The sequence below is a fragment of the Scardinius erythrophthalmus genome (assembly GCF_964197995.2).
Source record: "Scardinius erythrophthalmus genome assembly, chromosome: 5".
Taxonomy (NCBI): Eukaryota; Metazoa; Chordata; class Actinopteri; order Cypriniformes; family Leuciscidae; genus Scardinius; species Scardinius erythrophthalmus.
Window position 1 is genome coordinate 45,486,818 of NC_138225.1, and position 144,179 is coordinate 45,630,996.

Sequence of the window (144,179 nt, forward strand, 5' to 3'; positions counted from 1 at the left end):
ATTAACAAAGATTAATAAATACAGTAACAAATGTATTGCTCGTGGTTCATGTTAGTTAGCCTAATTACATTCACTAATGTAAACAAACCAAACCACATTTAACACCTCTTAAAATGAGAATTTTGTTTGTTACCTCAATAAATTTAGGGTCATTCCTATTTTATTTGTGTACATTTTAACCATTAACATCAAAAACACTCTTTTTACGACTAAAATAACAGTAAAGGGTAAAAAAAAACTGAATTCCCAAAAATTAAAACGGAAAAAACGGAATTTGCAAAAATTAAAACGGAAAAAAACGGAATTTGGGAAAAAATAAAACGGAATTTGGGAAAAAAATAAAACGGATTTTATAGGGCCCTATATATGACTGACAGACAAGAACGGTTTGACCTAAAAATATCAAAATTGAAACTACTGCGGAAACAAAGACACCTACATGCCCTTGAGGTAAGCTAAAACATACCAAAATTTTATTTCAAAGTGAACTATCCCTTTAAAGCATAAGCTTGTTCTTTTAATGGACAATAGTAAAAATATTTTAATATAATATCAATAAATAAATAAATAAACTCAAATCGCAATCAGAGTGACAACATTTAAAATAATATTTACACAAAATAGCACCAAAAACAAACATACTTGAAAGCACCATAAAAAGAAACAAAAAATCAGTGATGGACAGCAGCATATAAATACATATGATAATAACTAACTAACTAACTAATTAACTAAATATAATAAAATATTTTTTCTTTATATTGTAATATTATGCATATGTAATATTATAATTTTTCACATAATGAATCTGCTGTTGATTTTTTTTAACTCCGGGATCTCCAACACGTCGCTCGCGAGCTATCAGTAGCTCGTGGCCTGATTGGAGGTAGCTCGCCAAGGGCCGTTCACATATCGCGTCTTTTGCGCGCTCAAGTTCGTGATTTCAAATAATTGAAGCGACACGCTCATTTTTTCCAGGCGCAGCGAGTCAGCATGAAGGATGGGAGTGCACCCAAACTACAGGTGTTTTTTTCTTCTCCATAAATAAATCTAGTAGCAGAGCTACAACAAGCGTTTTTTGGTGGTGGAAATCCATTAGCTATTAAAACTTTGTCGTTGAGGAGAGCGCAGTGCTTGGTTGTATAGCAAAGACAGATGCCACGGGAAAATCGGACCGAATTTTACTATTAATAATAAAAGATAAGCTAATGTGCATTGTAAATGTCAGTAATTTATCTTTTTTGACTCATTCTTTTTTTTTTTGTCAAAACTTTATTTGAACTTGTACATGTTAGTACATGTTGCAAGACACTCCTTTCAAATTTGGCCATCATTTTTAATGTTATTATTTTAATGTTTATGTAAACAAAAAGTGCATATTTCTGCTAAGTTTATTTGTTATTTGCTGGTTTTCGACATAAAACTTAATGTGAATTGAGGTGAATTGATTTTATTGTGTAGTATTAGTACTTTTTGAACAGGATTCTGTGATAACCATGAACATTTTGGTCACTATAATCATGAAATTACATTTTCATACCATTTCATCTCTAGTTATGATTCACTATAAAATCAATAATAATTAATAATTTTTTTATCTCTGACAATTAAGGGTGACACATATAGGCCTACAATAACTATTTTAGGTCAAAAACAGTTTGCATAGTTGTTAATATTAGAGTTATGAGACATTATTTAAGAGATTTAAGTATTGCATTACATGAGTAGCTCTCGGCCACTTTCATTTTTAAAAAGTAGCTCTCAAATGAAAAAAGGTTGGAGACCCCTGTTTTAACTGGTTATTTTAAATCCAAATGAGCAGAGAGATTAACTAAAATTAATTGAACTTTAAATCTTAATTTCCTGACATTAGAAATGGGGTACTGTTTTGACATGCTACACTTCTTGTTGAAAGAAGAATGTCTCGGTTATATATAGCTGCGTTTCCATTAAAAATTTGCGCAAAACTTTTGTGATTTTTCTTTTTTCTTTTTTTTTTCTTCTAAATATCGATAAACTATTGCGAAATGACGACGTTTCCATTAACCGATGTTATGTGACTAAAACGTCATTTTTTCCTCTCGCGATAAGTCATTCCAAAAATCATGGCAACGGACGTTGGTAGGTTTATATATATCACAGCCACGTACTGTACCGCACTAGACATTATTATTATTAATGGAAGGAAACGTAGGTGTGTTATCCAAGCATTAATGGCAAGGAAAGACCCTTATACTGTGTCTGTGAGTGGCACATATGAGGTGTTTCTGGGTGTTTCTCACTCATTTCTGCTCTGAAGTCTTGATTGTGGCATTTCTTTGAAGTTTAGAATCCAGTATTCCTGTCATTCTTTTGTCTTTTATGAATTTAATAAAGAGTTTTTGCGAAATTGACGTGTTTCCATTGAGCGTATTTTCAATTCGCAATTTCAATTTGCGCAATTTGAAGGGTAATGGAAACGCGGCTAATGTAACCCTCGTTCCCTGAGTAGGGAACGGAGACGTTACGTCGTGACGACGAATGGGGTTTCGCTTAGAAAGCCTCTCACCTTCGAGAATACAAAACCAAGCCAATAGCAAGAAAATGCCATGGGTCTGCGGAATTTGCATAGCGTAACTCCGGCCCACCTCGTGGGTATATAAGGAAGTACGCTGGCAACATGCAGTTATGTTTTCTCACTGAGGACTCGAGACTGAACTCCGGCGTTCCAGCTGTATAGCGGAAGTGGCATGGAGACGTAACATCTCCGTTCCCTACTCAAGGAATGAGGATTACATACGTGACCGAGACATTCCCTATCGTGGTCACTACGAGTTACGTTGTGACGACGAATGGGGTCCCCAGTCTAATCACACCACCTCGGATGTCTTCCAGTGCCCTGCGATAGTCTGAGCTCCCTGTTGTGATACTGGCACGGACGAAGGACTCCTACTTAACACAGGAATACCAAGGTACACTGGGTCATGTTGTTACCCATGTTGTTACCCATTGTTACTGGAAGTGCATGTGCCTGTGGGATGCATCTTAAAACCTTTCTGGACATCACTGAAGGATAAAAAAGGTATACATATTCAGATAATTAACATTGATGTTGATGTTAATATGCTCCGGTGGGGTTACAGTACACGACCAAACCCCTTTATGTCTTTGACAATGAATACTTAATAATAAAGAACCAAAAACAGAGGATAATTCAAGTAATTGTTTACAGTGGTCTGTAAATAATTAAACACAAGTAATAAATGATTAATGTTCTTCATTAAACAGTGCATGGCATGTCTTGCTAGTCTCTGTAACAAGCACAGTATGCTCCACATTACTTTAAGGCAGATAATTATGACAGGACTGAAAGAATGGCTTCTCAGCCAAGCAGGAGAATGCACACTGGTATTTTTAGCCAGGAGAGCAGTTTAATCATTTCTTAAGAAAGTGCTGTAAGGATGCTTTGTTTTACTGTGTGAGTGTCCTGGCATCCCCACAATGAAGCATGTAAGGAACAAACGAGATCCTGCTGATGTATGAGGCATGCAGAAAGGAGTATCAGCTTGTTCTACAAAATGCCATGAAGACAACAGGAAAAAGATGTTGTTACATCATGCAAGCCTCATTCCATGCACCTCAGAATCAACAATAAAAGAGGTAGCCTAATTGTGAGATCGAGTTTACAATAAGAAATAAAGTCACATGGTAAGATTTAAAGTTAAAATTGTGGAAGATAAAAAATAAAAAGTTATTGTGAGATTTAGAAATGAAGTCACAATACTGAGATACAATATAAAGTAGCAGTTGCTAAAAGTAAAGTCTCAGTTGCAAGATACAAAAAAAATAGAAAATTCCAAGATATAAATCACAACTTTTAATTTAAATTGCAATTGTGGGATAAAGATTTTACAAAATAAACCTGCAATTACAACTATTTCTTGTACTTTCTAGCCATTTTGATTTTATATCAGAATTCATGTAGCTCAAACTGTAGAGCATTTACCAGTGGCAAGTTTATGGTTTTGAGTACCAGGGAATGCATGAACTGTAAAAAATGTATACCTTTAATGCAATGCAAGTCAATATGGAGAAAAGCAGCTGTAAAATGCAACAGAATATCGTAGCAATTCTTAACAAATAATATTAAATTCTAAAGCCACTGTTTATAATGCATATCCATGTACTTTACGCTTCTGCTATAACAATGTAATGTCTTTTAAATTATCTTTTCTTCATGTTCCCAGAAAATAAATGTGATTAATTAGATTACGTAATTAACGCATCATATATAGATCAAGTGTTGCCGAAAAAGATGCGTCTTCAGCTGTTTCTTGAAAAAAAAAAAAAAAAAAAACAGGTTCTGCCTTTGATTAAACTGGGAAGGGTAGCACTTGCATATTGTTGTCCTATTGTTAGTTTAACTGCTTCTATTGTTCTCATTTAGATAAAAGTGAATAAATATGAATAAATAACACTCTAAAAATGGCTGGGTTAAAAACAACCCAATTGGTAACCCAGCGCTCGGTAAAAATTGGACAGAACACATGCTGGGTTAAATTAACCTAGTGACATTTTAACCCAGCAGGCTGGGTTGAGAAAACCCAAGATCAGATGTAGTCTTTTTTTTTTTTTTTTTTTGGATTTGCTATACTGGGTTATTTGGGTTATTCTTATAATTTCACCTGTGCTTTACTGTAAAACTACGAATTAAGAAATAATGAAGAACATGTTTAGACTGTTAAAATAATTATTTTTAATGCTTGTCAACTGACATTCACACATGTGTTAAAATTGGCAGCAATGACAACAAACTGCACATTAAATTTAAATGCAAAAATCATTAGTGCTGACATCAAGTAGTAAAATATTGCTTAAATAAATAAAGATAGTTCTAAAACTATTACATGTTTAACAGTTTAAATACAGTGACATTGACAATTATATTTTAAATTCAGCGAATGCAAAATCATTTAAAAATACATCAAGTATTAAATAATCATACAATTAAAGAAAGAAAGAAGATTAGTTCTGAACAATGACATTTATACGTTTAACTATTAAATGTTTAACTGTTTAAATAAGCAGTGAAATCGACAGACAATTAATTTTAAAGTCAGCGAATGCAAAATCATTTTTAAAATATGCTAAAATTTACATAAGTATAGTTAAATAAAGTCAAATACAGTTAAAGAAAGAACATTAGTTCTAAACAGTGTAATTTATACCATTTAATTCTTAGGAAATTAAAGTGAAATTCACAGATGTGCAAAATTGTATTTTACAGTATGTACCAGAGGCGTGGACTCGAGTCATGTGACTTGGACTCGAGTCAGACTCGAGTCGTGAATTTGATGACTTCAGACTCGACTCGACAAAATGTACAAAGACTTGCAACTCGACTTGGACTTTAACATCAATGACTCGTGACTTCACTTGGACTTGCGCCTTTTGACTCGAGAAGACTTGCTACTTCCCATGAAAACTGGGGAAAAAATGTCCACACGGCCGCGCCGCTCTGTTTATCTGCATCTGTGAAAAAATGTGCACCACCTGTATGCATACAGAGAGCGCGCGCGCTGCCTGCACGACATCCAATCACTGTAGTCCCACGTTGTTTTGATTCGACAGCATCTAACGCCCGTTTCACACATACTCCGTTTGCAGTGCGTATGCGCCAGCGGTGCGTATTTTTTTCCGTACCCATGTTAACAGGTTAGAGCTTTCACACTGCACGCGGTTGCAGTCCGTCGATCCGTTCCAGGTACGGTGCGTATCCAGCAGTGCCGCGATCGTTTCCGCACCGAGTCTATTTCTGCTGTGCTGCACGCGCTGAATTAAAGTGACAGCGCATGTTTCGTGGTCAAAATGAACACAGATTGACCTAAATATGTAGTAATTTCACCATAAATGCGATTAATTAAATAAAATGTAGTAATCTCACCATAAATGTATTTAATTAAATACTATTTTCACTTTAAGACCAGGGCAAAGCAAGGAAAACTACAATTTACCTCAACTAGGCGACATAATGAACGACACTCGTCTCATTCGTGGAGGTGGAAAAACATGTTCCTTGTGACATGCGAGATTTATTGTATTAATTTAAATAGGCTATAAAAGAAAAGGCATGAGAGTCGGCTGTTTTTTTATATAAGTAGCCTACATGGTTAAATATTTGACCACTTGCTTTAGGAACTTAAGTAGAAGTAATGTATTGAATAATAGGCCTACGTTGTTTAAATTGTGTTTAAACGTGCATACGTCTATTAAAGAGTGTATATGTGTACAAAGAGAATCGCAATGCTGAGACGTTAAGACCGGGGTAAATCAAGGGAAAATACATATTTCAACAAGGCAACATAATGAACACTCATCTCATTCGTGGAGGTGGAAAAACAAGTTCTTTGTGACATGCGAGATTTATTGTATAAAGATTTAAATTATGCAAAAGAAAGAGTATGAGTCTGCTGTTTTTGTCAATTTTAAGTTTTAATTTAAAATGTTGGCTATGCGATTTTAATATAAGTACATGGTTAAATATTTTACCACTTGCTTGAGCAACCTAATATATAATTATATAAGAGTAATGCATTAAATAATACGTTGTTTAAATTGTATTTAACGTGAACACGTCTATTAAAGAGTGTACGTGTGTACAAAGAGAATCGCAATGCTGACAAAAATTTTTTTTTTAAATAAAAGTTGCTAATAACTTCTGGATTTGAAATACAAATAGTGAGTATGTATTTGTGGTACAGCCGCAGATCACGCACTGCAAACGCAGCATATGTGAAAGCACTATTGCGCGTGCTGGTCTTGCACCGCATACGCACTGCACACGGAGTATGTGTGAAACGGCGTAAGACAACCAATGAAGCGCAACAAGCAACAACGCGCCAGTTGTCAAAATGATACCGAAGGTAGTTTCGTTTGTCTATAAAAATTACGAGGTAGTCGACAAAAAACGAGTTGCAATTTGAAGTTGCCTGAAGTTGCACAAAGAAAGGTAAGTTTTGAACGAATGCTATAAGCACCTTATCGGATGTACCGTAAAACTTCAAATAATAGCCGAGTCCCCAATAGACGCCTGTCTCTTTTAAACTGTCTTTTTAATCTCTCTCTCTCTCTCTCTCGGAGGCATTCCAATTATATTATCAGGTTGGTCCAGTTTTTCAGAAGTGATCATTTTGAGGAGTGAGGATTTTATTGATGACATGTTTTAAAAGGTCTATTTGAAAGTTAAACTATTTTGCAATATGAGGTCAATACAATACAGGACTGAAGCTGCATGCTTGTGCATTGTTCTTGTGCAATATGCTGTTGAAATACAAGCATTTTTTGTGAAAATTAAATTTTCTGTTTTTTACTGTATTTGATTAATGTCATTGTATAAAAAGAGGTTTAAATAAATACAAATCTTACAGACATACATGATTGTATAAATTTTATTTCTGTGGTAAGAGGACTTGAAATGACTCGAAACTAAAATGGTAGGACTTTGGACTCGACTTGAGACTTGTTGGCTTTGACTTTTGACTCGACTCGGGACTTGCCTCATCTTTGACTCGACTTGACTCGGGACTCGAGGACAAAGACTTGAGACTTACTTGTGACTTGCATAACAATGACTTTGTCCCACCTCTGGTATGTACACAGTGAAATTTACAATTTTTAGACTGAAGAAGGAGGGCGGGTTTTGTAGACTCTGCCCGGTTTAGAAATTCCACCATGTTTGTTCCAACCTATAAAAGAAAATAAATACAATAGATTGTTTCAATGGCTGCAGTTTCATTATTCAGTTGAAGTCAGTTCAGTATTTATTCAATTCAGTTCAATAACTGTGTAAAGTTCATCATGAAATGGAGTTCATCATGATTTCAACAATCAATATTTTTATTTGACGAAAAGCCGTATAATGTCATGACGTGCTGGGAAAAAGGAAGCAAATGCAGGCGATCTCAAGAAAGTACGTTTATTAACACTCAGAACAGAAGTAGACTCAGGCAGATCGTGAGGGTCAGACGGCTGTAGCAGGGTGACGCAGGGACTTAGATGGTCGTGATGAATCCGGCGGTGAAACAGCGTGAAGGTGAAGACAGGAACCAGACACGAAGAACAAACAGCACAGGACTCCAGGAAGACACCAACTCAAACGGGAAACACGGCACAAACATCGACCAACGATCTGACAATGAGAGAAGGATTCAGTGAGTCTTTTAAAGGAACAGGAGATGAGTGACAGCTGGCGCTGAGCTGATTGCGGATGATGTGATTAACCGATAATTAATACGGTGACACCCACACACACACGCACATGGCACACAGACAACAATAACAAATGCACGAGACAAGCAGGAAGCAGCGCACTCATGAACCGTGACAGTACCCCCCCTCCTAAGGACGCCTCCTGGCGTCCCCAGACTCCCTTACCTGTCGATGGAAATCATCAATAAGGGAGTGATCTAGTATGTCTCTCGCAGGAACCCAACTCCTCGCCTCCGGACCGTAACCTTCCCAGTCCACCAAGTACTGGAATCCTCGTCCCCTCCGCCTGGTGTCCAGAATACGGTTAACCGAATACGTCGGTTCCCCATCTACAAGACGCGGCGGTGGGGGAACCGGTACAGGCGGATTAATTGCTGATCGAAACACAGGCTTAATTTTGGAGACATGGAACACGGGGTGTATCCTCCTGTACGCTGGAGGAAGGTTGAGGCGGACTGCCACCGGACTAATAATCTTGGTGACAGTGAACGGGCCAATAAATTTGGGTGCTAACTTATTCGAGACGGAACGGAGAGGAATGTTCTTAGTAGAAAGCCACACTTTTTGACCGACGATGTAAACGGGAGGCTTAGACCGGTGGCGATCGGCGTTAGCCTTAGTGCGCGCCCCCACCTGGAGTAGAGTCTCACGGGCTCTAGTCCAGGTGCGGTGGCACCTCTGGACAAAGGCGTGTGCGGAGGGAACCGCGACTTCAGATTCCAGACTGGGAAAAACAGGTGGCTGGTATCCTACACTACCTTCAAACGGAGAAAGGCCCGTGGATGACACTGGTAACGTATTGTGGGCGTACTCCACCATAGACAGTTGTTGACACCAGGAAGTCGGATTCTTGGAAACCAAACACCGTAACATTCTCTCTAAATCCTGGTTGGCTCTCTCGGTCTGGCCATTGCTCTGAGGGTGAAACCCAGAGGACAGGCTAACAGTCGCGCCCAGTAATTTACAGAACTCTTGCCAGAATTTGGACACAAACTGGGGACCCCTGTCAGAGACCACGTCAATCGGAAGGCCATGTAAACGAAAGACGTGGTCAATGACGGCAACCGCTGTCTCCTTGGCTGACGGCAATTTGGGCAAGGGAATGAAATGAGCCGCCTTCGAGAACCGGTCCACCACGGTCAAAACAACCGTGTTGCCCTGGGAGGGCGGGAGGGCGGTAATAAAATCTAGAGCGATGTGGGACCAGGGTCTCGAAGGGACTGGCAGCGGTTGGAGTAACCCATCTGGCGCGCGATTGGAAGTCTTACCAGTGGCACATACCGAGCAAGCCAAAACAAAATCGTGAATGTCGCGGGCCATCCGTGGCCACCAGAATCGCTGCTTAACCAAAAACCTCGTGCGATTGATTCCTGGGTGACAGGCTATGTTGGAACAATGACCCCACTGAATAACTTCAGACCGTAGTTCCTCCGGCACAAATAAACGGTTCGGTGGACACCCGACCGGGGGCGTTACCCCTTCTAAGGTCTTCTTGACCTTCGATTCGACCTCCCATACGAGTGTGGAGACAAATAGACTCTCCGGTAAAATGCACTCGGGAGTAACCAGGCGTTCGGAACGATCAAAAAGTCGCGATAAAGAATCGGGTTTAATATTCTTGGAACCCGGGCGGTACGAGAGAGAAAAATCAAAACGACCGAAAAAAAGTGCCCACCGAGCCTGCCTGGAGTTTAACCTTTTAGCAGTACGAATGTATTCCAGATTCTTATGATCGGTCCAAACAATAAAAGGTACCCCCGACCCTTCCAACCAGTGGCGCCACTCCTCCAACGCTAGCTTGATGGCCAACAACTCTCTGTTACCAATGTCATAATTACGTTCGGCAGGAGACAGACGGTGTGAAAAATACGCGCAAGGATGCATCCTCTCGTCCGTGGGGGAACGCTGGGACAACACTGCTCCTACCCCCACCTCTGACGCGTCGACCTCCACCACGAACTGACGTGAGGAATCAGGGGCGATGAGAATAGGGGCCGAAACAAAGCGGTCCTTGAGTTTGGCAAACGCGGAGCCAGCCGCGTCTGTCCACCTGAACGTAGTTCGGGGGGAGGTCAAGGCAGTCAGAGGTGCGGCTAGTTGGCTGAAATTACGGACGAAACGTCTGTAGAAGTTGGCGAATCCCAGAAACCTCTGCAGGGCCTTGCGGGAATCTGGAATTGGCCACTCTACCACAGCCTTAACCTTGTCAGGGTCCATGCGAATCCCCTCGGACGAGATAACGTACCCCAAAAATTGAACCGACTGTGCGTGGAATTCGCATTTCTCCGCCTTGACAAAAAGCCCATTCTCTAGCAACCGCTGAAGCACTCGTCGGACGTGCTGCACGTGTTCCTGGAGAGATGAAGAAAAAATCAATATGTCATCCAGGTAAACATATATGAACTGATCTACCATATCTCGCAGCACGTCGTTGACGAGTGCCTGGAAGACCGCTGGACTGTTGGAAAGCCCGAAGGGCATAACCAAATATTCAAAGTGTCCCCTGGGGGTATTAAAGGCGGTCTTCCATTCATCACCCTCCCTGATGCGGACCAAATGATAAGCATTGCGTAAATCCAGTTTCGTGAAGAGAGTCGCTCCCTGCAACCTCTCGAAGGCTGAAGACATCAACGGCAAAGGATAAGTATTCTTTACCGTGATGTTGTTCAGTCCCCGGTAATCAATGCAAGGTCGCAGGGATCCGTCCTTCTTCCCCACGAAAAAGAACCCCGCCCCTGCAGGAGAAGAGGAAGGGCGAATGAATTTGGTTGCCAGAGAATCAGAAATATATTTCTCCATGGCCTCCCTTTCTGGAGCAGAAAGTGAATACAACTTGCCCTTAGGCGGAGATTTACCTGGCAGTAGATCTATAGCACAGTCGTAGGGACGGTGAGGAGGAAGAGAAGCAGCTCGAGACTTACTAAACACCTCCTTCAGGTCGTGGTACTCCTCGGGCACGGTTGACAAGTCCGCTGCTTTCTCCTGTAAGACAGACATGGGAACAGACGAACAGGCAGACAAAAGACAAGACTTATGACATTCAGTGCTCCATTCATTGATAGTTCTGTGTTGCCAGTCTATTTTGGGATTGTGTTGAGTGAGCCAGGGGTGTCCAAGTACTATGGGAGCCAGGGGGGAGTCCATGATGTAGAAGGTGATGGTTTCAGTGTGGTTTCCGGAGGTGGTGAGTGTGAGAGGAGCAGTGGACAGGGTAATGACAGGGAGGTCTTGGCCGTTGAGTGCGTGGACAGAGATGCGTTGGGTGAGTGGTAGTAGAGGAATGTGATGTTTGATGGCGAAGTGATGATCCAGAAAATTACCTTCCGCCCCAGAGTCCAAGAGTGCGTGGCAGTGGTGTTGGTGATGCGACCATCTAAGTCTAACCGGGAGGAGAGTAGATGTCGCTGATGGTGTTCCTGAGGTCTTAGCAGCGGAGATCCCACCCGACAGTAGCCTCATAGTTACTGCCGGGCTGGGCCTTTTAACGGACATGAGTTCAGAAAATGTCCAGATCCTCCACAGTACAAACAAAGGCCCAGGGATCTCCGCCTTTCCTTCTCCTCCCGGGAAAGCCGAGCTCTCCCCACCTGCATGGGTTCGGTGTCGTTGATGGGGCTGACCGCGTCGGTGCCACTGGACCTCGGGAGGTTGAAGAAGTGGACTGGAGCTTCGGTTGGCGCGCGTCGACTCATCCGGCCAAGCCTGGAGTCCACCCGCAGCGCCAGCTCTATTAACCCGTGGAGGGTCGTCGGGAGGTCCAGGGCGTAGATCTCCTGATGAACGCGGTCAGCCAGCCCATGCAGGAACATGTCCCACTGCGCCGTGTCGTTCCATTGGCACTCGGCGGCCAGGGTGCGGAACTCAATGGCGTAGTCCGATACAGAGCGATTACCCTGTCTGAGTTCCGCCAGCCTCCTGGCAGCCTCCCTCCCGGCCGCCGCGCGGTCGAAGACTTCCCTCATGGCTTCCGCGAGTGCCTGGAACGACACGCAACAGGGATCTCTATTCGCCCACACCGCCGTACCCCAAAGGGCCGCCCTCCCAGTCAGGAGAGTGAGAACGAATGCCACCTTAGAAGTTTCCGTGGCAAACGTGCGTGGCTGTAGGGCGAAATGCATCTCACAACGGGTAATGAAAGCACGACAATAATCAGGTTCTCCAGCATACCTCTCCGGAACTGGCATCCGAGGTTCAGACTGGGAGAGCGGATCAGCTGGAACGGGGGGCACGAACGGCGTGGGTGGGCAGTGGGCATGCGCAGATGTTGAATTTGCTGGGTTAGCTCGGACACCTGCGCCACCAGTGCCTGTATGGCACGTCCGTTGTTGTTAAGCCCCTCCTCTTGAGCGTCCATTCGTTGCATGCTAGTGCCGATGAAAGCCTCCATAGACATCTGGGTCTCGCCTGCTGCTCCCATCGATAGGTCAGATCGTTCTGTCATGACGTGCTGGGAAAAAGGAAGCAAATGCAGGCGATCTCAAGAAAGTACGTTTATTAACACTCAGAACAGAAGTAGACTCAGGCAGATCGTGAGGGTCAGACGGCTGTAGCAGGGTGACGCAGGGACTTAGATGGTCGTGATGAATCCGGCGGTGAAACAGCGTGAAGGTGAAGACAGGAACCAGACACGAAGAACAAACAGCACAGGACTCCAGGAAGACACCAACTCAAACGGGAAACACGGCACAAACATCGACCAACGATCTGACAATGAGAGAAGGATTCAGTGAGTCTTTTAAAGGAACAGGAGATGAGTGACAGCTGGCGCTGAGCTGATTGCGGATGATGTGATTAACCGATAATTAATACGGTGACACCCACACACACACGCACATGGCACACAGACAACAATAACAAATGCACGAGACAAGCAGGAAGCAGCGCACTCATGAACCGTGACAGTATAATAAGTGGAATGCTTTACATTATGTCTTGTTTGATCTTGTTTTTTTTTTTTGTCTAGGATCAAAGTTGCTTGATAGGAATTGTTTTGAGGTAATAAAGTTAAGTCAGATAATGTACATCCAGTCAGTTTTCATCACAAAATAAACTCCTCCAGGGTGATAAGAGATCACTCCACTTTGTGTTGATTACCCTGTTGAAGTTTATTCTGCAATATCAACTGGCTGGATGTACAGTATCCCTTGCTTAATGCACAGGCAGTTCCAGACAGGTTACAATGCAATTTTCATAGCAGTTATGCGGTTTTATACTTACTAGTTGAAGATCAATGAAAGCCTTTCTAGCTTCGTCAATAGATGGACGAAAAACCTTCTGACCAATTATGTACACCGTGGCAGGAAGAAGAAAGGGAAACATAACCTCTATTCTCTGCAGAAAAGGAGACATGACATCTCAGAAACAGGACCAGCTACAACAAATATATACTAAAGTTAGTGCAATAAGCTACATACATAAAAAATAAATATGCAATAATACTTATACCTAAGGTTGCCTTTTATGTTGTGTCAAAGATTTAAAACAACAAACATCACCTTGTGGAATGTTTTCCAAAGACTGATTCAACTTTTCTTCCTTAATTGCAATCCTTAAAATTCTGTTACATAAAATAGGCCTTTGGAGTGACTGAGCTTTGTAACCTTACAGATCTTTTTTTATGCTCAAACAGCAACATAACAAAAAATTAAAAAGCATAATAGGGCCCCTTTAAGTGATTTTTTTTCCTTTAAAAAAATGTACATGTAGCTACTGCGTCTGATATTTGTCCAAATGAATCGACATTGAATCAAGATCGGAATCGAACCACAAGCTTATGCTAAACAAGTTGGCAGCCTAGTGAGCTACCTATATTTAAATATAGCACGGATCAAATTTATATGCGTTAAGTTACGCGAGGTTGATTATCACAGGCAGTCAATATGTAAAATCTGCAAAAGTGAATAATAAACATGAACTTACCGTTAAACTTGTCGATAAGACTGGGTTCTGCCACTCAAAGAGTTTTTCCCAAATGTATCCATATGGTTTTCTAGCTAGAAAAAAAAAAGCTAAATTTTAAATTACATCACTTACCAAAAACGAATTTATGTATGTAAAAAATACTTTTTGTACCACACATGCATCAAATCACCTCACTGGTCCAACCCACGGCACTGATGCACGCACTTTGAAAGTTTTCGCGGTGCTGATAAGTCGATTAATTTCCGGGAATCATTTTGTTTCAAAATTGGTGAACAGTTTTTTTTGTTTTTTACCGGATGGTAGTTTCTTTTTTTTAGACCTAACATTTTACGTAGGCTACTTTTTAATGCCTTTTTACATGTATGTATGGACAATTGCAGGTGTTTTACATAAGAGCAGTGAGTCATTACTCAATTGTTTTGTTTTGAGTGACTCGACTCACTTTGTTCAATTCGCTTGTCAGTGACAGAAACCACTCTTTCCTCTGTTTTCACAGATATTAACATATTTCATGGTTCTGTGTGATACAGAATCATTAACTGTATTAATCTGTCGTCTCACATACCTTAAAATGACTATAGCCTACGAGTCAAATCTGATTCTGAGGTAGGCCTAAAAATTGTTTGTCGTACAAGTTGCATCCCCAATTTTAGTCTGTATAAGTTTAAGAATTATTGCTGTGAAAAAAAGTTATAATTATGCTAATTAAAACTAATTAATAAAAATAAAAAAACATTACATAAACTTACCTTAAAACAGTTGCACCCAGCTGCTTTGCCCCTTTGTACTCTCAAAATGACAGTTTGGGAGCGAATTTAAACATCTCCAAGGCGCGAAGCTCGTGAAACAACCCAGCGTTGCGACCCAGCAGGTTTAACCCAACAACTGGAAAATTAAAACTACCCAAAGGTGTTTAAAATGTTATAAAATAACCCAACAAAATTACCCAACAGACTCGACCCATCAGAGTTAGAGTGAAGTGTGAACTCGTGAAACAACTTCCACAGGTAATAGGGGATTATTTATTTATTTATTAAGATTTATTTTTGTAATTTTTGCCTTTTTTATTATGATAGAACAGTGAGTAGACAGGAAGCAAAGTGGGAGAGAGAAAGGGGGGACAGGAGGTCCACAAGCCGGAACTCAAACCTCAAACTCGGGTCACCCGAGCTGCCCACAAGGCTATCAGTGCTGATGATAGGACATTATTTTCAACTTGACTGCGATTATGTTTTATTCTCCATCATTCAATGCATATTGCCTGTTCATAAATGTACCTTTATGTTATATCATCGCAGATTAAAATCTATAAATCAAAATATTTATTGCATTTATAAGGGGAAAAGCTCAGGACCCAAGGCTCTATCGCCTATTGCCTCAATGGTGTACAGTGTCTTTGGGTGGATTGCCAGCAGCAGCCATTTTAGGATTGTTTGTGATTTTGTTTTGGTGACTTAAGAGTCCTCTTGACTACCCTAACTTTTCACAAAGCTGGTTTTAGAGCCAAATGCTTTGTGAAATAATATTAGAACTGACATGCTCATTATTTTTTTAAGTGCTTCTCCTAAACCGGCAAGTTAGGAGCTACTTTTAGCCTTAAGATATTTTGTGAATACAGCCCCTGATTTCTTAAGATACTTTTTTTTTTTTTTCTGAATATTGGTTGCATCTCATTACTTTGATTTGGTAGACAAATGTTTATCAAATATCATTGAGGAGTGTGGCAGCTTTTTTTTTTTTTTCTCTAGGAAATAATAATAATAAAAGTATGCCAAACTACTTAAATTGTTTTCATCCTCAAAAATTTCAGTCATTTAATGAAGTTTTATCTTCATGATATCAGGGCAGTTGAAATTGTTCCCATTTTGACTTTGTGTCCCCTAATTTTGTTTTTAAAAAAGTTGTTTCCCCCTTAGAAATCATGCTTATAGAATGTCTATTCAAGTCATTTTATATAAAAGCACATGTTAATCCTACTAAATAAATGTAAAAAATGGGTGCCATGCCATTTGCCCATTTGATCTCAATGCTGACTTGGAGACACAACCAAGGAAAAAAAATAAATAATTGTATTTGTGATTTTTCTTTCCTAAGTTGACAATCCAAGTGGTAGCACTGGAAGGATATGTCTGACTTTCATCAGACCATCATGTGGAAAGTGTCCATAGACACGCATATGGGGGAGTTTAATTGTCAAGAGGTGCATGGGTGGTGGTGGTGGGGGGCAGTGAAATCTTCTGTGCAGTGACTGTGAACTTGATATGTGGACTTGCACACTATAATCACTTTTATGTCTCGCTGTATTTACAGCTTCATTCTGTGTGGGTAGGCTCCATTTCGGACAGTCAACGATAATTTGGTTTTGCCATAATATTGGACTTCGGACATACTTAACAGTGTTATTTTATTATCATTGATATACTGTTATAGTTTTCATTAATATTTTGTTATATTTTCTATATATGTAAATATAGTTTTATTTAGTTTTAGTTTATTAGTTATTTCAGTACTTAAACTTCAACTTAAAGGGATACTTCACCTCTGGAAAGATGAATGTGTATTTAAAATAGGTCATTTATGTAGAAGAAATGTGAAGAAATTTTTTCATTTGCAGCTTTCTAGACTGAGAAAAGCCAGAAAATTTATTTTTGGCTTATGTGGATGAAAGACAACAACTCCCAGAATGCACTTGCTTCGCTGCCCTAGGAGGCCACGCCTACCGGTTAGAGAGCGCAGTTGAAAACAACAAGGTTAGGCTGCCAGTGAGTCTCCGTGACGAGTCTGCCTGGGATTTCAAGATCGCCCAAAATGTCCGGGATTCAGCTTTTGCGTTCTACAGTCGCCATTCATCATGTTTACTGTGGCGAGCAGGACGAGGCTGAGGGCCGCGGGAGAACGGTGCGAGGCCGGTGGCGTGATTACTGAGACGTGCCCGTCTCGTATCTCTCACGGAGTTGCGGGAATTTTCTTAGCAATGTTAAAACACACATAAACCGATCACTTGTTTAGCATTCATGTAAACACTACATTCAGATTCACCTATCGGAATGAATTCAGTTAGATTGAAACAAGAGGTGTGCATGTAAACAATGAATGGCGACCGCAGAAAGCAAAAGCTGAATCCCGGACATTTTGAACGATCTCGCCCGCCGGACAAGTCCGGGAAAAAGAAGATGGTAACCCCTACTACTCAGCTTTCTCCTACTACTCAGCTTTCTCCACAGAGCAAGAGCCTGTTAGCTTAGCATCCAGAGAAGAAGGCTGACACTGTAGCTGTGTCCCAAAGTGAAGGCTGCATCCTTCGAAGGCCGTATTTGAAGGCCGGATGGCCGTATTTGAAGGCCGATTGCGTCACCGCGGCGCGACGAAGGACGTCCCAATTCAAAGGCTGCATCCTTGGAAGGTCGCATTTGAAGGCCGATTGCGTCACGCGGCTCGATGAAGGCTGTCCCAATTCAGTTCTGCATCCTCCGAAGGCCGTATTCGAAGGCCGGTTGCGTCATCGCGCCGCGACGAAGTCTTCCCTGATTCAAAAGCGACGCCAAATGCACCCTTCTTTCCCCGTGAAAAGAAGGATACATAAATGGACACTTAGCGGCCTATTCTACCCCATAAGCCATTGCGCGCCGTTGACGACAGCATTTATTTATTTATTTTTAAAGGCGGCCGAGACTAGAGATCGGTGGTGGACAGCAAATTCACATTTAAATGTAAGTATTATGTTTTCATTTACTCAAAAAGCTAGCAAAACCAGAGTTAAAGTTTCTTATAAACTTCTTCTTAACTTCTTCGTCACCATTGCGTGGCTTCATTTATCAGGTAGTTTTAGGCAAAACTTGTGGTAATAACATTATTAGTTTAACGACCTATTTGTAATATTTGCACTTGTGTATTATAAGAAATATCACTCACCCAATAAAGCCCAAAACAATAAGAAAAGCAGTAGATAAGGCAATGGGATTTCACTTTTATGTGTTTTTGTAGTGCTGTCATGCAAGCTATGTGGTTTTAACCAAATTTTAGTATACAGAAATATGATTTCTTAAGTATTTTGTATGCGTGTCTTGATGTGTCATATTTTTCAGTGTTAACAATGCACTTAAGATTGCTCCTCTGTGTTAAGTACCCTTTTCTGCTTTTTTTAGAACAATTCAGGAAAAAATGGGTTTTTATATATATATATATATATATATATATATATATATATACAGGGCTTGACATTAACTTTTTTGCTCACTAGCCAATGTGGCTAGTGGTTTTCCAAAGTTACTAGCCACACAGCATTTTTACTAGCCACATTTTTGTTGTTGTGAAATTACCTGATAAAAGTTGACTATGGCGTGCTAAAATTTACTTGAACTAGATTTGCAACCCTTTTAAATGTAAAACCACTGTACACACCCAAATCAAGACTACATAAATATATAACAATACAGGTCATTATCATTAGCTCTGATAAGGTTGTGTGTAAAGCTCCTTTTTTTAAATAAAACCATGTATTATGTAGGCCTATTATATGTCGCCACATAGCTCCACACCAGCATACGACTAACTCCAGCAGGGCAGCTAGCTGTCTCTTCGTTTCTGTGTTGTCGGTCACTAGCGCGCAAGGCAACACTGTGTGCATGTAATACTCATTAGGGCTGTCAAAATTGCTCAAAAATGACGTTCGAATATTCCCTCTAAAAAAAAAAACACATTAGTGGGCAATAGGCTAAACACATAGCCTAGCCTATTGCCTATTCGAACTATTCGAACATCTGGTTGCGCATTTTGTCAATGACGCGCGCTTACGTCAATAACAGGACAAATTAATAGAAAGAGACATAACTACTTGTATAGGTAGTTTATTTAAGTTTAAACATATTTGACAACGTATTACCTACACACAAAAAAGTAAATCAACTTTCTCTCGCTCGCCCTCATCCTGCTGCGTTCACGTCGGACACGAATAGCGCGTCAGGCGCGAGTGATTTCAATGTAAAGACGCGTTTATGCGCGTCTGGAGGTCTTGCGGCGCGAATGAGGCGTCACGCTCTCTGCACATAACGGTTTAAAGGATAAACAACAATAAGCAAATGTTGAGTGCTGATCAAGAGTTTTGTGCAAGAAATTTAAGGTCGCGACTTATATAGCAGGCTTCATTCAGTGATTGAAACAAATATTATTAACATTAATTGAAGTTTCACAGTATATAGAACCTACATTGAACGCTCCGAGCGAGCTGTGCTGTGGTAAACATGGAACTTTTCCTTGACATGAAACGGTAAATAATCAAACCAGTGGAAGCCTGCAGTGCATGAAACTGCTGTATCTAACCTACCTTATTCATGCAATATCTATTCAGTCAGTACAGTAGCCTACACTTTAGTAATGTTTCTGTTTAATGTGTCAACGCTTCTTCCTGTTACCTGTCCCTGATCCCTCAGGCAGCGCGCCCACTCGCAAAGCAGACAGCCGCGCCTCTGCTACCGCGGGCGTTTTCCACATTCGAATATTCATTTTCACCTTCGAAATTCTGTTTTTTAAAAGTATTCGAATTTAGAATATTCGTTGACAGCCCTAATACTCACGGGAGTTGTAGTGTTGTAGTGTCGTAGTGTCACACTTATTTCAGATGCCTTTTGAAAAGACTACAATTATTCAACCCGCCAAAGTGGCTAGTTACTAGGCTAGTTGGAGTGACTGTGTTACCCGCCACGAGCAAAATCCACCCGCATTTGGCGGGTTGGCGGGTGTTAATGTAATGTGCTAATGATAATGACCTGTATTGTTATATATTTATGTAGTCTTGATTTGGGTGTGTACAGTGGTTTTACATTTAAAAGGGTTGCAAATCTAGTTCAAGTAAATTTTAGCACGCCATAGTCAACTTTTATCAGGTAATTTCACAACAACAAAAATGTGGCTAGTAAAAATGCTGTGTGGCTAGTAACTTTGGAAAACCACTAGCCACATTGGCTAGTGAGCAAAAAAGTTAATGTCAAGCCCTGTATATATATATATATATATATATATATATATATATATATATATATATATATATATATATAAAAGTAATACACACATCTTTGCTAAAAATGTATTGTCCTGTTGTTGTTAACAAGCATTGGTTCATTTGCTCTGCCCTTAGGATTGCAAGTGTCCTGGGACAGGTGAGGGTGTGAGTGGGAAACCCACTGCTGAAACTTGGCCCTGGTTTGTCCTCATGGATGAGGTGTTGGGACAGAGGCATTGCACCAACCCCCCTGTCCTCATCGCCTCAATCCCTGAGGACACACCAGGGCCGAGTTCAGTAGTGGGTGCCCACGGTGAGAAGGAGCCAGGGGCAGCAGCACCAGCCCCACCAGTAGCACCAGCAGGAGCACCAGCACGAAGGCGGTGAGACAGGACGGGTTTTTGGACTTGATCGGAGAAGAAATGCAACTAGAGAGGGAGGCAGAGGCGAGGAGAGCACAGGAAAGAAGGGAGAGGATGGACAGGCTGTTTTCTCTTCTTGAGAGAATGATTGAAAAATATATACATTTTCTACATATTCTTGTTTAATTTTTTTCACTTTTATTTTTTAAAATAAAAATTATGTACATTTATTTTTATGCAACTTTAATTGTGTAAATAAAAGAGAATGAATTGTTCTGGACATTGTTTATTTTTGTAATGACAGTAATACTTTCTGCATGAAACAAATTCTATACCTTTTTATTTTTTCAAATAAAATTGGTAAATGAAAATCATTTGTTCTATATTAAAGTACTTTTTCCAACTATTTACAAAATACGTTAAACATATCAAAATCAACATAAACATTTAATTTTACAATACATAAAATAAGAAAAAAATGATAGACTCTATTGAGCTGAACTGCTGGACCGGGATGGGCTGCCCCTGGTAAGGCCTCCTGCTGGTGGACATCATCTGGGATGGTCTCCAGAGCGTTTGAGTGCATATTTCCACTATCCACTAAGTTGGCTACCAACAGGTTTGCAGGGCTGATTCAATCGACGGCTTTCTAAAAAAAAGTACTTTTAATAACTACTGCATTTATATTAGGCTACTACTGCATATACTGCGTAGGCTATTTTGCATTTTACTTCTGTATATTTTCAATATACAGTAATATCTGGTTGTTACATTATATACTTTTGTGTAGTTTAATGTAATCATATTGTGATGTGAGGGGAAAAAAATACTTCAGTAGGTTACTTAACATTTGTAAGTGAATACTTAACGAAATATGCAGTTCCGAAAATTAAAGTTACAAAATGTAGGCTTATTGTCACAATATTAACTAATTGTTGCTAACTACAGCAGCGTCCCATATCAAAGGGCGCATCTGAAGCGCTCGGACCGGTCTAGCCAACGGAGGATTGTTCTTGTCGCCTGGCAACCGTGACAGCTGCAGATGACGAGCGCGAGAAATACTGGACTTTTTATATTCAATTGGGTTTTGTATTCAAACAGGGCTAAACTGAAAATACATGATCCGGCAGCGCCGGGGCTAAAAAATCCGCACCATGTCCTCCAGTAAAATATAAACCATAAAAATGACAATAGCCAATTCTGGCTCCATTGCTGTTTACTCAGTTATCAAAATGAATTATGATCAGGATGGCAGCTGTCCTCTCGCACCGTTGCTTGGCGCCAGGAGCGGTGATCGGGAACACCTGGTTGCACAATTAGGAAATCCTAGGAAGGCTGCATGGTGCGTCCTTCAGAGGACGCATAGGCTGCATCCTTGAAGTCTGCGTCCTTCAAAGGATGCAGCCTTCAACATTGGGACACAGCTTGTGTGTACATTCTGTGAGTGAGATCCCATTCCCACCCTCTATGGGCAGGTTGAACACATGCGGGACAGCTCCTCCTACTGGCTGTAGTCTTTAGCCTCTGGCCAGAAAATCCTCCGTTGACGCAAAATGACGATTTTTGCGTCATCGGAGGATTTTTTCCAGACAAAAAATACATAAATCTCTCGTCTCAGGGGGATATGAGGGTGGAAAGCACGGTAATTCGAAAATACTACAGGTTTTCTACTAATACAAAGCTTAATGCTAAATCCTGAAGTATCCCTTTAATATGAAAAATGTTACCTTTGCAAATGTTTATTGTGATGGATTTTTTAAAATATGCATCATATTTTCTGTTAAAAAAACAAATCATGAATTTCGTTTAAACCAATATTAAATGGACTTTAAGTCGTTTCACTTTTTCAGTGTGTAAATGTAGGTCTGTTCATATGGCTTCAAGAGAATTGGACCCCATTTGACCCCAAAAAACATTCTTTGGACCCCATTGACTTTTTCTAATGTATGGACAAAAAACACTGAAATACTCTTCCAAAAAATATTTTTTCTAACAATTCCTTTAATATGTAGGATTAGTGGGTTTAGTTCCCAATAATAATGATAATAATAATATTAATGATGTGATACTTACCTTAGCAAACACTACTAATAAACAACAAAATATAATAAAAAGAGACCCTTCCTCATAAAGAACTTCAAAAAATAATTGATTAGAAAATTGATACCCTTCTGTCATAGCTTTGACTTTCAATTACTGCATTTATCAAAGATTTTCAAATACACATTGTTGATCCCAATGTCCTAAAGCTGTCAATAATCAGTGAGAATAATCAGTGACTGAAAGCAATTTTAGTTTCAAGGCCTCCACTATAATTAGCTTCAATCCATCACTGAAGTGGGTGTGTACTTTTAGATGGTGGGCCGTAATTACAAGCTGTCTCTGTGATTTGCTGAATCTCACAATCTAATCATAGCTAAGCCTCCAAAAACCCCACCTGCCCTCATACTAGACTCTCTGACCACTCACATTTATACAACACATTAATTTATACTTATAACCCCTAATCCTTAAAAACTCTTTTAATCAATAAGGTTCTGATTGTAATTATTGTTGAAAATTGCGAAACTGTCATTAAAAACAACCTGGTTACTGAGAATAAGATGCTTCAAGTAGCCTACATGATCAAATCTGTATTTCCCAAATATGCCCCGAATGTGCTGGGTTAATAAAATGCTTTCTGCCACTGTGTGTTCAGATTACCCATAATGCCAGTTGCTTTTCATCTCCACTCTCTGTCAAACATTGACCTTTTCTTGCATTAGCCTTATTTTAAAGCAATGTCACACCATTTACATGCCAGCAGATATGATCAATATATGGCAGATTGCCCCTTTAAGCATTATTAGAAGCCTATTAAAACCTACCCAACACTTATTTTCTTTGACTTAAATATCAAAGTAGCAAATGTGTAGCAGGCCTTTTTATACATATAAAAGATCACTACTGGCAATACCTGACATGTATTTTTATTCATTCAATATTTACATACCTATTACAAAATATCTGACAAACCATAAATGTACCCCCCCCCCACACACACACACACACAACCCCCCGCTAAGACTTGTACAAGTCTGAGTACAAGGAAAAACACATACAACAGAAGATATTGGGATAAAAAACTGTACAGCATTTACATTACATTATATTTGCATGAGCACACACTGATAAAAGTATTGATTAATTCCTGAACGAAAACAGGGGGTCATTCTTTTTTCTAGCCTTAAAATAGCATTCTTGGGTAGGAATTGCTACCGAGAAGGGTCACAACACAAACAAACGCCACAACAACTACATATTCAGAAAACACATGCAAACGCCGCCACAACAACTACATATTCAGAAAACACCTCCAAATTCAGAAAACACATAAAAATGCCACAACAACTACATATTCAGAAAACACATACAAACGCCACAACAACTACAATATTCAGAAAACACATACAAACGCCACAACAACTACATATTCAGAAAACAACTTCGTCGATTTCACATCACGTACGCTGCAAATATTCACAGCACGAGCAAATAGGGAAACGAACTGCAAACTGCAAAGACACAACGGAAATGTTTCCAGGGGGCCATAATCAGTGACGCTACAAGAGGTAAGTGTTTCCAGAGCCCGTCTACGGCCTTATTAGACATTCTCTGGTGTTTCTCTTTTATTATGACAGACTTGTCGATGTGCTCTGATACCGAAGTGGTTTGCAGCACAAAACGGACAGAACATTTCAATCTGAAAAATAAATAAATAGTTCAGATATCAGGACAACAATGTACAAACGCCGGTAATGCATCTATTTAGTGACCAGAAGTGAGCTAGCCAGCTAGTTTCCAGCTAACAACGTAGGCAGAACGTTTAACAATTATCTGCATGGACTAATACGTTATGGGGACAATAACTTAGTATGTTGAAAACACACAAAAACCACTTCGGCATCAGAGCACATCGACAAGTCTGTCATAACATAGCCCGTAGACTTTCTCTGGCCATAATAAAAGAGAAACACTTACCTCTTGTAGCCGTCACTGATTATTTCCGTTGTGTCTTTGCAGTTTGTAGTTCGTTTCCCTATTTGCTCGTGCTGTGAATATTTGCAGCGTAGGCCTATGTGATGTGAAATCAGTTGTTTTCTGAATATGTAGTTGTTGTGGCGTTTGTATGTGTTTTCTGAATATGTAGTTGTTGTGGCGTATGTATGTGTTTTCTGAATTTGGAGGTGTTTTCTGAATATGTAGTTGTTGTGGTGGCGTTTGCATGTGTTTTCTGCATATGTAGTTGTTGTGGCGTTTGTTTGTGTTGTGACCCTTCTCGGCCACCGTAAATTGCACATCATGAAAGAAATGGGGATTGTTGGTCACTTTATCAACAGCAAATTATTTAATCAGGAGTCAGCAACCTATGGTGTAAATCAGGGGTCAGCAACCAAGTTAGGAGCTATAAATGCTATTAAAGTGTAAGATTTTAACCTGTGCTATTCAACAAAAGTGCACAGCTCTGACAACACCATTCGCAGACCTCTGCACACAAACAAGATGTATTATTTTCTTTCAAAATTCAAATAATCACCACATTCTCCCAGCTGTATGATGTCAATGCCAAGATGAAAAAAAGATATATGTTCTGCACTCTCAAGTTACTTTATTCAATTTAAAAACAGTGTTAATAAAAGGTCACAGACATTTTGTCTAAAAGCTTCTTCCGTGCTTTTTGTCACCTATTGTAGATTGAATAAAGTACTTAAACTCAGTGTAGAATATGTGGGTGTCGCACCTATTCATAGATGTACGGGAGATATTGTACGGGAGGATATTAAGATGACAGGGTCAGGGGGCGGAGTTTATTTAGTTGTTGAGAGTCTTCATGGAGGATGACATTAAACATTGACAAGAGTTGCCAACCCATGCATGAAGTAAATAAATTGAATAGCTTTAGCACTCAAAGAACAGTGCCAAATTGCATCTACAGTATTTCAGAGTCAGACATTAGTTCCATAAAACACCTAACTACAGGCACTAATTGAAATGTCTCAGTCATCTACAGGATCTGCATGTTTACAGATATTCACATTGCAGAAATAAGCAAATGAGGGCATAGAGCTGAAGTGTGTAATTTTTGTGCCATGTGAGTCACAAAACGGAATTGCAAGAAAACAATTGTTTCCTCAGATACTTCCCCCATCTTCCTGTGGTCAAACAAGCATATTACACTAAACTCATGCTATTGGTATAGCCAGTGTTGCTGTGCCAAGCTGGTTGTTGATTTTTTGATAGCACCACAGCATTTATAAATATAGCTTGCTTATTGTTGTCTCTGCATAATAAGCTGTGATAGGATATTGTAAAAATATTGTAATTTTGCCATCGAAAAAAAATTACACACTTCATCATTAAAATGATTTACATCTATGGGTATTTTTTTAAACTATAGAATCCTTTTCTTTCTGCTGACTACTTCTCAAACGGGGTTACACTGGATAAAATATTATAAATGACACCAGTAATGGCTTATCTTTCTCAGCAGAAAGAAAAAAAAGGAAACTTAACTATAGTGCAATAATAACCCTTTTACTTGCAAGATAGGTTATGTTTATTATCCTTAATATTACAACACTTATGTACTAACACTTGTGAAATATGAATGCAAAAAAAAAACAAAAAAAAACTTTTGAATGGGAACTTGCACTGTGTCCTCTAGAGGACTCTATGGGAAATACTTCCAGCACGTATCTAAACATGACAATTGCATTGGCCAGTGACAGCCTATGACGTCATTACCGGTGCAACAGTGAATATAAAAGGGCACCTGAGGAACACGTCATCCTCTTCTTTGTTTTCATGGACCGTTTGTTGCGACGCAGTAAGCGACGAAAGAACTAGATAATAACATAAAAGAAAATGTCTAGTGAGAAGCGCTTTACAACTATGCTAACATCGAAGGGATGCGTGAGCATGGATACGTGTCGATGCCCCCTCTTGAAGAGACGTTTGCGAGCTATCTCTCGGCAGGGGAGCCATCGACACTGAAGGCTCCAGCCCTGCAATCCAAGCCCATTAATACAGTATCACGCATGATTGGTAGGGCATATGCGGCAGCAGATAAGGCTGGAGCTACTTTGTACACAATGGAGGTGCTTCAAGAGTACCATGCTGACTTGTTGAAGGAATTGGACCAGGGTCAAGGTCTGTCTCCTGAGGTGGTAGCTGAGTTGTGCCGCACCACAGATCTCGCTCTCCGGGTCACAAAACAAACTGCTGCCACAGTCGGTAGATCGATGGTGGCCACGGAGAGAGACATCTGTGGGTGAACCTGGCTGACATCAGGGAGAAAGAGAAGGGCTTTTTCCTCGATGCATAGGTTTCGCCTCTGGAGTTGTTCGGCAAATTCAAGGAGGTGAAGATGTGCTCAGCGGCTTATAAGACTTTCATTCCGAGCCGGTCCGAGTCCACACCCAAACCAGTGGGGGGACCTGGCCAGTCTCAGTTTTCTGACAGGGCCAAGGCCAGAAAGCAAATGTGACTACCCATGCCCCTCCTCCTCCGAGTGAGCTGAGGAAGAAAAAGTAAGACCTCAGGGAAGTGATCCAGTGGAGATGCAGTCAGTGCTCCGGAGCTTGTATAGGTAAATAACATCTACCCTCCTTCCCTGTTTGATGGTTATAACATTTTGCCCTCCCTCTTGCCGAGGCCTCCTCTTGCCAGAGCCCCACACAAACAGTATTATCAGTAAATATGGCTCTGGGTGCCTTCTTTGTGAAATTGTCTTGATGGTGAGAGTTAGGCTGCTGGTCTTAGAGTTCTGTGAGTGTAGTGTTTTAAAATAGGCTCTTAGAGCCTTTCAGGTCAGAATACTGTTTTTTAGGTTGAGAGTTGTTAGGTCTACTCTCATTATAGAGAGTTGTTCTTTGAAGGCCTCCGCTCGCCTGAGCACAGCAGACAGTGTTATTTATGTAATGCCCTTTTTGGATCTATTCATGTACTGTTCTGGTTATGGGTGTGGTTAGGCTTTCTCTTGTTTAGAGAGTAGTTTTGTTGAAGCCTCCACTCTTAAAACTCTGTATAAACAGTAGTACTGAAGCTGTAACTGTCTATTAGGGCCAAGTGTCGTTTTGCCTTCTCTCATTTAGAGAATCGTTCTGCTGAGACAATAGTATCCATTTGCTCTTTGGGGCCTTTTTGATGAAATTATTGTTGGCATGGGGTGGAGTTATTTTTTTTTTGGGAGAGTCGTCTTGTTTAGGCCTCCACTCTCAGAGCTCCGTATAGACAGTAAGCTGAGAGTTATTAGGCCCTCTCTCGTTCAGAAAGCCATTCTGCTGAGGCCTCCGCTCGATAGAGCTCCGCACAGGCAGTATTATCAATTGAGTGGTTCTTTGGGCCCCTTTGATGGGACTGTTTCTGGCTCAGAGTGTAGTCAGGCCTCCTCTCATTTAGATGTTTTTGTGCTGAGGCCTCCGCTCTAAGAGCTTTGTATAAGCAGTGGTATTGGAGTGTTAGGCTCTTTGGGACCCTCTTCAGTTACTGTCTTTAGGGTTGAGTGTAGTAAGGCCTCCTTTCACTCAGAGAGTCGTTCTGTTGAGGCCTCTGCTCTCCAGAGCTCTGTACAGACAGTCTTTTCAATAAATATGGCTCTTTGGGAGCCTCTCTGATGAGACTGTCCCCGGCATAGAGGTAGTTAGGCCTCCTCTCATTTTAGAGAGTCATCTTATTGAGGCCTCCGCTCCTCAGAACTCCACATGGGCAGCAGTAGCAAGTTGTTAGACAATATGTGTGCCTCCTTGATAGTTATTCTTAGCACAGGGCATAGTTAGGCCTCCTCTCGCTTTAGAGAGTAGTTACGTTGAGGCTTCTGTCCTTAGGGCTCTACTAAGCAGTAGTGCTAAGTTGTTAGGCTCTCTGTGAACATTCAATGATGCTACTGTTTTGATTTAAAGCATTGCTAGGCCTCCTCTCGCTATAGAGAGCGATCCTTTTGAGGCCTCCGCTCCCCAGTGCTCCGCCTAAAAACTATTCCAAGTTGTTAGGCTTGTACCTCCTTGGAAGCTGTCTGGTAGAATGTAGTTAGGCCTCCACTCGCTGTAGAGAGTCATTATACTGAGGCCTGCGGTCTCAGAGCCATATTCAGTAAACCATACAGGCTGTTGTACTAGAAATTGTAGGCCCCTTTGTAGCCTCCTAGGATACTGTCTTTAAGGTTGAGTATCGTTAGGCCTCCTCTTATTACAGAAAGTCGTTCTGCTGAGGCCTTCGCTCTGCAGAGAAAACAGTGTCATTAGTATGTTGACTTTTTTTGAGACTATCTCAAGTGCAAAGTGTTGTGAGGCCTCCTTTTGTCATTTTGCTGAGGCCTCCGCTCCTAGAGCTTTGCGCAGACAGTAACAATAGAGATGTAGAATTTGTGAAGCCTCCTCAGTTACTGCCTTAGGGTGTGGGTTATTAGGCCTCCTTTAATTTTTGAGTCATCCTGCTGAGGCCTCCACCCCAGGGCTTTTTCTGCTAAGACAGTGGAACCAGCCTCCCTGGTGGTTTTAGGGGTGACATTGTTGTCCCCTTGAGGTGACAGGCTGGGGTTAATGTACTTTCGCCCTGGCCAGATTACCTTTAAGGAATCTCATTTTAAGTATGATTCCAAACCTTTTCAACTTTACCCTTGGGCCAAACTTACTTGACCCTTCAAGGAATAGAGCAAGGTACTTTATCTCCTTCAGACAAAGAAGTGGGTGACGTGTTCCTCAGGTACCCTTTTTATACTCATGGTTACACCAATAATGACTTTATAGGCTGTCTCTGGCCAGACACCAGTCATGCTGGAAGCATTTCCCATAGTGTCATCTAGAGGACGCAATGTCTCGTTCCCCTTCTCAGGAAATCATGGTTACATGCGTAACCTGAGACGTGTTTTCATGAAGGCTCCCTCAAGACATTAACATTTTAGATAATGTGTAGATCCAGCAGTGGATATTTTCTGGCCATGTTTAAAATGGAACAAAGCTTTTATCATTGGAGATGTCCTTTTTTCGTAAATGATTTGTGCTTATTTTTTTCCAACCACAAAAAAAAAAAAAAAAAAAAAAAGGTCACATCAAATCAAACACCTATTTCAGTGAACATACTAGTATCAGACAGAAAAACAGACACAACTTCATATAGCTCAGATACATTTTTGTGTACTTGTGATGTACACAAAAAATACAAGGGACATACATTGGCTGCAATTTAATGTGAATTACCAATGTAACATGCATGGTTTTTGTCATGGGCTTCAATAAAACAATTTAATTCTTATTTACATTGTCCTTCATAGTCGGTCAAAGGCATTCATTTCTGTTTGCTTAAAGGTACACTCAGTAATAATAATAAAAAAAAGGTTATATAATTTCTTAAAGTTTTACACATGAAGTAATTATTGAAAAAGTATTGATGCTCTGCTAAAAGCTGTTTTATTTTACATAGTGTGGGTTGCCTCATGGACATGTTGGGCAGACATGTTGAGATCATATGGCAAGACAGATACTACTTTATCTTGGCTGTTATCAGACACTTTCGTTCAAGAAATAAATTAATTACATCTGACTGCGAACAGCACATTTCTACAACTGAAGCCTTTAGCTTAAATGTATAATTCTTGTATAATTCTATTCTCCTGGCCCCTAGGTGTCAGTATACGTCCAAGATGACCAGTGCAACATAAACAAAACATTACAGAGAGCACCTTTAATATCTTTGTGTTCTGGCTTTATAAAACCGCTGGTGGTATTTCCACCTTATTTATACTTTACAATAGCTATCCCTTTATTAACAATTTCTCAAAACAAATAAATATTATTGACTAAATAAATACTTGAATATACAGAGCTGTAAGCATTTTGTAACCAGTTGCTCACCTTTAAATTGATATAATATGGTGATTTTGACATTCAGGTCCCTGCTTGCATAAAAGTCTCTGTGGCAAGATCCAATTTCCGATTTCAAATTCACTTAAAGTTTTTTACTCGATATTTAATCACATTCACACTCCAACTCCAAAGAGAATAAACGTGTTTGCACATTCAGTCTACTGCCATAAATAATGGAGACACAAATAAAACTCTACTTTTACATTCATTTGAACCTCCATTTTCTGTAATGAGTTTTTCCATTCTTCCTTAAAAGCGTGGCTTTGTAAATCCGTCATTTCACATGGCAGTGAAAGATGGCACTAACCTCTTGTGAAATCTTACATCTCTCCTCCTCTTCGTGTGCAATGAATAATGTCCTCAGCAGTGCAATATCTTTATGAAAGCCTTTCTGAACTCCACATTGAAAGTGGTATATATGATGGGGTTGACGGCGCTGTTCACATATCCCAGCCAAGTGAAGGCATTGTACATTTCCAGTGGCACCACGCAGCTCGTGCAGTGAGTTTTCAAAATGTGAGTAATAAAAAAGGGCAGCCAGCAAATAATGAAAACACCTGCAACAGAGAAAATAAGCTGTGGTATTCTGAGGACAAGACCTCAATCTAGGACTTACGGCTAAGCAATACTTCTATAAAATGACAGCATTGTGATCTCACCTAGAACAATGGCCAGCATCTGAGTAGCCTTCTTCTCTTTATGCTGAGAAATCTTCCTCTTGCTCATGGTTTTGGTCACTGTAGTTCGCGTTTTGCCATTGGGCAGTGCCTGAGTTTCAACAGGTTTGGCTTCTTTAGGGCTCTGTATTTCCTTGGCGTGGCCATTTTCCTCATCTCCATTTGACTGACATTCATCGTGGGAGGGAGAGGCATGGATGGGGCTTGGGTTGGCCAATAGGTCAACGACCAGAGTGGATGCCTGTTTCTTTTTCTCTAGAGGGCTGGTGCCGGCCACAATATCCACCCTCACATCACAACCCTGGTGCAGGACCTCCTTTATCAGTTTCTGTTGAAGATAGGTTTATCATTAATTGTATAATGACACTTTGAATCTGTACAATATGTCATGTACTAGTAGACCAATGTAGGAAAAAAGTAAACAAGATAAATAACTGAAATTGATGTTACGTGTGAAAATAAAAGGACATTCAAGCTTATTTGCCCTAACCTGACAGTTGCTGGCAGTGGTAATTGGTGACCTTATGGCCTCTCATTAACTATTCACATTTAAATCAATGCTTATTTAACACAGGCAGGTTGTCAACATGGATGTATGACTCACAGTAATCCAAGTATAATCCATCTGATGTGATGTATGACTCACAGTAACCCAAATGTAACAAACATGCAGTTCATGAAAGAGAACAATTTACAGATGGAGTTTACCTCCCTAGTGAAGAAATAGTATACTTCAGCACAATTTATTCATGTACTTTAGTATATCTAAATGTATTTGTGGCACACAATACATTGGTATACTTAGTCTGTTAAATTGGAATAACTAATTTTGTATTAAATGCATTTTAGTTGTCCAAAAGCAGTGCTGAAGTGCAACTAAAGTTGTATTAAATATACTTGTTTGTGCTAAAGTGAAACTATTCCAAGTATACTATTAAGTACACTTTAAATATACTCTTGCATTTAAGTTTTGAAATGCAGAATTGACTCAGCATAAACTTCAAATGTATTTTGGTGACATTACAATTGCAATTCAATTACACTGTTAGAGCCAGATACTAACAGCTTGCGCCAGCACAAACCCTCTTTTGGCGTTAAAAAACTACTGTCGGGATTAACTAAAGACACAGTGCAAAATTAGGCTGAAAAGGTGCAGACTGAGTTGTTTTTGCGGCTGACCTTATTGCATATGGATTTATAGGAGTTTCCCTTTCAGACGCAAAATTTATGGGAGGAGAGTATTTAAATGAATAACACAACACGATTTACTAATGTTTGCACTGGTCAATTTACTGGTATTTGCACCATTATTTAACGCCCCCCAAAAAGCATGTCTTAACACATTTTCTGACATGGCTGCAATTGTTGCTGCTAGGAGGAGACACCGCAGAGAACAGACAGCGCGTGGTAGAAGGGAGAAAATATTTTCCACTTGTATTAATTTCTTTGGAATGCCAGAGGAAGACGTTAGATTACATGTAACGTTGCACCACCTGATGAGCATCAGCTCTGCTAATTTGCAGAGGTGTGGACTCGAGTCATGTGACTTGGACTCGAGTCAGACTCGAGTCATGAATTTGATGACTTCAGACTCGACTCGACAAAATGTACAAAGACTTGCAACTCGACTTGGACTTTAACATCAATGACTCGTGACTTCACTTGGACTTGCGCCTTTTGACTCGAGAAGACTTGCTACTTCCCATGAAAACTGGGGAAAAAACGTTCACACGCCGCTCTGTTTATCTGCATCTGTGAAAAAATGTGCACCACCTGTATGCATGCAGAGAGCGCGCGCGCTGCCTGCACGACATCCAATCACTGTAGTCCCGCGTTGTTTTGATTCGACAGCATCTAAGCAGGCACATTGCAAGACAACCAATGAAGCGCAACAAGCACAACGCATGCTACGAATTTGAACGAATGAAGAGGACACGGAGACCGACAGACTTGACAGAGCAGGTTAGTTATGATATAAAAAATCTCTGCTCTCAGATTCTGTCACTTTTATTACGAAATTCAGACAATAAATACCGTTTTGGCGCTTGTAAATGTGACACGACAGATCCCTAGCGGCACGTGAACCGATCATCTCTAGCTGATAGTAAATAACGTTAAACACGAATGAACACTGTTGAAAGATACAGTACAGCTTACCGAAATGTATTTTCCTCATACATAATATCGAGCCATCAATCAAAGGGGTCAATAAAACAGTTGGAGAACAATTATGTCACATAACATTTACCTCAGGAAAGCATTTAATGACCATAATATAGGCACGTTAGTTGGCTAGAAAAAAGAGCTATAGAGAGTATTTTGCTAAATATGTGTACTATTGCATGTTTATTATATTTTTACTTATATCATTAAATAAAGTTGTTATTATAATAAAAAAAATGCATTATATTTAATTTGTGTTATTTTTAACCTTAAATAATACTGCCAGCTGATAGGGCTCTCTGTATGTTTAGGCTACAGCATTAGGTGAGTTGTTTTTTTCTTGAGAAAAATGAATGCCTATCTTGTGTAGCCTACCTAATATTTATCCAAATGAGTCAATATTAAATCAAATCATAATAAGTGAATTGAACTGAAATAATAAAAAAGCGTAGCTTACCATAAATTGAACCATGTAAACATTGTAACATGTTGTCACTAAACCTAATAAAATTCAGTTTAGTTACTAAAATGTTTTGACAATACACTTATTGTGATGCAAAAATTACAATTATTAATAATTGCATCACAGTTGCACCTAGGAGTGTGACGGTTAGTATATAACCGTGAGACCGACGGTTATAGTTGAACACCATCATTAGATCTATATAACCGCCAAAACCGTGTTATTAAAATATTTTTTACAAAAAAATTTTTTATCATAGAGAATGTTTAAATACTAATTAAAAACAATTGTTAACAGTCTGTGTTATTAATGGTCTACGTCGTTTCCAACTGTATTTGATTCTTTGCCAAGTACCCCCTGACCGACCCAATTATTTTAGATAGAAATAAAAGCTATGATATAATGATATGCCATCATTATGCGATTTATTAAACAAATGAAAAACATTTGCAATTATAAACATTAGCAATGAACATTTGCAATCGGGAGACATGGTTTTTACCACTTAATGAAGTTTTGTTTTGTAAATCGTCAGACATGATTTTTACCACTTCATTAAGTTTTGCTTTGTAGAAATCCTTTCTTTAAAGCGAAGTTCGTTTTGTACAAATTGTATCTTAATTTTAATAAATGTTTCATCAACCAATAGGCTCTATGTACGATCGCTTCCGCGTTTTGTCTCAGCCCGCCCAGTTACATCCGGTGCTGCGTCAGAAGCCGTTTTTGCATTAGGTGGAGATAATGGCAAATTACACTCGCTGTTTACAAACACTTCCTGCGGTTAACGTGAATGATGTTAACAATATTGTGAGGCAGTTAACTGTCACACATATGAGTAAGATAGAGAAGTTCTTTAAATTATAAATTTCAAGCTACATCAACAACTTTGAGGGTGAGTATTCTCTCATATTGCAAAAAAATCCGACTAGCGAATCAGTTTCTAAAATCGTTGTCTCCGTTTCTGAGAAAATGAATTTTATTAAAGTGAATTGTCCTATAGAACGCGCTATGCGGAAGTAAAGACGCCGGCTGAGATCCTACCGGAAATACGTTAGCAGCGTTCGTGCATAGAGCCTATTGCATGTATTTAATAATTAAAACCTATTGATGCTAGGCCTGTCGCGATAGTCGATAAGTCGATTAATCGCACGATAAAAAAAATTAGCTCGATAATTTTTCCGGCCGCGATAATTCCATTTGCATGCTTTGCATACTGGATGACCACTCTCGGTTCTTTAGCGTATAGGAGGAGTGAACCCTCTTGTTGTCAGTTGCATGGTCTTTGTATGGGGAGGCGGCGGCGCGGCGCTTGTCAGTCACATGGTCTTTGTGTGGGAAAGCGCCGGCGGGACTGTTTGCGGCTACTGCCGGGAGAGAGTAAGACGCTAGTTGTGAGTTGCGACAGCGAGCCCGATCACATGAAAATGCATATCTATACCACGAATGTTATTTCTCGTGCCATTTATACGCCAAAAATAGTTTTTGCGTGCATATGATACGCTCTTTATGGCGTGTAATACGCACGCACTCCTCACCCCTAATCCTAACCAAGTATTTTCAGTGCGTAGCATACACACGCAATAAAGTGCGTCTCCGTCTTCCCGACAGTACACAATCACTTGACAAAGTAACAGGAGGACAAAGTAACAGTGCAAAATTGTGCGATATGGCTTGTTGAGGCTTTTTTTTATTTGTTTACAAAGGTCCTAACTGTCAGTTTTGCCTGTTATGGAATGTATCACCATTTAATAATGTCTAAAGCCTAATGTTTAATATTTTTTGAAGTGCAATTTTGTTTCATTTTATATATTAACAGACATTTATTTTGTTAACAGACACTAAGAGTCCATTGCTTTCATTGTTTTTGGTTGTTTTGTTCATTTTTTTGGATATTTAAAATGTTTTCCGTTTTCAATGTTTAATATTCTTTAGAAATAAAAGTTTATAGATCGTTGAAAAGGTGTACCTGCATTATTATGCCATTATAATTATATTAAATGAAAATGGTCTCAGAACGACAATATTATCGTTTATCGCGATAATTTCTTGGACAATTTATCGTCCAGCAAAATTTGTTATCGTGACAGGCCTAATTGATACTTTGCAGTCACGTGACTACCACGGATACCTGGCGGCCAACAAATGGGTATTTTCAACGTTGAGTCCTGTCTTTCTAGTAGCTATCAAGTCTGTTAGCGAGCTAGCTGCATAACTACGGACTAGGATTAACTCCAAGGTAACTAAATTGTGTAAAGCAGACAAGTTTTTTTAAGATAATCGAGCAGTAATAATTCCTCCGTAAATAATCTAGCTCTACTGTTGGGTCATCTCTGGTTCTCATTGAAAATCATAGGTTGTTTTGAGGTTTGCGATATCTATCACACACTTCTGTTATTGTTAGCAAAAGACGACAGCTGTTACTGTGCGTTCACACCGCCACCGGCGAGAGCGTCAAAGTGCCTGGAAATCATTCATTTTCAATTAATTTTGCCGCTCTCGCTGGCGGCGGTGTGAACGTACAGTTAGCCTAGCTTAGACTCATAACACAAACACCTGACTCGCCGAACCAGCTGGTGAATACTGGTGGTGTTGATTGACAAAACTACAGTAACTTAAAGACACGATTAATTACATGATCATACACCCATTGTATTCAATCAAATGTTGAAATTACCTTTGATGGTAATATGCACAGACGTGTGTATACTGTGAAGGTTGCTTATCTCATCTGCGGTTAGTGCATCTAATTGCACAACAACTATCTGGCATGTCGTTTACACCTCAAAACACCAACTTTTGTATAGCAAAACTGGCGACCCTTGATTAGTTTACTGGGTTTCATTGCTGGAGAACGACGTTCTTGCCCGCCAGCCAGTACTTGTGACGTCACGTGCAAAGTATCAATAGGAGACAATAAATAACCGTGACATTGAGGCTCCGATGCGCCGCGTTCACTTGCATTGCATTGTGAAGCTGAACTAGAGCGCATCTCATCGTAAATGAATGAAACTCAGCGTAGGCCTCATACATTAGCATTAAATATATTTGCTGCATCCTTTCTAGAACAGACAAGGGCATTCTTGCGGCTTTGAAATCTGGTCAAAAAAAGTTGGTGCGGATGATGAGTTTTGTGATGCGGTTGCGGATGAAATAATACACCATTCGCGTATCTCTATTGATAACAACATTGAACACTACACAAATATTACTTTTATTCAAAGCCCCCCCCCCCCCCTCCGACAGTTATGTTACGAACGAACCGTCACATTTGACTCACGTCATAACCGTCATCACCAAATCTGAAACCGGCACACCCCTAGTTGCACCCATCTCCCGCCCCCCCTTCCTTCCTGTTCAGCAGAAGAAATAAATTCATGTGAATTTTTTAGTGAAAATTAAATTTTCTGTTTTTTTACTGTATTTGATTAATGTCATTGTATAAAAAGAGGTTTAAATAAATACAAATCTTACAGACATACATGATTTGTATGCATTTTATTTCTGTGGTAAGACGACTTGAAATGACTCGAAACTAAAATGGTAGGACTTTGGACTCGACTTGAGACTTGTTGGCTTTGACTTTTGACTCGACTCGGGACTTGCCTCATCTTTGACTCGACTTGACTTGGGACTCGAGGGCAAAGACTTGAGACTTACTTGTGACTTGCATAACAATGACTTTGTCCCACCTCTGCTAATTTGCGACCCAATGCAGATTTGCGCTGATTTTGGTAGATTGCGTTGGTCATTATGTAAATTATTTGACTGCGTCTGTGTTCTTTAATTTGCACGTCAGCAGTAGATCACACGCAAAACTTACCAAACTAACTAAACTAAACTAAACTTTTAGTGATTTTAAAACACATTGCAATGACATTTCAAGTAAACTTGAAGTGTGCTAATGGCATCATTATCATGTGCTTCACATAGGCTACAATAAAATAATATTTATAAATAATGGCACAGCTTAATAATTTACCTTTTACTGACATTATACTGGGGGTGCCCAGTATATCAGTAACTCGCTTATCTGGAGAACATCAGTGAGACATTGAGAGCAGTATGTACATTGAATGTAGGAACCACTACAGACTGGATTTGAACCTGGGTCTCTGGGTCTCTTTTCTCCCCTGTGGCTTAGTGGCAGAATCTTAGGCTTTTGCGCCAGAGACCCGTGTTCGATCCCGGCTCTCGCGGCAGATAAACATTTATGCTTTTCGCTTCTCCAAGCTCGCGGCCAGCTTTTCTTACTTAAAGAAAGCGAACCCGCTCTCCCCCTTGTTGGGCCGCGCACATTGCGCCGTTCACAAGGGATGACAGAGCGGACGGTCACGAGCAACGTTCAGCGCGCGCGCCTCACTCACCGGCGAAAAGAGGAGAGAGAGTGTTTTAGTCCCGCTGTGGCCGGACAAACCGCCAATTCTCACACATTTCTCAGTCCCCTCTCAAGTTCAGGCGGCTGGAAATATTACCATTGCAGTAAACAAGCCTGTTTTAATACACGCACGACTGCAAACAAACATGAGGTCATCCTCTTATATGCTCGCGCTAACCGAAAGCTAATGTGTGTTCCAGTGGCAGAATCATAAGCTTTCGCACCAGAGACCCAGGTTCGATCCCAGCTCTCGGGGCAGATAAAAATTTATGCTGCTCGCTTCTCCGAGCTCGCGGCCAGCTTTTCTTACATACAGAAAGCGAACCCGCCTCTCGCACCACTCCTTCTCCTGGTGCTCGATTATTTATGAGCGTCTATACACGAGGGAAGAAAAGACGGTTAAGTCCCGCTGCGGCTGGACCACCGTCAAAGCTTCACGCTCTGTCAGTCCCCGTTGCCAGGGCTACTGCAGATGTTTACCTCGCAGCCAACGAGCCGGTATATCTACCTGCTCGCCTGCGCGCAACCACCGTTCTCACGGCGACCCAGAGAAATCTCAAATGAGCATAATGTCTGGTTGCACGGCTCACGGCGTATGTGTTTCAAATGCAGTGAATGTGCCCACGTTTCCGTGTTCACCCCTGCACACAAGCACTATAAATCCCGTGTCTCTAACAGAGCCCACTCTCATGAAGCAGGCAGAAGCCGCTCGAGTGTTAAAAGAAGGTCACGTGTCCACCTCACCGTGCCCACACCTACTCACTGCCCGCTCTGTCACACGGCCTCTCACGACCGGTCATGTTTTAAGTGTAAATCCTGTGCCCGCCCTCGAGCGCTCACACATACTAACGAACATTTCGCCCCCGACGCCGCCCTCGCGCGTCGCGCCTCACACTATATGTTCCCCGTCCAAGCCACCGGGACACTGTGTGTAGAACGGCCAGCTATTGCTGCGTGCGATCCGCCGTATCTAAGCACCAAGAGCGCGCGCGCTGCGCCCGCCCCTCCGTTTCGAGCTCTCGAGCCCGTGATGCGCGGCGATCAGCGCCCGGAGGCCATTCTGCCCCTGGCTGCACACGCAAAAGCGTGGGAAGCTATTCCAGGCACATCAGAATGGGTGCTAAGCACAGTAAAACAGGGCTATACTCTGCAGTTCGCTCGCCGCCCCCCGCGCTTTCAGGCGCATACCGAGACGAGAGTAAATGGAGAAGTAGCACATCTACTTCCGGCAGAAATAGCAACACTTCTGTGCAAAGGGGCTATAGAACTGGTTCCCCCTTCTATGAGCGAGTCGGGCTTTTACAGCCGTTATTTCCTCACTCCCAAGAAGGACGGAGCTCTCAGACCGATTTTGGATCTGAGATATTTGAACAAAGCTCTTATGAGAAGACCGTTCAAAATGCTCACAACCAGGCAGATCCTCACGCAAATTCGCCCGAGGGACTGGTTTATCTCTCTCGATCTAAAACACGCGTACTTTCAGATCCAGATAATACCCCGTCACAGGCCATTCTTGAGATTCGTCTTCGACGGTCAGGTATATCAATACACCGCCCTGCCATTCGGCCTGTCTTTAGCACCCCGTACATTCACGAAGTGCATGGACACGGCTCTCTCTCCCCTGAGAGGTCGGGGAATGCAAATTTTTAACTATTTGGACAATTGGCTGATTCTAGCACAGTCAGAGGCCGAGCTCATCACCCACAGAACAGTGCTTCTCAGCCACCTGGAAAGACTGGAGCTCACGGTCAACTGGACCAAGAGCTCGTTAGTGCCCAGTCAATCAACCTCTTTTCTGGGTTGGATCTGGACACTGTGGCAATGACGGCCCGCCTGTCGACACGGCGCGCGCGCTGCATTCGACGCCTGGCCGCGTCCTTCCAGCCGGGCAGCACCGCACCTCTCAAAACATTTCAGAGGATGCTGGGTTGTATGGCTTCAGCTGCAGCAGTGCTTCAGCTGGGTCTATTGCGTATGCGCCCGCTACAACGCTGGTTGAACGCCCGAGTGCCTCACAGAGCCTGGGCTTCCGGCGGCAATCGAATCAGAGTGACTCAGAGCTGCGTTTCAGCACTGAAGCCCTGGTTAGCGGCCGACTGGTACCAGCGGGGAGTGACAATGGGAGCCATCTCATTCCACCTCAGGTTGGGGCGCTCTTTTCGAGGGCAAACCGGTCTTTGGCCTGTGGTCAGACCAGGAGAAATGCCTCCACATAAACTGTTTGGAGATGATAGCGGTCGAGAACGCGCTCAAGCGCTTTCTCCCTTTCATATGGGATCACCATGTGCTAGTCCGCTCGGTCAACATGCCCGTGGTGTCCTATGTGAACCGACAGGGCGGTGTCAGGTCCAGGAACCTGTGCAAACTGACAGAACGCCTTCTCGTGTGGGCTCACCGCTCGTTGCACTCGCTGAGAGCCACACACGTGCCGGGCCACCTGAATGTCGGCCCAGACAGACTGTCCAGAGACTTCATTCCCCCGGGAGAATGGTCCCTGCACCCTCAGACAGTCCAGTTCCTCTGGCGCCTATTCGGCAGAGCGGAGGTCGACCTCTTTGCGTCGAAAGACAACGCTCACTGCCCGATATTTTTCTCGAAAAGCGAGGACGCGCTGTCCCAAACCTGGCCCAGCCTCCCACTGTACGCTTTCCCTCTGATCTCCCTGTTACCACAGGTCATAACGAGGATCAGGGAAACGCACCACCCAGTGCTTCTTATAGCCCCGCGTTGGGAGAACCAAATATGGTACCCAGAGCTGGTGAGGCTGTCGCACTCACCCCCATGGCCGATCCCAGGTGAGAAAAGATCTCCTCTCTCAAGCCGGTGGATCGATCTGGCATCCCCATCCGGAGCGATGGTCTCTGCATGCTTGGGTAATCAACGGATACCCGTTGACCTGCCAGAAGGGGCCGTGAACACGATCACGCAGTCTAGAGCCCCCTCCACGAGACGGCTCTATGCGTCTAAATGGTCTGTGTTTTCTAAATGGTGCGCTACTAAGAGCCTGGATCCACGTACATATGGGGTTCCGCGAATGCTCTACTTCCTACAGGAGCTGTTGGATAAGGGCAGGTCCCCTTCCACGCTCAAAGTATATGTGGCGGCTATTGCAGCGTTCGCTGAGTCGACGCGCGGCCGAGCAATAGGAAGAAACGAGCTTATTATCTGTTTCCTCAGAGGAGCCAGACGGATGAATCCCCCGCGGCCCCCCTCGGTTCCTATTTGGGATCTGTCCTTGGTCCTGGAGGCCCTGAAGGCTTTTCCCTTTGAACCGCTTGAATCTGTGGATCCAAAATACCTTTCGCTCAAAACCGTTTTTCTGATAGCCCTGTCTTCAGTAAAACGCGAGGGGGATCTGCATGCGCTATCTGTTAGCCCTGCATGTCTTGAGTTCGGACCAAATGACTCAAAAGTCATTCTCAGACCGAGACACGGTTACATCCCCAAAGCGATTGGAACCCCCTTTAGGGCACAAACACTGCATGAAAAGTGGGATTTTTGTCCCCGTAAACGGCCGGAAATCTCCATAATTTTCGGCAGTTAACGACAATTTACAGCCTGTGAACGTCGCGTTCGTCTGTGCCACATATTGACGGAAACGAACCATGACGTATGTGGAGAGCTCGCGGAGGTGCTAATGGCTCTAATTTGCATATGAATAGCAGCGCCCGCGCCTTGCCAGAGAATGGCTTGAATTTCCTCACTCAGTATTGGTTGAAACCAGTACATTTAAACAAGAAAATCACTCATGATTGGTTGGCAGATCTGTTACTATTGGTGACCCTGGGTCATTATAAATTTAAACCCCACCCCAAAATTATAATAATTATATATAAATATAAAATTATATATATATATATATGACGTTATGTTGTATATTCATGTCATTGTTATCCTATGGACTACACTATTACCATCATCAAGGACATGAATTTATTGAGGAAAGGAAAATTTGCCAGGGACTGTTTATTCAAAGAAAGAGCTTTATTAGCACAAACACACAACTAATATCATATATCATATATGTACAAAGCATAGGAGATTTGCCCACACAACAAATGGGAAGCTCATGAGAAGCACAAAATCCTACAGCACCGTGAAGTGTCTGATTTCTGCTTCAGAGCTGCAGGTAACTAGCGGCATTCTGTCTGAATTCGGTCCATTTTGCAGACGTCTGTGGTGCGTTGCCCTGTACTTTGGAGTCGCCTCTAATCTCGACTGCAGCGTGGCACAGAGCTCGGTGAGCTCCTGGCTGCGAAAGGACGGAGGTCGCACAATCCATCCAGACACCCCGCCGACGATGCCATCTTCCTCATCAGACATCAGGTCTATGGTAGCGCACTTCCAAAGGCCCACCTCATCCTCAGCTAGCACACTGTCTCGCTTCTAGCAGCTGTAAAAAACAAAGACAATCAGTACTGCACAATGCACTGCGTATGGACACAACACATCTATTAATGCGCCTGAAAAATAGTCACATTGACCAAAAACGAATCTAATCTAATAAATCTTACCGTCTTTCTTCTCGCTCGACTCCGAGCTGAATTCTCCACAGCTTCCGCCTGCAATGCAAGATCTGGTTGTTTGTACCTGAAGCTCCTGCGCACTGTCGCGTAATATGTCTTAAAGGCAGCTGGAAAACAATTAAATGAGAGTGATATTAATAAGAACAAAATAAGTGACAGTAAAATTAAACAATAAAGGAGAAAAAATGCAACCGGGTGAAATTGAAGAAATACACACCGGAAGCAAACTATGCTTTTTGAAATTGGGGTTTTATTCTGACTGCTGTTTAAAATAAGTGACAGCGGTCAATGGAAGCACAATTAAACAGATAAAAGTCTGATTAAGAAAAAAAGTTTGCCTTGTTCGAAGAGATTTCACAAGAAAAAATTAGATTTCACTAGTAAAAAAAAAAGAAAAAAAAAAGAAAAAGAAATTGTAGAAACAGTTTACAGTAAATTTGAAGATGCCAATCAAATGTCACAAAAACTTTAACCAGTGGATCAATGCCCAAATCCACAGAATACTTAATTCAAACTGAAATACAGTGTAATACACTGCAACAGGTCAGATTTAAATTGATTTCTCCAAACCAAAATATGTTACAATTAAATACGATAACACAAACTGGAATACGGCAGTGGCTGAGGTAGGCCTAAGTTACAAGAGAAATAAAAGCACTTTAACAAAGCCACAACCCACGTTTAATCATGCAGAACCAGAAATATGCATTAAGCCATAGTTATATTGTATAATCACAGAATATAGATTCAACTCATTAACAGATTTATCAAATAAACATGCCATCAGTAATTTCCCCCATAAACCATGGAACGTACATACCCAATCCTTTACCGTCCGATTACCACGAGGAACATGCCATCAGTAATTTCCCCCATAAACCATGGAATGTACATACCCAATCCTTTACCGTCCGATCACCACGAGGTTCACTCGTCACACATGCGCTCCAAATAAATCTATAAACAAAAATGTACACATCAAATGTTCTTTTAACTTCGCTTCACAACTTATTTGTGCATATTAAAGATATTGGAGTAATATTTACCAAGAAAGAAGATCGTATAACATAGAATCCGATCAATGCACGCACCACATGGAGCTCTCCTGAGCAGTGAAAAATGGCTTCTCTGGTCGCGCGCACGCGTCCAGCACAAGTGAATAGTATCGCGAGAAGAGAGGGATTTCTTAAAGGGGCCACATTTTTAATGCAAAATAGAAACGAGGTATATTTACACTACTACTAGGCCAGAATAGTAAAAACATTACTTACAATGTCGTCATTATCAGCATCATGTCAATTGATCTAAGTAAAAATATATGCACAGAATTGAGAAAAGTATTTGTAGAGATAAATTGTAGCCTATCACAGGGCAAACGTGAATGTTCACGGTACATTTTATGCAAACAACTCTAATCGTAGTTGTAACTCTATATGTACAGTAGGCATAATTCTTGTCATTGCGTATGTGTATGCAGCATGAGTCAAATACAATCTTCTGTTCGTGAACAGTTGTATTATGCACAGTGGTTGAGCTCTAGGAGATTGTGATGCTGTTTTCATGAAATGCACATTTTACCTTTGTGGCAAAGCCTGATTGAAATTAATTGTTGAAATAAATGGTTTTGTGTCTTTTTTACATAACATTGGCTATTGCTAATGACACATAGTAACTAATCTAGCTACTTTCATTAAATATATCAATTTAAGCTAAAATTTAAGAGCCTATAATTAGGCTATACTGAGCCTGATCTATTTATACCAGAGATTTTCTTAGAATGAAGTAAATACCTTTTAGAAAAATGTTACCTGGGGTAAAACTCCCCCTGCCCTGATTTGCATTTGTATAGCTCACAGCATTTTCATTTACATGTTAAAGCCTCCCCTAGAATAAGGGGGAGGGGGGTCATGGGGGGACAACTGCCAAGCAAGTTCCACGTCAATTTCCGACAATTCCATCAGTTTTCGGTGTTGCCTGCAAATTGCCGTGTGCAGTCGTAAACCTGAACTTCCACAACAATCTACAGTGCCGCTTACTGACGAAAATCCCACTTTTCATGCAGTGAAATCATCTCCCTTTCGGCTCTGCCAGCATCCGATAATGGGGACAGTGATTACCTCCTATGCCCTGTTAGGGCGCTGAGAGTTTACATCACGCGCTCTGCCGCTTTCAGGCGTTCCGAGCAGCTCTTCGTTTCTTTCGGCAGACGCACTACAGGTCTTGCCGCCTCGAAACAGAGCCTGTCCAGGTGGATAGTGGACGCGATTGCAGCAGCTTACGCCTCCAAACACCTGCAGTGCCCTTTGGGTATTAGAGCCCACTCCACTAGAGGCATGGCCTCTTCGTGGGCCTGGTCCAGCGGAATTTCTATTCACGATATTTGTATGGCGGCGGGCTGGGCCTCCCCATCGACATTCGTGAGGTTTTATAACCTGGAAGTTCCTGCCTTGCAGGCTAAACTGTTATCAGTATAAGTGGCATGTACGCTCTGCCCAATCGCTCATGCGCAGACTACGTTCATATACTGGTGATATTTCTGGTATGGCACCAAGGGAAGAAGTATTTTGCACTCAGACCGGCTGTGCCGCTCTGTTCCTTATTCCCCGTTTCGCGCTTGGGTACCGGTGCTGGCCCGCGCTGCTGGCCGCCCGTCTTACACTCTGTCGCGCCGGGGTTTATTCTCCCCACAAATAGACTGGTAAATCCGCTCTATTTCTTTCTCTAATATGTGCTTATGTACTGTGTGGGCCCGCGCTGCCGGCCGCACGGTTTACACAGATATGTATAGACCGGCTGTGCCGCTCTATCTATCTACGAAGTGAAGTGCTTTGTACATGTGTTGGCCCGTTTCTCCGACATGCCAACTGTTTTCAGCGTTATGTTTTCCCCGGTCTCCCTGGGATTCATGTGCTGGATGCTCGGCGCGCACGGCGTTGACAAGGGGTTCCCGTAGCGTAAGCTATACTTACGCAATACGAGAGAACCTCTCGTAAGAGAACGTACTCGGTTACCTAATGTAACCTCGGTTCTCCCTAGAAGAGGGAACGAGTATTGCGTAACCTGCCGTGACACGCCACGAGCTTTTGCGCTTCAGACTATGAAAACCAGATTTTTCAGCCTACGAGCCCTCCTTATATACACACTGGCCACACCCATCTTGACGGTTAGAAGGGTGTGGAGGGCGCAAAGCCTCATTGGGTGTGACATCACGCAGGGCTCACTGGTAGGCTTAAGCAGTTGCCGCCGGGCAGCCAATGAGCACGCTTATACAGCTTGCCATGGTCTGCCGGCTGCCGCACTGCGTAATTTTTGGCTTCAAATCTCGAAGAAAGAAGACTTTCCCGTAGCGTAAGCTATACTTACGCAATACTCGTTCCCTCTTCTAGAGAGAACCGAGGTTACATTAGGTAACCGAGTACGTTCTTTCTATACTGTTACAAGTACTACTATAAGCAAACAGATTTTTCCATCAATGACAGCACAAATTATATGGATTTAAAGACTGCAAATCGCAGAGAAAAACCTTAAAATAGGCGCAGTAAGCTAGGGCTGCCCTCGACCAAAAATCGTTCTAGTCAACCATTAGTCGTTCATTTAAGTGATTAGTCGACTAATCGCACATGTATATTATTGAGCCAAATCATAATAATGAGCTTTAATTGCCTATACATAGGCTAATCAGAAGCACACGCATAAAGCTTGCCACAGCGCATCGGCAAATGTAATGATTATGAATGTGTCGTGAAAAAACAGCAAGGAGACTGCCTGAACATTTTAATAATTTATAGATAAACTAGTGTTTTCTGTGTTTTCGGCTGCAGTGATGAAGTTGATGATACTGACTCATCATCTCTGCTGTAGTGCATGCACCTATTTGCACGTTTCATAACATAATCTGAGAATATTTGTTCTCCATTTGAATCAGTTCATTTAAAAATTTCAAGCTTTCAATAGATGAATTTCTCATGTATGTGAGGAAAGTTCACACTGTGTTTGTTTTATTTTTTGACGTGCTCAAGTTCACAGAGACCGAAGCGGTAGAAAGCGCTTCCTGATTGTTTTCTTTATTTTACAAACACACAACTTTTAGTTATTTGTGAGTGCACACAACTAAAATTTGTCAGTTTTGAATGACGTATTATGCTACTTTTGATTTAAGACCAAAAATGACGGAGTATTTTAAGTTAAATGCAAGTGATTGCACCTGTGCCTACATGTCATGCTATGCAGTAAGCGTGCTATCCACACTCCACACAAACACTTGAATATACGCCTAATAATAGCGCACATTTATATAGGTTAACATTAAAGCCAGAAGCCATGTAAGTTGCTACTACTTACATGTTTCAGATGATAAGCCTTATTTGAGGTAGATGTTTTCCTGCACGTACCATAATTACCAGAAGGATCCGCCATTAGCGATCTGTCCCTCACAGACTGCGTGACTTCGGCACAAGTTTTTTTTACCTGACATGATCTGTCAATAACGCTGCAGGAAGCAATTGCATAAACCGGCATAACATTAGTTTTATTCTTTTGCATGCACTAAAACACGGACAGTTCTCTTAATTGGTGGAATACGTGAACGTGAAGAACTGCTTGTGTTTCAGTGCATGCAAATGGAATAAAACCGTCCGTAACATTTCTCTGCCGATTGTCTAGGCGTGCTTCAAATCTCAATGTACTGCACAACTGCTCCTGATGTAAAACGCAATGAAATGATTTGGCGGTTTGACGGTCTTGCATTACGCAATATACATTTATTAATGTACAATTTAAGAAATACTTCCGAAAACTCGTTTCTGAAAAAATTAGGAAGAAATAAAGTGCATTGTAATGTAATGAAATACAGAGGAGACTAACAAAAGCAAAATAATTTGCACCTTTTGTAAGACTGAAACTAATAAATCATTAGCAAGTGTAAAATAAGTACATTGTTTATATTGTGGTGTGTGTTTCACTCATTTACTAATTTGTATGCATGTGTTTGCTGTCTGTCACAATATTTCCAATTTTTAAAAATCGCATGTAACAGTTTGGCAACAGTTCTTCTAACCCTAATTGATGGGGTGAGCTTTTCATTTCTTAAACAATCATGTAGAAAGACACATCATGTCCATATTCCAGGATGACAATGTCAAGATTCATCAGGCTCAAATTATGAAAGAATGGTTGGGAGGGAGCATGAATAATAATTTTCACACATGAATTGGCACCTCCAGTCCAGACCTTAAATTCATTGAAAGTCTTTGGGATGTGCTGGGAAAGACTTTACAGAGTGCTTGACTCTTGCATTGTCAATGCAATATCATGACCAAAAATGTATGCACCTCTTGATGAAATAACATCACAACATTTATTTACATCAAGAGGTGCATCAATTTTCCAATAATACCACTTACAGTTGACCGTGGAATACCTACCATGGATGAAATTTCATGAACTGACAAAGGTGGCATCCTATCACAGTACCACTCTTAAATCACAGAGCTTTTCAGAACGACCCATTTTTTCACACATTTGTAAATGCAAGCTGCTGGCTAGGTGCTTGATCCCAGCAAGCAATTTTGCATTTAAAAGACGTCTAATAACCATCTAATAGCCATCCAAAAACAGCCCTGACGTCTAGACTAAAACAAGGCAAAATTTGGGCTGTCAGTGAAAATTTAATAGACGTCTAAACATAGCTCAAGAATAAACGCACAGGCTATGCATAGAACATGTCAAAGAAATGAAACCAAACACCTTTGTAATCATTGTTGACTTTGCTTACATGATGGAATAGCATACATCTCATAAGTTATTTGGGCAAAAATTACTTGTAACCAAATTCAAGATTATATAGCTGGACTATATCGGGTCTATAGTTACGCTTGAATTCAATAATTAAGAGGTGTGTCCAGACACAAATATTATAAGAGTATGTTTTATAATAAAATACCTTTTCAGTCTTTCTACTTAAAAATTTCATGTGTAATTCAGTGTGTTACCATTTACTTGTAATTATTAGTCAAATTTACTAGCAATTAAATTAAATTATTAAATTTACCAAGTAAATCCTACACCAGTTTGTTTTCAGTGTAATTAGAAGTGTTTACGAGAAAAAGAATGACAATACTAATTTAAATATTGAAGACACTGAAAATGCACTGCACGAGTTGCATTGCGGGTGGTTAGTAGACCCAGGTATTTGACATTTCACACTGGAAAAAAATGGTAACCTAAAAATGGTAACATCTCAATTAACTGATTTTATTCAAGTAAAAAATATTATGTTATATAGCTGAATCAACCTAAATATTTTAATTAATACCACCAAAACTACAAAATTATGTGGTACTTAGACTTCCAATACCAGCTAATTTTTCAGTACAGATTTTTTTAAATAACTGCACTCTTTCCCACAATGGGGCAAATAGTACTTGGATGTAATTGTGTTGATGTATAGGCAGCTGCATACATTAATCTACAAATATTTTACATAACATTTTGAGTTGATTTATAAGTAAAATACACTTACTTTTTTCTTGTTTTTGGCAGGTAAACCCCCGTTGGTCTTAATGATAACTGTGCACAGTTTCACATCTTCAGGATGAGTGCACTTTTCCTGTGGCAGAGGTAATAAGAATTTAAGTCAGCATGTGGTCGACATTAAATTTCAAAGACAGCATGGAGCCTTGAAAATCATTCACAGGTATATTTGGTGCCTCTTGATGACACACAATGCAAATATATCCACTGAACACAAAAGAGCCTTTCTTGCGCTAAAAGTGGAATGAAAAAGTGATTGCTTCAGTAATTTGTAAGTACCAAAGAAAGTCATTGGGACTCTTTTAAACTAGATGGCTTGAACCCATTGATCCAAAGTGGCCAAAAAAAAAAAAAAAGAAGGTGCAGGAAATCGATGATGAAAGAGCGCAAAGGTCAGAAGAAAGAAATAGTTGAAATAATTCAGTATTGTGATAAAAATAAAATATGAATGAAGCCAGTATAGCCTATAATATACGTAATCTGCTCTGACACAGATTGCATGGGGAATTGTTTAAAAACCTTACAGCTCAGGAACAAATGTCTTCTAATTGTTGGCATGGTGATGGTTTCATTTGCTTTTATGGCTTTACTCTCACAGCGTCCAGTGGGTAATGCATATTCATCAGGCTAAGGCAATGCACATCAGGCTAAGGCAATGCCCCCATAACTAAATACACAGTGGAGATACTGAAATGAGTCTATCTGGACTGGATCTTATCTGTACTTATATGGACACATTTGATAAAGCAGTCTTTTCTCTACGTTTTGGCCTTCCGTTTTTGTCCTGTGAAAACTGAGCTTTTTGAAGACATACATTTGTAAACACATTTTCACTTTGTAGTCTGGAAATGGAGGAATTCGAAAATGATGACACGTTTAGTCATGTGGCCCATATTATACCAATTGATATCCGTTTAAGGTAACACTTTATAATAACGTTCAGTTGTAAGTCATTTATAAGTGGTTAGTTAATGATGAACTAATCATTTACAAAACATTCATAAATGATTAGCAAGTGATATGCAAACACTTTATGTATGTTTTGTAAATTCCATTACAAGTCATTTACAAGTTTTGATTAGTAAATGATTAACTAATCATTTATGAAACATGACTATGAATTCATAAATGATTAATAAGTAATATGTTAATTATTTTATATATGTTGTAATGAATGGCCTTAATCAAAATGACCTAAACATCATAAAACCTTCCCCCTCTCCCCTGTTGTCATCGGCCCTAAAACCAGTTCTCTTCAAAGGCTGTTATCACTTCGGCTCCACTGAACGATCTCAGCAAGAGACTGTGTCTACAAGCCTCAAAGACAGCACAGGAGACACTAGCCATTTGGCTAAAGACTATAGAGACAAATTCCAATACACAAAGGACATTTACTCCATTCATATCCACAAACTTTCCCAAATGTTTATAGTACTTCTCCTGTGTGTTATGCATGTCCCTATGTTTTATTAGCCTAGTTATGATTCTTTAGTTATGTTAGAGTAACTTCCAATGTTGATATCCAAAGATGATGTATCACTGCTTTAATGTCTTCAAATCCCCTCTTTCTTAGTATCAAAATAATCCCCTTTTGATTGTATAATCAAAGGTGTACAACATGTTTTGATAAATTGCATCATAAATATTTGTACCATACTTTTGTGTAAAGACTGCACAAATTCTCCATGCCAGCATGAACATGCAAATGGAGATAAGATGGAACAAAGACTTTCTCCAGGTCATCTTAGATTGGGTCAGATCTTTGCTCAATCTCTTTGAGACAACATCCTCCTGTCTTCTTCCATCAATTTCATCAAGTTAACTTCTTTGGATTCAACGTGGACCACCCTAAGAACCCAAACGAACGCTTCAGCGCACTCCTGGCAAAATCATCAAGAATCTCCTGCATCTAGACTTGTTCAGCAACCGAAGTCCTCCTTGAAAATGAGATGTTACCTCCTTGAAAATGAGATGTTACATCTCAAGGGGCTATCCTTTCAATAAAATTCCTATTAAAGTCAATGCAAGTACCTGTTCGCAGCATTTAGATGCGTTTCTAAGTCATTGTGCCCCTTTAAGGTGACCCTGATTCTCTGATGTTTCTCGTAGGTTGTGGTTAACTGATTGTAATCTTGCCATTCTCTTTCCTTCTCTCTCTCTTTCTTCATTTTTCTTTACTTTCTTGATTTTGTATACAATCTTTGCTAGTTTAGTTGTGTGTGTAGCCTACCCTAGTTTCATTGATTAAACCCTTATATCGATGCTTTATTGTCTCTGTGTTTGCCACAAATCGAAGTCACTTAAACATCTTGATCTAGCGATACCTATGCTATTACCCTGCTAGAACTTTATTTACTTTAGTTGGAAATGGTTATTCTTTCTTGGCCAGGAAGATAATATATTTCCTAGAATTAATAATTGATTATGCTTTCTGTTCATTGGATGAGCTGATTAAATAATTGTACTATTAATTCTGCTACAGTCAATTTTAAAATAACTAAAATATTTATAATTAATTATAATCCGTTTAAAATTAATTATAAATATATATTTTAAACTGTAACTCGTTACAATGTTTTGTAGATTCAGTTATAAGTCATTTACAATTGATTTGTTAATGATTAACTAATCATTTACAAAACATGACTATGCGTTTCATAAATGTTTAATAAATGATATAAACTTTTTTTGTATGTTTTGCTCACATCAGGTGCACAGTGGTTAAAGACTCCATGTGTTTCAGAGAAGACAGCTGTCTATACCCTCACCAGTCAGCACTTACAGTACTTGCAGTACACACTACAGTGTTCAACGCCTGTTATAGATGTGTAAACGCATGAATAAATCATTTACAACACTTTCTGCATCCCCTGATCTAAAGTGTAAACTATTCATCACTTGTAAATGTGTTACACATCATTCGTAGATTACCACTTCAAGAATCAGTAAGGCATAAGATCTACGAATGTTATCTACGAATGATGTGTAACACATTTACAAGTGATGAATAGTTTACATTTTAGATTAGGGGATGCAGAAAGTGTTCTAAATGATTTATTCATGCGTTTACACATCATTGTGTTGAACACTGTTACTTACCTGTTACAAATGATCTGTATGTGTATACAAGGCATTTACAACACTTTCTGTGCCCTCTAATTGCTACATACATACAAAAAATAACATAATTTATTAAACATTTATGAAACGCATATTCATGTTTTGTAAATGATTAGTTAATCATTAACTAATCAATTGTAAATTACTTGTAACTGAATCTACAAAACATACATAAAATAATTAACATATCACTTATTAATCATTTATGAACGCATACTGATGATTCGTAAATAATCAGTTAACCATTTACTAATCAATTGTAAATGACTTATAACTGAATCTACAAAACATACATAAAATAATTAACATATCACTTATTAACCATTTATGAACGCATAGTGATGTTTCGTAAATAATTAGTTAATCATTTACTAATCACTTGTAGATGACTTGTAACGGAATTTACAAAACATACATAAAATGTTAGTATATCACTTGCTAATAATTTATGATTGTTTTGTAAATGATTAGCTCATCATTAACTAACCACTTATAAATGACTTACAACTGAACGTTATTATAAAGTGTTACCCAATTTTCACATTACATTCCTGGAAAGATTACAGACAATTGCTGTCCTACAACAAATATGATGGTAATTGTGTTTTAGACCACACATGGAATGGCAATTGAGTGTGCCCTGGACGTACCAGTAAGTGGTGGGATATTTAGCTAATGAAATGATTGTTCCAGAAAGAATCATCTCAGTCAGTTTTTATAGTTTTACGCATACACAATGATTTAAAGTTTCTGACATTTCAGTGTGGAGGAGAAACGTATGGCAAATGCTTGAAAATGCAAGTGTGGACAGAGATTTTGAATTGAAATTTTCATTTTGAAAAAAAAAAAAAAACATTTCCGAATGAATCCGGATTTATGTAGATGTAGCCTAAAGATAAAACTGTTAATTTTCATTTGCATGATATATATCTGCCATTAGCCAAAATCAAGCATTAAATTAAACCCAAAACTGAACAGAATACTGTAACATAACACTGATTCCAGGAGCGAGTAAAGGTTTTGGGGTTACTGTATCTCCAGTAGTGTCCTGCAGGTCCTGTTATTACCCCAGAGATTCTAATTAACACTGACAGATGCTCCCCATATTTTCTAGAAAAAGGCCAAGTCCTTTTGTAAAATGACACTGACACCATGTCTTGTCCTGTGGGGAGTGCTGGGTATTTTCCCTGAGGCTACTGTCTCACATAGTGCACATCACCTTGAGAGAGGGCTGAGCATCAGCATCTGTCTTCTGGCAGCTCCGTTTAGTGTTGACCCGTTTCCGGCGCTTGCGAAGAACCACGTAGATTTGCACGTAGACGAGGAGGGTGATGATGAAGGGCACGTAGAATGACATGATGGAGGAGTAGACAACAAAAGAGGGGTTGGCGATTTCACAAACGGCACCATCCCGTGTAGCTAAGAGAGGGAGTGAGTAAAATATGGTTACACAATTAATTATGGTTGCAAAACTAATTAGTTCAGTGAGGCACTGGCAAATGCCTGTATGGGAAAATGTCCCATAACAAGTGCAAATTAGCTCCAGATTATAATTAGATTAGAAACATACTGGGAAATGTATAACAATATGACAACAGTGTTGAGTGAGCTCAAAACTGAATACAAAATGTTGTTCTAGTATGTGCATACATACATAGGATGTATACAAGTATGCATTAAAAAGTGACAGTAAATAACTTTCTAACTTTCAATGCTTTCTTTTAATCAAAGAATCCTGAAAAAAATGTTTCACAGTTTCTTCAAAAATATTAAGCAACATGTTAACAGTTTTTAATGTTTGCCGCGTTTCCACCGCAGGAACTTTCCCTAGGAACTAGGAACTTTGTTTATGAACTTTTGAGGGTGGGACTTGGGCTCTGAGCATGCTGGGGTGCGTTTCCCAAAAGCATTGTTAGCCAACTATGTCCGCAAGTTCCGTCATTATCAGCATAGTTCAACGAGTCAATGTTTCCCGAAACATTGTTCTAACGAACATTCGCAAACAGCATCGCAAAGTTGTGTATTTGGAACGATAGTTCTCGACCTTTGGTTAGTAGCATAGTTTCTAGTTTGCATGACATGTGGACTTAATAAATCCTTATCTTGAGCAAAATAAGCAAGCTGACATTCAGTTCAACCTGTGTATTTTATTTAGAATACATACAAATGTCATTTACGTCTTTTAGTTTGCCAAGAGATTTAAAGCACTGTTTTTAAAGAGTGTGCATGTGCGAACGTGCTCTACTATGTAAGAGCAAGCCTATGATTGAATCTGGACATAAAGCAAAATAACTGAGAAAAATTAGAAATAGTCCTCAGATGCCATGTCTGTAATTTATAGCAAAACATCTAGCATTAATTCGATCTCAAACAGATTCATTAAAAGAAGTTATTACTCCACCACATGCATGACGTCATAAACCAACGTGGTTGAACCACTTTGCGACAATACGATGCATCGTATGGTAGTTAAGCAGCGAGTTACATTGTTGTTTGGCAAACGCACCCCAGATCGGTTGAGTTAATGCTGCATGTGCATGTGAGAGACAAAGCGAGCGCATGTTTATGCAGATGTATTTGGAGGTTATGTTTTGCTATTGGCCCTCAGCATATATATTTTTGAGCACAGTAAAGCAGAAATGCAGAAACCTATGAAGTGTCCCCGTTTAGTGACGTCATTGTATGTTCCACATTGTAAGTTCACAGCGCCATTTCATTGCTGTTTTTGGCACTGGTCATTATATACAAACCTGTCGTTTACCTGTGTTATTTAATCCAAACAGCAGGGGGCAAGAAATAGCGAAAGAAAGCACCCAAACCACCGAGATCATTACAGTGACACGTCTCTTGGAGCTGTAGCGTGTGTTGTACAACATCGGCATGGCAACAGCCGTGTACCTGCACGAGAAGCCCAGAGAGAAGGAGATGAAAAGGGGGTGGGTGGGATAGGGTGATTTCGAATTTAAGCAGACAAACAGAGTAAATTACAATGTTGGTCACACCTGACAAGCTGCCTCTGCTACCAGCTGCCATTATTGTGCCTTCATCTCTCTTCCTTTTGTGACTGTAATAAACCTAAACCTCATCATCATTTCCAAAGCTTCAGGGGTCTTCCTACTCTAACAAAATGTTACCAAGCATGCATTATGCTCACTGAAAATGTTGTTTAATAGCTCTGTCTGCATTGTGTTAGCTCCGAATTTAGCACTCAATATAATTTGCATGGCAGAATTCCCTGATCTTTGCAGCAAACTACTGTAATCTGACATACTTTATTTTGCATAATTGCTCGAACATTGAAAAAGTGCCTGTTTATAATGTTATTTTTAGCAAATTGTCATCATTTGATGAATTACTCAATTCATGTCAATTCCATACAACAACCCCAACAACCCCCCATCCCACTGCCCACTGGAAGATATGTGATTGATCTATGGTATTCTTGTCATTTAAAAGAATCATTATACTTTTCCTGAACTGATAGAAGAACCTACCTGTCAATACTAATAGCACAAAGATTAAGAATGCTCGCTGTGCACATCATGACGTCCAATGTGACGAAAATGTCACAATGGATCTTACTGAAACGCCACTCCCCCACCACCTGCAACACAGACACATGCGCATACAGACAACATGTTTTGAAAAGACAAGTTCAATATTTACTGAGGACAACAACAACAATAATCAGATGTCAGATAAATAAATGAATAATGAAGAATATAGAATTCACTGGGAGAACCTGAATACAAAAAATTATAGGCCTAGCGGTACACTGATGAAAAGTTAAAAAAGGCTGCATTTATTTGTTAAAAAATATAGTCAACAATACTACTGTGAAATATTATTAGGCATGTGCCCATATCCGAATACCTTATTCGTAAGAGAATAATGGCTTCTACTGAATAACAGGTGAGCTAGGGGATAGCATGACATAATATTATACATAAACATATGAAAGAATGTAAACTTTATGAATGAAATGAGCAATGCGTGATTGCAAATAAAATAGTTGATTTGCTGTCTCACTGTTGTCGTCTCAGTGCATATCTCAGAAATCAGAGCTTGGACAAGAGTAATATCTACTAAACTACTACATCATACATATTTTCTACTATTTGATATATGTCTATTTAAATGTCTTAAATCTTATACGATATGATACACGAATGAGTGTAAACTTTATGAATGAAATAAGGATGCAGCACTATCGGAAATCAAACAGCTTTGCCATTTGCACTCTCTCTCTGAGACAGCAAGCATTTATATAGGCCTATTCTTTCAAATTTGTTTAGATTTGCTTTTGTATGCATAGTAAAAGTTGTTTTAGAAATGTTTAACCACTGAAAACTTCCATGGTCTCTAATCAGCTATTTTATATAGAGTCCTCATGACGTTGTGGATTAATGTCCTGACATAATTCTGTACACAAAATTCACCTGGATAATATATATATATATATATATATATATATATATATGTATATATATATGTATATATATATATATATATATATATGTATATATATATATATGTAGGATCCTTTATTTTTTTAACATTTAGTATTATTTGGTTTAATTAGAAGATATTTCAATACATTTTTATAATTTAATATTAGAGTTTTTACCAGGCATATTTATTAAATATGAAGGGGAAAAAAACAAGACATTTCCAGCTGCAGACCCACAGCACCACCAGTTTCAGAACCCCAGCGCCAGAACCCCAACCACAGAACCAGAAGTGAGGGGCGGAGTTATTGACAACGAGACAAGCATGGCAGAGAGCACGGTGAGTTTGTCGTTCAAGAGTTTAATAAACTTGCTTAATGGTTACTTGCATGATGTTCTGATTTTGCATGTTGTGACAGTTTTTACAAGAAAGACCCAAATAGCTGTTGACTGCTGTGTTTTTGCATGGATTCAGAGCTTCAAACTGTATGTACCGCACAATGTAACTTTGCATATTAACAAATCAGTTTTTATTATTTGTGTATTTTTGTTGCGGTAAGATGAAAATTGCACCTGGCACATGGGTGCTACTGAAAAACAAGGTTGGCTATAAAGAAGTCTGCTAAAGTTGGGACTGCTAAAGTGTCAAACCCTTTATATCCTCATGCTTCTCCTGTTTTCCAGTATGCTCTACATCTTGTCTTGGGATCACCCTTTGATTTTACATCTGTAAGTAATTACCAGTTCAAGTAATTGACCTTTATGATGTTGTAGCAGTGGATATATCAAGATTTTTCTATTTTTGTCTTCCAGTGCGACTTTCCAAACATACAGAGATATGGTAGGCTCTTATTCTTCTGGAGAACTTTGGGGTTTTCTCTGAAAGGTAGATACTGGACATTTACTCCAGCCCACCGTTACATTTGCACCCTCTTCTGATCAATTTTAAATTAACCAAGATATGTATATTCCAGTGGAACAGTGAGGCATGTCTCAAATATAAACGCACGCATATCTGAGTATATATACAATACCAGTCAAAAGTTTGGAAACATTAGTATTTTTAATGTTTTTGAAAGAAGTCTCTTATGCTCATCAAGCCTGCAGTAAAAAAAAAAACAAAAAAACAAAAAAAAAACAGTAATATTATGAAATATTATTACAATTTAAAATAATGGTTCCTCTTTTTTAATATATTTTAAAATGTAATTTATTTTTGTGATGCAAAGCTGAATTTTCATCAGCAAGTACTCCAGTCTTTGGTGTCTTATGATCCTTCAGAAATCATTCTATTATGATGATTTGATACTCAGTTATTATCAATAATGGAAACAGTTGTGCTGTTTAATATATTTTTTTGGAATATTTTTTTCAGGATTCATTGATGAGTAAAACGTTAACAGCATTTATTCATATGTAACCGGGTGGTAAATGCCTTTAAAGTTTGTTTTTCTCCCTTATGTTAAAGTCTTTTATTTGATTATTATTTTCCATGTTTAAATATAAAAACAGAGACTACCTGTATTTCTTTGGAGTCATCAGCGGGTGGCGCTTTGTGTGTTGCGCACGAAAACGCGTTTGCGCTCTTGCCTCACGGCATCCGTAGTATATTTTGTTGGTGAGATGTGCAGCGGGCAGTGCAAGAGAGACGCACATTCTCGAGATGTTGTCGACAATTTGAGTCATCCATGGGTAAATACAATGTTTTGCAAATATATTGTTGTTTAATACCATCTGTGGATGTATATTTTGTGTTGATTCGGAGAACTGTCATGTTTGGGAAGTTACGTTGTGTAAAATGTCCACGATGATATGACGTCACTCCATGCGGTCTAGGCCATGTTATTTGGCGTTATGCCAAATGTGATATACTTCATCTTTTCCATTTGTTTCAGGTGTTTTTCATGTAATTATAATTTAATGTGATTATTTTCAGTGTGCACCATAGTGTTGGAGATTTCAGCCCTTCGTGAAGTGAAAGTGTTGGTGTGTAAAAGCTGATTATTATGTGTGTGTTATTTTCTCTAATTTCTCTCAAGTGATAAATAAGTGGGTAATATAAAAATGTACTTATGTTGTTTTGTTTTCTTTGAACAGTATTTCCACTGCCGTATTGTAAAGGTTTAGAATTGTTGCATTACCCTCTTATTTTAGATTTTATTTTAGCATTGTAAAACGGTTGTATATTGCCGTGGTTAAGAGAGAGAGTATTGTATTCGTTATACACTAGTGGACTGTGATACTCAAGCATACCGTGTATCACAGAGAATATTGCACCCTGAGTAATGAAGAGCAGTGAGGTGGTTTAAATTTTATCACCAGCTCTGAGAACCTCAGTTATTGAATTTTGTTTATTTTATTTTCTGTTTCTTTGTGATCATTTAAACCAAATTATTCCTTGTCAATTAAATTGATACACAACATTGGAAAATAAGTCATTTTTCTTTATTTTCACATCACATGAATAAACTTAAAGTAAATAGAACCCCCCTTATGTGTTCCTGGTGGTAAATCTAAATCCCCGGTCACACATTTTGGTACCAGGAGTGGGGTTGTTTATTCGATCTGGTTAGTTTTTTTATCAAGCGGTATAGTTGGGTTAGACAATACGGCAGTGGTGAATATTTTTCAGAGGCTGCGGACATCTGGAGTGTGGAGGATCGCGGTTGCGGACGAGATGGCCAGCGCTGGAATGATCGTGTTTCCAGTGTGTTTCCAGGTGTGACGGCTGCTGAGGAGACTGGTCCAGCTCTATGGGGTTCCTGTTGTCGACGTGTTAGCCCCCAGGATCTCACGGCCGCATCCAGAAACTGTGCACCAGCACGAGGGGGTGTTTGAGCTACTAAAGAGGACAGCAAAAGCTGAAGTTTGCGCCAGAAACATTTATCTTGAACTGGGTTGAGTTAATTCTTACTCTTCATACTTGTGTCAAAAAATGTCTGACTCTGAAGAAATGCCGGAAGAGGAGATGCACGTCCCTGTCGTAGGGGCGGTCGGAAATGACGTTATAGAGCAGTTAAAGGGTCAGATTCAAGAGTTAAGTGACTGGAGGAACGATACTCTGGCCAGTAGGGCTGTTGGGGGAGGTAATTCGACCCGCTCCTACATTTATGTTCCTCGTGAACGCCAGGTTCAACCTTTTAGCGGGGAGTATAACAAAGATGGACGGTCTGTAGAGGAGTTTATTGAGGAAGTGGAAAGGGTCCTACGGGTCAGAGACCAGACACAAGACGAACAGCTTGACTTTATCATCTCTCTTTTGAGAGGGCCTGCACTGGAAGAGGTGCGTTTATGTGTTGGAAACCAGTCCAGACAGGCCAGTGATTTGTTTACTTTCCTGCGGGAGGCGTTCGGGGAACGGCGTAGCGGGACTCAATTGTTGCAAACGTTTTACAACCGCAAACAATTGGTTGGGGAAGATCTGCGAAATTACTCTCATGCGCTCTCTCGCCTTTTAAGCTCTGCAGCAAAGCAATCCCACGGTGGCCTGGCAAACGAGGAGGGAATTTTGCGTGATCAGTTTGTGGAGGGTGTGCGAGATGCTGCGTTAAGGCGAGAGCTGCGTAAACTAATTAGAGATAAGCCCCACTTGACCCTGCTTGAGGTTCGCAACGAGGCTGTTCTTTGGTCCATGGAGGAAAGCAGGCCGACCAGAGTAGCGAATAGTCGACCAGTCCATTCAGAATTGCTTGGTCAACCGGGTGATACTTCTGTCGGGTCAGAGAAACAAACTTCTACTCTGTTGAATGATATTTTACAGGTGATTTCCCGGCAGGACAAGCGAATAAGTGAGCAAGAGCAGACTATTTCCGAGCTCACCAAGGCAGTCAAGGAGTTGACTGTGCAGCGTTCAGTGTCTGTTCCGCAGAATTATGTACCCGTATCTAAGCCGCCTCCCAGGTTTACAGAAGAGGGAGAACCTATCTGTTTCAGATGCAACGGGGTTGGGCATATTGCTAGACATTGCACCTTAAGACGGGGTGGGAGACCCAAGAGTGCTGGCAGGACAACTGAAGGGCAAGAAAAACATGGTCCTTCTGTTGCAGGCTGTCAGGCAGCACAAGGGGTAGTATCTGGTTCGCCACCTATGGGAACTAGTCGGGACAGGTTCTTTGAACGGGCTGTTGGAACGTGCCCGATGGTGGACTTGAAAATCAAGGGTGTGCCAGTGTCATGCTTGTTAGACACTGGTAGTCAGGTCAGTACTATTACTGAGGGGTTCTTCCGAGAGCATCTATTTGGGGATGATCGTGATGTGTTGTCTACCTCAGGTTGGCTAAAGATCACAGCAGCCAACGGTTTAGACATTCCCTATTTGGGTTACATGGAGCTGGATGTGGAAGTGATGGGGATGACCCTGCCTGAATGTGGTTTCTTGGTCGTTAAAGAAACGCCTAGTCCGTCGTCGGTGGCCGTGCTCATCGGAATGAACATCATCAGTAAGTGCCGACAGATTGTTCATGCTGAGTTTGACACCACGTTGGGTGGTAGGCTGGATTCGGACTGGAGGGCAGTTTTCCAGCAGGCACAATCAGTTGAGTTAGTTGAGCGAGTTTCATTTGCAACGGTTGTGGGTAAGACTCCTGCTCATGTGCCTGCTTGGTCGGCAGCTACTGTCCTGATTAAGGGGATGGAAACCAGTAAAAAGGATGGTTCAGCGTGGTTGGTAGAACCAGCAAATATGGTCTTACCAGGAGGTTTAGTTGTAGTACCTACCTTGATTACATCAGAGTTACCCGTGTGTCCAGTGAGAGTACTTAACTTGTCTCAGGAAGATCTTTGGCTTCAGCCTAGGGCCCGTCTCGGTATGTTGTCTCCAGTCGATGGTTATAGTGTGGGTTCGTCCTGTGAAGTGAGGTTCCAGCGAATTTCCGCAGACACAGAACAGGTCACTATGGGTAAAGGTCATGGTTCTGAGCCTCACGCCCAGACAGTCTTAGATCACATTGACATGGGAGGCACACTTGAACAGCAGGTTCAGTTGAAAGCTGTGCTGGGCAAGTATTCAAGCGTGTTTGCCCTGGAGGATGATGATTTGGGTTATACAGATAAGGTTCAGCATGAGATACATCTGACTGATGACGTACCAGTGAATCAGCCATACCGGCGAATTCCACCAAATCAGTACCAGGAGGTCAGAGAGCACATTACCAAGTTGCTGAAAAAGGGTGTAATTCAGGAGAGTGGGAGTGCTTACGCCTCGCCTGTGGTACTTGTGCGCAAAACTGATGGGTCGCTACGGTTGTGCGTAGATTATCGAAAGCTCAACGCCAAGACGAGGCGTGACGCATTTCCACTACCCAGAATTGATGAGAGCTTCGATGCCCTCAGGGGAGCGAAGTTCTTTTCAACAGTAGACTTGGCTTCTGGGTATCATCAGATTGCGGTGAGTGACCGGGATAGGGCCAAGACGGCGTTCACCACACCTTTTGGTTTATTTGAGTACCGGAGAATGCCGTTTGGGGTCTGCAATGGACCATCTACCTTTCAGCGGCTCATGCAGTCTGTTATGAGCGATCTAATCTTTCAGGTGTTGATTGTATACCTGGATGACATTTTGCTGTTTTCACAGACCTTTGAGGAACACCTGGAAAGACTAGAGATGGTGCTGAAACGGTTGTCAGACACCGGTTTAAAAGTCAAGTTGGGGAAGTGCCGTTTTCTCCAAGACTCTGTGCGATTTCTTGGCCACCAGGTTTCGGCACAAGGGATTTCTCCTGACCCAGACAAGGTTGTTGCAGTCAGTAATTGGAAGACCCCAGAAACGGTCAAGGAGCTGAGGTCATTTTTAGGGTTCTGCAGCTATTATAGGAAGTTTATTGAGGGCTTCTCGAAGATAGCTGGACCCTTACATGATCTGGTAAATGCATGTTTGCGTGAAGGCAGGTGTGCAAAGAGTGGTCGTCACTTTAGGTCTGGTTGGTCTAATGAGTGTGATCATGCATTCAGTCAGTTGAAGTGGAAGTTAACAACGGCACCTGTGCTTGGTTTTGCGGACTTCACTTGCCCTTTCATACTCGAGACTGATGCGAGCCAGAATGTTTTAGGGGCCATTCTGTACCAGGTACAGGATGACAAGAAGCGGGTCATTGCATACGCAAGCAGGAGGTTGCGTAACGCAGAGAGAAACGATCGAAATTACAGTAGCATGAAGCTCGAGCTACTGGCCCTTAAGTGGGCTGTAGTCGAGAAGTTTCGTGGCTATTTACTTGGGTCTTGGTTTGAGGTGATTACAGATAACAATCCGCTTTGTCACTTGCAAACTGCGAAGTTAGGAGCAATCGAACAGAGATGGGTTGCTCAGTTGTCTGTCTTCAACTTTGAGGTGAAATACAGGCCAGGAAAGAGTAACGCAGCGGCTGATGCTTTGTCTAGGCAGGAGTTTGCAGGGGAGCCTGAAACTGATCCTGACGTTGATTGGGATGAGTGTGTAGCGATTTGCAGTGTTTTTAGTCGAGGTACAGCCTTGGACCCTGAACTCGCTCTGAAGGGACTTGAGTGCTGTAGGTTAAGGCAAATCCGTGTGTTGGAGGCTGGGGAAGCGGTCACTAGTCTCCAAGGTAACACTCATACACTTCCCGGTTACACTAGGGAGCAGTTGGTTGAGTTTCAGAAAAGTGACCCTGTTCTGGGGGAATTTAGAGAGTTTTGGGACAGGAAAAAGAGACCAGTTCATCGGGAAAGAAAGTCTCTGTCCAGGTCTGTGAAGTGCCTTCTGAAGCAGTGGAGCCTCATAAGAGAACGAAATGGGTTGCTGTATCGAGTAGTAGACGGCCCTTCTGAGGAGTGTTTCTGGCAACTGTTGTTGCCGGGTTGTTTAAAGAACCAGGTGCTGCAGAGCGTGCACAACGATATGGGGCACCAGGGTATTGAGCGGACCTTGGGGTTGTTGAAGCAGAGATGTTTTTGGTCCGGTATGTATGAGGATGTGGAGGAATGGGTAAAGAAGTGCCAGCGTTGTATCCTGACCAAGATGCCTCAGCCCAAAGTCCGTGCCCCTGTGAGAGCATTCTTGGCTTCCAGACCCCTGGAAGTGATTGCGGTGGACTTTACAGTCCTAGAGCCTGCTTCTGATGGGCGTGAAAATGTTTTGGTTGTTACCGACGTTTTCACAAAGTTCACACAGGCGTTTCCCACTAGAGACCAAAAGGCGGATACCACAGCAAAAACCTTGTTGAAAGAGTGGTTTATGAAGTACGGAGTTCCTGAGAGGTTGCACTCCGATCAAGGTCGTAATTTCGAGAGCGAGGTAATTGCTGAGCTGTGCAGACTCTATGGTGTGAAGAAGACCCGAACCACCCCTTATAGGCCGCAGGGAAATGCCCAGTGTGAACGGTACAACCGAACACTTCACAATCTGCTACGTACATTACCACCAGAACGTAAACGGCGTTGGCCTGAGTACTTGCCAGAGTTAGTCCATGCTTATAATGTTACTCCGCATGCTACTACAGGGTTTTCCCCGTATTATTTACTTTTTGGGGTGCAACTACATCTGCCCATTGATGCATTGTTGGGTAGCGAGGAGGTCTCAGAGAGGAAACAAGACTGGTTGTCTGTCCATCGAGAGAGGCTGAGATATGCTCATGAGAAAGCAAAGGAGTACTCGGAGGAGAAAGCCCTAGAGAGAGTGACTCGGCTGAATGAAAAGACATTTTGTCCCCAGGTCAGTGTGGGTGATTTGGTTTATCTGCGCCAGCGGCTTCCAGGCAGGAACAAGATTCAAGACGCCTGGAGCCCGGTCATTTACCGAGTAGTGGAAATAGTTGGCACAACTTACACTGTTGAGCCTTTGGAAGGAGGGCCCTCAAAAAGGGTTCACAGGTCGGAGTTGCGTCCAGGTGCCATGCCCACTCCTAGGCCTAGGAGTAAGGAGAAGGCTGAGCCAGATACACTGCCTGTCGTTCTGGACAGTAGCGAGACTTCTGAGCCAGACTTTGTGGTAGTAGAGGAGCAACCTTTTGTGATGGGGGGCGCAAACACTTCAATGAGCTCAGAGGCCCTGGGTACTTCAGGGTTGAGAGGTGACAGCTCTCGAGGTGGCCAGGTACAAGTATCAGCGGATACGGATGGAGACCCTGCAGAATTTGACGGTGTGGTCCTGAATGCAGAAACTCCAGTTGAGCGTGTCCAATCGGAGGAGCTAGAGACTGGTGAAGGGCGTAACCCAGTCCAGAGAGAATTGCCAGTTCCAGCTGTGCGCAGAAGCAAGCGAGCAACTGCGGGTATTCACACTAACCCTTTTCATGCACCCAGGTCCGCTTGTCATGCAGTGAACGTCAGCACGGATATGGTGTCTCAAGTATTGGCCAGTATTGGTACTGCATTGTTTGAAAAGGCATTACAGGGTGCTATGAATGCCGAAATGGGTGATTAAGGGAGTCATCAAGGACGCTGACTTGTAGCAGGGGAGGATGTAACCGGGTGGTAAATGCCTTTAAAGTTTGTTTTTCTCCCTTATGTTAAAGTCTTTTATTTGATTATTATTTTCCATGTTTAAATATAAAAACAGAGACTACCTGTATTTCTTTGGAGTCATCAGCGGGTGGCGCTTTGTGTGTTGCGCACGAAAACGCGTTTGCGCTCTTGCCTCACGGCATCCGTAGTATATTTTGTTGGTGAGATGTGCAGCGGGCAGTGCAAGAGAGACGCACATTCTCGAGATGTTGTCGACAATTTGAGTCATCCATGGGTAAATACAATGTTTTGCAAATATATTGTTGTTTAATACCATCTGTGGATGTATATTTTGTGTTGATTCGGAGAACTGTCATGTTTGGGAAGTTACGTTGTGTAAAATGTCCACGATGATATGACGTCACTCCATGCGGTCTAGGCCATGTTATTTGGCGTTATGCCAAATGTGATATACTTCATCTTTTCCATTTGTTTCAGGTGTTTTTCATGTAATTATAATTTAATGTGATTATTTTCAGTGTGCACCATAGTGTTGGAGATTTCAGCCCTTCGTGAAGTGAAAGTGTTGGTGTGTAAAAGCTGATTATGATGTGAGTGTTATTTTCTCTAATTTCTCTCAAGTGATAAATAAGTGGGTAATATAAAAATGTACTTATGTTGTTTTGTTTTCTTTGAACAGTATTCCCACTGCCGTATTGTAAAGGTTTAGAATTGTTGCATTACCCTCTTATTTTAGATTTTATTTTAGCATTGTAAAACGGTTGTATATTGCCGTGGTTAAGAGAGAGAGTATTGTATTCGTTATACACTACTCAAGCATACCGTGTATCACAGAGAATATTGCACCCTGAGTAATGAAGAGCAGTGAGGTGGTTTAAATTTTATCACCAGCTCTGAGAACCTCAGTTATTGAATTTTGTTTATTTTATTTTCTGTTTCTTTGTGATCATTTAAACCAAATTATTCCTTGTCAATTAAATTGATACACAACATTGGAAAATAAGTCATTTTTCTTTATTTTCACATCACATGAATAAACTTAAAGTAAATATAACCCCCCTTATGTGTTCCTGGTGGTAAATCTAAATCCCCGGTCACACATTAAAACAGCATTTATTCAAAATAGTAAATAGCATTGGAGTAAATGTTTATTTTGAGTCTTGTGAATAAAGTATATTTCATATAAAATGCCCATAAGTTTCAAGCATTATTTTTCAACATCATGATCAGGAAGTAACTCTCATAATACAATGAAACGGATAACTATATACAATTATATTATACAAGATCAATGTTTTAAAATGCTTATTGTACTGTACCTTAATATATAATTATAACATACATATAAAGTATGACGTTTCATGTGTAATAAAAGCAAATTACGCTCCAAAACCTAAGGTGGCGCTACTCGGTTTAGAATGTAAGCTCCGCCCCTCACTTCCGGTTCTGTGGCTTGGGTTCTGGCGCTGGGGTTCTGAAAGTGGTGGTGCTGCGGGTCTGCAGCTGGATACTATTGGAAAAAATGGGCTTCTCAGGAAATTTCACAAACTTCCTGGGAAAGCCCCACCCATTTCTGGATTTATCTGAATACAGATGTGGCAGGATAATTGATTATGGTTTTGGCAAACCAATAAGGTGGAAGCGGCCATACTATTTAAGGACCTTTATTTTGGCAAGTGTGTACGTGTCCTGGGTGATTCTGCGTTTCATTCCCATCTGTTCCCATTCCTATTCAGGTACGTATGTTGAGACTCTGCTGATTGTGTAATGATGTGAACAGTTCAAGGCTAATATGGTCTATTATAGTTTATTTAGAACGGAGCTGGTGACATTGGCATTGTGATAAGATTCTGGCGGAGTTTGCTCTCAGGTACGTTTGGTATTAGTTTGTTGATTTGCTCCCAAGTATAGTTTTGTTTTTCTTTTTGTTTGTGCTTTGCGCTGCATCGTTTATTTTTCTTTTGCTAACAGTGCTAGTCAGATTGTGTTTCTGTTTTTATTAATTTGGTTTTGATTTATTGCAGCTTTTTCTTTATTACCAATTTATTTTCTTTTTGCAACCACATGTAGTGTGGCAGGCTGTTTTGTTCCAGTAGTGCATTTTCTCACCTTGAACCTCTACTTTCAGGTTTGGTTTGTCACAAGTGTTGCTCTATCATTGTTCGTCATTTTATTGTAAAGTGTTTATGACTTTTTACTGTATCCATTGTCCCATTACTCTGGTGCCACTCAGGCACTGTTTATCCGCCTTGCTGTATGTGGTGTTGTCTGGGGGCCTGAGTGCTATCTGCCACACCACAGTGTCTGTAAATTTTACTTTTTGTTTTCTTTGTTTGACTTATTATTTGGTGCAGTTTGTGTAGTCCTTGGTTATGGGCAGAAGAAGGAAATGATGAGCAATTAAGCTGCTCGTGTCCTGCACTTCTTTCTGTCTGTTATGTCCGAGTGCCAGCAGTTTCAAGGTGGTAGCTATCTGCTACCTCTATAACAGTTAAGTTGTGATAAATGCAGATGATGGGCAAATAACGCAATTTCATACCACATTATCATTGGTCACCCTTCTCCCTCCCGCACTAGAAGTACAGAGGTGTTAGCTATGTGCAGTGTTGGGAAGGATACTGTAGGATTACAAATTTAAGAATATGTTTTAGATCTGATGATCCTACTCCCTTACATAACATCATATAAAAAACTAAGGTGAACTATACTGTATTGGGCATTCAAGGTGAACATGAGGGCATCCATTTACTGATTAGATTTAACAGTTTCCTTTGAAGGGGTTTTGTTAGTCTTTAATCTTCCTACTAAGAGATGAACTACACTCACCTAAAGGATTATTAGGAACACCATACTAATACTGTTTGACCCCTTTTCGCCTTCAGAACTGCCTTAATTCTACGTGGCATTGATTCAACAAGGTGCTGAAAGCATTCTTTAGAAATGTTGGCCCATATTGATAGGATAGCATCTTGCAGTTGATGGAGATTTGTGGGATGCACATCCAGGGCATGAAGCTCCCGTTCCACCACATCCCAAAGATGCTCTATTGGGTTGAGATCTGGTGACTGTGGGGGCCATTTTAGTACAGTGAACTCATTGTCATGTTCAAGAAACCAATTTGAAATGATTCGAGCTTTGTGACATGGTGCATTATCCTGCTGGAAGTAGCCATCAGAGGATGGGTACATGGTGGTCATAAAGGGATGGACATGGTCAGAAACAATGCTCCGGTAGGCCGTGGCATTTAAACGATGCCCAATTGGCACTAAGGGGCCTAAAGTGTGCCAAGAAAACATCCCCCACACCATTACACCACCACCACCAGCCTGCACAGTGGTAACAAGGCATGATGGATCCATGTTCTCATTCTGTTTACGCCAAATTCTGACTCTACCATCTGAATGTCTCAACAGAAATCGAGACTCATCAGACCAGGCAACATTTTTCCAGTCTTCAACTGTCCAATTTTGGTGAGCTCGTGCAAATTGTAGCCTCTTTTTCCTATTTGTAGTGGAGATGAGTGGTACCCGGTGGGGTCTTCTGCTGTTGTAGCCCATCCGCCTCAAGGTTGTGCGTGTTGTGGCTTCACAAATGCTTTGCTGCATACCTCGGTTGTAACGAGTGGTTATTACAGTCAAAGTTGCTCTTCTATCAGCTTGAATCAGTCGGCCCATTCTCCTCTGACCTCTAGCATCAACAAGGCATTTCCGCCCACAGGACTGCCGAATACTGGATGTTTTTCCCTTTTCACACCATTCTTTGTAAACCCTAGAAATGGTTGTGCGTGAAAATCCCAGTAACTGAGCAGATTGTGAAATACTCAGACTGGCCCGTCTGGCACCTACAACCATGCCACGCTCAAAATTGCTTAAATCACCTTTCTTTCCCATTCTGACATTCAGTTTGGAGTTCAGGAGATTGTCTTGACCAGGACCACACCCCTAAATGCATTGAAGCAACTGCCATGGGATTGGTTGATTAGATAATTGCATTAATGAGAAATTGAACAGGTGTTCCTAATAATCCTTTAGGTGAGTGTATGTGTGAATGTTACAAAGTCTTAGTTCTCGTGACCATGTGTTGTTTATACAATTTGGGGGGTACCATTATCTCAGTTGGGGGTAATTGCCTCTATTGTCTTTAGATGATTAGATTCAGTAGTCATCTTTAAGGCTGAGTGTAAGGTCAGCCCCTTTAAGGACAGCCTACTGAAATGCCTATAAAGAAACCATGTAAATTTACGTTAGTTAGATTTTGTTGGACGAATTGCAGCCACGATCAATAAAGAATAACTTCTGTTTGAGCGTGATCCCAACGTCTCCTGGTCTTGCTTTGAAGAGGAAAAAGTTCCCTACAATACTTTCAAAATGTATTTCGTTACAGAATACAGAATGCATGCCCAAAAATGTAATTTTTAAACGCATTCTGAATACTTGGATTACTTCCACATCACATGTCGGCCATCAAATCCTGCTTAATAAACAGGCCTATTCTTGCGGGTGCGGTGATGTGGTGGTGACGCGTATGCCAATAAAGCACCTACAAGCTGTCACAAAGAACCAGCAAAAGTAATAATTATGAATGTCAAATATAGAAAGGAGATATTTTAATTGTTTATTAATAAACAAGTGTTTTCTTTGTCAGTGTCGGCTACAAAGATGAAGTTGACGATGCTGGCTCGCGATCTGAGAGAAATGCACATTTTATACAGATTACATATGTAGAGAGCAGTTCTTTTGTGTGGAATTATTCTGTTTAAAAGTAGACATGTCTGTGAGGCAAGCAGGGCCTACTACCTTATACGCTGAGCGCTCGTTTCACACATACTCCGTGTGCAGTGCGTATGAGCTGCATGTTGCGGTGTGTATGCGGTGCAGGAGCAGCATGCGCTATAGTGCTTTCACATGCGTTTGCAGTGCGTAACTGATCCGCGGCTGTACCACAAACACATACACAATATTTGTATTTCTAATCCAGAAGTTATCAGCAACTTTTATTTAAAAAAAGTTTCGTCACCTGTGCAATTCTCTTTGTAGCCTACACATATGCACTCTTTAATAGACGTATTCAAGTTTAAACAATTTAAACAACGTATTAATCATTGCATTACGTCTATATAGATTATAGGCCTATATTAAGTTGTTCAAGCAAGTGGTAACATATTTAACCATGTAGGCTACTTATATTAAAATCACAAACATTTTAAATTAAAACTTAAAATTGACAAAAACAGTCGACTATCTATGCCTTTTCTTTTGCATTTCAATTTTAATACAATAAATCTTGCATGCCACAAAAAACTTGTTTTGTTTTTTCGCCCGCGCCTCCATGTCCTGATTATCTGTTGTCTGCTTTAGGCTACTTCTTATTAAATCCAGGCAATTGGTTGATGAAACATTGATTAAAATTAAGATACAATTAGGCTAATACAAAACGAAATTCACTTTAAAGAAAGGCTTTGTGCTTTCTGTTTGAGTTCTCTGTGAAAGTTTTAAAGCAGTCTTTTAGTGCCACTTTCAGAGCGCTCACGTCCATAACGGAGAACTGTCACGACCGTAACATTGTTTTTTCCTCATAAATGCGAATATGAAAAATAAAATAAAATAAATATTTTATGTTCTGTGGAGAGCCAACCCTTCTTCATCCGGTGAGTAGTATTACTTTTGGTTTGCGCAGTGTACTTCACAAAATTACAAAAAATATATATTTTGCCAGCTAAAAGTTAAAGATTTGTTTGTGTCACGCATGTTTATTTCCCTCATATTAAATATAAAACGCATGTAGACCGATACTTTTCTAATGTCTGGACTCCTTTATTAAGGTAGTATGGATATATAAACAGACGTTTCACTATTGGTATTAATGCATTTTCTGAGAATTTATATTTCAAGTTTTGACTGCAAATGTCACGTCCATAATGCTGGAATTGACCAATTAAAAAAAAAAAATATATATATATATATATATATATATATATAAATCTTCAACTAGTTTTGTGGTGTAGGTCTAAGTATTAAAACGTAGCCTACTTTAAGATGCTTCTTCAGGTTTGAGGTGGAGTCTTTGGACGCTGAAAGGAAGTTGGTTGCTGGCAAGCAAAGGTTGCACTGCACAGTTATATTTCATTCTCCCTTCTCTTTCTTTAATGTGAAATGCTGTTTGAATTTCCAAGATAGAAATGCATTCTTGCCCTGGCTCTGTTGTTCCGGTTCCATCTCTACCTCTAGCTCCCGCTGCTCCTCTTCCGACTCCATTGTGACTGGTCACGCAAACCGTGCATTTTTTCGTCTTCATATTGGGGCTTTTGGGAAATGCATGGAGTTGCCTTAATTTATTTAGAGAGTGAATAAACTTGTGAAACAGAGAAGTTTCGTCATGTAATCCATTGATTTCAACAACGTAACTGTATTCTAAATACCAACTATTTAAATTGTAACTGTAACGAAATACAGTTACTCATAATTTGTATTCTGAATACGTAACACCGGTACATGTATTCCATTACTCCCCAACACTGGCTATGTGCTCCCTCTGCGATCACATGTCAAGAGGCTAGACAGTACAGAAAGATTGGGCAATACTGCTTTAGCGTCCCACTTCCTTGGCTGTCTCCTTCGGAGGCATGGCAATGTGAAGCAATAATCTACTTCTTGTCAGTCCCGAGGACAGGATGCTTAATGTCTTGCTCTGTCCAAGGGTCCGGATATCAGTCAGAATAGCTTTGTGGACTATGTGCTACAAACAATGCAGTTGTGCACACAGCAAACCAAATTCGAGTCTTGGCTCGAGATTCAGGCTTGGAACAAAACTTAACCGCTACTGAACAGACGGTGTGAGTCTGTCAGCTATCTAGGCTGTTCAGCCCCAGATTCAGTGATAGGTCAGGGATAACGGGTGGTATTTGAGCTGTGGATGTAACCTCAGTGTTCTGACTGTTTAAGTAGTCATTTAATTTTGATTTTATTTAATTGGTTAAGATGCATCATGTGACTTAGGTTAGAGGTCGTGGTGGCCATCTTAGTTTTCACTTCACCACAGCAGTGATGCAGCAGCAGATGTCTCTCTGTTAAAAGATATATTCTTCTGTTATTTCATGCCAAAGAGGCCATCGTCTGTAAGTTTGTTTATTTAATATCATCCATGTTTAAAAAAAAGAGTATTTCATAGTATTTAAGAAAACATTTGCTGTACATTTTCAAAGAAGATTACTGTTATCTTTCTTACAGTTTACTTTTATTCATACTTAATTCTTAATGTACATTTTCTGTTTGTATTGTAGTTTCACAAAAATGTACGTTGTGGGACTGAAGATTTCAAAGTAAAACACCGAAAAAGAACTTCTTTGGTTTCGACTTTTTCTTCAACCCTCATCCTGTTTAACTATCTGTTGAGGCGCAACATACTTGCATCAGGGACAGAATAGTGAAAAGACGGAGCTTCAATGCAATGGAAAGACGGAATCTCTTCATTCAAGCTGCAGAGTCTGCTCTCAAGTGAATGATCTCCTCATATCTCATTTCTTCATCAATCCAGTCTTGAACTTTGAGGTACTATCTATGCATTATATGTCATGGAGGGTGACAGAAAATCTGAGACTGAGAAGATACTGAAAACTAGTTCTGTTGTTACACGTTCAACAGCATCATCAAAAAGGTCTAGTAGGACATCGGCTAGCATGGCTGCTGCCAAAGCACGAGCTAGAGCTGAGGCAGAGCTTACGCGTGCATATTATGTCAAGAAAGAAACTGAAATGAAAGTAGAAAAAGTTCGCATGGAAGGCAGTCTTACAGCACTAGAACATGAAAAGGAGGCTGCTGCCGCTATGGCCGAGGCAAGAATATTAGAGGAGGCAGTAGAGAGCATGGAGGAAGGCAGTTATCGTTCACATAGCCCGATTGCTCCTGCTGCAGACCCTGTGCAGCGCACCAGTGATTATGTGGAGCAGCACTCAAATAACTCAATTGTTGTTCCTCCTGAAGAAATAAGTTTAGCCACTCCACCTGTTGATTCCATGAACCTTTATGTAAGTGAAAACAAGCAGTTAACGGAAAGCTCTCATAGGACTGTGCCACCTGATTTTGTTGAACGGGTCATTGATTCAGTCTCAAATCCTTACGCTATCAAGATTGAAAAGCCTCAGTCTGCCATGTACAGTCCAGTTAATTACTGGCCCCTTGCACAGACTTACAATTCCGGCGCTCCTATGAAGTCACCTTCTCACGGAGAAGTTGAAATGAGTGATTTAGCAAGGTTTCTAGCCCGTCGTGAGATCATTAGTTCCGGGCTCACAAAATTCGACGATCACCCAGAAAACTACTGGGCTTGGAAATCTTCTTTCTTAAATGCCACCAGTGGGCTCAAACTCACTTCCAGTGAACAGTTGGATTTACTGATTAAGTGGTTAGGCAGTCGGTCATCAGAATATGTGAGACGCATCAAGTCAGTTAATATAAGGTATCCTGACGCAGGGCTTAAAATGGCGTGGGATCGTCTAGAAGAGATGTATGGATCCCCGGAAGTGGTTGAGAAAGCACTTTTTGACAAAATTGAGAAATTTCCAAAAATCAATAAACAAGATCCTCTGAAATTACAAGAGCTCGGAGATCTGCTACGTGAGATTCAGTCTGCTAAAGCTGAAGGGTACTTGACAGGACTTTCTTATCTGGACACCTCCAGAGGAGTCAATCCGATCGTAGAGAAGCTGCCTTATCACCTGCAAGAAAAATGGATTTATCAGGGTTCTGAGTACAAAAGGAAGTACAACGTTACCTTCCCTCCATTCTCCTTTCTTACTGACTTTGTCTGTCAGGAAGCACGTGCTCGAAACGATCCAAGCTTTAGCTTTAGTGCAGTCTGTACAACCCAGATCAAAGCAGAACCGTTGGTTAAAAGACAATTGCAAAGAAGGATGGCTGTGTCTACACACAAGACGGGTGTAACATCGTCAACCGGATTTCTTTCCACAAGAAGTTCCGATAATGAACCTATTGATGTTGAAAAGCAGTGTCCTATACATAAAAACAAACCTCATCCTCTGAGACGTTGCCGTGGGTTTAGAGTGAAGACTCTAGAAGAAAGGCAAACACTGCTTCGAGAACATGGTGTGTGCTATAGGTGTTGTGCTTCGACGGTTCACTTGGCAAAGAACTGCAAGGCAGTAATCAAATGCAATGAATGTGAGAGCAATCGACATGTGTCTGCACTTCATCCTGGTCCTCCACCGTGGGCCAACAAAGACCCTTCATCAGATCATGGCGGGGAGGAGGATAAAAGCCCTTCTCCTACTGTAACTTCACAATGCACAGAGATTTGTGGAGACAGTTCAATACCCAAATCATGCTCTAAGATATGCTTGATAGGAGTATATCCTGAGGATCATCCAGAAATTATGGTGAAGATGTACGCAGTGCTCGATGAGCAAAGTAATAGATCTCTAGCTAGACCTGAGTTTTTTGATCTATTCAAAGTAAAAGGAGCAGAGCATCCATACACTCTTCGAACTTGTGCTGGGTTAACAGAAACTTCAGGAAGAAGAGCCAGTGGGTTTCAAGCTGTATCTATGGATGGAAGGACACATGTGTCACTCCCAACACTCATCGAGTGTAATTATATGCCTGACGACCATTCTGAGATCCCATCTCCCACCATTGCACGCCAGTTCCCTCACTTGAAATCTATTGCTCACGAAATACCAGAGATAGATCCATGTGCTAAGATACTGCTTCTCTTAGGAAGAGACATCATCCAAGTCCACAAAGTGAGAAAACAGCTCAATGGTTTGAACAATTCACCGTATGCCCAAAAACTCGACTTTGGCTGGGTGATAGTGGGAAATGTCTGCTTGGGGTCAGCACATAAACCTAGCACAGTTGACGTGTTCCGCACAAACATACTTCTCAATGGACGTCCAAGCATATGTGAGCCATGTCCTAATCAGATACAGGTGAAAGAGAAGCTAAGCAGTAAAAATCATCCCATCTCTTTACATGGCTGTCATTTTTACCCATCCACTTGCCCTGAGTACTTGCTGGGTAACACTATTTTCGAACGGACACAAGATGACGAAAAGATAGCCCCTTCCATTGAAGATCGAGCATTCATGAAACTGATGGACAAGGAAATGTTCATTGACAGCTCTAACAGCTGGGTGGCACCTCTTCCTTTCCGTATTCCACGCCAACAGCTACCCAACAATAGGGACCTGAGTATGAAACGTCTCTTGTCACTCCAACAGACACTAAGGAAGAAGCCTCAAATGCAGGAACATTTCATCACATTCATGCAAAGGATTTTCGATGCAGGTCATGCAGAATTAGCTCCACCTGTGATGAAAAATGAGGAAGTGTGGTACCTGCCTATATTTGGTGTCTATCACCCTCGCAAGCCAGGACAGATCAGAGTTGTTTTTGACTCTAGTGCACAGTACAAAGGCCTTTCTTTGAATCAAGTGCTTCTCTCAGGACCTGACCTGAATAACTCCTTGCTGGGTGTTTTGCTGCGTTTCCGTAAAGAAGCAGTTGCATTTACTGCTGACATTGAACAGATGTTCCATAGCTTTGTGGTGAGAGAAGATCACCGCAACTTTCTCCGCTTCTTGTGGTTTGAGGACAATGATCCCTCGAAAGATGTCACAGAGTATAGGATGAAGGTTCATGTCTTTGGGAATAGTCCCTCTCCCGCGGTAGCAATCTATGGACTTCATCGTGCAGCTCAACATGGAGAACTTGAGTTTGGGAAAGATGCAAGAGCCTTTGTGGAGCGTAATTTTTATGTGGATGATGGCCTGAAATCAGTGCCCACGGCTGTGGAAGCAGTTGATCTATTGAAAAGAACTCAGGAGATGCTAGCAAATTCCAACCTGAGGCTTCATAAAATAGCATCTAATAGTCCTGATGTAATGAATGCCTTTCCTGTGGAGGATCATGTGAAAGATCTCAAGGACCTCGATCTGGAAAAAGATACTCCACCTATTCAGAGGAGCCTTGGTCTGAGCTGGAATCTTAAAACAGACACTTTCACTTTTCGTGTTGATGCAGAAGAGAAGCCTTTTACACGTAGAGGTGTCTTAGCAACTGTCAACAGCGTTTTTGACCCTCTTGGGTTGGCAGCACCTGTTACGATACAAGGAAAGTTCCTTCTTCGTGACCTGACAGCAGACACCAAAGACTGGGATGCCCCTCTACCAACAGTCAGGGAAGCTGAATGGGAGGCTTGGAAAAACTCTTTGCAAGATCTAGCTCAATTTGAAATACCCAGAGTGTACTCAAAGGTTTCGCTATCTTCAGCTCAAAGGAAAGAAATTCACGTTTTCTCAGATGCTTCCACAAAGGCAATTGTAGCAGTAGCCTACCTGAGAGTGATGAATGACAATGGATCATGTACCGTAGGGTTTGTGCTAGGCAAGGCTAAGCTTGCTCCACTGTCTGCTCACACTGTACCTCGATTAGAGCTTGGAGCAGCAGTCCTGGCAGTAGAAGTGGCAGAACTCATTCAAGATGAGATAGATATTACTCCAAACGCTGTAGAATTCTATTCCGACAGTAAAGTAGTGTTGGGGTATATTCATAACCAAACCAGACGGTTTTACGTATACGTGAGTAATAGAGTCCAGCGGATTAGGAAATCTACAAGGCCAGAACAGTGGCATTACATTTCCACAAGTCAAAACCCTGCTGATCACGCAACTCGTTCAGTGCTTGCCTCAGACTTAAAAGATTCCACATGGCTTTCTGGGCCTGCGTTTCTTTCTCATCCTGATTCAGAGTGTCTTGAAGACAACCCATCATACAATCTAATTGACCCTGATTCAGATGTGGAAGTACACTCTAACCGTACAGATTTGACACTCCATGACTTTCCTGTTAAACTTGGCTCACATCGCTTTGAGCGCTTTTCGACTTGGAAATGTCCCTTACAAGCTATATCCAACTTAATTCACATCATTCATTCATTCAGACTCGAAACTGAGTTGGCAAGTAACTGTAAAAAATGGCATCTGTGCGACAAAGCACTCCCAGAGGAACTTTCACAGGCAAAAGTTGTGATATTACAATGTATCCAACAGGAGAGCTACCGTGTTGAGTTTGCTCGTCTTTCTGAAGGAAAGGAAATCCAAAAAAACAGTGGACTGAGAGCTCTGAACCCCTTCATTGACCGAGATGGGCTTCTGAGAGTAGGTGGCAGACTCAAGCATGCTCCTATAGAACAAGGAGAAAAGCATCCTGTTATCATTCCTGGGAAAAGCCACATAGCCCTTCTCATCACTAGACACTTTCATGAACGGGTCAAACATCAAGGTCGCCTATTTACAGAAGGTGCAATCAGAAATGCAGGATTCTGGATCGTTGGGGCGAGAAAACGCATTCATAGTGTGATTCATAAATGCATCATCTGTCAGAAACTCAGAGGAAGAGTTGTTGAACAAAAAATGGCAGATCTTCCTCCTGATCGACTTGCCACTGATCCACCTTTTACTTATGTCGGCCTTGATGTCTTTGGGCCCTGGATGGTCGCCTCTCGCCGCACTCGGGGTGGCTTGGCAAACAGCAAAAGATGGGTACTCATTTTTACCTGTTTGAGTATTCGAGCAGTGCACTTTGAGCTGATTGATTCTCTTGATGCATCCACCTTTATCAACGCTCTTCGACGCTTCTTTGCCATAAGGGGTCCAGCAAAACAAATCAGATCAGACTGTGGCACAAATTTCAAGGGTGCTTGTAGGGAGCTGGGAATGCTTGCAGAGGAGCCTAGTTTTAGGAGCTACTTGAATGAGGAAGGATGTCGTTGGATCTTTAATCCCCCTCATGCATCCCATATGGGAGGAGCTTGGGAGCGACTTATCGGAGTTGCACGTCGCATATTAGACTCCATGCTGCTTCAAAACAGTCACTCTCATCTCACTCATGAAATGCTGGCGACATTCTTGGCAGAAGTTTCTGCAATTATGAACGCAAGACCTCTCGCACCGATCTCAAGTGACCCAAATTCACCCGCCCTGTTGACTCCAGCCACTCTTTTGACTCAGAAATTTGGTGTCTTGTCTCCTCCTCCAGGGGACTTTGAAAAGGATTTTTGCCGCCAGAAATGGAAGCAAGTTCAACAACTTGCCAGTACCTTCTGGGAAAGGTGGCGACGTGAGTACCTAGTCAATCTTCAAAGTCGCCGCAAATGGCACACGAACCAACCTAACATCAGGGAAGGAGATATTGTACTTATGAAGGAGGCTCAAGTTAAGAGAAATGAATGGCCGATGGCTCTTGTCACTAAGGTCTTCCCAGGCGATGATGAAAAGGTCAGGAAAATTGAAATCAAGGTCACCAAGGATGGGAAGTGTAAAACTTATCTGAGACCTGTGTCCCAAGTGATTCTTCTTCTGTCATCAGAAGAACAGAACGAATAATGTTCTACAGAAGTGTTGCATTGTTAGTAGTGGTATTTCTAAAATACCAGACGGGGAGTGTTCTGACTGTTTAAGTAGTCATTTAATTTTGATTTTATTTAATTGGTTAAGATGCATCATGTGACTTAGGTTAGAGGTCGTGGTGGCCATCTTAGTTTTCACTTCACCACAGCAGTGATGGAGCAGCAGATGTCTCTCTGTTAAAAGATATATTCTTCTGTTATTTCATGCCAAAGAGGCCATCGTCTGTAAGTTTGTTTATTTAATATCATCCATGTTTAAAAAAAAGAGTATTTCATAGTATTTAAGAAAACATTTGCTGTACATTTTCAAAGAAGATTACTGTTATCTTTCTTACAGTTTACTTTTATTCATACTTAATTCTTAATGTACATTTTCTGTTTGTATTGTAGTTTCACAAAAAATGTACGTTGTGGGACTGAAGATTTCAAAGTAAAACACCGAAAAAGAACTTCTTTGGTTTCGACTTTTTCTTCAACCCTCATCCTGTTTAACTATCTGTTGAGGCGCAACATACTTGCATCAGGGACAGAATACTCAGGCTATCTAGTTTTTTTTTAGTCATCTCTGCGATGTACGACAATGCTTTTGGCTACAGCTTAACTCACTAGATAATTCACAAGCACAGTGAGAAGGCATTTTGTCAGTATGGCATAGTGGGGATTTCGTTCCCACAGTATAATCTGATCTCTTTTTGAAGTGTTCATAAATAAGAGAAAAACACATTCTGTGGTTATTTAGCTTTGGTTTTACAATTTATTTCCTAATGCATACTTTAAAGTCTAGCTTTCAATTCAAGTACATTTAACAAGCTCTTAGTGGGGCTCTTAAGCTCTTAGTATGAATTAGTAAAGAGGTACTTAACTGTATTTGAAGTATTCATATTTAAAACACTAAGCATAGTATAATACACTAATTATGTGTTTTTTTCTTTTTCTTTTTCTTTTCTTTTCTATCCTATTGTGCATTACATATTTCTATACTCGTTTTCTGGCCTTGTTTCATGCAAATCTCATGAAAGCACACATATTTGGTTTGTTTGTTTGAATTCTTTTTTTTATTTTTATTTTTAGTTTCTGAGTGATTAACTTGAAACTCAAAAATAGCACTTCATGACAAAAAGGTTGCCGGCCCCTGGAATAGACTTATTTAAAACAAAAACAAATAATTGGGCATAGTTCCTCTCTGCCTTGTTGCTGCTGCTGAGTTGGCTTGCGTCTGTAAGCTTTGTATATCTTTCTGTTTTGAATCATTATTTGCTATCATTCCTTGTTGTTTATACTGCTAAATATAGCTTACTCAACATCACACATTAACCTGACATCACTAGCTTCAATCTAAATTGTTATTGCTAGCACAACATGCTAGTAATTTGCTAGCCTGTTAGCGTGCCATCCGTGCACTCTTTATTTATTTTTTTCTCTCATGCGCTCGCGCCTTTTACGAGTTCATCAAACCTTAGGTGAGTAGGATCAGTCAAAAAAAAAACGGTGAGTCATGTCATCTTCGCCTCTTATTGTCACTTGTACTTCATGTAACATGTATAGCATAGCCTTCTCTGCCAGCACAGGATTTACATGTGATAAATGCAGGGAGATAGTCAGGCTGGCGGAGAAGATTTCAGAACTAGAGACACGCATCCAAACTTTAATCAAGGTTAATTGTAAGAGTTCAAGGGTTTTAGATACTGCTTTGGATGCGATTAGCTTAGTGAACTCTGTACATTGTTCAGTTTCTGGCTGTAGTAGAGCCCGTGCAGCAGGGGAATTGGGTGACGGTGAGCTGTAGTTGCGGGACAAAACACAGCTCTTCCATTACGATAACAACATTAAACAGGTTCTCCCCACTCAGTGAAACACCCACTGAGAATCCTGTTGAATGTGCACGAGTTATTGGTGATGTTATTACACGGAACGTGAACATAGAGACACCAGACACCATAGTCACATGTTTGCCGGGAGCCAGAGCGCCTGACCTCAAAGCAAATTTAAAAGTGCTGGCTAATGCTAATCGTAAATTTTCTAAGATTATTATTCATGTCGGCACTAATGATGTTCGACTCCGCCAGTCGGAGATCACCAAAATTAACGTTAAAGAGGTGTGTGAACTCGCAAGTACGATGTCAGGCACTGTAATTTGTTCTGGCCCCCTTCCTGTTCGCAGGAGTGATGAGATACTTAGTAGATTGTCCTCACTCAATGGCCTGGCTGTCTAAGGGGTGTCCGCAAAATAATATAGAATTCATAGACAACTGGAAAAGTTTTTGGGGCAGACCTGACCTGTTGAAAAGAGATGGTATTCATCCCTCCTGGGATGGTGCTGCTCTTCTCTCTAGTAATATGGCACATAGTCTCAAACATGAATTGGGGCTCAGGTCAGGAAGCAGACAGACTGGCTAAACCGACCGTCTGCCTGCTGTCTCACGTCACCAATTACATTTAATTACTTTAAGTGAGTCCACCCCACAAGATTACAGTTATAAACATGAACCTTGTCTGAAAGGCAAAGGGGGAGGTGTTGCTGTAATTTATAGTAATATTTTCAAAATTACTAAGAAGTCTAGTTTCAAATATAATTCTTTTGAAGTGTTGGTGCTTAATGTAACAATATATAGTGTAAATGATAAATCACGTTTGAGATTTGTGCTGGCTACTGTATACAGGGCACCATAAAGACTTTATCAAAGAATTTGCTGACTTTCTATCAGAGTTAGTACTGGCTGCAGATAAAGTCCTAATTGTCGGTGATTTTAATATACTGTACATGTAGATAACGAAAAATATGCATTGGGATTAGCATTTTAAAGACATTCTTAACTCTATTGGAGTTAGACAACATGTGTCAGGACCTACTCATTGTCGTAATCATACTCTAGATCTAATATTAACACATGGAATAAATGTTGATGCCGTTGAAATTCTGCAGCAGATCGATGACCATCTCAGGTCATTATCTAGTCTCGTGTAAACTTCATGTAGCCAAGGTTGCAAAGCCGACTCTGTGTTACAAATATGTTAGACCTATCACTTCTGCCACTAAAGATTGCTTTATTAATACTCTTCCTGATCAGTTTCATCATCTCAGCATCCTAGATAGCTTAGAAGAACTCGATATTGCGACAGAAACTTTTAACTTAAACTTTTAAACTTTTCCAGCACTTTATACACATTTGCTCCATTGCGCTTAAAGAAGATTAAAGAAAATAGTCCAACGCCGTGGTACAACGAGCACACTAGAGGTAACTAGAGGTATTTCGCATTTCATGGAAGGAGAGCTGCATTATTTTTCAACCCCATTAGAAGAAAATAAACAAAACCCTAAGTATTTATTTGAAACAGTGGCTAAACTAACGAAAAATAAAGCTTCAAGCCCAGAAGTTTCCAAGCAGCACAGTAGTAATGACTTTATGAACTTCTTCACTTATAAGATTGATAATATCAGGGAGAAAATTATAACTATGCAACCGTCTACTACAGTATCGCCTCAGGGAGTGCATTGTAGTCTCCCTAAGGAAAATTTCGATTCATTCATTGCTATAGGAGAGGAAGAATTCTCTAAACTTGTTAAATCATCTAAATCGACAACATGTATGTTAGACCCTATACCGACTAAGCTACTGAAAGAGATGCTTACAGAGGTCACAGATCCTCTTCTTAATATCATTAATTCATCTTTGTCATTAGGATATGTACCAAAAACTTTTAAGCTGGCAATGATTAAACCGCTTGTTAAAAAAACGCAACTTGATCGTACAGAATTAGTCAATTACAGGCCTATCTTGAATCTACCTTTTCTGTCAAAGATACTAGAAAAGGCAGTATCCTCACAACTATGTTCCTTTTTAGAAAGAACTGATATCTGCGAGGATTTTCAGTCAGGATTTAGACCGTACCATAGTACTGAGACAGCTCTCATCAGAGTCACAAATGATTTGCTCTTATCATCCGATCATGGTTGTATCTCGCTATTAGTGTTACTCGATCTTAGTGCTGCATTTGATACTACTGACCACAATTTTTTTTTAAATAGAATCGAAAATGATGTTGACATTAGTGGAATTGCATTAGCATGGTTTAAATCATACTTATCTGACCGTTATCAGTTTGTAGCAGTAAATGAAGAAATGTCTCATCGAACACAAGTTCAGTATGGCGTACCACAAGGCTCAGTACTAGGACCGTTGCTTTTCACTCTGTACATGCTACCCTTGGGAGATATCATTAGGAAGCATGGAATTAGTTTTCACTGTTATGCTGATGATACTCAGCTCTATATTTCTTCACGCCCTTACGAAACTTATCAATTCACAAAATTAACGGAATGCATAGCTGAAATAAAAAAAAAATTGGATGACTAGTAATTTCCTACTACTTAATTCTGAAAAAAAAAAGATTCCAATTATTGAACAAAAAACTTCCTCACGTAATAACAATTAGTTCATGCATTCATGACAACAAGGCTAGATTATTGTAATGCTCTTATGGGTGGTTGCCCTGCACGCTTAAGAAACCAATTACAGCTGGTCCAAAACGCAGCAGCTCGAGTTCTTACCAGAACGAGGAAGTATGACCATATTAGCACTGCTCTGTCAACACTGCATTGGCTCCCTATTAAACATCATATAAATTTGAAAATGTTGATGATTACTTACAAACCACTAAATGGTTTAGCTCCGCAGTACTTGAGCGAGCTCTTAACACATTATAGTCCTTCATGTCTATTGCGATCTCAAAATTCCGGCCAGTTGATAATACCTAGAATATCAAAATCGACTGCTGGCGGTAAATCCTTTTCCTATTTAGCACCCAAAACTTTGGAACAGTCTTCCTAACATTGTCCGGGAAGCAGACACACTCTGTCAGCTCAAAGCTAGACTAAAACACACATCTCTTTGACCTAGCATACACATAACACATTATAGACTTCTATAATTCAATGTTAGGCTGCATAGATTAGGTCAGCCGGAACCGGGAACACTTCCCATAAATCCTGATGTACTCGTTCCATCATAAAAAAGAATGGCTTCTACGCTAATATTAGTCTCTCTGTTTATCCCGAGGTTTACCGCAGTCCGCCGGATCCAGGCTGTATCCAGATCTGATGAAGGACCTGCACCTGGACGCGACGACAATGCAGTCCTGAAGTGTCAACTAGTCTCTCCCCTGTGAAGGCCTCCCTCCCCTCCCTTTACCTCTCTACAGATAAAGCATTGTCGGGATAATTCCGGTTTGCGTGGTGTAAGAAAAAATGATGTGGACGTCGAAGATCTCAAAAATTAAGTTTATTACAGCATAGCAGTGGCAAGGTACACAAAGCACCTTGGGTTCACCGGCGTCAGAATGAACCCAGAAAATCCAAATCTCAAACCTGTTAAAAATCCTGTTACAGTTTTACCACTCTTGTAGCAACAGCTGTGATCTGTATGTTAATGAAGTTTTGACACCCCATTGTCTGAGAAGGTTCTCTGTGTCCCACACCCATTCCCATTCTACAATTGACTACCATTTGCTCAGGATGTGATCAACCCAAATGGTCAAGAAACAATATAACTTGACTGCCTTAATCTCTATGATAATTAAGCCATTTTGGGGATGAGCTCATTCTAAAATATAGTTTGGAGTGGAATCTGGGTCGAGGCAGACTACAATTTCTTACAGTGGCTACGTGGCAGCGATACAATTCTGTATTATAAATTTTAAGGCCAGACAAGTTGTTTGAGTGTTGGTTTGAAGGGAAGGACTTCATGCCTGCGCACATATATTCAAACGCGCATACCTATTGACTGAACTCGTAATATGCATGTGCACGCCATTAGCGTTCTCACAGGTTCGCGTTTTTTAAGTTAGCGCAGAAAGAAATAAAGCTAGCGCAAGTTCTGCCAGGGAGACTCAATCATTTACGTCACTAATTGCCTTTTCAACTACCCTATCATTTCCTTGCTGTAGCATAAAAGGGCAGCACTTACTCATATCTGAGTCCGGAGATGCTGTTGCTCCAGCCACCACCTTCCTCCCCACCACCACTAAGACGGATCTTCTCCTCCATCCCCCCCATCACGACCACCCAGGTGTCCACCTTCACCATCCCTAACATCACTAGATGGGCTCTTCTCTCCAACCTGAAGTCTTCAAGACGCCCTCCCTTCCATCCACCACCAGAGGGCCCCCTTCATCGCCTCGGGGGGTGAGCGGCGCCCCTGCCTTCATCTTCAGTCAGCAGTCGCTGATTCAATACCCCTGGAATTCGAGTCATGAACGGGGCCTCCGCCAAAGAATTTGATTGCTTGCTGAGCTTATTAATAAATGTCTATGCTACAGCATTAATTCTCCCGAGTCTTTCTGGCAGAACTTAACCCCCTGAGGTCGACGGTATCGCCAGCGATACCTGCTCGCTTTTTTTTTATCAGTGTAAAAGAAACTCATAAATACTCTGTTGACTTTGATTTTCCATAGGAGTTTCATACATCAATCGATTCTGTTAAATGTGTATTATTTTTGTGTATACTCACAATAAAAACAAAGTGTTGTGCTTTTTGCCAAATAAAGAAAAATAAACACGAAGCGAGTTCTGCCTTCTCTCTGTCCGTGTAGTCCATTCTGAAACGCGTCCGAAAATGAACTGTAACTCAGCGAATACTCAGTCAAACAGACATACAGACACACAGGCATGAAGCTTGAATTCTCTTCTTTTAAATGAAGTAATTTATATAAAAAACAAATATTCTCAGTTCATGTAATCTGTAAGAAAAGAACGAGATGTCAGTCGTTCTCATCTCATCTAATTTTTTGTAATGTGACTCCGCCCTCGGAGAGCGCGCGCTATTCAAACGCAAATGGCTGAGGCAATCCGTGCAAACTGTGAACGCCCCCATCAGCTCGAGAAAACAAGTTGAATCAGATCATTGTAGCCTACTTGTTTACACCGTCTCACAGCGCTGTGAGGAATAATAATAATGGAAAATGTCCCTCAGAAGTGCGGGTATATCGAGGAGCGAGCTGAGGAATGGTGTAGTAAGTTTTTTTCCTTCTCACGTGAATTGGGTTTCTGTTTATGAATGAATGAAGGGCAGAGATAAGCACTGTTTACCACAGCTCACAAAAAGACAGTTTAAATTTAAATCGCGTGTGTGAATGAATGATGATGTTTTAGCAAACTGTATTGCTATACTGAGATGAGTAAAATCGACTGAAATATGTTGAAATAAAGTGTCTAGGTTTTGACATAAATGCAAATATAAATGTAATTTTACAAAATATTATTGATTTTCAAATACTGCTGTATTGAATGAACAGCTTTTAGCAAACTCTATTGCTATACTGAGATGAGGAAAAATATCAAAAATTATCAAAAATAAAGTCATCAAATAATACGTTTTGTATACTTTAATTTTTAAAAAGAAAGATTGCACTTGAATTGTTGTAATTGTAACCTTTTTAATAAAAAAAATAAATACTTATAAGGTAGATGTAAACAAGTAAATAGAATTTTTTTCTTTAAATAATTTGTATTGTGTTTTATTAGTGACAAATTTGTGGAGAGGATAAATATTCCAAAACTGAAAATACAGTATGAGAATTAACTGCACAATTACTAGACATGTTTACCTTGGATATTATACAATTTGCAAGCACAATTTGTGAAAAAAAAAAAAAAAAAAAAGCGATGCCTCCAACTGTGAACCAATTTGGTAGTGTATATATATATATATATATATATATATATATATATATATATATATATATATATATATATATATATATATATATATATATATATATATATATATAGATATATATATATGAAGAGTTCAGATGCAAAAGCCTCTAAATGCCATCTGAAATTTTCTTCTAGAATGATCATTTTTATGAAGCTTGTATATTTAAGTTAGCTATAGGTGACACACCTGAATGAATGGCTCATTAAGTATGCAGGGGCATTGTCTCACCAGGTGTGAACCACTAAATACGCATGATCGTTTACTCCCCATCCGCATATTGGCTTTCCAAGCTAAAAGTGTTTCGCAAAACTTAAATCAATGTATCGTTTTATGTGAATGATTAGGCAGGATGATTTTCACATCATTTTGGAGAAAAAACTCTAGGCGAGGACATCCATTAGTCAAAAGTCTTATTGACACATATTTAGTAATTGTTTTGTGGCCTTATTTCAGAAACTTTCATTTTTAGTTTTTTCAATAACCATGCATAAACATTATTCTCTCAAAAATGAAAACATGTACATACATGTGGCTCACATATTATGGTAGTCCTGTTTGTGCTATATAGAGTGTATTTTTTTTTTGCCATTGATATGTTTATAAGCAACTGAAAAAAGCACAAATGTCAGGGCATGTCAGAACATTTCAAGGACCCCAAAAACACCCCAGACTCCAGAGAGTTTTCTGTTAAAACGGTGTCGTGTTCGTGGCCCCTAAGTTAATAACTAATGATCGTTGCAACGGATGTGAATCAATCAAAACTAACTTTAGCTGGACAATAACTTTATTCTAGAGCTGTTATAAAGCCAAAACAATCTCTGTTACTTTAATTTCCTATTATCACTGTAAAGCCGCTTTGGAACAATCTACATTAAAAGCGCTATATAAATGAAGATGACTTGACTTGACTTGACATAGAAAGCCTATGATTAATTTTAGACCACTCTAGCAACATTTTAGCCAGGGGCTAAAACAGAGAAGTGAGAGGAGGGTCACTGTGAATTTGTCTCTAATAAAGCCTGAGAAAGGCCCCACCTTTCCGGGTCTGCTTGACCAATGAGAAGGGTGGAATTTCCAAGCGGGAAGATTCCTCTGTGGTTGATTTATGAATCTTTGTTCTAAGCGTGATCATTTGCAATGGCAGCTGAATTGGTTTCTGATGACAAAACTAAGAAAGATTCTTGTAATACTAATATGTTGCGCAGCTATCGGCATATCATGTACACAATCATTTTGATCTTCAAAGTACCAATTTATAGTGATGTATGTCTCGAGACCACTTTTACGTGGTCACGGTCTTGTCACGGCCTTGACGGTCTTTGGTCTTGGTCTTGTCTTGGTTTCGGACCTCGCGGTCTTGTCTAGGTCTCGCTGTCTCAGACCGACATAGTGGTCGGGGGATTTAGCAATACAATACTACAATATCCACTACGACACAACGTTCGATAATGCAACATTATTATCCGCAATGGAACGGATTTAAGCGCGTGTCCAAGTGAAGACAGTGCGGCGTGTGCGCGCGTCACACGAGAAAACACTTTATCCGCGCCACTGATCACAGCGGCAACGAGCACTTTGATCACTTGATTTAAAAAACACATATCGGTGACATGATGGGTTTTAACTTCATTCAGGAGATTTTGGGTAACTGCACAACTGACAGATGACTTTGAGCGCACCGCCAACGGTGTGTGTGTGTGTAACCATAGCGACAAAACGACCAACTTTCGGATTCTGCACTTAAGCCTATAATTTCGTTTTTAAACATTTTATTATGTATTTAAAAGTTGCAGAATGGATTCATTTGGAGACTCCGAAATCGGCAGAGATAGGCAGGCATTTGCTTAGATGAATTTGTGTCTTTGATATCTCTCTGTGTGTGTGTGTGTGTGTGTGTGTGTGTGTGTGTGTGTGTGTGTGTGTGTGTGTGTGTGTGTTGTTTGATTACAGTATTATATTTAAGATGGTGGTGTTAGACTAAATAAATGGTCTTTTAAATATAATCTGCATATCTCCGTTGTGTTGACTAAACATTAGGCCTAATCCAAGTTTATAATTGTGTATCTTTAATTTGATGTTACGTTTTCATCTACACATTAAGTATAATTTCAATTGGTTACATATTTCTCATTCTTTAGACAGTTGTTTGAGGAGCAAGATGGTGTTGGAGGTATTTGATGTTTTGTCAGATGAACCAGTCAGTACCAGTCATGTCAGTCCTCACCAGTACACAAAAGTTAAGGGAGTCTCAATCCTCTAATAGTGCAGTAACAGCCGTCATGCAATTGCTACACATAGCTGATCTCACCCAGTCTGCAAAAACATTTACAGTGAGCTCACAGTCACACACATGACATGGTCTGTCTCTGTATAGTTCTGCCTGTGTAGTTGAAGTAATACCGTCTAATATGTATTGAATGTAAACTGCGGCTGAACCCTAGTATGATGCTGTTCTTGAATTCATAGTTATTGCTTAGCTTCAACACTAGTCTGTTTTTTTCCCCTCTGGTCTCGACTTGGTCTCGGTCTTGGTCTCGACTTGGTCTTGGTCTTGACTTTGTCTGTCTTGGTCTTGGTCTTGTCTTGGTCTCGATACCCTCTGGTCTTGGTAGTGTCTTGGTCTCGGTTTAGGCGGTCTTGACTACAAGTCTACCAATTTATAGAGACCAAACATGGTATGGGTGAGGTTACCTTGACTGTTGATTCTATAATAAAATATATAGTATCAAAGAGATAATAGTATCAAAAGATAATAGTATTAAAAGACACAACACAAGACAGTAAATCATTCCTAAAATGATCTGGGATGCATGTTGATTTCATGTTAATCAGTTCATCGATAAATGAATGCAGGAGAGTCTGTTCTTATATCTGTAGGTCTTGTGGTAGAGGCCCTGTTCACATTGCTAAGAGCACATTGCTTCACATTGCTATGGCCTAGGCAGTTCTCATGTTTTATGAAGTAATATTGTTCAAAGCTCTGCCACCTATATTTGCTCAGTAGCTTTTAGTTTCATGGTTGTATTGGCAACATGTTTGTTTACAGTACAACAAGTAGGTTGTTTTGTGTTCAGAGGATATGGTGTGCTGTTTCTTTTTTTAAAACGTTCACTTGCTCCGCTATCACCTCTCATGACGGTGCTATTGGCTGGTAATGCTGTCAGTCATCATTACTGGGTTGATACCTGAATGTGAGTCTTTGTGATAAAAGGCCAACGCAAGCCTGGAAATGTCTTTTTCTCCTGTCATGCTTTTTTGTTGGCGTGTCTTGATTTTATTATTGATTATTTTTGTCTTGAGCTAATTCGTTTTTTTTTTCTCCCTCTATGGTTTGTTTTTCTTATGTTACTTCAAAATTGTATTTATTTTTTCGTTATTCTTTCAATGTCTTACAACCAACCAGGAGGTAGTAAACAGGAAAGCATGTCATTTGACTTCCATCTCGCAACACGTAGAGAAGTGTGTTGTTAACACACTAGGTAAGGAGTGGGTTCCATCATTGTATGTTTTGGGGTTTCAGATAGTGTAGATTATGTAGGGCGTTGAATGTTGAAGACTTTTTTTTTTTCTCTTTCTTTGTTTATTTTTTCTTTGATTTAGCCCCGCTCAGGTTTTTACTCCCTGTGATTGGCATTTGTTCTTTTTTCGTCCTCTTAATTGAGTGTAACTAACCATTTGCTTTATTGTGAATAAATGTCTCCCTTTTCTCAATTGAAACTCCCTCTGTTCTTGTGTTCATTTTGTACCAGCACATTGATTAATGTCAACCAGGGTTAAAAGATCCAGGAATTTACTTATTTATTTTGTTTTATTCCCTCATACCCTCAGCCACCTTAGGGACGTAACATAGATGAATGGTCCATATTTTTCTAGCTAGAGATACTTTGCATTACATTATCGCCCCCTTTTGTCAGACTCCCCTCTTTAGTGTTCCGCTGGCGCCGGCTCTGCTCATGTCCGGTTCAATCGGTCATTGTAGGTGTTGTCATTCATTACAAATATAAAATATATTCTGGTTCTACATTTCAAATGCCTAATGTTGTAAATGACAGGAGCATTGGCCTCCATTGTATCACCTCATAAAACATTTGTATCCACCCAAAAATCTGGTTAAACAAACTCAACTGTGTAGGTTTTTTCTGAAAATGCCATTTTTCTTATGTTAAATAAAGATCCTCCTCAAAAAGTGTTTTCTTAATAGAGTTGCATGCCCTTAAAACTGAGCGCTTATTAGTACTCATGTTGCACCACATTAGACAGCAGTAGCTGGTACCAGGGGAACAGAGGAGGGTGGAGGACTGAGTGAACAAATAGAAAGAGAAAGATTTTCCAAAACAACGCTATATAGTAACAATCAGATTCAGTCTGCTTTCTTCTTTATCTCTGGAGAAATAAAGAATAATTCTCTTCCTTTTATCAATGCAACCTGTCATATCTGATCTACCCATCATTTCCAACAACAGCAGATTGCAGAAATGAAAGGAATCTATGAAACTGACAGTCCAAAAAGTTGACTTAATTGTAGTCATCATGTCCACGCAGTCTGCAATCTTTTGTACTATTAGAGACATGCAAATAAATCAAAAGAGTATCACTCATGCAAAACCCTTTTAATTCACTCAGAATGCACCCACTGATTGTACTGTATATTTGTGGACACTGCCTGTGTTGCTTTAATGCTTGATTTAATGTCAGCATGAAATGGAAGTTGCAACTGTTCCTATTGTGATCTATATCTGAGTGAAACCAGAAGAAATGTAGGGCAGGACTTAATTTTGTCCGTGGGGAATTGATTGGATGGTTGGATCATTGTGGTTTGCTATTGTGATCTCATGTGAGTGACAAGTTGTCCCGCCCTTACACCAGAAAACACATCATCAAAGAAGAGAAGAGATGTTGCTGCAAGGGAAAGCTATTTTGATTAAAGATTATGAGGGCAAATAAACACAAAAGTAATAATGCATGGCCTTTAAGGGATTTTAACTTTGTACTCCCTAGGGAAAAAGCATGCCCATAAACAGTTTTTGCTGTAATGTGCTTGTGTTCTGTTTCAATAAGCAAGGCAAAGAACAGAACAATGAAATAGACTGAATATTAGTTTGCTTTTATTCTGTTAGTTTGCTTATGGAAATAAGGATATATAGGGCCCTATCTTGCACCCAGCGCAATTGACTTTGTACACCGACGCATGTATCATTCCTATTTTGCACCCGCGCAAAGCGTGCTTTTCCCTCCACAGAAGCACGTCGCTAAACTAGGGAATGAACTTGCGCTCCCTGGGCGGTTCAGCGCAAAAAAGGAGGCGTGTTCCGGCGCAAACGTTCCTTCATGCTATTTTGCAGGTTTAGAAAACAATTGCGCCACTAACCAGGAAAAAATAGTTTAAAGTCAGTGGCGCGTTGCGCATGTTATTCATATGCTATTTTAAGGGCGCATGCTTGGCCATAATCAATGTAGCGTGTGCACAACGCGCATACACTTTGATTCTCTCATCTACACAGAAGCAGCAGTTTTCATTTTTGCAAATCATACATTATTACGATAGATAGATAGATAGATAGATAGATAGATAGATAGATAGATAGATAGATAGATAGATAGATAGATAGATAGATAGATAGATAGACAATTTATTATAAAAGCATACATCTAGCTCACACATTTACCCAAATTATCATACGCCTTTTTAACCGAAGTTAATTTGGGTGGGTTTCTCCATCCCCAACGTCCCTGACGAGAGCGTTGCTCTCCTTGTCTGTGAACCGCTCCTGGCGCGCGCCCGGCAAATCCGCCGTTATAATAGGAATCCGCTTTAGAACAGCGCGCCTGCTCTTAAAGGGAATGTGAGATGACGCTCTGATTGGTTTATTTCACGTTACGCCCAAACCACACCTATGAATAATGAAGCTACTTCAGACCAACCCATTTTAGATTTGCGCCTGGCGCAAGAGTCATTTATCCCGCCGGGAAAATAGCAACAGCGCCAAGACCCGCCCACAAAGTTACTTGCGCTTTGCGCTTTGACACTTGCGTTTCAGATCGTTAAAATAGGGCCCATAGGCTAGTTAAGGTCCATACATGAACATCCCCACTCACTTTTGTCCATGAGTGGCCAAGTATTATCTTCCAATACTGTAGCTGATGTCAAATTTGGCCTGTTTTCTCTGACATTGCATTTAATATTCTTCTGTTAAGGATGTCCCTTCTGCAAGGAGGTAAAGGAGGTTTACACTTGGGAGTAGTCATTGATTTGGTGTTATCTCACTGCTTCAGCCTAGCCACTTACAAATCCCTTGTATGAAAACCTGCATCCAACAATTAACACTTTGTGCAAAATAATCACTCTATTTTCAAATCCTAATAAATCACATCCTGTCAGCTGGAACTGTCAACATAACTCAGTATTAATTCTCTCAATGTTCTTTTGCTCTTGTCACTATATCTTTGGTTTTTCTCAACACGGATCCCATTAACTTGACTTAGTTTTATAAATCAATGCTGACATAATTTACCAGCCTTCCCTTTCTCAGTTCTCTCCATCATTAGATGCAGAAATCACAGTGACACCATGTCTGCCGAAGCACATCTTTATAAAACCATTCATTTTTTACAGGTAAATGGTGACAAGACTACACTTATTTTATTTTATATGGCCAGACACTCTATCCCTGTCGAAAGCTCAATACAGTGTGTCTGCAACACTGTCAAGAAACTCTAGAGTGATTGAAGATATATGTATACATATATGATCTATCTACCCATCAATCTTGAAGTCTTAAAGTAGCTGCCTTTCACTGGTACTACAGTGGGTCCACCGATTATGGTTCTCAAACTATTTTGAAAAGAATGAAAGTATGCAATAGATATAACATTAAGTTAACTTCAACCAAAGCTAAAGTTAAGAAGCTAAAATTTTACTTCCACATTCTTATGTGACAAATTCACATAAGTACTAAAAAAACAATACATTTAGAGTTTGTAAAATACACATTGATGTATATGGAAGTGGCAATAATAATCCTTTCCAAATAATTTTATTCATATCAGATACACATAGTGTAAGTACACTATAAAGTTTACTCTTTTTTCCAGTTCACCGGCCACTTTCATGTATTTCAGGTGGATGATTTCACGTGTTGTAAATCCAACAGATTCGATTCGGCACAAACTAACATGCCGGCGCCCATTGTGCATATAGCTCATCTAACGCGATCATTGTAAAGGAGTTTAATCCCCGGGGTCGGCGGTCGCGCCGGCACAATCACCTCACTTTTTTTCTTATCAGTGCAAAAGAGACTCAAATAACTAAATAAAATATTTTTTTTGTCATGCAGGCAAGTGTTATACATCATTCAAAACTGTCTAGTCTAGTTTTATTTGTGTACAGTCATAATAAAAACAAAATGTTCTGCTTTCTGTAAAATAAAGAAAATAAACATGATGCACGTAACTCAGCGAATACTTGCCACCCATACGTGAGAGATTTTGTTTTTGGAAAGCTTGAAGTGTCTATTTTTAAATTATGTAAATCATATCAAAAACAAATATTCTCTGTTCAAGTAATCCATATGAAAGCAACGAGAGGTCCAGTTTCTCAATGTCACAGAGTCAACAGATCAGCACACTCTGCCCACTCGTTCACTCTCCCCGGAATTCTGATTCACCGCATCTGCACATCATCATCAACTCACACTATAAAGAGGCACTTCTCCTTCACTTCCTTTTCTGGTCTCGTACTTACATACACTTACAGACTCTACCCTGCTACTTACCATTGACTACCTACCTCAAGGATTCCTTATCTGAACTTTGTCTCCAATCATCCGTCATTCTTCGGTCATCTGTCTTCCGCCTTCAGCCTGCCATATCACTTTTGATCACCTGCAATCAAGAAACAAAGATTAACATTCAGCTAAGTTCATCATCCAATTCAGATTCTCTGCAACATACTCATCAGTCTCCTCTGCTGTTCCACTCCGTGCCTCTGTTCAATAAAGACCTTGTTTATACTAATTACCTGTCTGCTTCCTTCTGTATCGTGACAGAAGACCAGACCACATGCAGAGCCCCACGGAGACTGCAGTGAATCGTCCCACCGATCCATTTGTAGATCTTGTTCATGCAGTTTGTGTCTCCCTTCAACCTTCTACGTCTGACAATCCACCTACCGTTACCGCTGATATGATTCAAGCCGCACGTCAATCACCGCCTGCCCAGTTCGACCACCACGCCCAGCGGTGAGTACTATTCAATTTTCACCTCAAATTAACTTTTTATCCCGTATAACTGTACATGTCCTAACCTCCCACATTTGTGTCTCAGCACAAGCTTTCATTGACTCGGGTTCTGCGGGGAACTTCATCTTCACCCAACTTCTCCAAAAACGAAAGTTCACAAGAAACGCTGCTCTCAGGATTTGAGGATTCACACCATCCAAGGGTTGTGGTCGTATCCGGTACTTCTCTCCCGCACTGATGCTCCGCATCGGATGCCTGCATACCGAGGAGATCACATTCATGGTGCTGGAAGGATCCACCGCAGACCATCCTGGAAGGATCATCCTGGGACGCCCGTGGATGTCACCGGGGTAGTATTGCAATGGAGTGATACCTGTTTTCAATCCTGTCTCTCCTCTGTCCAAAGATCTTCAAAGTTTCGGTCTCTCTCATTCACCACTCCGGAACAACCAGCACTCTCACTCAATTCTACCACTGTTGAGAGCCCGGAGGTGGATCACAAGGTGGAGATTCCTCCAGAGTACCGGGCGTTCCAGGATGTCTTCAGTAAGCGGTTGGCAACCCAACTTCCACCACATCGGCCATGGGACTGTGCAATCAACCTACTACCTGGGGCTAGATTATATCCACTGTCCATCCCGGAACAGAAGGCCATAGAGGAGTATATCCAGGAGGAACTTCAACAACGATTCATCAGACCATCTACATTAGGGGTGGGAAAAAAAATCGATATTGCAATATATTGTTGTGCTCTCTGTCGCAATAAATAATCGATACACTAACGCCCAATATCGATATTTTATTACAACACAAAATGATTAATTTACCCGTTGTCAGTGTCACTGTCACTACCCAATATCTACCATTCTGTTTGCGGGGGGCGCTGTTCGAGTAAATAGGGGTAAAGTGACGCAAACAGCGGCCGGTGAAGAACACAAGTTAACTAACAACAACAGAGAATTGCAGAAAAAAAGAGAAGCAAGAAGAATGGCGGAAAACAATAAACAAGTAATAAAAACTCGGTGAGTGTTTTAGCGCAATTTTCTCACCTCATGGGATCACAACACTAAGAGATAGTAAATCTTTTCCTGGATTTTTTTTGTGCGTTCCCGAGATTAGACCTTCCTTAACATAATGCCGAAAACCTTAAGTCTCTAGGTGGTCTGGTTGAGGAGTAGATAGAAGTGCAAGATTGGTGCGCACAGACAGAACAGAAATCATGAGTTAACAATCGAATTTTGTCCGGTGGAAAATTGCGCTAAAAACTAATCAAAGACCCACCCGCTAGTTTCCACTCTAAAGGGTTTTACGAGACAGTCGACGGAAAGGCACTGGATAAAGACTATGCAATCTGCAAGAACTGCTTTGCAAAGATAAAATATAACAGCAACACTACGAATCTGCAAATGCACCTCGTTCGCTACTGACGTTTCAGTATTATGGTTTACACATGTTAATGTTCATGTTGTCTTGTAATGTTCATGCACTTTTATCTGTCTAGATGTACAGTGTTTACATTTAAGACCAGGAGGCAGTGAGTTATTATGCAAATGCATATTTCTTTGCACAATGTTGGAAATGTTGGCATTAATAAATGCATAAAATTTCCTTATTTCCTTATTCCTTCTTTTTCTTTTCAGTCACATATATCGTGATATATCGTTGATGAAATTTCTTCCAATATATTGAATATCGTAGATATCGCGAATCGTGATATTATCATATCGTGGACCACATATCGCCACAGAATTGAATCGTGAGGTACCTGTATCGTCCCACCCCTAATCTACATTCCCTGCCGCTTCAAGCTTCTTCTTCGTTGCTAAAAATGATGGAGGCTTGAGGCCATGCATCGAGTACCGTCACCTCAACTCCCAGACAGTAAAGTACAGCTATCCACTTCCTCTGGTACCGTCAGCTCTGGAAAAGCTACGGGGAGCTTGCATCTTCTCCAAGCTGGACTTGTGGAGCGCATACAACCTCATTCGTATACGCCGAGGTGAAGAAAGGAAGACTGCCTTCGTTACCCCTTCAGGACACTACGAATATTGGGTCATGCCATATGGCCTGTCCAACTTACCTGCTGTCTTCCAGGGCTATATGAATGAGGTGTTCCGGGAATTCTTCCAACGATTCGTCGTGGTCTATATAGAGGGCATCCTCATTTATTCCCGTAACCTGGCCGAACATTGCCTTCACATGACGCAGGTCCTCGAGAAACTCTGCCATCACCATCTCTACCTTAAGCTGGAGAAGTGTGACCACCTCCGTCCACTTCCTGGGATATGTCATCGATCAACATGGCATCCAGATGGACAGAGATGGGCATAAATACATGGAAATGTATTTAAAATACAAATACAAAATACTGTGTGAAAAAAATATTTAAATACAAATACAAAATACTGTGTGAAAAATGTATTTAAATACAAATACAGTATTTTGTATTTTGAAAATACACAAAATACATGTGAAATTGGCCATCCAGTGCAGGTATAGGTCACAGTGAATGAAGAAACTACAGATGCCTACTGACTTTTCATTCCTAACCACATCTCTGCCCTTTCTTTTTTCTTTCTTTCTTTCTTTCTTTCTTTCTTTCTTTCTTTCTTTCTTTCTTTCTTTCTTTCTTTCTTTCTTTCTTTCTTTCTTTCTTTCACAAGTCTATTACTTGTGGTGCCCCCTATTAAAAAATTCATACTGTATGTAAAACTGTGGGAACCTTTTCTGCTATCTAGCAAAGAATATGGATGGGCGATATGACCAAAATCTCAATTTTACTTCACAATAACAATATCTTGGTGTCACAATTCTCAATATCAGTTTTGATTCCACAGCATAAACTGAATTTCAAACTCTTGAGTTTTTTTTTTTTTTTTTTTTTTTTTTTTTCAGGTAGTCCAATGCTTAAGTAATTTTATGTTTATTTTATGTAAAGTTTATTTGTTTCTAAAAGTTTATTAAAATTAGAAAGTGTATCTAAAATTTTAAATTAGAATTAATTTAGATTCATTTGACACTATTTACCCCTTTTTGATTATTATTTTTTTATGTACAATCAAACTAAAAGCTAAAGATTTTTGTGGAGTATCATTCATCAGTGTTTGTTTCTCCAACGTTCCAATAATTCCTGCCCACTAAAAGCTGCACGGATATTTGCTTACCCCACAAATAGGCCCATCTATGTAAACGATTTAGAAAAAGTTCCATCGATTCACACTTTATATCATTGCAATGATATGTAGTGTCATGATCCTCCAAGACTCCATCCATGTGCCTTCTATTCAAAGAAGCTGTCCCCAGCGGAATGAGAAAAATGATGACGTGTTCAATACTTATTTCCCCCGCTGTAAACTGAGAATATTTGTTTTTTATATAAATTACTTCATTTAAAAGAAGAGAATTCAAGCTTCATGCCTGTGTGTCTGTATGCCTGTTTGACTGAGTATTCACTGAGTTATGGTTCATTTTCGGACGCGTTTCAGAATGGACTACACTGACAGAGAGAAAGCAGAACGCGCATCATGTTTATTTTTCTTTATTTGGCAAAAAGCACAACACTTTGTTTTTATTGTGAGTATACACAAAAAAATACACACTTAACAGGATCGATTGATGTATGAAACGTGTATGGAAGATCAAAGTCAACAGAGTATTTAGTCTCAGTCTCTTTTGCACTAATAAGGAAAAACGCGAGCTGGTATCGCCGGCGATACCGCCGACCCCAGGGGGTTAAACAGATATTTGTTTTTGTTTTGAATCAGATAATTTAAAAGGACACACTTAAATGTTTATAAAGATGTATGGCTCATAAATGTGTGACAAGTATTCGGTGAGTTTTGTTTCAGTTTATAGACGTGCTCAAGAAAACAAAGTTCACCAAGACGGAGAGGCAGAAAGCATACTCTGTTTATTTTCTTTATTTTACAAAAGCAGAATGTTTTGTTTTGATTGTAAGTGGACACATACAAAAGTAGACATCTCACAGATTCTTTTTTCATATTTCTTTTTTCTGTATGACCATAAATGATGGAGTAATTTAAGTATATTGTGCTACTACTTGAAGAAAATCCAGCAAAACGCAGGTTAAATGAAAAAGGGTTAATGAAGAACTGTTGCGTTTACCTCTTGTTTCATGACAGCATAATAAAGTTAGTAAACACATTACATGTGTATAGTACCATATTAATTACACAGTGACTTGCATGTGGATTTGTATTACTTTGGGAATTTTGTGGTTAATTGCAATATTTGAGGGGTGTTTTGACATTATTTTGTTCCCATACTGTGTGTTGGTCTTTGTTTTTACTTTACTTGTTGATGTCATTTAAGTAAATGTTGCTCAGTTGCTCTCTTTACCTCAACATCATCTGTTCTGTGCCCTGCTGACGTTGTGTCAATGTACTGAGACTAGGGGTTGCACTTGGGAACCCCAAACACCTCTGATACTTTGAGAAAAGGCAAAAAAAAAAAAAATGACGAATGGAATTTACGTGCATTCACTCATTTAGATTAGTTCTTCTGAGTCAAGTGGTTGTTTATGCAAGCACTCAATCCATTCACTTCTACACAAGGGAACCTTGATTCGAAACTGGTGTTTACAGCTTATTACAGCTGGTTCTCTCTCCTCTGCAATGCACAGATAAGGGCAGTGAGCTCCCCTGAGTGCTTCAGAGAAAGAGCAATTTTCCCTAAAAAGAGCAACCACAGACAGAGAGTGTCTTTTTTAAGGATGCCTTTGTGTGTTTATGAGTGTGGTCGATATCTCTCATCCTTGGATGGGCCACAATCTCTGTCTCACATGTTTGGGTCATACCCACGATGAGAAAGTGTTTGCGAATGGTTCATGTTCTCATTGTGATAAAATGACCATTGCAACTTTGCGTTAGAGAAATTAAAGAAGGAGTCACTTCAGTCGGTCCCGGTCCAGGTCCTTCTGCTATGCACAAGGCTGTGACGGCAAGCGCTGAGGCTGATGTGGGGACAACAATGGGAGCATTTCTGCCGGGTCAGTCCCCACAGGCCTCCCATTCCTCATCATGCTCGTTGTGCCTTGTCAAATTCCTTGATGTGTTAGGAGGCTCGTCTTGTGAAGAGCCCAATTTCTCAAACGAGGCTCCAAATGGGGATGAATTGTCGATTGCAGCATAGGAGGGCAGGCTTATGCCTATTGAGGCGGAGGACAGAGTTGGCAGCCATGCTTGCCTGGGCTGCTGCAAACATCAGTCTGGAGTGGAACCCTCCACCCTGTCCGGAGCATTTGGGGCTGGATGATTGGTATCTGGGCTCAGAGCATGTCTCATAACTGTGCCCCGCCCGAGTGCCTTTCTTCCCGGAAGTGCATGAAGAGCTCACAAAGTGGTGGAAGGCACCTTTTATTGCCAGGGCTCACTTCATGAGCTCTTCCACCCTCACTCTCCTCAACGGTGGAGGGGCCAGGGGGTATACGGAGGTTTTCCAGGTAGGGAATCTTCTACTAAACTGTCCAGGGCCTGTAAGTTTAATTTGTCTCTGATGGCGAAAGCTTACAGTGCCACTGGAAAGGCCGCCTCCGCCCTGCATGCCAGAGCCATCCTGAAAGTCCATCAGGCCACAGCATTAAGAGACCTGTATAAGGTTAGTTCTGAGCCAGGATTGATGCAGGAACTGATCTAGGCAACCAACTTCGATCGTTGAAGGTCACGGCGTGGGCTCACGGCCAGACGATGCCTACCATGAAGGGTCCAGGAATGCCGGAATGCCATCTCTGGCTCAACCTTAATGAGATGATGGACACCCTCAAGGTTCGCTTTCTTGGCGCCCCCATCTCTCAAGATGGCCTCTTTGGCAACACTGTTGAAAACTTTGCCCAGTAGTTCTAGACAGTCAAGTCAGACTTGACAATGTGATTCAGTTCGCCAGGCGCCTACCCAGGTTAACCGGTGTCCTCTTTTACCTCGGTGGAAGGCAAAGACATTTGTGTCCTGCATGCAGAGATTGCAGTCTTCTTGGCGAAGGATGCAATAGAACCTATCCCTCCAGCCCATAGACTGTAAAAAAAGATGGATGACGCACATTCAATCTCTTCCATTGTAGAAAAGAGAAGTCGCCAATGTCCCAATATACACTGACATCTTATAGATGGATTAGAAATTAAAGTTGAAGCTCCAATCTCCTCCTGAAAATCCCCCAAAAAGTCTGTTGGTGCCTCAGTGACTACTTCGCTCAGAAAACTGTCAATCACGGCTGTCAATCATGACGTCACACTCCTGTTTTTATAGCATCAAATAACTAAGACCAAACATATTTAAAAAAATGAACACTTAAACTTACATCAGCGTGATAAAACCGACCTACAATTAAAAAAATAATAATATTTGAAGTGTAATTTGATTGTTTAGTTTGCCTCACAACCATTACATTACATGGGTGGGGTTGACGACCTATACTGGGACCAACCACCTGGTGGCAATCGAGATGCTTTGGCTTCACTTTTCAGAACTTGTGCTGCACGCTTTCTCCAGCCACTGTGAAGTAAGGGTTCTCTTACGAGAGGTTCTCTCGTATTGCGTAAGTTGCTTACGCTACGGGTAAAGTTGTCTTTTCTCGAGATCTGAAGCCAAAAATTATCCTTAATTTTGTATTTATTGTCAACGCAGTGCGGCAGCCAGCAGACCATAGCAGGCTGTATAAGCGTGCTCATTGGCTGTCCTGTGGCAACTGCAGCAGCCTACCAGTGAGCCCTGCGTGATGTCACGCCCAATGAGGACGATTCGCACCCTCCACGCACCTCAGCCCGCCAGAATGGGTGTGGCTAGCGTGTATAAAAGAGAGGCTCACAGGCTGAAATTCTGATTTTCATGTCTTCAGCGAAGCTCTTCGCATCGCTGGATCTTGAGAGCCGCCGCCGTTGAATTCAGCGACCAGCAAGCTTAGGAAGCGTCTGAGGAAGCCGGCCGCCTTCAGCCATCCGTGCCTGCTACGCCATCTGGCGACATATCCTTTTTCTGCTGTGCGTGTTCGCCGCTGCGACACACACTTCTCTCGCTCTCTCTAAAAGAGCACGAGGTGTTTTTATAAAAATGCCTTGTTTTTCCTGCGGCTCATGCCGAGCCCCGCTCAGCAACGGAGACCGCCACCTCATCTGCGCTCTCTGCCTGGGCCGCGAGCACGCCGCCACCGCACTCTCTACGGGCGGCTGCCCCGAGTGCGAAGAGCTCTCAACGTCGACCCTGTGGGCTCGACTTGAGGCTTTCAACGAAGCTGTCACTCCGCCTGTCTCTGCTGGGCCGCCTGTCTCTTCCCATGCCTCCTCGGTGCTCTCACAGGTTGACGGCGCCGCCGAGAAGGGGTATAATGCCATTCCCCTCGTGGAAGAGGCGGTTGCAGTGCACCTTTGCCCGCCCTCTGGATGGCGTTCAAAGGCTGCCCTCCCGTCCAAAGCCTGCAGGACCACATCAGCCCTTGTCGGCCGCGCTTTCTCCGCCGCCGGACAGGCTGCATCAGCCCTGCACTCCATGGCAGTATTACAGATCCTCCAAGCCGATCTCCTCCGTGATCTGGATGAGAGAGGCTCGGATCCTGCTTCTATTACGGATCAGCGCAGCGCGACGGATCTCTCCCTTCGCGCCACAAAATCTGCTGCCCAGGCTCTTGGAAGGTGCATGCCCTCGCTGACCATCACAGAGAGGCACCTCTGGTTGACACTTGCCGACATGAGGGAGTCAGAGCGTGCTGTTTTTCTTAACGCCCCGCTCTCCCCCACCGGCCTCTTCGGCCCAGCGGTTAACGGGATCGTGGACCGCTTCTCGGAGGTACAGAAAACCACGCAGGCTATGAACCTTTTCCTGCCTCGACGCTCGAGCTCAGCCACACGGCGTCCTCGCGACCAGCCTGTGCAAAGCTCCGCCCAGCGTCCAGCTCGACCTCTGTCTTTGCAGCGACGACAGGGCGGCCGCCCTAGATCGCGCTCGACCGGCCGCAACAGGCCGCCTGCCCCGCGTAGGCCGAAGATCGCGCTGAAACCCGAGCCCGCGAAGTCCTCCTAGCAGCTCGAAGGAGGAAAAGACGGTTAAGTCCCTCTGCGGCCGGACCACCGTCAAAGATTCATGCTCTGTCAGTCCCCGTTGTCATGGCTACTGCAGATGTTTACATAGCAGCCAACGAACCGGTAAATCTACCCGCTCGCCTGCACACAACCGCCGTTTTCACGGCGACCCAGAGAAATCTCAAAAAGAGCATAATGTCTGGTTGTCTGGCTCACGCCGCATGTGTTTCAAGTGTAGAAAATGTGCCCACGTTTCTGTGTTCACCCCTACACACAAGCACTATAAACCCCATGTCTCTCACAGAGCCCACTCTCATAAAGCGGACAAAAGCCGCTCGAGTGTTAGATGTAGGTCACGTGTCCACATCCCCGTGCCCACACCAACTCACTGCCCGCTCTGTTACACGGCCTCACACTACCAGTCATATCTCAAATGTAAGTTCTGTGCCCGCCCTCGAGCGCTCACACATACTGACAAACACTTCACCCCCGGCGCCGCTCTCGTGCGCCGTTCCTCGCACAATATGTTCCCCGTCCAATGTCACCGGGACATTGTGTGTAAAACGGCCAGCCATCGCTGTTTGCGAGCCGCGTATTCAAGCACCGAGAGCGCGCACTGCGCCCGCGCCTCCGAATCAGGTTCTCGAGTCCGCGGAACGCCGCAATCAGAGCCCGGAGGCCATTCTGCCCCTAGCCGTACATGTGAAAGCGTGGGAAGCTATTCCAGGCGCGTCAGAATGGGTGCTGAGCACAGTAAGAGGAGGCTGGGTTGTATGGCATCAGCTGCAGCAGTGCTTCAGCTGGGTCTACTACGTATGCGCCCGCTACAACGCTGGTTGAAAGCTCGAGTGCCTCACCGAGCCTGGGCGTCCGGCGGCATACGAATCAGAGTGACTTTGTCCCATTGTCACTCCCCGCTGGTACCAGTCGGCCGCTAACCAGGCCGCTAACCAGGGTCTCAGTGCTGAAACGCAGCCCTGAGACCCTGGTTAGCGGCCGACTGGTACCAGCGGGGAGTGACAATGGGAGCCGTCTCGCAACGAAAAGTTATCTCGATGGACGCATCCAACTTAGGTTGGGGCACTCTTTTCGAGGGCAAACCGGTCTTTGGCCTGTGGTCAGACCAGGAGAAATGCCTCCATATAAACTGTTTGGAGATGATAGCGGTCGAGAACGCGCTCAAGCGCTTCCTCCCACACATACGGGACCACCATGTGCTAGTCTGCTCGGACAACAAGTCCGTGACTGGCAGACTGACAGAACGCCTTCTCGTGTGGGCTCATCACTCGCTGCGCTCACTGAGAGCCGCGCACGTGCCGGGCCACTTGAATGTCGGCCCAGACAGACTGTCCAGAGACAACATTCCCCCGGGAGAATGGTCCCTGCACCCCCAGACAGTCCAGCTACTGTGGCGCCTGTTCGGCAGGGCAGAAGTCGACCTTTTTGCGTCAAAAGACAACGCTCATTGCCCAACGTTTTTCTCAAAGAGCGAGGACACGCTGGCCCAAACCTGGCCCAGCCGTCCGCTATATGCTTTCCCCCCGATCTCGCTGTAACCTAAGGTAATCAAGAGGATCAGGGAAACGCGCCACTCAGTGCTCCTCATAGCCCCGCGATGGGAGAACCAAATCTGGTACCCAGAGCTAGTGAGGCTGTCGCACTCAGCCCCATGGCCGATCCCTGTGAGGAAAGATCTTCCTCTTTCAGCCAGCAGCCATATCACCCTGTAGCCCAAGACTGGTTGCCCAGTGAAGCTAAGCAGGGCTGAGCCTGGTTAGTACCTGGATGGGAGACCTCCTGAGAAAAAACAGGTTGCTGCTGGAAGTGGTGTTAGTGAGGCCAGCAGGGGGTGCTCACCCTGTGGTCTGTGTGGGTCCTAATGCCCCAGTATAGTGATGGGGACACTATACTGCCAAAAGAGCACCGTCCTTCGGATGAGACGTTAAACCGAGGTCCTGACTCTCTGTGGTCATTAAAAATCCCAGGATGTCCTTCGAAAAAGAGTAGGGGTGTAACCCCGGTATCCTGGCCAAATTTGCCCCTTGGCCCCTGTCCATCATGGCCTCCTAATAATCCCCATATACTGATTGGCTTCATCACTGTCTCCTCTACACCAGTAAGCTGGTGTGTGGTGGGCGTTCTGGCGCAATATGGCTGCCGTCGCATCATCCAGGTGGATGCTGCACATTGGTGGTGGTTGAGGAGATTCCCCCATCTATGTAAAGCGCTTTGAGGTCTCAGAAAAAGCGCTATATAAATGTAACGAATTATTATTATTATTATTAATTATTATCTTCTCTCTTAAGGATCAATCTGGCATCCCCATCCAGAGCGCTGGTCTCTGCATGCGTGGATAATCAACGGACACCCGTTGATTTGCCAGAAGGGGTCGTAAACACGATCACGCAGTCTAGAGCTCCTTCCACGAGAAGGCTCTATGCGTCTAAATGGTCAGTGTCCTCTAAATGGTGCGCTACGAAGAGCTTGGATCCACGCACATGTGGGGTCTCACGGGTGCTCTTCTTCTACAAGAGCTGTTGGATAAGGGCAGGTCCCCCTCCACGCTCAAAGTGTACGTTGCGGCTATTGCAGCGTTCGCAGAGACGACGCGCAGCCGTGCAATAGGAAGAAACAAGCTTATCATCCGCTTCCTTAGAGGAGCCAGGAGGATTAACCCCCTGCGGCCCCCCTCGGTTCCTATTTGGGATCTTTCTCTGGTCCTACAGGCCCTGAAAGCGTTTCCCTTTGAACCGTTAGAATCCGTGGATCTGAAATACCTTTCGCTCAAAACCGTTTTTCTGACAGCTCTGTCGTCAGTAAAACGCGTGGGGGATCTACACGCACTGTCTGTTAGCCCCGCATGTCTCGAGTTCGGACCAAATGACTCCAAAGTCATCCTCAAACCGAGGCACGGTTACGTCCCCAAAGCGATTGGCAGGCGCCTACCCAGGGCGCAGATCATCTCCCTGTCGGCTCTGCCAGCATCCGATAGCGAGGACAGTGATAACCTCTTATGTCCCGTCAGGGCGCTGAGAGTTTACATCACACGCTCCGCCGCCTTTAGGTGTTCTGAGCAGCTCTTTGTCTCGTTTGGCGGGCGCACCAAGGGTCTCGCCGCCTCGAAACAGAGCCTGTCCAGATGGATAGTGGATGCGATTGTAGCAGCTTATGCGTCCAAACACCTGCAGTGCCCTATGGGTATCAGAGCCCATTCCACCAGAGGCATGGCCTCATTGTGGGCTTGGTCCAGCGGGATTTCTATTCACGACATTTGTATGGCGGCAGGCTGGGCCTCCCCCTTTTTATAATTTTAGATTTTATAACCTGGAAGTTCCCGCCTTGCAGGCTAAACTGTTATCAGTTTAAGTGACATGTATGTTCTACCCAGTCGTTCATGTGCAGACTACTTTCGTGTACTACTAGCTTCTCTGGTGAGCTGCACTAAGGGCTGAGATTCTCTATACAGGCCGGCGGAGCCGCTCTGTATTTGCCCATCACGCGCTTGTGCACTGGTGCTGGCCCGCATTGCTGGCCGCCTATTCTCCACTCAGCTGCGCTAGGGTTTTTTTACTCTCTATACATAGACCGGCGAAGCCGTTCTATATTCTCCCTATGATGTGCTTATGTACTGTGCTGGCCCGCGCTGCTGGCCGCATTCTCCACATGCTTATACATAGACCGGCAGAGCCGCTCTGTATTCCTATGAAGTGCTTATGACATGTGCTGGCCCGTGTTGCTGGCCGCCTGTTCCCGCATGTTATGTTCCCCGGGCTCCCTGGGACTCATGCAGTGGATGCTCGGCGCGCACGGCATTGACAAGGGGTTCCCGTAGCGTAAGCAACTTACGCAATACGAGAGTGTATTGCGTAACCTGCCGTGTCGCACCACGAGCTTATTCGCTTCAGTCTATGAAAACCAGAATTTCAGCCTGTGAGCCTCTCTTTTATACAGGCTAGCCACACCCATTGTGGCGGGCTGAGGCGCGTGGAGGGAACGAAGCGCCCTCATTGGACGTGACGTCACACAGGGCTCACTGGTAGGCTGCTGCAGTTGCCGCAGGACAGCCAATGAGCACGCTTATACAGCCTGCTATGGTCTGCTGGCTGCCGCACTGCGTTGACAATAATTACAAAATTAAGGATCATTTTTGGCTTCAGATCTCGAGAAAAGACAACTTTACCCGTAGCGTAAGCAGCTTATGCAATACTCGTTCCCTCTTTTAGAGAGAACCGAGGTTATGTTAGGTAACCGAGTACGTTTTACAGCCTTTACTTCATAGTGCTAAAGAAAGATGATGGGTTATGACCAATCTTAGAACTGCAAGTTTTGAATCAGGCCCTGCACAAGCTCCTGTTCAAAATGTTAATGCAGAAACATATTTTGATGCGTTTGTCATCAGGCAATATACCTGAAAGACAGGTACTTTCATGTTTTGATTCTGCCTTAAAACAGACAGTTTCTTCAGCTTGCTTTCGAAGGTCACATATGTCAATACAACTTCCTCCCTTTCAGGCTGTCCCTGTCACCTCGCATCTTCATGAAAGTCGCAGAGGCCACCCTCTCCCCAGTAAGGGAAGTGGGCATCCGTATCCTCAATTATCTCAACAACTGGCTAATTCTAGCTCACTCTTGAGATTTATTGTGTGCACACATGTACCTGGTGCTCAGACATCTCAACCTATTGGGACTTCAGGTCAACTGGGAAAAGAGCAAGCTCTCTCCAGTGCAGAGCATCTCAGAATCAAGGAACAAGTGAACAAGCTCGCCCAGTCGGTGCTGAACTGCCTGAAGTCATTCAGGGGAAAAACAGCGGCCCGACAGGAACAATTTCATAGGCTCCTGGGTCATGTGCCGTCCTTGGCGGTGGCGGGTTGATGCATATAAGACCGCTTCAGCACTTGCTTCAGACTCGAGTCCAGAGATGGGCATGGTGCAGTGGTAGACATTGCATGGCTATCATGCCGATCTTTTGCTGCACATTTAGCCTTTGGACAGACCTTGCATTTCTATGGGTAGGGGTTCTCTTTACAGTATTGCTGGCCCTGCGGAGGTTTCGGCCATTGATCCAGGGCAAGCACATTTTGGTCAAAACAAAAAACACTGCAAAGTCGGCATATACAACCTGCCAAGGCAGTTTACACTCATATTGCATGATGTTACTGCAGGCCGCTCACATCCCAGGCAAACTCAAATGTACAGTGGACGCAATTGTGCAGTGGAGTGATGCTCCAGGGAGAGTGGAGACTCCATCCCCAGGTGGTCCACCTGATCTGGAGTAAATTCGGAGAAGCATAGGTAGACCTGTTAACTTCCCAGGAATACTCTCAATGCCCGCTGTTGTCTTCCCTGACCAAGGCCCCTCTCGGCACAGATGCAGTAGCACACAGCTGGGCCTTGGGCCTATGCAAATATTCATTCCCCCCAGTGAGCCTGATTTCACAGACGTTGGTTACACCATATTGCCCCACATGGACTTGGTTCTCGGATCTCATGTTCCTCGCAATAGCGAGGAAGGACCTTTTCAACATTGCGAGTGCAGTAGCTTAATGAAATCTGCACCGCCAAGACCTTGTAACACAGTTCAGCTGGTTGTGGCCAATCGCCAATTCTCATTGGTCTTTTCTCAAGGTGTCTGGGGCTCCCAAGTGCGACCCCTAGTGTCAGTACATCGACAAAATGTCTTGATCCCTCCATCAGGGAATGGAGATTACAAGAGTAACCAAGATGTTATCTTTTGCCTGGGTTGTCAGCACAGTGGATGTGTAACTTGCTGAATCTTTAATGTGATTTAAATGTAATTTAGAAGGCAATACCTACTTTTCAAGAAATATAGTATAGAACTCACTGTTTTAGATGGCATACTGTGATCTTCTTGTTGCACTTTGCTGTATAAAAGGTTTTATCTTGTCTTAAAAAGCTTTATGTACTGTATAGATGTTCTTTATTCATCCTGTATGCTGGTATTTTTACTAACATGACCCTTTTTATACTAAGTCAATGTTATCACATTACTGTATAGCTGATTGTAAGTAATTGCAAGTAATTTTACACTGCATATTTTTAGTAAATCCGGACAGTAGGGGTTTGTGCTGGTGCAGGCTGTTAGTAAATCTGGCCCTTGGAGTGGAGTGCCAGTACAATGATTCATTTATTTCACTTTTATTATTTATACCTGCCGCCACACTATACCATATTTGAATGTATTAGAATCTATACTATTTAAAATTACTATATATTTTTAAATATATATTTAAATAATCTATACTACTACACAAAATAGAATTCATTTTATAAATATATGTTATTATTGATCATATTTAATTAATTATATTTGTAATATATTTGTCATTTGTAATATAAATATTTATAGGAGTTTTAGTCTTGACTTCTGAAACGGTTACAAATACATTTTGTGGCAGCATCATGGTACAGTGATGGCATCAGATAGTAATACCATGGAATATGAAATATTATGTATGAAAAATGTAAAAAAAAAAAAAAAAAAAAGTACCATGGTGCCCTTTGTTACTGTGTAATTACTATCTGTTTTAATTATTACAAAATACTCTTTCTGCAGCAGCCAAATTCATACTTCAAGAGACGACGTTATTCCTACCAAACAAAAGGTATTTGCTAATTCAATCATTTCTGTTGTGCCAAAATTCTGGGCATTTCAAATGGTTGTATAATTAAATTGGCCCTCTTAAGACAACTGAGACATCAACTATGAACATGTAGATACATGTAGAATGTCACAGTCCTTGATAGTCCTCTTCATGTTTTCCAATAAAAAAAAAAAAAGTAAATTAAGCTTTCACTGTCCAAGAATGGAGGATAACCATTCATATATTTGAATTGTGAGCTACTTTAGGGCTTAATTGTAACAATATTTCCAGAAAACAATAAACCCTTAATCATTCACCGTAAGCAATACGGTGGCCACAATATTTTTTTATGGAGGGTGAAAGAGCAACTGAGCTGATCCAACAAAGTGCAGCCAAAGGCCATTTTCACAGACTGATGCGGAGTGAGATGGACATTGGTAAGCAACATGGCAATGATGCCAAGTGGGTCTCTCCTTTTCTCTTGACCTGCTGTACATGAAAAGCCAATTGTGCAGAGACAGAGAATTTCAAAGTTACCACTGAAGGAAAATGTCAGCATGCTTTCATTTTAACCATGATAAGGCTTCTCTTGTATCTTTAATAACACTGTGCTACCAGTGAGGTTTTTGCACATCTGAGGTTAGAGTGAAACTTGATCTGGATGATATTTTAAGGCCACATGAACATTTATGCAGAGAGTTTGTAAGGTTTGATGGCACTTGGATTATTATTATTATTGAAATTATTTTTTTATGGATTCAACATTTTTGTCACGATTCATGGATTCATTGACTCGCCCTCGCTATGTGAGTGCATGTTGTATGAATGGGCGCGGCTCATCAGCACAGCTCGTTATCGCTGATGAGCTGATCAGCGCCAGCTGTTTTGCATGAGAATGTCCTATATATTGTTTGTCACCTCGTCTTGTCTTTGTCAGATGGTTGTGGAGGTTCTCAGGCTCAGCTCACAGTCTTTTCTCCTCGCTCCAGTTCCTGTGTTCCTGTTCTGTGATTCTTCTGCCTGCTCTGAGGATCGTTTGGGGTTCGTCCGTTTGCTGTCTGCCCACTGAGTCCTGCGTTGCCGAGCCTGTTATCTGCTGTCTGCCTGCTATCTGAACCTGCACTACCGCTATACTTTTGTGTCAATAAACACCAGTATTCACTTGCTATTGAATCCTTGACTGTTCCTTTCGAGCCATGACAGAACCATCTGACCAGACCATGGATTCAGCGAGTGCAGCCAGCTTTGATCAGATGTTTGCCGGTAACCACGCCAGCATGGATCATCAGGATGAACAGATCGGTGCCTCGGGTCGGGCGATACAGGCTCTGGTAATGCAGGTGTCCGAGCTCACCTCTCAATTACAACATCTGAAGGGTCCCACTGCGCCAGCACCGCCCCCGCCTGTTCCCCCGGAAAATCCCAACATCAACCGACCGGGGCCGCGCATCCCCACCCCCGAGAGGTATTCAGGAGAACCTAATATGTGTCGAACTTTTTTAACCAAATGTTCGATTTACTTCTCTCTTCTCTCTTCCTCCGAGGAGAGTAAAGTGGCACTAGTCATGACGCTGTTGTCTGGACGCGCAAAATCAACACAGCTGCTGCTCCTCGTTCCAAGCACTCGAGCAGGAGATAAGGCGCGTGTTCGACCGCGGGGTCGTCGGACGCGAGGCGGCCCGCCAACTTGCAGATCTCCGTCAGAACAACAACTCTGTTTCCGACTATTCCATCCAGTTCCGGACGTTAGCCGCAGAGTGCAAATGGAACGAGGAGGCGCAGTGGGACATGTTCCTGCATGGGTTGGCTGACCGTGTTCACAAGGAGATTTACACGTTGGAATTACACAAGACTCTTGATGAACTGGTTGAACTGGCACTACGGGTCGATGCACGTCTACAACAGAGAGAGAATCGACCGTATCCGACTCCAGTGGTGGATTTCACGGAGTTTCCCGGTCTCAGAGGAGTGAACATGGTCAGCCCCTCGAACGATCCTGAACCCATGCAGGTAGGTCGAGCTCGGCTCTCCCGGGAGGAGAGAGAATACCGCCGTTCGAGAGGTCTGTGTCTCTACTGTGGAGAGGCCGGCCACTTCATCTCCACCTGTCCTTTAAAAGGCCAAGCCCGGAGGTAGGGCGGAGACTACTGTCGGGCGGGATATCCATGACCAGACCCTCGAACGCCACCCTCCTCCCGGTGAGACTCCAGTGGGCAGACCGTTCCTTCAACGGCCAGGCGCTGGTGGACTCGGGTGCGGAGGGCAATCTAATGGACTTTTCTTTGGCTCGCAAGCTTCACATCCCTATCACGGCTCTGGAGCACACCATCACTATCCACGCACTAAATCAGGGGTCACCAAACTTTTTTCTCTGGGAGCCACATTATCGTTCCTGACTGTGATGGGGGGGCTGGGGCCGGGTCATCTATATAACATAGAATTGTATGACCCAGACCAAAATGACCACCAGCAGGCTTCATTGTGTAGTAGAGATTACTAGCCTGGCACAGCCATCTCCACTACTATGTCCAGGCACAGCCATCCCCCGAATCCTGTCTTCTCTTGCTTGCCCTCACAAGCTAGCATACTCTTTGTGGCGGGTTTCGTGGGGACGATGCAGATTATATTCTTTGAAAACCGCCACACTTTCTTTACATATAATACAAACTGCACGGTCCTTACACTGAACAAAAAAAATAATCGTTAGTCCACTGTTCTTTGAAAACTCTGCACTATCTATCAACTTTTCGTTTAACGCTAGCCATTTTCCTGTCCTGAACACTGACAGTTATCTGACAGTTCTCTGTGTGTGCGTTGTCTGTCACTGCTTGATCTCGAACATGTCGGATGACGAAAATTCGGAAACAATTTTAACTGAAAAAATCAACAAAATACCAGATGCAGACATGTTATTATTTTCCAAAAAGCAATTAAAAAAAATAGGCCATGATGACTTTTGGGGATTGCCTCATAGGGCCGGTTCAAATAGTGGGGGGCAGAGGGGCTGGGGGGCCAGTCAAAGGGGGGTGGTGAGCCTGAGTCGGCCCACGGGCCTTAGTTTGGTGACCCATGCACTAAATGGACAGGAACTCCCGGGCATTACTCACGTCACTGGTCATCACACTCATCACCTCGGGTAACCACTCTGAGAGGGTCTCACTCTACCTCACCCAGTCACCTCACGCTCCCATTGTCCTGGGTCATCCGTGGTTGGCTAAACACGGACCCAGGATAGAGTGGGGTCAGAACTCTGTTTCCGGTCGGAGCGATCTATGTTATGCCTCATGTCTTTCGTCTGCTGTTCCGTCTGTTTCTTGTTCTGTGTTGCAGGAGGAGCCAGTGAATCTGTCTAACGTGCCACCGGAGTACCTCGACCTAAAGGAAGTGTTCAGTAAGTCCCGGGCTGCTTCTCTTCCTCTGCATCGTCCCTATGACTGTGCTATAGATTTACTTTCAGGTACGTCTCCGCCTAAGGGAAAGTTATATTCGCTTTCTCCTCCAGAAAGGGAGGCTATGGAGAAATATATTTCTGATTCTCTAGCAACAGGGTTCATCCGCCCTTCTTCTTCTCCAGCGGGGGCGGGATTCTTTTTTGTTGGGAAAAAGGATGGTTCTCTGCGACCTTGTATTGATTACCAGGGGTTGAACAGCATCACGGTAAAGAATACTTATCCTTTACTGTTGATGTCTTCAGCTTTTGAGAGGTTGCAGGGAGCATCAGTCTTCACAAAATTGGATTTACGTAATGCATATCATTTGATTCGCATCAGGAAGGGGGATGAATGGAAGACCGCGTTCAACACCCCCAGGGGGCACTTTGAATATTTGGTTATGCCGTTCGGCCTTTCCAACTCCCCAGCGGTCTTCCAGGCACTCGTCAATGACGTGTTGAGAGACATGGTAGATCAGTTCATATATGTTGAGCTGAGGCTGTGTTTGCTAAACTGAAAGGCCGCTTCGTTTCAGCCCCCATCCTTATTGCCCCTGATCCATCACGTCATTTCGTGGTGGAGGTCGATGCGTCAGAGGTGGGGGTAGGAGCAGTGCTGTCCCAGCGTTCTCCCACAGACGACAAGATGCATCCCTGCACGTTTTTGTCCCGTCGTTTATCGCCTGCTGAACGTAACTACGACATTGGTAACAGAGAGTTGTTGGCAGTAAAGTTAGCGTTGGAAGAATGGCGTCATTGGTTAGAAGGGTCGGGGGTACCTTTTATCGTCTGGACCGATCACAAGAACCTGGAATATATCAGAACCGCCAAAAGACTGAACTCCAGGCAGGCTCGGTGGGCACTTTTTTTCGGTCGTTTTGATTTTTCTCTCTCGTACCGCCCGGGTTCCAAAAACATCAAATTCGACTCTTTATCGCGTATTTTTGACCGCTCACAATACGTTGCCAGTGTCGTCCACGGGCCTTTCTCCGTTTGAGTGTAGTGTAGGTTACCAGCCACCAATTTTTCCCAGTCTGGATTCCGAAGTCGCGGTCCCCTCCGTTCACGCCTTCGTCCAGAGGTGTCACCGCACATGGACTAGAGCCCGTGAGACTCTTCTCCAGGTGGGGGCGCGCACCAAGGCTAAAGCCGATCGCCACCGGTCTAAGCCTCCCATATACGTCGCAGGTCAAAAAGTGTGGCTTTCAACCAGGAACATTCCTCTCCGCTCCGTTTGTAATAAACTTGCTCCCAAATTCATTGGCCCGTTTACTGTCACCAAAATCATTAGTCTGGTGTTAGTCCGCCTCAACCTTCCTCCAGCGTACAGGAGAATTCATCCCGTCTTTCACGTGTCTAAAATAAAGCCCGTTTTTCGTTCTCACATTAATCCGCCTGCCCCGGTTCCCCCCCCCGCCGCGACTCGTAGATGGGGAACCTACATATTCGGTTAATCGTATACTGGACTCAAGACGGAGGGGACGCGGTTTCCAGTACTTGGTGGACTGGGAAGGTTACGGTCCGGAGGAGAGAAGTTGGTTCCTGCTAGGGACATCCTGGACCACTCCCTTATCGATGATTACAATTGACAGGTAAGGGTGTCTGGGAACGCCAGGCGGCGTTCCGGCGGGGTGGGGGTGGGGTACTGTCACAATTCATGGATTCATTGACTCGCCCTCGCTATGTGAGTGCGTGTTGTATGAATGGGCGCGGCTCATCAGCACGGCTCGTTATCGCTGATGAGCTGATCAGCGCCAGCTGTTCTGAATGAGAATGTCCTATATATTGTTTGTCACCTCGTCTTGTCTTTGTCAGATGGTTGTGGAGGTTCTCAGGCTCAGCTCACAGTCTTTTCTCCTCACTCCAGTTCCTGTGTTCCTGTTCTGTGATTGATCTGCCTGTTCTGAGGATCGGACGTGAGTTCCTGTGTTCCTGTTCTGTGATTCTTCTGCCTGTTCTGAGGATCGTTTGGGGTTCGTCCGTTTGCTGTCTGCCCACTGAGTCCTGCGTTGCCGAGCCTGTTATCTGCTGTCTGCCTGCTATCTGAACCTGCACTACAGCTATACTTTTGTGTTAATAAACACCAGTATTCTTGAATCCTTGACTGTTCCTTTCGAGCCATGACAGTTTTAGCTCCATTAATAACTGTTTTGTGGTCTTTTCTAATGCCTGTTAGACTTGTTTCATTCATATCTCAATAATACTGAATGGCCTCAAAGATTTCCATTACAATTCTCTGTCTGTGCTACAAAAATGCACACATTCCCTACATTCTCAGCACTCATTTTTTTTTCTTGTTAATAGTGCAAGCAAAGAGTTCAACAGAGAATGCCTGTTGAGCTTTAGCAATGGGATTGTAGGCTTTTGAGATAATATTGCCCTAAGCACAAACTGAATTTGAATAAATCCAACAGCTACATACATCAAAAGGTTTCTCTGTCACTCAGTCTCTGCCAACCATGGTTATTAACTACAACTAAAACAAAAGCCATAAAAAAAACATTTTGGTTAGCCAAACTAAAATGAATGTTAACTGAAATATAAACAGAAGTATTTCAGAAAACTGAAATATAATTAATAAAATGATTAGATAAAAAAAAAAAAATATATATATATATATATATATAAACGTATATGATTTTTTTTTATTTCAATTCAAATTAAAATGGAAAATATGGGCTCAAATGGGAGAATTGAGAAAGGAAATTAACAGCTTGTTGCAGTCAGAAGTGGAGAAAAAGGCTAGATTCATGAAACAAACTTACTATGAATCAGGACCAAAAGCACTTAAATTATTGGCAAGACGAATGCGAAAACAACAGACTGATAATTTAATCTCCAAAGTACGAGACCCCAAAACGAATCAAATTAAATGCGAACCAACAGATATTAGAAATATATTTAAGGAGTACTATGAAGAATTATACAAACAGACCTCTGGTATGAATAGAACAAAAACACAAGAATTCCTTAATACATTAGATATGCCCTCTATTGGTGAAGTACAAAATAAAAGTCTAACTGCAGAAATAACCACTGAGGAATTACCAACGCATTCTCATCCTTGGGCGTCATATACTGACGCTTTTGACATTTCGTCGACATCGAACGCACCAGGCACCCTTTAGCGTCAATATGACACGCACAGAGCTTTGTTCGGTTATGGGTAGGTTTAGGTCTGGTGTAGGGTTAGGGTTAGACCACCAGGAGGAGCCTTCTGGCCCATTTCTATCTGCATCTCATATTGACGCTAAAGGGTGCCATGTGCGTTTGATGTCGACGAAATGTCAAAAGCGTCAATATATGACGCCCTAGGATGAGAACGGGCTGGAATTACAACAGGTCATGGGCAAATTAAAATCAGGCAAATCACCAGGGAGCGATGGTTTCCCTTCAGAGTGGTATAGAACTTACTACAAAGAGCTGATGCCATTACTAAGGGACACGTTCAATTGGATCATAAAAGAAGGGAAAACTCCTCCATCATGGAAAGAGGCTATCATTTCTGTTATCCCCAAGGAGAAAAAAGACAGGGAACATTGTCAAAACTATAGACCCATATCACTTCTTAATACAGACTATACCATTTTTTGTTCTATCTTGGCATCCAGAATACAATTATTCTTATCAGACTTCATAGATGAAGACCAAACAGGTTTTGTTAAAGGTCGACAAACATACGACAATATAAGAAGAACTCTCCATATAATAGATAGGGCTCATCGAAATAAATTACCTGTAGGTCTAATCAGTCTTGATGCCGAGAAGGCCTTCGACAGGGTCAACTGGGAATTTCTTTACTTAGCATTAGAAAAGTTGGGTTTTTATGACAAATCTGTCCAGTGTATCAAATCATTATATCAAAACCCGACAGCTAGAGTAAGAGTAAATGGGTCTCTATCAGAGAGATTCCTCCTGGAAAGAGGATTAGACAGGGTTGCTGTCTTAGGGGGGAAAGGTAAAGAGAAAGGTGGCATGGCTCTTCCAAGTCTTAAAAATTATTACTGTGCAGCACAGTTGCGTCCCATCTTATATTGGCGCACTTCTAGTTACATAGCCAAGTGGAAAGACATAGAAACACATATACAAGATCTTCAAGTTCAGTCACTTATAGGGGAGAGTAAAATTCATGGATATATTAAAGATAAACTGGACCCAATAACAACATTCTCATTGAAGGTATGGCATTTTATTGTTAAACAATTCAAACTGGAGAAAGAAATTGGAATACTTAGGTGGATTACTCATGATGAGGAATTTAAGTCAGGAAGAGATGACCCAATATTTCAACAGTGGAGGGATAGGGGAATAACAGCATTGTGCTGTGTAATTGGAGAGGGTGAAATTAGACGTTTCCAGGACATAAAGGAAAACTTCGGAATAAGAAATCAGGATTTATTTAGATACTTCCAGTTAAGGGATTACTACAACAAAAAAAGAAAAGTTAGAGTAAATGATATCCATCCCCTTACTAAAATGATGATGGACGCCTATGAGCATACACTACCCAGAATAATTTATTTTTTGTATGAAGTGTTGATGTGTAGTGGCCCCTCCTCTACATTATATATAAAATTGAAATGGGATAAAGAACTAAAGATTGAAATACCAGAAACGGATTGGTATGACTTGTGGTCAATACACCAAACTACTACCAGTTCACAAATATGGAGGGAGTTTTGCTGGAAGTGCCTTATCCGCTTCTTTATAACACCTAAGATCAGAAACAAACAAGTCTCTGGACAGCAAGCTTGCTGGAGGCAGTGTGGACAGTTAGAAGCGGATCACACATATTTTTTGGAGCTGTGAGAAAATTCAGTCTTTTTGGGACGATGTGCAGGTAGTTATGTTGGAAGTATTTGTTTTTAAAATACCCAGAACCTCTATGTTTCTACTTATGGGAAATATTAAAGGCTTAGTTCCTAAAAGTGATCAATATTTATGTAAGATCCTTCTTGCGGCTTGCAAAAAAACTATAACTAGAAACTGGCTTAAAGATACTACTTTGAAGTGTAATTTGGAATTATTGAAGAAATCATGGTTATGGAAGAACTTACATATATTTTAAAGACGAAGAAAGGTGCTTTTAAAAGGGACTGGGAAAAGTGGTTGATATATAAAGAATGTAAAGACATCCTCAACTAAGTAAACAGTAATGCCTATTAGAATGATTAACCTTACCAGTTTGGCTTTGTTGTTCAGTGTTTCTTTTTCTTTCTTTTTTTTTTTTTTTTTTTTTAATAGGGGGGTTAGTGCATACATATAATTTTAGGTATGCAGGTATATGATGATTGATATTTAAGAATATGCGTGGATATGTATAGGTATAAAGCTTTCTATGCTATGTAACATACATCTGCGATATATTTATGCATAATTCCTTCTCCTCCCTTCTGTTAATATTGTTTTTGCATTAATTGTTCATCCTGTAAAACAAAAATTAAAAATAAAAGTGTTAAAAAAAATGGAAAATATGAAAATAAATCAAATTCAAATTATTGATAAAAACTATAATTGTATCTCAATAATACTAAAAAGGCACTGCTTTTTAAGATTAGATTAATATTAGATTCATTTGTTGTAATTCTATTTTCTTGCAATAATCTATGGGTGGAGGTTAATATACCATTATCAAATGACCTGCAGCAGTAATCTATCAGAGGAGGCCAAGATATTTCAGCAGCTAGTTTAGCCAGCAAAAACATTAGATTCATAAACATTACAATGTCCACAAGACAACCCTTTGTATTTCGAGAGCAATAGTAAGCAGTTGGTTACCATGCACATCCATTATAATATCTGCCATTTATCGTTTATCGGCCATAATATGAAGCAAGAAATTATTGGGCAGAATTTTAATATCAGATTTATGCATGTCTTTTTATAGAAAACCTCAATGTGGCAAAATATCAGGAAAGCAACTGAGACTCAAAGAACTCATGTTACCTTTTTAACTTCTCTCTCTTTTTTTTTTTTTTTTTTTTTTTTTTGCAAAGTGAATCATTTCAGCTGTGCAGTACTAAATATATATATATATATATATATATATATATATATATATATATATATATATATATTCATCACAATTTCATGATAGCACCTATGCTTTTTTGTAATCTTATAGTAACACCTAAAGACTAAGGAGAAAAAGTGAAATGACCCTACTTGATGCATAGCTACAACTCATTTAGTCCTCTAGTTCCTGTGAAACCTTTATGGGCCTTTAACATATTGTCTTAGGTGCATTATGTTTCAAGGACAGATCAATTGGCTTTCTTTGAGTTGGAAATCACACAGCTGACACAAAAGCCCTGCGGTGCCATGTGCATTGTAAACCAAAAGTTGTAAGGTGCCAGCTCACTGCAACCACTGGGACATGTCCTTGTATCCTCAATTTTGAGGCTCATTTTTGGTATACAGTCTGAGGTAATTTTTAACTTCCAGGAACCTGAAATGTGGCTCCATATGAAAAAAAATAATAATAATAATGTTCCTTACCTCAAGATACACCACCCAGGGCATAACTAATGTGGCCACGAGAAGATCTGCCACCGCCAGGCTGACAATAAGGTAATTAGTGGTGGTCTGCAGCGCTTTCTCTCGGGAGACTGCCATACACACCAACACATTGCCGAAGACAATGACAAAGATGAGGAGAGTCAGGAGCATGGCATAGTAGTTATACTGATGCTTGGCCTCACAGCTTGTGCTGTTGAGGGCCCCAGTTCCGTTGTCAAAATAAGTGTCATTGTAGGGATACTCCGTGAGGAAATCCATGAGCTGTTGCCAGGGAAGATGCCTGAAACTGAGAAACATAATTCACTGTCAGTGAAGCCACACGGGATGAAACCAAACAGCATTATGTCAACACAAAGGAACATGTTATTGATCAGAGGTTGCTTTATCATATCTCAGTAGAGTTTTTGATTTATGTTTTATTTTAAGCAGAAGTGTGTAATTTCTAGGCCAGAATTTCACTTCACCAAATGAAACAACAATTATGATTGTTTTCAAACTGCTTTCCTGAACAACCCTCAAGTCTTTCATTGGTTTGAAAACAGATAGTCCAACTCAAGCCATTGATTGAGCCAATGTTGCTGTCTTGAGCTGGCAAAAGGAGGACTGACCAGAGGAAAACCCTCAACTGAGTTTTCCTCAAGGTTTTTTCTCCATTTCTGTCACCTGATGGAGTTTGGGTTCCTTGCCATTGTCGCCTTCGGCTTGCTTAGTTGGGGTTTAAAAGACACTTAAAATTCAACTATGTTATATATTTGACTGCACTGACACTGTTGAATGAGAACAAAACTTGAATGATTATCTGATTTATAGCTAATTCAACTTTGTTTCATTATTAACCAATCATGCAACATTGACAATGCTACTGAACTAAATTGAATCCACATTGAACTGAATTGAAATGAATAACGTTTCTATTGTCTTCTGAAAAGCTGCTTATAACTGAATTGAACTCATTTCATAATTGATGAACTTTACACAGTAATTGAACTGAACTGATTCAACACTGAACTGACTTGAGCTGAATAATAACACTATTGTCTTCTGTAAAGCAGCTTTAATGCAGAATTTGATTTGTTTCATATTTGATGAAGTTTTAATCATTGATAATTTCCTGTTTATTACTGTAAAGCTTCTCTGAAACATTCGGTGTTGTATAAAGCACTTCAGAAATAAAGATGACTTGACTTTACTTGAAAATCAACATACAAATAGTTTACTAATACATTTTTATCAACATTAAGTAATGAAGTTATAAGTATTTATTAAATGGAAAAAATATACAGTATATGGCTCTAATGTTCATAGCACCCTTTCGAAAGGGAAAGGAAAAGCTGTGTCCCCTAGGAGTCGTAATGGGGAATGCCTTGGGCGTGACTGGTGTCTGAAGTGGAAATCTAAACATGACAATGAACTTGACATTGGCAGGCGGCAGCCTATGACGAAACTACAGGTGAGATCGAGAGTATAAAAGTGCACCTGTGCAATACGTCATCCTCTTATTTTCTTCAGGAGGCCGTGTGTTTGAACGTGCGATCTGAACAGACAAGTTTATAATATGACCAGCACTGCGAATTTTAGAATGTGTGTTCATCCGTGTCAGCGTTTTCTGACACCTGATGACACACACGATACTGTATGTGTGTTATGTGTATGGGTGAGGAGCATACACGCTCAGTCTTTGCATGCATTGTGGGCGCTCTGCTCTGAGGAAACTTCACTCTTGTTTGCCCCTTTTCTTGTGGGAATCGGGACAGCCATCTGTGCCCCGCGGTTCAGGACCTACTGCAGCCGAGGCCAGCAGGAAACTGAAGTCGTGTGGCTTGCAGATGGAGCTCGCCAATGTGCTTGAGAGGGGTTTGAGTGTCTCTCGCTCGTTGGTGGCTGACCAATTCTCTCTCACGGCATCTGATTCAGCAGCGAGCACATTCCTCGCCCCAGGACAAGCTGTGCAGGGTGAGGCTGATGAGGACGACAATGTTTCTGAGCGCTCTCACGCCGCCTGCCCCGCATATGACGAGTTGTTGGACGTTATGTCGCGCCGCGGATAGGTTAGATCTGCCGTGGAATATCGATAAGCGCACCCTCATGTGGCCGCCTCGATGACCATTTTCTCTCGGGGCATAATCCACCAGCTCGTATGAGTCTTCCTTTTTCCCAGATCTTTACAGTGAGATGCGGAGGTCTTGTAAAAAAAACATATTTTGTACACATCCACCGTTCACAGGATGTGGAGCGTTGCCAGGCTTCCTCTCGCTATTGAGAGTCAAGCTATAGAGGCCTCCGGTCCTCAGAGCTCCACCAGGATAGCGATATCAAGTAGTAGGCTCTGTGAGCCTCCTTGTAAACTGTCATAAGTGTAGGACGTAGTTAGGCCTCCTCTCAATTTTGGGAGACGTCATGTTGAGGCCTCCATCCTCAGAGCTTGATCAGGCAGCAGGGCTGAGTCATTAGGCACCCTCTGATCCCCCTTGGCTACTGCCTCTATTATGGAGCGTCGCCAGGCTTCCTCTCGCTTAGAGAGTTGTTTTATAGAGGCCTCCACTCCTCAGAGCTCCCCCTGGATAGCGATGTCAAGTAGTTAGGCTCTCTGTGAGCCTCGTTGGTAGCTGTCCTGGGGGTAGGACGTAGTTATACCTCCTCTCACTTCGGAGAGTCGTTATGCTGAGGCCTCCGTCCTCAGAGCTCGACCAGGCAGTAGTACTGAGTAGTTAGGCTCATAGTAGGCACTTTTAGACCATCCTCAGAGCTTGCCTATTGCATGCCAAGTTGTTAGGCTTTCTGTGAGCCTCCTTGGTTGAGAGAGTTGAGCTGAGAGAGTTTTTTACTGTGGCCTCCGCACTTCAGAGCTCCGCTAGGATAGCATTGTGACTGGTAGTTCTCTGTGAGCCTCCTTGCAAGATGTCCTGAGCGTTAGGTGTTGCAGGCCTCCTCTCGTTTTTACGAAGAGCAAAAGTATCTGAGAAGCAAAAGTCTCTAGTTGCTGTCCATTTAATTTCACTCCATTTTATCATCATAGACCGGAGCTTCTCAAGAACGGAGGCCTCAATAGGGTGACTCTAAAGAGAGAAAGCCTCACTACATTCATATTAAGGCCAGCATCCAGCCCTGAAGAGTGGAGCCTCAAACAAGAGGCCTAGCAACGCACTAACCCAAAGGGCAGTACAGAGAAAGCTCAGAAAGAGCTAAAACTCAGTCTAACTGGCCCACGAAGCTTTGCAGAGTGGAAGACTCAATGTAGCTACACTCATAATGAGAGGAGGCCTAGCAACACTCCACACTAAGGTCAGTAACCAAAGAGGGTCCCAGAGAGCCTAACAACTTGTTCTGGTGCATTGTTGGCACGTTGCTATTTTGAGGCAACAGAAATAAACTGCACCATTGACCAGCTGAAACCTGTCCTAAAGTCAATGGCGCAATATTTTTTTGTTATTTAATGAGCGCATTAGTAATGTGCGCCTATAGGCGGGTCCACAACACGCATAGATTGTCCCGTAGATGGTCTGATTGCGCACTTTTACTTTACACAAGCAGTTACGTTTGCACTCTGGAGATGCGTTCGGTCTTTCCACGATCAAATTCCGTCATGTAAATAGCGAATCTGCCATGGAGCGATCACAACTGGCATTTAAAGGGAATGGGAGATGAGACTCTGATTGGTTTAACGCACGTAAATCCCAAAACACACCCATTACTCATTATGAGAATAGGAACAACCCTTTTAGACCATGCGCCTGACGCGCCAACCATTTTTCCCGTTGTTAAACTAGCAAAAGTGGATTCGGACACGCCCTAAGTGAACTTGCGCCGTACGCTTTAGACCATGCGCTCAGATCGTTAAACTAGGGCCCCTTATCATAATACCCTACCGCCTAGCCTGCTCAGAACAGCTTACCAAGGAGGCTCACAGAAGCGGGGTAGTTATGTCCAGACAGACATTGTTTTCCACAAAATCTGCCTCATCCTCCAAACCAGAGCAAATCTTTCATTGACGCAGGCTATACCGCTCCACAACTCCTAATATTTGCAATTATAATAACAATTCTACACTTTTTCTGTTTGTAATTCTTTAAAATTAGATACATAACATAGAACAATAGTATTATTTGAGACAAGAAGAGGAGCTAAAAAAAGAAAAACTTCATGTTTGACTCCTCCGTGTTACGTCAGAAACGAGGACACAATATGCAAGTAAAAAGCTCTTTATTAATAGTCAGTAATGATGATGATGATGAATAATCCGGGTGATACAGGCGGTGGCGCAGGGACTTCGTTGGTCAGACACGGAGTGATGGATGAAGTGCAGCGTGCTCTGATGAGTGATGACGTGATCCAGACATGAAACGTAATCCAACAAGACGCGAAACCGGAGCACAGGAACTCAAGACGGGACACGAGGCACGGGAACAGGATCAGACAACACAGAGACTTCATGCAACGATCTGACAAAGGAGATGAGAAAGTGGTGAGCATTTATAGGAGATGAGATGAGTGGCAGCTGGTGATGATGAGTGATTGCAGCTGGATACTGATCAACAGTAACAATCCGAACACACCCACTCACACACTCACACACATGTAAACAACAAAGCACAAGACTAGAGAGAGACATTGGATCTATGAACCGTGACACTCCGTGCCTAAAACCCCCACGCTCAATCCCACCTCACTGTAATGGTGGCCATGGGACCGAACCACGGTGTGCAGGCACTCAACTCTCATCCCTTAAGAGAGAGTCAAGCCCAAGTGGAACCCATTACTGTGACCACATCCGCAAAAGTATGCATTTAACCTCAAGTGCACTAGTTCAAACATCAGATTCTATCACTCTGTAAAGAATCATATGAAAACGGACACGAATGCATCTCCCTCGAGTACCGAGCACGCTTGTGCTAACGTTAACTACTATCCCTCAGGAGAGAGCAGATAGGAAAAAGCTCCTTACCTGTCTCTTGTAGTCAGTCTCGTTAATGCATCATACCTAGCGCATCCAGCTTGCTCAAAGAGAAGACAGCATTCCACCCAAATGTGCATCCCATATCCCTCGAGAATAGAGATGGAGTGAACAGAGCTTTTAAATGAGAAATCCTCACAATGCTTCCATTCAGCCCCCTCAGGAGTTAAACGCACATGCCCCTCACTTATGTACAATAAACGGTCTCCTGAAGACAAGAAAGAGGATGACATATTTTACAGGTGCCCTTTTATACTCACGGTCGCACCAGTAGTTACAGTACGTCATAGGCTGACGCCTGCCTAAGTTCATTGCCGTGTTAAGACTCATGCTTCAGACACCGGTCATGCAGGAGGGATTCCCCATAGCGCCCTCTAGGGGACGCAACACAAGTTCCCTTTTGAAAGGGAACTAAACTTAAAGGGATAGTTCATCCAAATGTTTTGTCATCATTTACTCACACTCAAGTTGTTCCAAATCTGGGTGAGTTTCTTTCTTCTGCTGAAAACAGAAGAAGATATTTTGAATAATGCTGGTAACCAAGAAGTTGACGGTAGCCAATGACTTCCTTAGTAGGAAAAAAAAATAATACTATGGAAGTCAAAGGCTACAATCAACTGTCTGGTTACAGTATTTTTTTTAAAAAAGATCTTATTTTGTGTTCAACAGAAGAAAGAAATTCAACTTCAGTAGAAACAACTTAAGGGTGAGCAAATGATGACAGAATTATAATTTTTGGGTGAACTTTCCCTTTAACTGAATTAAAGAATTAAACATCCATTTGATGGAAGGTCATTTAAATTCACACAAAATGTTTTGTAACTGTTTGAGGACATTCAATTTGATACAGTTATAAAAGCGTTGAAATGCTTATAAAAGCGTTGAAGGAGAATGGGGATCATGAGCACACTCACACAACCTGAGTGACCTTGTATTGTAAATTAACAGTAAGCACAATCACAACATTCAGCTAACACTCTCACAATTACACCCATCTTCATTTACCATGTATAATATTTGATACACTCAAATTACAGAATATATCTTCCATCCTTCCTCCAATTTCTCCTCTAAGGGTTATAACATTGGACAGCTGCTGAAACAAGATTGATTTTTCTGTGTGAATAGTGGCATAATAGCTGTCTTATATTGATTTTGAATTTCCACAGCAAGATCTTTTCCTGCTCCAAAAATCAACATCTCAAACCAGCCAGAAAAAGCATCGAGAATGAGGGTGCTAAAGCTTACAGACAATTAGCATACAGTATATATAATAAGTATATAATTTTTACTCAAATAATGTTCAAATGCCTCCCTAAAAAAATGCTTTTTTTTTTTCTAGTATGTCCAGGACTAATTGTTGCAAGGGAAATTATGGTTGTGATGAAGTCTATATCTCAGTAACTATCTCAGTCAGAAATCCATGTTGGTTTCAAAAATGTATTTCTTGAATTGGAAATGTTTCTGTAAATTCTGTCCTCTAATCTAAAAATCATAGTATCATCTTATGTTTGCTATATAATTTAGAAACATGTGAACACAATAAAATAGTATACATTACAAAAGAGTCAAATATATAATAAAGGATTTTAACTGAAAAGTTGAATTGTGTTCTCAGGATGAAGTTAATAAAATTCCTTAATTTCTAATTTCTTTTGGACAACAATGCTTTGGCATTTTGTATATTACCTTTTACATTTTTGCTGTTTCATTAATTGTTTTGTGTTTCATGATTGTTTCACTCTACATTTAGCTGGAAAGCCTATAACAGACTTCCGAGGTTGCATTTTTATGAACATGCACAACACTGTGCTGTACATAAGTGTACATCACTTGTGAATGTGTCAATTAAAACTTTTTCTTTTTAGGCAATAATGGGGGAAAATGTTTGACAGCTTATAACTAATGTCCTAAAAAGAAACCCCATCCTGACAATATTCATTGTAATATAAAAGTGTGACATTATCATACTAGCTAACGTGGTAGTGAACTTACAGTCTTCCATTCTCCTGTATATCCTGAATTAGAAATGCATTTTGGTGTGGGAATTCAGATCTATGGTCATCAGTCCAGTGCTTTGCACTTGTGAATGGCAGTTTATCTAATCCGGCATGTCACAGCCTCCTTGTGCTTATCCACTCTGTTACACAGGTTTTCTAACATTTGCCTATAGTCTAAAGCCTTGTATTTCTGAGCTTTAGAATATTTGGCTTCTAATTAAGGCACTGAAATCTCAGGAGAGTCATAATTTTATCTCTTGTTAAACTCAGTCAATCAATAATAAAACGTTTTGTTGTGATGGCAAGTCAGTGTACAGATGAACTGTAAGACACATACAAATAATAACAGAAAAGTCTAATGAACCGAGAAAAACACACATGTTCAAGCTTCAAGGTTAACCCCCCCCCCCCCCCAAAAAAAAAAAAAAAAAAAAATCAATACATAGTGCTTCATCTTCATAGAAACCAAAATGTAAGACAAAACTACAAGCAAAGAAAGAAAAGCGAAACAAATGGCCTTTTACAGAAGCAATCTCCCTGGTCCTTTTATAGCAACAATCTATATTCATTGCCCTCCACCCTTACCCAGCATTACCTCTGTAGCTGAATTTGTGTGTGACGCTGACACCACAAACCCAATGGAGCAAGTGAGGGCTGCTGATTGATGCAAACTGCCAGACAAAATGATGTCTATGTCAAACACAGCAAAGAGGACCCTCCATCCGGCTTTAACCAACAAGAATCAATGAATCACTTCGAACCATGGAGTGTCTTCCCTTTGCTCAGGATTGCTCATTTGAATGGTGTGTTTTGCTTATTTCAATATATATATATATATATGAAGAGTTCAGATGCAAAAGCCTCTAAGTGCCATCTGAAATTTTCTTCTAGAATGATCATTTTTATCAAGCTCGTATATTTAAGTTCAATAATTTCACTTAAATGGCAATGCAAATTGCCTATTAATTGTCATTTAAGTGAAATTACTTAACTTAAATATACAAGCTTTATAAAATTGGTCATTCTAGAAGAAAATTTCAGATGGCTGCATACGTTTGATCAACGATACAATAAAACAGCAATATTGTGAAATATTACTACAATTTAAAAACTGTTTTCTAATTTTTAAATATTTAAAATTATTCCTGTGATGGCAAAGCTGAATTTTCAGCAAATATTACTCCAGTCTTCAGCCTCACATTATCCTTCAGAAATTATTTTAATATACTGATTTGGTGCTCAAGAAACATTTCATATTTTTATTCATATTGGCAATTCTTGTGCTGCTTAATATTGTTGTGGAAAGTTGAAACCATGATACATTTTTTCCAGGATATATTTATTTTAATCATTATTTATTTGAAATAGAACTATAGCATTTTTTTAACAATGCAATATATCAGTTAATAAAGGACAGGTGTTATGGGGCAGATTTAAGTACTGTTTACATGAATAATACACACATATACTCTAATCCATGCGTGTCCTTGATCTTTAAAGTGTGACTGACAGGACAGTGATTTTCAGTGCCACACGCCTAAAGTATGTTCTATTATCAGGGTACGACTGCTGCCTCTATGTACTTTGCCACTTGGGAAATCTAGGCGACCTATCTCCCAGTTTTCCTCCGGCCTCAAAACAGTCGGCCAATCAACGAACAGAGGGCGGGCTGAGAGCCGTGACGTAGGCGCTGATTGTACCGTGGATGCGTAGATTTACTTCACATAATCTGCAAAAGTCGTTCACAGCCATGTTCACTCTGGTATTTCGCTCGATGGTTTTGTTTTCGCATCATACATGTGTTTACAGTGGAAGTTCGATGCGGCTGAGCCGGCGCATAACACACGTCATAACCAAACGTTATGTGATTGGCTTACGGGTAACCAATGATTTTAAACTTCAGACAAGCATGCTTCAGACAAGACAATCATGACACTAAGAATGAACAATACTTCTCCAGCATTTATTAATCTTAGTTAATATTAATTTCAACATTTACTAATACGCTATTGAAATCAAAGGTTGTATTAGTTAACATTAGTTAATGCACTATGAACATGAACTAACATGAACAAACAATGAACAGATGTATTTTTATTAACTAACATTTACAAAGATTAATAAATACTGTAACAAATGCATTGCTGTCACAGTCACCAGTCACCAGCTCAGTAACCTGTCAGCACTACACTTCCCAGCATCCCTCCTGGTCCCCACGAAACGAAACTTTAAGTGAATTGGAGGTGCTCCTATGAGAGGTAGAAACGAGAAAAAATATTTTATTTGAAACTTTGCGTGGCTCCTCGCTGTCTCTCTCTCTAGATTCGGACCCAACTCAGCACAGAGCTCCAAGAGGATAGCCCTTGGAAATCTGAAACGGCTGATAAGCCAGTCATCATCCTGGGCCAGAAAATCATTGTGGTCCCTAAAAATTCGTTCTCTTCGGATTCTGCCATTAGCAATGTCCTCTAATAAGGCCAAAGTTGCCATTGCCATAAAAACTAAGGGTTGTATCAATTTGCATATGCTTTTATACACTCACCTAAAGGATTATTAGGAACACCATACTAATACTGTGTTTGACCCCCTTTCGCCTTCAGACCTGCCTTAATTCTACGTGGCATTGATTCAACAAGGTGCTGAAAGCATTCTTTAGAAATGTTGGCCCATATTGATAGGATAGCATCTTGCAGTTGATGGAGATTTGTGGGATGCACATCCACACTCACTTACACTCACTTACAAACAAACATTTTTTTTCGCCTATCGTGCGTCTACTCTACACCCGTACCACTAAAAAGACGGATTATATCCAAGAGTTTAGTCATAAATTAGTATTAATACTGATAGCATCACTGGTAGCGTCGTTGCTAACTTACTGTCCATCTGTTAAAATGGCGAATATATCAGATGTAAGGAGTCTACCTTTTGGTGCAGGTGAGGACACATTTGAGCTGCACGCATTGCAGTCCGAGCTGGAAGCTGTTGAGAAACAGATCCACGACCTTTTAGTGAGACAAGCCGAGCTAAGAGACCGGCGGTTAGCTCTTGAAACATCACGCACCGATGCACACAAATCAGAGATTAACGTTACTAACCCGCTGATTCCGACCTCGTCTACTCCGTGCGTTACTCAGCATCGGCCCGAGCGCCGAGGTCGTGATCAGCCATGGTCTCGTTCACTCCGGCTCCAACACGCCACCACAAAGCCTGGATGGTTCCGCAGCGGAAGACGCGAGTCAGGTCTAGACCAAGACTCTCTCCGACCCTCCCGGTTTTCGAGTTACCCACACAAACCCGCTTCTCCCCTCTTCGCGAAACAGAACGCGATGCTATGATCATCGGCGATTCCATCGATTGACACGTACACGCTACGTTAGGTAAAAGTAAGGTGCACAGTCACTGCTTTCCTGGTGCTCGTGTTTCTGAAATCGCCGCTCGCGTTCCCGAGATTCTGAACAGTGACGAGTGCGTTGGAACTGTGGTCCTGCACGCAGGAGTGAACGACATCAGGCTGCGCCAGACGGAGGTTCTGAAGAAAGACTTCAGGAATCTGATCGATACGGTACGCAGCACATCGCCCGAAACAACGATTATTGTGTCAGGACCGCTTCCCACGTACCGACTAGGACATAAAAAGTTTAGTAGACTATTCGCGCTAAATGAATGGTTAATGTCATGGTGCAATGAGCAGAAACTGCTCTTTGTAAATAATTGGAATCTGTTTTGGGAGCGTCCTAGGCTTTTCCGTGCCGATGGCTTACACCCAAACAGATTCGGAGTGGATCTTCTGTCGGATAACATCTCCAAAATGTTAAATACCGTTAGATGACTAGTTACCAAAAGTCCAAATCATAGTCTCTGCTGCACCAATTTAACTGATATAAATACTAGTGTAGAACATTGCATAGTGTGTCTATTCCTCGTTTAGTGAGATCAAATAATAAATCTACTGCAGGATCTAGGAAAAATCTAATTGTTATTAAAACAGAAAATGTTGCTATTAGTAAACAAAAACAATTTCTAAAGCTAGGTCTTCTAAACATTAGATCACTCACACCTAAGGCAGTTATTGTAAATGAAATAGTCACAGATAATAGCTTCGATGTACTTTGCCTTACTGAAACCTGGCTTAAACCAAATGATTATTTCGGTCTAAATGAGTCTACTCCATCTGGATACTCCTATAAGCATGAGCCCCGTCTGATTGGTCGTGGCGGCGGTGTTGCAACAATCTATAGAGATATTCTCAGTGTTACTCAGAAAATGGGTTATAAGTTAATTTCGTTTGAAATACTTGTACTAAATGTTACGCTCTTAGATGTTAGAAAAAAATCCCTATTATCTCTAGCCTTGGCTACCGTATATAGACCGCCTGGGCCTTACGCTGATTTCCTAAAAGAGTTTGCAGATTTTCTCTCAGATCTATTGGTCAATGTCGATAAAGCATTAATTGTTGGAGATTTTAACATACACATAGATAATCCAAATGATGCGTTTAGGGGCTGCGTTTACAGATTTATTAAATTCCTTTGGGGTCAAGCAAAACGTCACCGGACCAACTCATCGTCTTAATCATACACTCGATTTAATTATATCATATGGAACCGATCCAACCGATACAGATGTCATTCCACAAAGTGATGATGTCACTGACCATTATATGGTAACTTGCATATTACGTACTGCTGTAATATGTCATGCGATGCCGTGTTATCGACCAGGCAGAACAATCCTTCCATCCACCATAGATAATTTCTCAAATTGCTTATCTAATCTGTCTCAGCTGCTGCCTGAACCCAAACAAACAGATGAATTAGAAGAACTAACTAGCACTATGAGCTCCTTTCTCTCTGGAACACTGGATATTGTTGCACCAATTATAAAAGGTCAGAGAGAAAATTAAAGCACCATGGTACAACACTACGCGTGTTCTAAAGAGAGAAACCCGTAATTTAGAGTGTAAATGGAAACAAACTAATTTAGAGGTCTTTAGAATCGCGTGGAAAGACAGTATGTCACGTTATAAAAAGGCCCTTAAAGCGGCCAGGGCTGAGCACCTCCGCAAACTAATAGAAAATAACCAAAATAATCCAAGGTTTTTATTTAACACCGTGGCTAGACTAACAAATAAACAGACATGACCCGAACAAAATATCCCGTTACAGTTTAGTAGTAATGATTTCATGAACTTCTTCACTGAGAAAATAGAAAACATCAGAACCACAATTGTAAACGTTCAATCTTCAATCGCGCCTTATTATTCAGCCTTAATTATCACCCCGCAAGAACAATTACAGTGCTTTACAGCTATAGAACAAAAAGAGTTAAATAAACTTATCATTTCATCTAAAACAACAACATGTTTATTAGATCCTATGCCAACTAAACTATTGAAAGAAGTGTTACCTGTAGTGGAAGAGCCTCTCCTCAATATTATTAACTCGTCTTTATCTTTAGGTTATGTTCCAAGAACATTTAAACTGGCAGTTATAAAACCTCTCATTAAGAAACCACAATTAGATCATAATAATCTAGCAAATTATAGACCCATTTCAAATCTTCCATTTATGTCTAAAATACTAGAAAAAGTTGTGTCCGCTCAACTGGGCTCTTTCTTGCAAGAAAATGACATCTATGAAAAGGTTTCAGTCTGGATTCAGACCGCACCATAGCACTGAAACTGCGCTCGTTAAAATCACAAATGATTTACTTTTAGCTTCTGACCAAGGCTGTATCTCAATACTAGTTTTACTTGATCTTAGTGCTGCGTTCGATACTATAGATCATACAATACTCTTAGATCGACTACAAAATTATACTGGTGTTGAAGGACAAGCATTAACCCTCTGGGGACCAAAAATGCGCCCGCGCGTTTTGCTCGTTTTTTTTTTTTTTTGCAATGAAAATAAACACTGAATGCTCTGTTAATTTTGATCTTTCATTTTCGTGTAATACATCAATCGATCCTGTTCAGTTTCTATTTTTTTTTCTGTATACTCATAATAAAAATAAAGTGTTTTGCTTTTTGACAAATAAAGAAAAATTAACATGATGCGATTTCTGCCTTCTCTCTGTCAGTAAACTCCCATTTGAAACGCGTTCGAAAATGATCTATAACTCCGCGAAAATTCAGTCAAACAGGCAAACAGACCCACGGGCATAAAGCTTGAGATCGCATCTGTTAAATGAAGTAACTTATATAAAAAACAAATATTCTCAGCTTCTGTAATCTGTATAAAAAGAGAGCGACTCCAGTCGAGCTCATTACGAGCCATTCAAAAGTAATGTGACCACTCCCCGGAGAGCGCGTGCTATTCAAATGCAAATTCTGAGAACCATTTCACACCTGTGAAACGCCCACATCAGCTGTAAACAAAGCGCGTCGCGATCGAGTGAGGCATAATATAGCCTACCTTATGGAGAAAATATGTTGCTGATATGAGGAGCAATATATCCTGATATGAGGAGCAGATCCCGCTGAGGAGTGAGGTAGGCTGTTTTCTTTTCTCAAGTGTGGAATACGTTAGTGTAGGCCTATGCAAACCGCAAAAAGATGAATCGCATTTCTATAATATGACTCGCCTTTCTGTGAGATGAATGAAGGGTACATATTTGTAAAGACTGTTTAGTCTAAATATGAATCGCGCGTCTGTGTGTGAAAGAATAAACTGCTTTGCTATAGCCTACTGAGATGAGTAAAAATCGACTGGAATATGTTGAAATAAAATTTATTTGTATAAGCAACGTATTAAACTGCAAATTAGCATTTATATGCCCTAATATTTCATAAAAACAACGTTACAGTCAGTCACTTGTTGACTAGATTTGGGTACAGTTTTTAGGCTACTGTAGAATATACTGCCACATCAAATAAGCTTTTGTTTAGCAATTTCTGCTCATATCTAACACGTTATATCTATATATATATATATATATATATATATATATATATATATATATATATAATTGTCAAAAATAAAGTCATAGACTAAGATGTTAAATGTTCCAATGTTGGCTATATTCAAACTAATGAATACATATGATAAAATGTAGGCCTATAATCTTTTTTCTTTTTCTTTTTTATAAAGAAAGAGTACACTTGAAATATTATAAATATATATATATATATTAAATATATTGAAATTGTAATTATTGTTGTAATTGTAACATTTTTAATAAAATAGCAAAACATATTTACAAGAGAGATGTAAGCGAAATCTTAAATGGTCAATATAAGTCTTCTTCTAAATACATCTTTTGTCCTTGCATTGTGGCTCAGTCAGTGTCACACCTGAATGAATGGCTAATTATGCAGAGTGGGTGGGACATTGAAATCTAAGGTGTAAACTACTCCTCCCCCTCGCATATTGGCTTTCCAAGCAAAACCTGTTTTACACCATTTAAATCAATGTATTTTTTTTTTGTGAACGATAAAGCAAGACTATTTTCACATAATTTTGAAGCTAGAACTCAAAGGGATAACATCCATTAGTCAAAAGTCTTGTGGACACATATTTAATATGTGTTTTGTGGTCTTAATTCAGCAACTTTCATTTTAATTTTTTCCAATAACCACGCATAAACATTATTCTCTTAAAGGAATACTCCACCGTCTTTTCATATTAAACTATGTTATTCCCTTAACTAAGACGAGTTGATACATACCTCTCTCGTCTCAGTGCGTGCACTCAATTGCTCTGGCGCGCGGCGAAACTTTGTTCACTCAGTTCATTCAATACGGGCCAAGCAGAGAAGCTACTAAACACCTCCTCGTTTTCCCTATTTAAACACAGTTACTCGCGTAGTGTAACTCGACCTAGGACGGTGACACAAAACAAAACGTTGCGCTTTTCTAAGCGTGTAAAATGGATAACTATATTGTATGGCGGAATACCATAGCAAGTGCTTATGAGCACTTCGACTTGGCGGGGTGATATCTTCACTTGTGAAAAATATTCTCACCGGCCCCCGCTCCCTCTGGTGAAGATATTACTCCGCCAAGACGAAGTGCTTACAAGCACTTGCTATGGTATTCCGCCATACAATATAGTTATCCATTTTACACGCTTAGAAAAGCGCAACGTTTTGTTTTGTGTCACCGTCCTAGGTCGAGTTACACTACGCGAGTAACTGTGTTTAAATAGGGAAAAAGTGGAGGTGTTTGGTAGCTTCTCTGCTTGGCCCGTATTGAATGAACTGAGTGAACAAAGTTTCGCCGCGCGCCAGAGCGATTGAGTGCACGCACTGAGACGAGAGAGGTATGTATCAACTCGTCTTAGTTAAGGGAATAACATAGTTTAATATGAAAAGACGGTGGAGTATTCCTTTAAAAATACAAACATCTACATACACGTTGCTCGCATATTATGGTAGCCCGGTTTGTGCTATATAGAGTGAATTTACACCTTAGCCATTAACATGTTTATAAATAACTGAAAAAAGCACAAATGTGAAGGCATGTCAGAACATCTCAAGGACCCCAAAAACAGCTTGGTCCCCAGAGGGTTAAGCTGGTTCAGATCATACTTATCAGACAGCTACCATTTTGTCAATTTAAATGGAGAAAAATCGATCATAACTTCAGTAAACTATGGAGTGCCGCAGGGATCTGTGTTGGGCCCTCTATTATTCTCAATATATATGATGCCACTTGGAAATATTATAAGGAAACATGGAATTAGTTTCCATTGTTATGCTGATGACACTCAAATCTATATTTCATCACGGCCGGATGAAAACGCTAAATTATCCAAATTGACAGAGTGTGTTAAAGATATAAAAGATTGGATGACGCGTAATTTTCTTTTATTAAATCCAGACAAGACAGAGGTAATACTTATCGGTTCAAAAAACCGCCAGAAAAACCTCTTACAATACAACTTTAAAATCGTAGGATGTTCTGTTACTGTTACTGTAACCTGTCTTTTGAAAATCATATTTCATGTTACAAAAACAGCCTTTTTCCACCTTAGAAACATTGCTAAGCTACGTAATATCCTATCAGTTTCTGATGCAGAAAAGCTAGTTCATGCATTTATGACCTCGAGACTAGATTACTGTAATGCTTTATTAGCTGGTTGTCCTGCATCCTCAATAAACAAGCAACAGTTAGTCCAAAATGCAGCCGCTAGAGTTCTTACTAGATCAAGAAAATATGATCATATAACACCGATTTTATCATCACTGCATTGGTTACCTATAAAGTTCCGTAATATTTACAAGGTATTGCTACTGACTTATAAAGCCCTAAACGGCTTAGCTCCAGTCTATTTAACGGATCTTCTATCGCCCTATAATCCATCGCGCTCTTTAAGATCAATAAATTTGAGGCTTTTGCTCATACCTAGGATATCCAGATCAACCAAAGGAGGGAGATCATTTTCACATTTAGCTCCAAAACTCTGGAATAGCCCTCCTGATACTGTTCGTTGCTCAGACTCACTTTCCCAGTTTAAAACTAGATTAAAGACGCATCTTTTCGGCCAGGCATTCATATAATATTTTTAATCTTACAGTTCAAACTACAATCCGGCCTCTAGTTCATAAATGCCAGAGGAGAATTGGCCCCTGACTGAGCCTGGGTTCTCCCTAGGTTTTTTTTCTCCATTAGGTCACCTGATGGAGTTTTAGGACACCATTAGGTCACTTGATGGAGTTTTTCGGTTCCTTGCCACTGTTGCCTTTGGCTTGCTCAGTTGGGGATATTTTGGGGATATTTAATTTTATTTTATCAATCAATAAATTCCACTAGAAACAAACCTTGTTGTATTATTTTAATTTAATACTGTGAAGCTGCTTTGATACAATCTGTATTGTGAAAAGCGCTATACAAATATACTTGACTTGACTTGACTTGACTTGACTTGACTTGACTTGACATCCAGGGCACGAAGCTCCCGTTCCACCACATCCCAAAGATGCTCTTATTGGGTTGAGATCTTGTGACTGTGGGGGCCATTTTAGTACCGTGAACTCATTGTCATGTTCAAGAAACCAATCTGAAATGATTCAAGCTTTGTGACATGGTGCATTATCCTGCTGGAAGTAGCCATCAGAGGATGGGTACATGGTGGTCATAAAGGGATGGACATGGTCAGAAACAATGCTCAGGTAGGCCGTGGCATTTAAACGATGCCCAATTGGCACTAAGGGGCCTAAAGTGTGCCAAGAAAACATCCCCCACACCATTACACCACCACCACTAGCTTGCACAGTGGTAACAAGGCATGATGGATCCATGTTCTCATTCTGTTTACGCCAAATTCTGACTCTACCATCTGAATGTCTCAACAGAAATCGAGACTAATCAGACCAGGCAACATTTTTCCAGTCTTCAACTGTCCAATTTTGGTGAGCTCGTGCAAATTGTAGCCTCTTTTTCCTATTTGTAGTGGAGATGAGTGGTACCCGGTGGGGTCTTCTGCTGTTGTAGCCCATCCGCCTCAAGGTTGTGCGTGTTGTGGCTTCGCAAATGCTTTCCTGCATACCCCGGTTGTAACAAGTGGTTATTTCAGTCAAAGTTGCACTTCTATCAGCTTGAATCAGTCGGCCAATTCTCCTCTGACCTCTAGCATCAACAAGGCATTTTCGCCCACAGGACTGCTGCATACTGGATGTTTTTCCCTTTTCACACCATTCTTTGTAAACCCTAGAAATGGTTGTGCGTGAAAATCCCAGTAACTGAGCAGATTGTGAAATACTCAGACCGGCCCGTCTGGCACCAACAACCATGCCACGCTCAAAATTGCTTAAATCACCTTTCTTTCCCATTCTGACATTCAGTTTGGAGTTCAGGAGATTGTCTTGACAAGGACCACACCCCTAAATGCATTGAAGCAACTGCCATGGGATTGGTTGATTAGATAATTGCATTAATGAGAAATTGAACAGGTGTTCCTAATAATCCTTTAGGTGAGTGTATGTTCTTACTTAATTGCATAATTGATATAATATTCCCATAAGGCTCATGTGACAATATATGTCATTTATTTTATAAGTTGCAAATTAATAGCAATGCTTACCACAGGTGGTGGTGCGATAAACTTGTAGAACAATTCGTTGTGTAATGTTTGCAACTTCACTTCATTGCCTGTAAGAGTCGCCAACGGACAAAAACAATAAGAAATGTACGTACGCCAGACATGAAATTGGCGTGGAGGAACGCACATTCTCGCGTTAATTTCACTGTTAGTACATCCGACCGTGAGCGTGAAAGCTGGCGTACGCAAAGTTTATGTGCGTACGCAAGATTGATACATGAGGCCCCTGGTCTTGTAACCATGAACGTTACTGCAACGTTGTTGATACGACTGTTTGCAGTCAGACTCCCTACCTGCCTATTTACCTGTGATCGTCGTGTCAAGTCTCCTGTCTTCTGTTCGTCTTCCGTCCGTCATCCTAACCCAGATCTCCAGTCATCTTCTTCACTCTTCACCTGCACAGAGAATCCACTTCAGTCATCGCAAGCTAAGTCTCAATCACCATTCATCAAATCACCATCGTCTGGTTCCCGCTGATGTCCCATCACTCTGCTTTTACTAAATAAAACCATTTCACATTACAATCTGCCAAGAAGGCCGCGCGAGAGCCATTCATCAAGTCACCATCGTCTGGTTCCCGCTGATGTCCCATCATTCTGCTTTTACTAAATAAAACCATTTCACATTACAATCTGCCAAGAAGGTCACGGCTGCTGTGCGAGAGCCCTCTGCTAAGGCCGCGGGCCCTCTGAACTATACCTGAACTATATCAACCTGCATCACCCTCACATGAGGGTCTGGTCTCGTTACTACGAACGTTACTGCAACGTTGTTGATACGAATGTTTGCAGTCAGATTCCCTACCTGCCTACTTACCTGTGATTGCCATGTCAAGTCTCCTGTCTTCTGTTCGTCTTCTGTCCGTCATCCTGACCCAGATCTCTAGGCATCTTTTCCACTATTCACCTGCACAGAGAATCCACTTCAGTCATCCACTTCAGTCATCAGTCACCAGCTAAGTCTCCATTACCATTCATCAAGTCCTCATCGTCTGGTTCCCACTGTTGTCCCATCACTCTGGTTTTACAATTAATACATTAACTAATGTAAACTAATGAACCTTATTGTAGAGTGTTAACGATTAAGCTTTTGAATTATAATTAATACTTGGCATGAACAATGTGATTTCAGTCTCTGCTAGGTAACAATTAGCCTCAAACATCTTTTACCAATCAATATCACGTTATACTTTGATTTGACTGAATGAAGGCTGGTTTCCTCCAGCACAGAGGATCTTTGATATTTCAGTGCTCCCTAATTAGCTGCGTCCAATACATCTCGCTCTAGTTGGATACAGTATTTGACGTTTTTCAATGGCTCTAGAGGCAGAGAGCCCTGTTTCTGGCAGTGTATGATCATAATCACATAAATGAGAACTGACTCGCAAACCAGTGGTTGGTAAGATATCACAAAACACAGTGGGAATAGATCCAGCAATAGGCCAGTGTGGAAACTATAAAGAAAAATGCAATTTCAGTGTCATTTTCCTCATATCCGCCCCCACCAACAATAAAAGTGGTCTTTTCGTGATACACACTTGAACATATGATGGGTAAGAAAGATTGTATTGCAATTTCTGCTGGCAAAGAATCATTCAACTCTATCTCACCAATATGTGCACTCCGTGGCATTGGTCTCTGATGGAGGATATCCTATTGCAGGAGTGATATTGGGAATGGAGATATACTGGGTTGTGAAATTAATTTCAAAACCTCAGAGTGAATATATTTTTTGAGTTTTGATAAAGTTTTTGTTGTTTAACAGACCAAAAAAACAAATATATTGAATTGTGTTAATCTTTGAATACCTGAAGTGACTGTCTGTAAATATGTACATCTTCTCTAATTTTCTGACTGCAGCGTTACGTTAATCTTAATTTCCTGTCTTTGCACCCCGTCTTCCCTTTCTGCACTGGGTTTGCATGGGAGAGGTATAGACATTATGCGCCAGAGAAACGAGGGCGTCGCCATCTTTAGAATATTGTCTTTGAACTTCCGTTTTTGCAGTCGCTCTGTATATTTCTATGGCATTGCTGTCCAGGAGTAATTAGCTTTTGAAGTGGATTTACTTAATGTAAAGTAAACAAAATTTATCATGAGGATTGTAATGTTTAAAGCAGATGTCTTAACAGATGTCAGTAGACCGGTAAGATTTTAAAACGAGCCGTTCATTCATAAATACGCAAGATCGCTGTGAAAATACAGACCGGAAGTCAAAAGACAACGAGAGCAGCACTGAAAAGGGGTGGGGCTACATAAGGTCTATAGGGTTCTAATAAGCTCTTATTCATGTAATTTCATCTTTGCCTTAAAAATCACATTTATACTTACATTATTCTTCTAAATCATATTTATGACAATAATTTCCATGTATGTTTGATTATTTTCATGTTTTCGCTTTAAGTTTGACTAATTTTCTGTCATCTGTGAATTTGAAGCATGTGCTAATTGCATTGCACTTGGAATTTATTTTACAGAAATGCTGAGGGCGAAGTCAAACATTAAGACTGTTTTAAATCTTTATTAGGTATGTTTTTTGTAATTCATGTTGTTAAATCTTTATTTTATTGATTTATTTCTCTGTCCCTCTCTCTTCCCTTTCTGCATTGTGTTTGCATGGGAGAGAAATGTTGAAGTTGAGGTTGAAGGCAGACATTGTATAAGACTGTTCCCTTTCAAGGGAACTCGCGCTGCATCGATTGACACTGTGAGAATGCTCCGTGTGATTGCGTCATGGGGCTCGTTTACATATAAATAATCCTGATTATTATATTATACAATATATATTTATATACAGTATATTGGTCTTGATTCCCAATTCTGATTTGTTGCCTATATCCAATTTTTTTGACCGTCCGTTTACACGTTCTTTCAATTGTGACCCATATCCGATTTATGTGTTTACACTTGCCATACTATCTGAAACATCGTGTATGCTTAAAAGGGGGTTCATGCACAGATGGACGAATGAGAAATATGCTTTATGCTAGCTCTGCGATATATGTGAAGTTCGCCAAACATCACCATGATTTTGAGGCGGAGGAAAAGGACTATCATTGCAGCCTGCGCATAGGCTTCAGTTATTGTGTGCGAGAGAGATCTCAGGATTGGTGGGAGCACATTGTGGCGGGCTTTAACGAGGAGCAGTGGGTCTGAAATTTTATGATGAACAAGCCAAGCTTTGATATGTTGTGTCAGTGTTTGTCCACATTACTCTCCTACTATGACACGATGTTTTGCAGATGCACGACAGGGTTGCTCTCGTCATTAAACCGCGGAGACGTTTGTCTCAGAAAATCCGATCTGCCTGTTTACATGACAGTTGCATTGGCACATATCTGATTTATATCTTATTTATTATGAATGAGGCCTGAAACCGACCTCGAAATATATTTGAATGCATGCGGTTTTTTTTCGTTTTTTTTTTCTGTTTACATGGTCATAGAACACATCCGATCTGTGTCACATGAGTCAAAAATCGGAACTGGGTAACATCTCACTGACAGTGTAAACGAGGCCATGAAGCACATGTGAAATTATTGGTCCGGTCTATTGTTAGAAAGGTGCAGACAGACAGATGACGATCAGGATTAAAGTTCAAATGCAGAGTTTAATACACATCCAAAAGGTAATACAGAATAAAGCCTATCGCAAAACGAGATCAGACAAATACTGAATGAAGGTGAGGAATATACACATGTATGTTATAATATAATATAATAATAAATTATATACACATGGTGATTAACTAAATGGCGAACAGCTGTGATGAGGATTAGTGTCCATGGAAACAGATGAGTGTCGGGAAAAATCAAACAAAGGAATACATGTGATTAATGAAAACAAAGGAAGGAAGGAGTCCATGAAAACGAAACTAACAAAAACAACTGACATAACGTGACAGGAATAGCGGAGCTGCAATAATGTACATTACCTGTATTAACTGCACCTGTTTGAACTCGTTACCTGTATAAAAGACACCTGTCCACACACTCAATCAAGCAGACTCCATCCTCTCCACAATGGCCAAGACCAGAGAGCTGTGTACGGACATCAGGGATAAAATTGTAGACCTGCACATGGCTGGGATGGGCTACAGGACAATAGGCAAGCAGCTTGGTGAGAAGGCAACAACTGTTGGCGCAATTATTAGAAAATGGAAGAAGTTCAATATGACGGTCAATCTCCCTCGGTCTGGGGCACCATGCAAGATCTCACCTCGTGGGGCATCAATGATCATGAGGAAGGTGAGGGATCAGCCCAGAACTACACGGCAGGACCTGGTCAATGACCTGAAGAGAGCTGGGACCACAGTCTCAAAGAAAACCATTAATAACATACTACGCCCTCATGGATTAAAATCCTGCAGCGCACGCAAGGTCCCCCTGCTCAAGCCAGCGCATGTCCAGGCCTGTCTGTAGTTTTCCAATGATCATCTGGATGATCCAGAGGAGGAATGAGAGAAGGTCATGTGGTCTGATGAGACAAAAATAGAGCTTTTTGGTCTAAACTCCACTCGCCATGTTTGGAGGAAGAAGAAGGATTAGTACAACCCCAAGCACACTATCACAAGCGTGAAGCATGGAGGTGGAAACATCATTCTTTGGGGATGCTTTTATGCAAAGGGGACAGGATGACTGCACCGTATTGAGGGGAGGATGGATGAGGCCATGTATCACGAGATCTTAGCCAACAACCTCCTTCCCTCAGTAAGAGCATTGAAGATGGGTCGTGGCTGGGTCTTCCAGCATGACAATGACCCGAAACACACAGCCAGGGCAACTAAGGAGTGGCTCCGTAAGAAGCATCTCAAGGTCCTGGAATGGCCTAGCCAGTCTCCAGACCTGAACCCAATAGAAAATCTTTGGAGGGAGCTGAAAGTCCGTATTGCCCAGCGACAGCCCCGAAACCTGAAGGATCTGGAGAAGGTCTGTATGGAGGAGTGGGCCAAAATCCCTGCTGCAGTGTGTGCAAACCTGGTCAAGAACTACAAGAAACGTATAATCTCTGTAATTGCAAACAAAGGTTTATGTACCAAATATTAAGTTATGCTGTTCTGATGTATCAAATACTTATGTCATGCAATAAAATGCAAATGAATTACTTAAAACTCATACAATGTGATTTTCTGGATTTTTGTTTTAGATTCCGTCACTCACAGTTGAAGAGTACCTATGATAAAAATTACAGACTTCAACATGATTTGTAAGTGGGAAAACCTGCAAAAGCGGCAGTGTATCAAATACTTGTTCTCCCCACTGTATATTATTTTATTACAATTGTAAAATGTATCTAAATATCTTTTATTTAAAACAATAATATTAAATGTTAAATAAAATGGGGGGAAAATCGCATTATCTTTGCCTTTCTGAATAAGGTATTCAGCTTTGGGTGCGCCCATACAGGCTAGCATACTTGTTTTGTGTTTCCAATGCTGTTTACACATGAGAATATAGAGAGAGACCTCACCTAGAAAGTTAAGTTGCAAGAAAATACAGTATAGTCATTGCATAAACAGTATGTTTTTTTTTTTATTACAAACATTTTTTTAAATGGTAAACCAAGCTCAAAGCACAATTTGTTAAGTACTGTACTTGCTGTTTATAGGGCATATTTGTATAATGATGCAGTGACCTTTGCTTGTCTTGGGTCCTAAAGCGTGCCAGAAGTATATATGAAGAAGTATAATCTGCAGTGGAGAGCAGTTTTTAAATTCCTCTCAGAACTGTTAAAGTCAACACAGAGAAGGAATGTTGATCTTAGATAACCACAAAAGTGCATTTAGACCTGCAAAATGTTTCCCCACATTTGTATCTTATCTCATCTGCCATATTATGAGGGGGATATCCCACTTAATATTGAGGGGAAACAGCTGACATCTTCCCAGGGTCTGTTTGCAGTAATGGCACTCAAGAGTATCACTCAATGTATCATGTAAACATGCCAGTTTGTTAGGTCCTGGTGATCCAAGAGCAGAGTAAAAGAAACTAGCTTTTTACATTTACTGAAGAGAATTTGAGTAGTGCAAGGATGTTGTTAGGGTGGTGTAAGCTGCATACAATCTGTTAAGTCAGAAAAGTAATAGCACACCTTTCCTCAAGTCTTGCGGAATCATTTATGTCGATAGCAGGATGAGTTAAATGCCAAAATCTACTTGTGCTAGGGTATGAGGCGCCACGTAGGATTTAAATCAAACTTCGCTTATCAATACATACATAACACACGTGCATATACACCTATAAATTACTCGCATATACATGTATACTATTGGATGTTCAAAATACATATATGAAATACATGTATGAAGTAAGTATTTGCATATGAAATCCATACCAATACATATTATGTTAGTCATGAATGCATATACACTTGTGAATAACTTGCATATACATATAAACTTGACGCACACATACACCTATAAATACTCGCATATACATATAAACTTCCATGCATATACACCTATAAACACTCGCACATACATATACACTCACTGCACGCAGACACACCTATAAACACTCGCACATACATACGTACATTCAGTGTAAAAGGAAGGCATTTCTGTGTAAAAGGAAGTCATGTGTGCGTACACGGAACTAACCTGCCTTTTTGATAATTTGTTTTCCAATTTGAAATGAAATAAGCATAAACGAGAAAACGGCCCGTTTATTCGTTTTTTCGTTTTTACAAAAAAAAAAAACGAAAAACGAGATTTCGGCTTGATTTTTCGTTTTTTAGTTCACAGGCAAAAAACGAATAAATGACTTCAAAATTCGTTTTCCACATGTGGGCGGCCTGACACGCCCCTTTCCGCCGATAGGTCAAGCAAGTCTGAGCATGTGACGTCATCAGTTTGTTCAACAAAATAATAGTCCTCTACTATGGCTACAGATTCTTAAACTGTACAGGGCAGGTCCTATTGGGCTTTCTTCTGTGCAACTTTACGCGTTTCACAGAAATCTTTACATCAGAAATATTATTAGTCTGCCACCAGCCTGTTTTATTTAGCTGTGCGGAGTTAAATCTGTGTGGTGAAGCTGCACTTGACAGCACCGAGCGGGAGAGGCTCACTGACCAATGTTCA

The 144,179-nt window shown here is 41.2% G+C and overlaps 1 protein-coding gene across 1 annotated transcript; it reads right to left on the reverse strand.

Annotated features, from left to right (window-relative positions):
* Positions 1-30,791: 30,791 nt before the first annotated feature.
* Positions 30,792-119,364, reverse strand: drd2b (dopamine receptor D2b; the record flags this gene model as incomplete). Its single annotated transcript, XM_081365404.1, has 7 exons — positions 30,792-30,988; positions 31,091-31,436; positions 49,156-49,242; positions 53,506-53,705; positions 55,048-55,184; positions 55,781-55,890; positions 119,086-119,364. The coding sequence occupies 7 exons, from the start codon at positions 119,362-119,364 to the stop codon at positions 30,792-30,794; spliced, it is 1,356 nt and encodes a 451-aa protein (XP_081221530.1).
* Between the last annotated feature and the right edge of the window lie 24,815 nt (positions 119,365-144,179).